Raw genomic sequence first — 144179 nt, forward strand, 5'->3', positions numbered from 1 at the left:
AACAAAACCTCACTGATGCAAGTCAGTTGTATTCAGAATGAATATGGAGGGGTTCACTTTACCTGGTTAATTGCTCAATGAATTTAGACTGGCTACACATGTAAATTAATTATGGTGCCTTACAAAGGTCCAACCAGCTATAAATGTACAGCTGAAAAATGTGTTAGAACTTTTTAGCTGGTTTCTATCCAGATTTAATTTGCACATGTAGCCTATGCCCCTGTGGCTGGGAGATTGCAGAGCTGTGCTCTCCCAGCCACAGAGATATGCAGAGCAACTTCTTGACTCGAAGCCCCATCAGCTGAGGGGGCTCCCAGCCGTGGGCACTTGCTTCTTGGTGGTGTAGGGGAAGACTGGAATTGGGCTGCCCTTGCATCAGCAATGTTATGATAGGATCTGATTTGTGATCCCACAAGTACACCTTCTACAATGCATGTGTAACATGGCAGGAGACACAATCGTGTGAATTGTGCATTAGACTACATTGCACCTTTATATGCATGTGTAAAGGGGCCCTCAGGAACATCCAAACCAGCTAGATACCAAGCAAGGGAGGCCTACAACAAACCAGTAGGGAATGCTAAGTTCAGATGTGTGTCTGCAGTACTGCTCCTCAGTGCTTAGGCTTCTATTATCTTGGGATCCTGTGTACCCAAGAAGGAAGCAAAGTTCCCATCTAAACTAGGGCACCTTAGTAGGCAATCGTTGATTTTTCTGGACCATGGTGTATGTATAAGAGGTTACCAGGACCTTTGACACAGATGCCTAGGCAGGAGTTTGAAGGAGTGGAGGCTACCAAAACCTTCCATCCCCGCCTTTAAAGATTTGCTGAACAGTAGCTCTGCATCAGCTACATACATTGCCAATTAAGGGTTTGATCTAAAGCCCATTAAAAGTGTTTCAGGGACATTAGTGGTCCTGGGATGATGCCCAAAATGAGGACACAAGAGGTTTAAAAAATGTATCTTTATTAGTTAATCTAACAACTGCAGATACAGAACAGGAGGATACAGCGGACTGAAATCTGCTGAATGCCTGCCTCTTGTAGACACAAAAGCTGCCTATAGATATACTGGCTCACTCTAATTATAACGCGTTGGAGAAGACTTGATTAAACCCAACTACACCCCCTCTCCCCTCATTTAAAAATGACTCATTGAAGGAGATTTAGTTAAAGTGCCTCCATGGCCATTTTAGAACATGGAGGAAAGAGGGGCTTAATATACGTGGTGAGCGACTGTAATTAGCATTGCTGTTAGGGAACCACTCTAATTAAAAGAGCCCCTCTCCACTTCCAAGCATGTGTATAGGCTCCCACAGTAAGCTGCAGTCAGTCAGCCCTTTCATATATGCCTCTTTCATAATACTACTTCTTTTTAAAGAAAAAAAGGGAAGGGGGAATGATATTAGAATAATAAATATTGCACATTTACCTTAAAGTCTGTTCTAAAAATATATCACTACTCATTAGATTAACTTCAGATGTTTTCATTACCTCTGTTTTTATTTTTGGAACACATTTAAACCATTCAAACCACTAAGATATTTTCACTGTAATCATTGAAGTAACAGTTTGCAGCAGTGCAATCATCCTGGGACATTTGATCCTCTTTCCATTCAATTCGCTTGGGAACTTAGTAAAAATTAATTGTTCTCAAGTTTAATGCATCTATAGACCCCATCTTATTATTCCTTAGTGAAATGACTTCAGAAAGAGATTTAAAAGCTATAAAGCACACTCCTTTCTCATGTAACTTCTCTGATTCAGGTTCAGACTGAGATTTAGCACTTTTAACAAGCTATTTCATAGATATGATGTAGACACCTCTGTGATTTATGGATTTCGACACAACTGAGTATATACTTATTCTTTACTGGGAGTATTCAACGTCAGTAGAAAATAGACCAGGTAACTACAAACCAAGATTTTATCCACTTCTTCACAGGTTCTCCTAACTGGGATCAAGTGATTTCAGGTCACCTACATTTGATAGGGCTCTTGGTGAACAAGACAGCAATTTGTAATCATGATGGAAAAGCCTGATGCTTTACACAATCTCTCATTAATGCCTTCATTCATGTTTACTATTATTTTTCACAGGACTGAGAACAATTTCTGCAAAGGGAGCAAAGGGATGAGTTCATTGTATTGAATGCCTTATTGGCATAAATCCTTATGGATTTATTGGTTTTCATTCAACCTGACCAGCAGCTAGCTATCACTTCAAAGTTACTGGTGAGCTGTTGATGCTACAATATTTTTTAATTTTCAGGTACAAAGATTCAGTTATTTCCATAAGATTAAGGGAAGGCCACTACTTCAACCAAGTAAAAAAAAATGACAACTGTTTCAATTAAAGCATTAGCTCTTCCATTATTTGTGGGGATAACCATCAGTTTGGGCATAAGCCTTTTGGCACTCCATTATTCATCTACCCGAAATTGACCTTGTTATAAGTATTTAAATAGTTTCAATTCATTCTTTAGATTTAGTAACATCTGGCAACTAAATTCTCCAAAGGGTCTCTCTGCACTGAACATGCTCCACCACTTCAATACCTCCTACACTCTAGACACCAATTTAAGGGGACCTGAACATACGATATGACAGCATAATTTACATCAATTTTGTATACCAATGTAAGTTACACTAGTGTCTGGAGTGAAAAATTGACCACTTCTTCCAAAATAGCTGCTGCAGTAGGTACTATTACAAAGCCTTACCACAGAATTTCTGTGGTATCCTGTTTGCATTGCATAAGTGTAACAAACAGTTTTTATGTCTTAAGCAACAATGGCAGCTGGGGCAGTGGCAGCAGTGGGCAGAAGCAGCAGTGGCTGGACTAGTGGTGGCTACCAATCTTGAATGCCTACTAAATTGACATCCGGGGTTGGTGTCCCACTCATTCATCCCTGGTTATGCTACTGTTGCATTGAACAAAACACTATTTCAACATAGAAGCAGACACATTACACGTAAATCAATGTAATAAACATCTGTGTAGTTTTGTATCTGGATTCTAATAAGTTATGTTGGCTGGCATAAGGTTTTACATCATCTGTCTGCTCCCATTTTACATCAGTATATGGATATTACACCAGTGCAAATGTATCATACATCCAGCCCTTTGGCCTAACTGAAACTTTCCCTGGGTGTCTCTTGGTTGCTGTGAATATCTTATGTACTGCAGGACTCTCTCAAATTACATCATCATCCTGGCAGTTTAAATCTTTTTTGTTCTGTCCTCAAACCAGAGGAATCTACTCTTAAGAGTTTATATATCTCCAGTAATTTTGTTTTCTACTTCCCTTAGTTACACCTGTCTTTAATTTCTTCATGAATTTAAAATAAGCTTTCCTTTTCAGTTAGAAAAGTCCTTTACATGTATCTACTTATTACAAAAAGATAGCATCTATGTTTTAAAAAACATATTGTGACTCAGAAGATTTTCTGTTCGCAGCATTTATCTTTGGTCACTGTGTATTTACAGTGTGTGGTTACAATGATATCCACCACTGTACCTGCAACTGCAGTACAATAAAGGGCCCAACCAAATGGCATTGCTTTTAAATCTCATGTTGCTAAGTCAAGCATAAGAGGTGGTTTCAAAAACAAATGGGATAAACAATTTAACAAGCCTGAACTAGCTATAGTTTATTTTTTTAAAGAAAAGCAAATGTAAAAGATTCTCATGTTTGCTGCGACTCTGTGGTTTACTTAATTTCCAGTGCAGGAAAACTGCTCTATTCTTCTTAATTGAATACTCAGAAAGTTTTAATAAGTAAAGTTTCAAAAACATGGCAATCATAGTGCTGAAAAATCAGCCACAGTTTTGATTTACAAGTCTGCAAAAGATTACTTGGTAGCAATCAGGATGAATTGCAATACTTAAAACCAGAGCTCTCTCCTGTGGAATAAACAGAAGTAAATGATGCAGTAATTGTTCTTGATTGCACTAGTTAGAGAAGTTTTAGAGAGGAAAGTCAAAAGGAGTTGATGGTACCTACCTGTTTGACTATATCATGCAGTTGACAATGTATATGTGATGTCCTTATGCATAATGTGTCTTCTTTACTAAAACTGGAGATTGCTTTCCTGTCTAGGATAGAGACGCATCTAGTTTGAAGAGTTTCAAATTTGTAATGATTTTAAGGAGTTTTGTAGGGATATATTATGTCTCTTATGACACAAAATATCTAATGTAACCCATAAGACTCTACTTTTTACTTTACTAAGTCAATATAATTTTTAGTACCTGGACATGTTGGAAAAATTGACACACAATAAAAGAAAATATCTTCTTAACTACCATATTTTTCACAATACTTCACTAATACAGTGAGCTTTTATTTGATTATATAAATAAACTGCACCATTAACTACCAAGGACAGCTTAAGCCCTGTGAGCATTTCTGGCAGCACAAGTGTTCTGCAAAAAATTACATGCTGTAAACCACCTGATTAGAAAAATCTAACAATGTCACTTACTCACAACACTGTATGGATGGTGGAGTCTAAATTTCATTGGTTAAATTACAATACCAGCAATAAAATAAACACCCATATTATACCCATGACATGGTAGAAATTAGACATACCAAAATTAGTCTCCTCTCTCAAGCAAACATCATGAGCATTGAGGTATTGATCATCCAACATCAACTGCACTGAGCCAGCCACATCATTTGGACGATTGACTCCAGACCAGCAATGCAAGTTTTAATCTCTCAGCTCAGTCAAGGCGTACAACTCAAGAAGAGGGCAGAGAAATTACTTCAAAGATGTCCTCAAGGCCAGCTTGAAAAAAAATATAACATCAACATCAACTCCTGGGAGACTATCTCAAATGGAGGAAGAGTCTGATATAAGGATCTCTGTACTTTAAAATATTACAATGAAAACAGGACATAGAAAAGTGGGAGCAGCAGAAACAGCATATTGTGGACTGAATCAAGAATCCAGAGCCACCCATCCCACATGGAAACACATGCCTGAGTTGATACTGTCAATCCCGGATGGGCCTTGTCAGACATCTTCAGACCTGCATAAAAAACAATCATAAAATTTTCCTGATAATAAATCAAGTTCTGTATTTCCAGCACATTTGTATTTTATAATAAATCAATCATCCTCTATTGAGAGAGATTGCCAATGGTGAGAAATTAGCCAAAAATACAAATGTGCTGGAAATACAGAACTTGATTTATTATCAGGAAAATTAACGAAAAGTGGAGATTTTGTTTGGGGGGGGTCTTATTTTATTGGAACCTGAAAAATCCAGGGAGATGATTTTCAGATAAATGATGATGTTTCTTCTTCACCTATTGGAAACAAAGATGTATTAAAAGAGGTAATCACATATATCAGCATACATTTGTATGTATAATATGTATAATCTTCAGAAAAGATTCAGAGAGCTTTGATGATTCAGACAGTCCCCACCTGCTGCAGCAGGAAGCTGCAGCCAGACTCAGAGCTGGTAAGTAGGGGGCGGGGGAGAGGGGGCTGGAGTGGAGGGACTATGGAAGGACTCCTTCCAGGTCTTATCCCCTGCCTGCTCCACCAGCCCTACCACTCCTGCCCACTTCCCCAGCTCCACAATGGATGCCCCGCCTGCCCCAGCTCCTAGTGCTTAAAAAAAAAGAAGCCCTGACTCGCTAGGTGCTGCAGAACAGAGGGCAATCCCTTCTTCCCCCCACTGCCTAATGCTGCATGGGGAACTGTGCCATGAGCACCTAACCTCCCCCCCCCGGGTGATTCATAGATTTGGCAGCAGCTGAATCTCTGAATCAGATTTACTCGAATTGATTTGGGACAGTGATTCAAATCATCAAATCAAATCCCTGTCCCCCAAATAGGCCAAATCCAGAGTGAATACTAGCCACTTCACACAGGCTTAATAAGTATGGGGTCCCTAGGTTCAGATGCAGCAAAATTGAACCAGTGCCTGTTTACAGGGAGAATTGCATGTTTAACCTGGAAAGAGAAGCTACATTATACTTTGTAGGATATAGAAGAATAGTAATATGAAAGTGTTTTATGACAGCAAGAGTATTCTTCTTACAGGAAGATTACAGTGGTGAACTGTCAGTCAGCAGGTTTTTTTGAATAGGATGATAGATGTGTGAGTCTTGGTAATGAGAGGATTTTCAAAAACTAGCTTGTCAGGGGTACATGGTTATGGTTGAAGAGCAGCTAAAAGCAACATTTTGTATATAATTAGAATATGAGATTTCATAGTACCAATTTCTCTTGCTGAACACTCCTATTAGAAGAACAGATTGTGAAAACGTTGTTATGCATTGTGTGGAAACACTTCCTTTCACTAAAGATCATTTAATAAACTATTAATAAACTATTTTTGGGACTTAGCAGACTTGAAACTTAGTCTCTACCCAAAACGATGGTGCCTGTAGATCAAGAGATTTTACTAGGTATTGTTTTGTGAAGTTGCTTGTAAATGAAAGAGAAAGATCAGAGGAGTTGAGAGCGAAAACAGGAAGAAAGCACCATAGGGGCCACATCACAGATTGCACTTAGAATGTGTTCAATGCATGTAAAAGTGAGGGTGACTACACATGTGCTCTGGAGTGGAGGGGGGGTGCTTTAATTAAAGCAATTCTAAAATCAAGTCTGCTCCAATGCATGCTAATTAGCACACATCAGAGCAGAGGTCCATCATGTGTATAGATGCCCTGAGTGACTATGCATTTAAGCAGTAAAACATGCACCAAGTGCTCTCATACTATAGCTAAGTTATGACTTTTCACATAAGGAGTATTTTCAGATCTTATTAAGTAACGTGTCCAGCCATTACTGGCTGCTCCATGAAGGTGATACAAGCAATTTACCATCTCACCCAACTGTGGCATCAGTCAAGGACCCTTCTACCAAGACTCCAGGTGGGATGAGGAAAGCCATACATCAGGAGGAAAAATCCTGGATCTTTCACTTGCCAGGCTTCTCCAGGATCAAGTTTAAATATGGCTGCCTGCAGCTCTAGAGGGTCCTCAGACCAAAACCAACAGCTGGTTGATTGTTGGTCCCAGCCCTAGCACTGCACCAGACTTAATCCAAGACTCCAATGTAGTGGCTGGGGTTAATACCAACAATCAGTGCATTGTGCATGTTAAAGATTATAGTAAATATCACCGTGAAATGGGTGAGAACATGTTCTTCATTCAGTACCACACAGATATAGCAAATATTAAGTGTTCCATGTGATAAGGCCCCTAAATACAGGCAAAGAAGTCCTGGTAGTAGGACTTCAAGAGCAGGAGCTTTTGAACCAAGTGCTGGCTAGAAAGAAGCTTGAAGATGTAAACAAGGGACTGTCTCAGACATCTCTTCTGTTCAAGAACACAAGACTTGGTATGCTTCCTTTACATAACCAGAATTCAATGAAAGAAATAACTGACTTTAATTCCTCCTAATAGAACTAATGCTCAGGGCCATGAATATTGGTTAACTGTTTGGGTCAAAAAAGGGTCATAAAATAAAAGCAGGCATTAGGCTCAAAATGATTTTCTTGCTGGTTTTCTATTATACCTCACTCTGTTCATTAGACATAAAAATAGTTTCAGTTTGTGTGTTGATGTGTACATACATCATGTACAGATGTATTTGTACATCCTAGTTATACAGTCCTGATGTATACATACATGTACACGGCTAGTTGGGAAGTGTATTGTCAGAATGCTGTAATACTCAGTGTCAAGACTCTGGGAAACATTTAACTAAGTCTCTCCTGCTGATATGTTATTTGCTCCCCTACCTTCACTAGATTCCAGCACAAACAATGAACAAGAAAGACAGTAGTTGGTGAATGGGGTCTGCTTCAAGAACTACAATAAAACTCTTATTTCTAATGCAAAATTCTTAATTCTAGTGCTAAATCAATAAAGTCAACGTGAGCACAACTCACATAGAATTATAGTCACAACCCAGGTCTCATGCTAGTTGCTGCCTCCTTGCAGCTAAATTGACTGGAAAAACAAAGATCTACATTCTCTTTCACCATAAAATGAATTTTAAGACTACAGGTCCCAAATGTGTTTTCCACAAACTTCACTAGAACTCATATTCACCAACATTAAATATTGGCACAATGAATCAAATTGTAGTTTTCAATTTACTTAAATATTTCTGATGATTTTTCCCTTATTTACCCTGTTGTAATCGTGCAATTTAACAGTGGTAAGCCCAGATCCCCAGCTGCAAAAAAGGAACTGACTTTAATAAAGCTTGATACTGCTCATGCATAACACAAAAATAGACAACGTTACAAATTCATAGATGACATATCCCATTTTGGAAGCTTTATAAGAAGCTATAACTCTTACAGAAATGAGATCCTTCTGCACATAAACACTTTTTAAGACAAGTTCTAAATTACATGAATAGTTATATGAAATTAAGTTTCAAAGAACATTTTATAAATAATGTTAGCTATTATTTTCATAATTAACTATATCTGTCACTGTTAATGCCAACTCCCATATCTATGAATCTGATTAAATTTTATAGTTTCAAAGGTTGGAAGAGACCTGAACAGATCATCAAGTCCGACTCCCTGCCCTGGGCAGGAACGAATGCTGGGATCAGAATACCCCAGTCAGATTATCTATCCAATCTCCTCTTGAAGACCCCCAAGGTAGGGGAGATCACCAACTCCCTTGGGAGCCAATTCCAGAGTCTGGCAGCCCTAACTGTAAAGTAATGCTTCCTGATATCAATCCTGAGCCTGCTCTCAATCAATTTGTAGTCATTATTCCTTGTTATCCCAAGTGATGCCTGGGGGAATAGAGCCTCACCTGTTTTCTGCTGGTGCCTCCTGGTGAGTTTATAGACAGCCACCAGATCCTCTCTCAGCCTTCTCTTGTGGAAGCTGAATAGATTCAGCCCCTTTAGTCTATCTTCATAGGGCCTGGCCTGCTGCCCCCTGACCATGCAAGTGGCCCTGCTCTGGACCCTCTGAAGGTTAACTACATCCCTCCTGAAGTGCAGCTCCCAGAACTGGACGCAGTACTCCAACAGCAGCCTGACCAGCGCCATGTAAAGGGGGAAGAATCACCTCCCTGGACCTGCTTGTGATGCCTCTGTAGATACATGACAAGGTGTGGTTAGCCTTACTGACCGCTTTGTCGCATTGGCAGCTCATGTCCATCCTGAAGTCAACAATGACTCCAAGATCCCTTTCTGCCACTGTGTTGTTGAGAAGGGTGTTGATCTCAGAAAATTCCTTATGCTTTGTGCTAAAGTTTCAGTTCTAACTCAAATAATTTTCAGTTTGATTCATTCAATAATTAGTCTTCAGGAAAGTAAATCCAGAGTAAATCCTTTTTTAAACAATAAGTTCCCTCACCCATTTTTATGGGACTAGGCAATGTCACGCTTAGAATCACACTTAGAATGATTCACACTTAGAATCTCAGAGTGTTACTTTTAAACTGGAATTTATATCTAGGAACCTCTCCACAAAGAATGGAGTTTGACTTTGCAGCCCCTGATAACTATGGTACTATATTGGGCAACTTGAATCTCACAGGAAAATACTTTCTGATCTACAGGGCGAGGGCACTTGGATTCTAGATTAAGGGAGATAAAACCTTGAAAATATAGATCTGGGGCATTTAGTCAAGTTTTTTGTCATGTACAGACTTTAAACGATAGATGAATAAATAGACAGACTGCTAGGTCTGTGCGCAGATCTGGGGGCACATGTCCCCCATGCCCTCATGAGGTGTGTGCAGCAGCAGGAGCCTCTCCTTCTCCCCGCAACTCCTCGAAAAGCTGCTCGTGCCTCCATCCTGCTCCACATCCAACCCCAGGCTGTGTAGTTCCTGTGCCAGCCCCACTCCCTTCTGCACCACAGGGGCCTCAATCTGCCCTCCCTTTCCCCTTAAAAACAAGAAAAAAATATAAGACAGTACAGGAGATGAAACTTTGAGCCAGGAGGGGTACACTTGTTAAAAACGGTTAAAAACCCCAGGCTAATGCATGTAAGAGTCATGAAAAAACTGTGTACCAGCACTCCTGTGCAGTAACTCTAGGTACTGTGCATTTAGTTAGTAATTTATTAAGTAAATACTAAACTAAATGTGCAGTATTTAAGGTGCATTAATGAATGTGTAGACATGCCCAGTATTTCAGAGAAGGATAGTGAAAAAATTACAAAGTCCAGTTCCTTTATCCAGTACTTACAGCATTATTGTTGCCTAATGCTGATCTATTAGTCCAAAAACAAGATCACAGAAATGTAGCTTCCATTAGATCCATTTTCCTTCTGGTACTATATCTAAGCTGGATAAATCAGACATTTGCTCACATTTTAGTTGCTTTTTGAGTTAATAACATTAAATATTCTGCTTCAAAGATCAAAGGCTGGGAAAATAATTAGAAAAAATAATTAGAAAATTTAAAATAAATCTTGTCTTTGAATTGAGGGAGAAATTATTTGTGTAGGGAATTATTGAGGGAATTATTGGCAGGGCAGTGTGCTGTGGAGGGACACAACAGCCCAGTGGCCGCCTCAGTCCCCTATAGAGTCAGGTCCAGTCAATCAAATACTTAACTGTATACAGATTTATTATTACAACAAAACCATTAAAAGGTAAAGACATAGATTATATATACATGTACAAATTTAAAAAATGCCCTATAATTTTATTTATACACACACACACACACACACACACATATGCACATATACACACACCCACTTATCATTTCAACTACAGATGAACAACAGAACAAACCAACCAAAGGATATTGATTGGGCAACCTTTTAACTCTATTCATATACAAACTATTACTTCAAATTATTCACATAGACTGTAATCCACAGTCCACAAATATAACCAGCAATCCTTAGACTACTTGGGTACCCTCCAGGGTGGGGGCCCCACTCCCAAGGTACCACTACAGGAAAGGAGGAGGGGGGAAGAAAAAGGAGAGGAAGACCCCAAAGACTCCTAAGCTCCCCTGCTATCACCCAGATGCAGCCCACATGATGCTCCTTTGCAACTCTCAGGGGGTCCGTCCCCTGTGGGGACCCTCTCTCCAGGGTAACTTACTACTCCTTCTTCCCAGAGGGTTGCCATTTGTTCTCCAGGTCAAGCTCTGTTCCCCGCCAGCTTTTCCTGCTGCCAGACTCTGTTGCCACTGTCCTGGCTTAGGGCCACAAGCACCGCTATGTGTAGTGGGCGCTTCACCTTGTGCTAGGGGTTGGAGGCCTGGACAGCCTTGTGCAGCACTGGGACTCAGTCTGTTCCTGGACCCTCTGGGCTGTATTGTCTGCACTGAGCTGCTGCCCTGTGTCAGCAGCTGTAGACCCAAGTCACCTCAAGCGGCTCCCAGGGTCTCACCCGCTGTGCAGCGCCTCCTGCACCAAGCTCCCAGCCTCGTTCTGGGGGTTGAGGACCTGAGCCACCCCAGAGGCTCCAAAGATCCTGCTCCATGCACTGGCCTGTGCACCGTGTCTCTGGCCGCATGCCAGAGGTTGCAGACCCAACCTGCCTCCTGCAGCTCCCATGGTCTGGACTCTGTGCTGCGCACCAAGAGCCTAACCACTGGAGCCATGCCACGCTCCCTGCTGATAGAAGTCTTCAGGGGCTCTTCCTGGGCTACTGCTTCACCCTGCTGAGCAGCTCTCCTCAGCTCTTCTAAGCCCCGCTCTTCTCTCTTCTCAGTCCCTGACACATCTGCCCCTTGTGCTGGGCATGCAACTCCTTTTATATGCTCCAGGGCTCCACCCCTCAAGTCTTCCAGACCTGACAGTCTGCTGTCTTCAATCAGGTCCAGGGGGGCTCTTCTCACCCACCCCTCAGGAAAGGGGCGTGATGTTATTTCTTTTGCTGCCTCCTGATTGGTGGATGGGTTCCACCAATCAAAACAGCAGGATCTCAAGCCTGGGACTCAACCCAAGCTCTGAAAGGTAAGTCTGCTACATTTGATTTGGATTAAAATTTTAAAAATCTATTTTTCTCTTATTACTTTGATGTCAAACAAAACTAGGATCTTCTCCCAGCATCAAGAAATTCAAAGCAAACATAAGTTACCTCAGCAAAAACAGATTAAAAATGTTCATTGGATTTTAAGGCTAGGAGAACCATTTTGATTATTTATTCAAATAATCAATAATGGAGATGCAAGATGACCATTACAAGTGATGTAAGTAAACAGGAAAACACTACGTATTTATTTTAGTAGTAGTAGCAGCAATAGAGGGGTTTTTTTATAGCTTTCCGCAAAACAGTACATTTATAACCTCCTTTTCTTCTTCTGCAATTACTTTTTATCACCATCGCCTGGCTGCTCAAGAGAGATGACTAGTAAGACCTGAAAAGAAGCATAACAACATAACTGGGCGTACAGAGTAGCTGCAACACATGGGGGTAGTAGCAACTTCCAGCTTCCACCATGTCACTGGCATGATCATTCAGCTGTGATGTCAGTGGTTTTTTTCCCTACTCTCCCCAACAATTTGACACCTAGGGCATCTGCCTCAGTTGCCTACTCTAGTTACACTGCTGGACCTGAGAGAAAGTTTCCTCTAGCTCAAATATTCACATCTTACATTTTTTCAGTTAAGGACCCACAAAGTGAGATCCAAAACAGCCAGCAGGCTTAACAGCAACCCACCTAAAAGCTTGAATGATTGATGGAGAGGCACCTAGAGCTACAAGAAAACAGAAAAATACATAGGAAACCTAGATTGCATAAAAATAAGAAATACATAGGAAACCTTGAAGATAGGGTGCTACCTTTCTTTGGAGCTTGGGGACAGCCATAAGGGCTGCAGAGAGCTTCTCCCCTCCATTTTAGTTCTCAGAAACCCTTCCTTGAAAGTTAGGTGACTGCAATCTTTTTTTTCAAAAACCTTAGTGGGAATCACTCTTTTCAGGAATGTGAAGTAGTATTTGGACCTTTAATCTTATACAGTAGTGGTTAGAATACTCACCCAGGAAGTGGGAAAGCTAAGTTTACTTTTTTCCTCAACCAGATCCTCAACCAAATCAACATCTTCTGTTGCAGTACCCTAACCATGAGGCTAAAATATTTTTGGGGGAGAATCTCTCACTTTTCCAGTAGAAGTTATTCCACTGTTCAGAAGGGAGCTTAATATTTGTTAGGCAATATAAAGAAGAGAGAGAACAGGAAATGACAGGAAAAAATATTGATACACAGTGATAACAGAAAAAAAGCAATACCACCAATCAAACAATTCTTTATATTTACCAAATCCTAGGGCTGTCATCAGAGTCAAAGTACATCTGGCCAAGACACAGGTTCTACTCTGAGGCTCTTTCTCTAGGTGTCAAAAGTTTGGCGGTAGGATGCCAAGACCCACATTCCCTCTCCAGTGGGGGTATATGAGACGAGCTGCTGGTATGCCCTCTGTCCATGGTGGTCTTGGAGACCCTTCGTGTGGGACAGGGATAGGGACCCCTCTCAAGGACAAGAAGGTGGAGGAATGGAGAGGGACAGAAAGGAAGAGAAGGAGGGACTCATTTTTACTCTCAAGTCTCTGCTTTTGTATTCTCCTTCCCTCTTGATGACTTCTGATGACTCTTCATCCATGGCTATCTCTGGTTAGTTGTCACTCTGTGGTCCACACAGCCTTCTGGGCCTTCTCTAATTAAAGTGCCACTCTCTTGCCCCTGGAGCATGTGTAAAAGTGCCCAAATAGTTAATGAGATCTAGCCATAATTGCCAGCACTGCAAGAAATTCAGTTGTTAATATATACTGTCCTTTCTAATCAATACTTGAGCTTTCAGGGTCACCATCCTTGGGTGTGTACACACTTATTAACTTTCTGACAGTTAAGCTGACTTTTTTAAGTCGGCTTAACTATCAAAGGATACACACTAGGGCTGTGCGAAGCTTTGGGTGCTGATTCCATTCAGAGGAGATTAAGCCCAATTTGGTGGCCAGATCTCAGAATCCAAATCAAATTGGAAGACCAATAAAAAGTTGCAAATCAATTCAAAACTCTCTGAATTGATTCAGAAAAGGTTCCAAGAGTTTTGGAGATTCAGACCGTCTCCACTCACCACTGCAGGGAGCTGGACCTAGACTCCATGCTGGTAAGTAGGGGGAAGGATAGGGGCTAGAGGAGGGGGGAGGGGACCATGGGAGTACCCCCACCAGGCCCCATACCCTGCCTGCTCCCCTAGATCCCTTGAGTGCCCCACAACTCCCATTCATTCTCCCAGCCATGTCAATGGCTGCCCTGCCTAGCCCCAGGACCCTGTCTCTTAAAAAACCCCCAAAAAACAAAACCCCGTGTTCACCAGCTCCTGCTCATGACCACTCTCCCAGCCCTGTAGATAGCTGTCCCATCCAGGCCCAGCTCCTGCTTCTTTAAAAAAAAAAAAAGCCCCACACTCAGTGCAGTGATTGTCAGGGCTTCTGAGGGCTCGTGGCAAACCCTCCCATGCAGTGTGAGACAGTGGGGGGCAGTGGGGATTGTCCCCCGCACCTGGCAGCAGCCAGTGAGGCTTTTTTTTTTCTTTTTAAAGAGCCAAGATACTCAGGCTGGGCAGGGCAGCCATTGATGGGGCTGGGAGAATGGGCAGGGGATGGGGCCTGTTTGATTTGGAGATTCGGCTGATTCAGTGGCAGCTCAATTTCCAAATCAGATTCAACCAAATCAATTCAGGACAATGATTCAAATCTTCGAATCGAATCATTGCCCCTCAAATCAGCCAAATCAGAAGCAAATACTAAAAATTTCATATAGCCACCATGTCAAAGGGTATACATTCTGACGGCTTAACTTAAGTCAACTTAGTTAAGTCACCTTGTTTTAAGTCAACTTAGTACATGTGTACACACCCCATCACCCCAGTAGAAGTGACAGAGAAGTACTTCTCCCTCTTGAGATTTTGGGTGCTTTTCGTCTTGGTTCATAAATCGCTTTTGAGGAACTTCTTCTCCATGAATATCTACCAACAATCCTTTCTGGATATTTCTTAAGACCAGTGGAAGTTCTTTTATTTTGTAAGTTTAGCTTCTTTCCCCCTTCATTTTCCTTTCCTTTTTCCCCCCCTCTATGGATTCCTCATTCTACCAGTCTTGCTTGAGTAGCTACTTTTTCTGGACCCAGAAACTGGCACTACCTTTGTTAATGTTTCAGTGTTTATGCATCCTCCACTCAGATGATCCTAACAGATATTGTATAAAACAACAAATTCCTAGCTCTCGTTCTCTCTCTCTAAATAAATCAGGGAAAAGTATTACAATAGCACAAAAAACTATATATATCAGTTACTTCACCAGGGAAGTGTTCTTGAAGCTGCTTGTTTCAATTCCAGTTGCTAATCAAATACACACACACATGCACAGTAAATCTATTGCTGAGTTTATTTTGATTAGCAACTAGAATTGAAATAAGCAGCTTCAAGAACACTATGGTGAAGTAACTGATATAGTATTTTGTGCTATTGTAATGCTCTTTCCTTATTCATTTAGTTACATTTTTGTAAGATTGCAACACAGATCAAATTAAGGTGTTGAATATCACTTCAAGCTGAAATGTGCACTTTTCTTATGACTTTGCATTTTTTAAGCTGTGATGTATTTATGGTTGGAAAAAATAAATGGTTATTTTAAAAAGTGATTAGTTCTGAAGTACAAAGAAACATAAGCAAAGACTTCACAGCACTGAGTATGTTCATTAGACATGAAGACAAACCCACGGCATATAAAATTATTGATTGAAGGAAAGGGAATATTACTTTTGCAACATGAAAAATGGTACATTTTGCAGGTTGGATTTCATAATGAAGATGAATAATTTTACTTCCAGCTAAAGGAAGACCACAACACATTTTATGTACTTGGGAGTAGTCACTTCCCCCGTTTGTATTTAATTTAAAGAAATTCAGAAACTTAAAGAAAGTAAATTAATATAACTCCTTTTAACTTGAACACATAGTGAATATCAATAAGTTGTTTCTATTAGGATATTTGATGACTGAAGCATTAATCCTGTTTATTTACAAAGGTATACATATAGTCACATGGCCAGATCTAAGATTTTTAAAAGGGGGGTGCATATTACATGGTGCCTCATACATAGCACAACACATTTTCTCCTGTTACTAGAAACTAGAAGCTTTACTAATAAGCTAGGGGATCAAGGCTATATTATTCAGTTTAAGATTGCAGCAAAAAGAAATATAACTTTTTGGAATGTGCATTAATTTGCTATATCATAGTATGCATAAAAACACAACAAACCAGGCAAAAATAACCAAAAGATGTTGTTTCATTAGTTCTGTTGCTATAAGAATTAAATGTACATCTTTTGTATTTGAGACTCATAAAACAAAATCTAGCCCTTGTAAGCATATGATATTGTATCCAGTGATTCACTGAAAGCTACCATATTTATTTGATTAGAAGATGAAGTCCCCCTCCCAAGGCTCCTCACCTTATATTTGAGCATGAGGCAGCAGGGGGGTGGCAGGCAGCTGCTATGGCTCAGGGTTGGAGATGGAGCAACAGCTGCAGCTTGGCCTCCCCTGCCGCACTCTTCCTTATCTTTGCTCCCTCCTGGCAGGCTCTGCCTCTGCTGCAGCCTGGGGCACAGAGCATGGTTCCTGGTCAGCCCCATAAAAGCAGTGGCACAGAGACAGTGTTGCTGCTACAGGGCTGGGCTGGAACAGAAATGCTGACTCTACACTGTTGCTACTGGGCTGGGTTAGAGCCATGCTAATTGTCCCAGGCTGCAGCAGGGATGGATCCTGCCAGCACATAACAAAGATAAGGGTGGGGGGGGGAGTGGAGAAGCAAGCAGGGGGGAAGTTGGGAGAAAAGGGAGAAAAGACCTGAAGCTGCAGGGGGCAGAAGCAGCATGGAAGGGGGAGGAAGAGGGAATAGGGAAAGGGGAATCAAGGTAGCCTGAAGCTTTGTGGGGGGAGGCACAATAGTGGGTAAATGAGGGCAGCTGGCAGCAGGGTGGCAAGTTGCCTGCTTCTCTCATTGCCTGCCCCACTGCCTTCAAACTGCCTGTTCCTACCACCTACCTCCCAATCCCCTTATTGCCTGCCCCATTACCATCCCTGTGCCTGCCCTAGCCTTTGCCCCAATACTGCCTCTCCCACTATGTGTTCCCCACCACTTGCTTTGTTACTGCCCCCTTCATCGCCTCTCCCACCTCCCACCTGCAGGGTGGTGGGTGGGATGAATTTAAGATGATCCCCCAGTAATTAGTTTCCATACTTGGAAATTTATAGTTTATAAATTTATAAATTTTCTGTGTGTCCAATCTAATTATTAGGGGGTCATCTCACATTCAGGGTCATCTTGTGTCCAGGTAAATATGGTACTTCCTCACCTGAGTTAATGTTCACCTGAATTAAAGCTTCTGCACCTGAGTTAATGTTTTTAGCTACAGTTAAAAACAGTCAACAGGGCAGTGAAACAGGAGATGTATTACCAGGAGTAGCTAACGGGCAGCAAAATTGCAAAAGAAAGGCTAGCTTGGTTAACAGAACATCACGACTATTAAAAAGGCCACCAACACCTATGGAATTAAGAGTTTAGAAGGAATCAGATAGATTATAATGAGCCATGAAGTCAACTATCTTCTTCGTTGTTGAATAGAAACGGTGCTGCCACTGTAAAGCAGTTGTTTTTAAACTTTAGGTGGACCAGGAATCCAATTTATGCCTCCCGCCCTGCCCAATCTGCCCCGTATAGTCCTGTTTCCCTGAACACAGTCATTTACAATAACAAACAGAACAACAGTTTCTTTTGTCACAGCTCCAACTCTCTTTCCCATCAGCACTCTACCTAAAAATCTCTGGCTCAGCTTTCTCTCTTGGTAATGCTACAAGTGCTTCTCTGGGTTTCTTTTAAGCTTCCTTATAACCCTCTCTGCATGTTTTAGATATGTCCACGCTGCTCTTTTCTCTCACACTTCCGCTTTCTTGTGCATGTGAGTTCATGCACGCGCGCACACACACACACACACACACACACACACATTCAGCTTCATCAAACAATACCCTGAGCATTTTTACTCACACCAAAAGAAAAATTCTTCACATGGATGAAACTCCTACTTCAGCCTTGCACATGAAGTTGCCATTTTGTTTCAGCTATCTATCTTATAAATAAGCTCAATTGGTTTTTCCTAGATGACAGGTAGGTGTTACCCTTCACAATTCAGTAACACCCAACCTCCAGCAAAAAAAATAAAATCAAATCTTCAATTTAAAAATTATACAGAAACACTTCAATCTTAATTTCCCACTTCAGATAATCGGTGCTCTCTCTCAGACTTCTACAAATAAAGCCCACATTTCCATAACTGTAAATGAGATGAATAAAACTAGCCTACTTTGCTTGTAAGGATGAGTTAATTAAGGTCTGTGACTGCTTGTCTACTACAGTGTTGCCCACTAAGCAAAGCCAATAGATGAATAAAGCAGGTATTCTATCAGAAGATAAGTAAATATATATATATTTTTTTTTACATGATATGTTGGTAAATACCTGAGCTTTTCTACAGATGGGAAACATATGAACCTCCTTGATGACTGCAGTGGGTTGCAAAAGGAAACAGAGTCTCTAGGATAGCATACTATCTTGAACTGCTGCTGGCTAGCAAAGCTGCTGTACTAAGCCAAACAGGAGATTCTCACTGACCTGACAAACAGGCCAAAATAGACAGTGTTTCTACATAAATCATGTTGGTCTGAATCCTTGGTATTAGCCAGCCTCTGTTTGGCACTGGACCAAACAGAAAGAAGATTTCTATATATTCACAGGTAAAGCAGGAGCTGGCATACGGTTCAGGGATTTTCTGTAGTATCTAACAGGGGATTGCCGCCGCCCCCTCCCTCCCCCCAACTGGTAATGGAAAAAATGCAGGCAAAAAAAAAAAGAAAGGAAAGTTATATCTACTGAACCATGACAGACAAATGAAAAAGTGGCCCCATTGTATTTACTCTCTATAGCATATAATTTTTTTTCAGTTTGTCTATCAAGGATTGTTGCTATTATGTACCATAATTATGTCTGGGAGCAGATTTTCTAAGAACAGGATAAGTAACATCCTTATTTCTGTGAAATTTTCACAAACTCTTTACTCTAGTAATGCCTTCAGTGTTCAAAAGCTATCACAGTACCTCCAGAGAGATTCAGAAATTCCAAAGTATGACTATTAAAGCTGCCTAAAGTCAAACAGACACCCACAGACTTTCTTTTCCCTATCATAATAATTTTAATTGTAACAATCTGATCTGTGGTGCACCTTCTTTTCCTCCAGAAGGCAGACTAATGTTCCTGCATTCTTTTCAGAATATTCTAGCAAATAAACCCTCAGCCCTACGCTCCTTTTTTCTCATTTGTATGCACCTTTACAGCAGATCATCTTATATACCCCTCCCCTCCAAAAAAATCTGCCTTCTCTGTGTTCATCTTCCTGCTTTTGCTATACCTGCTGCTATAGCAGGCCATTCTCCCACGTGGCCTGATTCTCATCATGTTAGTCAGTGGAAGTCCTTCATCTTATTTTAGTGGGTACTGTGCCAGGCCTTTCATCCGCTGCTGTATTAATTCAACTATTTTTTCACTAAATTTGAAAAGTATGCATCTGTCACTGTCTCCTTTACTGGAGAAATCAAAAAACAAAAAACCCCATCTCATTTCAATTAACACCTTAACCTAAGGTTTAACTTTGTGCCCCCACAGTTGCCCCTTTGCCAGTTTCTCATACATTCCCACTATAAAAAGCTCACATGGCAACCGGGAAAAAAATCACAGGAGAAATATTGTTGCACATGAAAGAGGTCAGTGGAAAAAGAGATAAGCAGAAAATCAAAGACACAAAAGACTACTAGAATTTGGTGGCATTCATCCTCAGGATTAAGATTAATGACTTACCATATTTTTTTTAAATGGTATTTTTCATTTTGCATACTTTTTCCTTGAGGATATTCATAGTTTCATAGTAGCTAGGGTCAAGAAGGACCTGAACAGATCATCTAGCCTGACCCCCTGCCACAGGTAGGAATGAATGCTGGGTTCACAAGACCCCAGACAGGTGATCATCCAACCTCCTCTTGAATTTGCCCAAGGTAGGAGTGAGAACCACCTCCCTGGGAAGTTCGTTCCAGATTTTGGCCACCCTAACCTTAAAAAATTCTCTTCTGATCTCTAGCCTAAACCTGTTCTCCATCAGCTTATTACCATTGATCCTCATCACCCAGGTGGTGCTGGGAAGAAAAGGGCTCTACCTATTTGCTGTTGATCTCCCCTGATGAGTTTGTAGGCAGCCACAAGTTCTCCCCTCAGCCTCCTCTTGCTGAGGCTGAACAGGTTCAGGTCCCTCAGTCTCTCCTCATAGGGCCTGTCCTGCTGCCCTCTCACTAACTGGGTGGCCCTCCTCTGAACCCTCTCCAAGCTGGCCACATCCTTTTTAAAAGTGTGTTGCACAGTACTGGATGAAGTACTCCAACTGCGGCCTGACCAAAGTCATATAGAGGGAGATTATCACCTCTCTGGACCGTCTTGAGATGCATCTTTGGATGCATAACAAGGTATGGTTGGTCTTGCTGGCTGCGGTCTGGCATTGGCAGCTCACATTCATCTTGGAGTCAATAATGGCTCCAAGATCCTGTTCCGCCTCTGTGCTTTCAAGAGGGGAACTCCCCAGCCTGTATGCTGTGGATTCCTTCTCCCAAGGTGCAGCACCCTGCATTTGTCTACACTGAACCCCATCCTATTCTCATCTGCCCTTTTTTGTAGTCTGTCTAAATCTATTTGCAGCCTCTCTCTCCCTTCAAGTGTGTCCACCTCACCCCACATCATAGTGTCATCAGCAAACTTGGACAGCGTGCTTTCCACCCCCTTATCCAAGTCGCTGATGAAGTTGTTAAACAGTGCAGGCCTGAGGACCGAGTCCTGGGGTACCCCACAGCTCACATCTCTCCAGGTTGAGTACAACCCATCCACCACCACTCTCTGCGTGCGCCCCATCAGCCAATTTTTTACCCATCCAACTGTGTAGGCATGAATGCCATAGTCGTTTAATTTACTGACGAGGCTGGGGTGAGAGAGTGTCAAAGGCCTTCTTAAAGTCTAGAAAGACTACGTCCATGGCAACACCATCATCCAGGGATTTAGTCACCTGGTCATAAAAGGCAACCAGGTTGCTCAGGCAGGACCTGCATCTGATGAACCCATGCTGATTGTCCCTGAGCATGATCTCCCCTGCTGGCCCCCCACAGATGTGCTCCTTGATGAGTCTCTCCAAGATCTTCCTGAGCACTGAAGAATATTAGAGCTTAAAGAAAAAAAATTATGGGAACAAGACTTTTATAGAAGCAGACCATTGGCTGCTATGGTTCCCCTGCTTTACCTGTGACAGGTTAGGATCTCAGGTCTATGTTCTGTCAGGGTTGAGGGTGGTCTTATGTGTTGTTCATTCTTCACAAGCAAAGATGACTACATCCAGCCAGGGTGGGGAGGGGAAGGGGAGGAGAGAGAGCGAGAAGAAGTGGAAAAGAAAAAGAAAGGGGAAAAGGGAGGAGAAAGGAGAAAGATGAAAAGGAATGAGAGAGGAGGGGTGGAAGCCAGGTCACGTGGGTATGCAGATGATTTATAAGCCCAGTCTTTTCCCTGAACAATCTGCTGCAGCAGGGGCAGGAGAGCAATGAGGACTGGACATGAGAGGTCCTCGTTTTCCTGGCCACACACTTTCTTACTACCCTGGCCATGTGCCTCTTCTCAAAGGCCAGCTCTCCACTCGGGACTGATGACTTCCAGGATGGACAGTCATGAGCGATTTGGTCCCATGGCTCTGGGTTGAAGCCAAAACTCTTTAGGGACATCTTTAGGGTGTTCTTCTTTGGTGCACCGCAAAAGCATACTCCATTTGACAGTTTTTTATAGAAGATTTTCTTTGGCATGTGAGTGTCAGGCATTCTTGAAAGGTGGCAGGCCCATCTTAGCTGCACCAGTTTCAGTAGAGCATGAATACTGGGGAGAGGTGATCTTCTGAAACCCTCAATGTCTGGAATCTTGTCCTACCACTTGATCTTTAGTATCTTTCGCAGGCAGCACAGATGGAAGTGGTTTAGTTTCTTGGTACAATGCTGTTAGATGGTCCAGGTTTTACAGGCATAAAGGAGGGTTGTCTGGGGTGTCTGGGAGAGGTAGCACCTCTCACTCATGCTTGCCTGAGTGACTCTTCCTCTGTTGATCCTCACCAGCGTCCAACTCTCTCTTGTAGCTCCAAGCAGCTGTCTGCATGCAACAGTGGCCACACCCCAGTAAACTGCCTCAATGGGTGGGCCAAACCAGGTGTGGGTACCCAGTCAGTCTCTAAACCTGTAGGGAGATAGGGACACAACTATTATTGCATGCAAAGTCTGACTCTGGCTGCCTGGGCAGACAAGACCCTTGTACAGTCCAGTGGCCGTGATGGTGGTACAGCAATGTGTCGTGGATCACACAGAGAAGGACAAGGCACAAAACATGTCCTCGTCATCCACTGCATTTGGGCCAATCTCCAGATGTCCTAACATTGTCCTGCCACAGGTTAGCAATTGGCTCAGATGAGAGAATGAGGCTGATGCTACACACCTCTTCCTCACTCCAATCCAAAACTCATGCAACTCACATCCACATCCAGTCTCATGTAGGGTTCAGATTATGGTTGTATGAGATAGTTTGGATATGGATGATCTTGCCTCAAGCAGGAGGTTGAACTACATGACTTCTGGAGGCCCCTTTCAGCCCTTTGTCTATGACTTCTGTAAAACAAAACTCCATGAAAAGATAAAAAGGGGTAAATATCACATAATGAACTAGACTTCAAAATCAGTTTAGAAAAGACAAAAGCAGTTAGCCATGTTAGTCTGAAGTCAGGCAGAAGGCAGGATAGAGTTATACTTTATGAATTTCTGAAATATTTAATCTTTAAAATGTAATTTTACACTGCCTTAGAAAAGATGTGACCTTATATACATGTTACTATTTTAAATCTTTCTGAACTCTATTACAGACTTTTTATTGATTATTTTTATATAAGCACTATATAATTAAAAATACTAACTGACTATCTCCCTAAACTTTCACTCCTGCTCTGACCAGTAGGGTAACCAGCATATTACATTTGGAACAAGAGGTAAATGTTTCTAATGGATAGGGTAGAATCAGAGAAGGACAGAAAGATGGCTTTCAAGGAACCTGCTCTCCATCATTTGTTCATGTTCGAAACACAACTGAGAAGATCCTGGAAACTGCTTTTCTTTACATCAGGTTCTCAAGAAATGAAACAAGACCAGGTCCCACCAGCCTTCCTTATCATAGATTCACCTACCCACTGTTTTGACAGCAATGGGAAAAGAATAGGAGACTGCTCTGCTTGCCCTAAGCCTGATGGTCATTCCCCTATTCTGATCTGAATTTGGCCCATTGGCCCATATTTAGTTAGTTTCCACACTAATCCAGTTAAATATTACACCCCATTGTTTCTGTCACTATTTCTATGAAAAATAACATAGGATTTGCAATTAAGATAATGTTCTGCTTAATTATTAATTGACTCAGCAACCATTTCCAAGGGAACTCTGATTAAAGAAGCATAAGAACCCTTAACCTTTAGGAAACTGGCAGCTTGGCCCTTCATGGAGCCAATCTGCCCTCCAAGGTCATGTCCAGATGAGCAGGAATATTTGCATCCCTGGAGATAAGTAGCAGCAGCACTCCTTATACCTCTGCTACTTGTCCCTGGAGAACACCTATACCATACACACTCTGGCATGTGGCAAGTTACCCCAAAAGCCTTACCTGGTATCCTGGGGGCCTCTGAGAGCTGTAACAATGGCAGGAAGCCTGGCCAGCAGCTGGGGTGTGGCTCCAGTCAGCCAGACTTCGGTTTTGGGTGGTGTACACTACTGCTACATGCGCTGCCCTGCTTTTTTTTGGCAATGGTCAAAAAAACTCAAAAAAAACCCTGTACTGCAAAGTAGCAGCATGAGGAGCGCCTGAACATGTGGTGTGTGGCACTGCAGACAAGTCTGTGCACCACACACCCATGCTCATCTGGATGCTCCCAGATCTCTACGCTGAGCTTCTTTTAAATTCAATGACAATTCCAAACTATACCATTATCTGAGAGCTGAAGTCATTATGGCATTAGGGTACAATTAAAGAGTCTTTTAACATTTGCTGAATTACCTACGTTCGCCCAGTAAGTGCTTTTCTGTACAGATAAATTTAAAACCAAATTTAGCTGTCAGCTAATTTGTGAAAATCCAGAACAAATCCCCTTCCTTCAACAGAGTAGCTCTGACAATGTTTCCAGTATACATGAGAACTGAATTTGACCCTTATAGTGTTTATGCACAGTTGCCCTTGTTATGATGAGAATAGCAGCAGTGTGATTGCCACTATTTTGAATTATTTTATTGGTGGTCTGGTTTGTTGACTATTAAGAAGGGGCTACATCTGGTCAAGTGTGCATTCAGTTAGTTAAAGGCTTCTATTCCCAAATGTGTATTCCAAAATTCAGACACTATACTGACCAGATTTAAAATAAAATAAAGAAACATCCTTTTCTTTCTTTTTTTTTCCTTATAGACACTGGATGTGCAGAATTAAACACCATATACCTCCCTGAAGCTGTTTCTTTCTCATACCATCTGGTAATGGGAGTATCATTTATACCACATAAAACTACGACATCTGGAAAGGAAAGGCCAGTCTGATAAGATCACACACAAAACCATGACAAACCATCTTTTAACCAACCTTTCTACTTTTTCGAATGTTGGAGACTAAATTAGTGAATACTTGTTGTTAACAAGAGCTTAAAGGTGGATGGGAGAAACGTGCAGAAAGTTTAGTTTTTTCCTTCAAGTGGAAAATGTTTAAGATAAAAACCAGGATGATGATGAACCCCATGAAAAAATAACTTTATAAATAACTGACACAAAAGTAAATTCAGTGAAGTAAAGAATGGAATTATATTGCACAGTAGGCAGATCTACATGTGCAGATGCTCTGGGTTGGGTTCATTATAGAGAAATTTACTGTAGAATAAAACCCCAGGTAGGTGTCTACACATGCAGAGAACCAGAATCAGACTTGTTGCTCATGGCAGCAATCTGCTCCTGCCCCCTCTAGCCCTGCAGCAGCCAGGGGGATCTCTAGGCTTCCTCCGAGTGCTAGCCCAAGGTCTAGCAGGGAGCATAGGGCCAGGATACAGCAGTCTTCTGGCAGGCGTTGGCAGATTGCTCCCTGCCCCTGGGAGCTGCCTGCTGCTGCTGTGGCCCCTGCCACTGGAGCCTGGTTGGGGACAATGTCCCCCTGCTGCAGAAGCAGGGGGCTCCCAGCCCCAGCTCCCCAACTGAGGGCAGGGGGCTTGGAAAGAGCTGGAGGGGAGAGGTAGCTCCCAGCCCCCTGTCCCAATCTGCTAGTGGGATAGCTAGCAGCAAGCCCCTTCCTGGACAGGGATTCCCCAAGACTGTGGAGTGGGGCGTGGGAGTGAGCTCCTTGCTACTGGGGCAGGGGACATTGTCCCCATCCAGGCTCTGGTGGCAGAGCCCACTCAGGCAGAAGGCAGCTCACTGGAGCAGCCTCCTGACCCCTGCTGCATCCAGGAGCAAATTTGCCTCTGGTTAGCTATCTACATATGACATACTGCGCAGTAAGTATTCATGAATAAATTTGCTACTTGTATTTAAAGGTAGCAAATTTACTCATGATTAGAGGAAATTACTGTGCAATAAGCATTTTGCAGTAAACTAGATGGTAGGTAGTAATTTCCTCTAATCTCAAAGTGTCTCATGTAGATGTGTCCAATGTTCAGGAAAAGAAAGAAAATAGTATGTCCCAATTTAAAGATTAATCAGAGGCTCTTTAGTGTGCTTTGATGTTAGAATTGAAATAACTGAGGCTCTTAACTTTAATGATATCTTTTAAGCGACTTTAAGAGGGCTAGCAGACTAGATCAGGAGGTGAGATGCGATTCTCTTTAGCTCTTGCTTGGAAGGAGCTTCCTTCTCCATCTGTGTCAGGTCTTCTGATCAGACAGAAAACAAAAGTAAACCAAAAATAAGGGCAGACAACTATAAGACAAAAATGCAACCAAAAAGCAGGATTATAATTCTTCAGACTGAAGGGATCTTACACATGGAAACAGGTGAGTATTGAAAAAAAAAACCTGTTTACTGGAAAAAGAAATTCTTACAACTAAACTAGAGGTAGGAACTACTATTTCTGTTTGCAGATTTTAGCCAGTCTTTTTACTGAGCTGTGGACCCTCTCATCTAAAACTAGACTCCCAAACCTCATCACTGCTGCTGCAGAGAGAATGAATATGTTCCCATTTGTACAGAAAATGTAAAATGACACCTTGTATTACCTTTCTTATACCTCGCTTTTGGTTCTTTTCCAGCAGAAGGACTACCCACAGAAGGATTTCTTCTTCTTTCTTCACTCCTGGAAATTTCAAATCATTTTACGTGGTTAATCAGGGTTATGTCTATACTGTTCACAGAGCATGTTCCAGCAAGCATATTCCCAACCATAACCCACCTGCCTACTTAACAGATGTTCCAGATTCAGAAACATGCTGGTTAGACAACTATACAGTCATCATCAGTGGCAACACTGGAGACTATGTTCTCAAGAAAGCTGTATATAGGGATATCCCAAGAAGAAGCATATTTCCATATTTTGGGCCTGCAAGTATGACTGGGTGGGCAAGTTGTGCTGAGACACAGCTTAACCAAGACTCATGGCTTCTGTGCTATAGACATACCCAAATGGTCCTTGCAGATACAAATCTCCTTCAGATATGTATCTCTGCTTTATTGTCTCAGTTTCTGGTATATCTTCTATACAATGAGGTACCATAAAATTGCACAGTTTTCCACACAATTGTCATAGAATTGCACAGTTGATAAGCCAAATATGGCTTCATCTTTCATCTGTAAGTCTTAGTATGATTTCCTTTGACACATTTGATATGTCTGTTTATACATTCAAGTTTAGTTTGCTTTTTTTTGCTTCTGAGCACTGTGCCAGAAATTTAGAGATAAAGGGCATTTATACATGTGCTCTGGGAGTGGGTGAGGAACTTTAATTAAAGTGTCTCTGACGGCCACTCTAAAACTCCTAGTGTGTCTTATGTATATGCATCCCCACACTTTAAAATGGTGGTGAGGGCGCTTCATCTAAAAGTCACTCGAGGTTTTAATGAAGTGCTTCCACTACCATTTAGAAGCACAGGGATGCGGATACATGAGACACTGGAGGCTGCTGGAGCACAGGAATTACCATGCTCCAGCAGAGTCAATTAATCAAGTCTGCTCCAAAGCGCTGTAATTACAGCATGTTGGACCAGCCTTGCTGCTTGTGTATAAACACCCCCACCATATCTTTCACTCAGTTTCTTATCTATTTAATAGAAAGTTCTGACAATCATTACCTTGCACGGAAATATTTAAGTCACCAATTGGTGCTTCAACTCCATTTCAGTCCTTTTGAATGTGGTTACTTGAGTCCCAATTCTGTAAAAATGCAGACACATGAGTGATTAACTCATTTATATTAATGAAATTACTTTAATGAATCAAGTTGCACATGGGCTAGATCCACAGAAGGACTTACATGCTTAAATGTATCATACAGGTAGAACACATATGCACAAATCCATGTCTAACTGTAGATATTTTCACATTTCTGATTATGAAATCCTAGTGCCAGAGAGTTCAGCACACCAGCTTATGCTCAAGTCCCAGAAGAATTCTTAAACAAGCTGTCATTCTGAATGTCTCACTTGTGGGGTCCAAGCTCTCCCCAAAGTATTTCCCTGCCCATCTGTTGTGTGAAGAGCTCAGTATTTAGGATTAATTGAATTTATTTAGGGTTAATTAACTTTTGGACTCAATATTCAGGATTAATTAACTTTTGGTCAATTATTTAGGGCTTAATTGTAACTTTACATTTTTTCTAACTTTTTTTTTTTCCCACAAAGCCAGAGCAGACGCCTGATTGTGATTTACAGATATTTCCTCTTGTGAAAGTCTAGTGCTTTCTGTAGGAATGTATATAATCCTGCCACTCAGATCCTGATCATCCTCTTTTGTTCTAGCCCACCGTGCCTTTGATGTTAAAAGAAAATCCAAAGGGAAAAGTGAATATTGGGAAGCAAATTGTTGTTTCTTAACACAATTCCTCCAGCTATCTAATCTCATCACAGAGCTCCTCCATCGCCAAACCCTGCCCTCACCACACCAGCTGTTTAAGGGCACAATTTCTGAATTATCATCCGTGGTTAGTGCATCAGCAGGGACCTGATCTATGATCATGCCACTTAAACTAAACCACATGGTCATAAATCAGGTCTTAGGAATGCCTGCATGTAGCCAAAGACACTTGAAGAAGAAGGGTTCTGCTCTCAAAAGTGCATGGAGAAGACGGTGTATTTTATTCAACAGGGGCTGATATTTTCAGTGTGTCCAGATTCACTGGTATGTTACTTGGACTGTGAATACAGACAGACAGATATGTCCTCAGTAACGAGCAGAAGGTGCACACTCCTGCATGAAATGGTTCTGTTTCTTTTGCTTACTTCCGTAGATAGCGCACCCTTTTCCTGCCTACATGGCATATTCTAGGATTTGGAGTGAACAGTGAGCAAAACTGATTCTAAATAACTAAAATCATTGATTTCTCAATAGTACAGCTGTAATGAGTAGGACTATATGTTACATATGCAACATTCATTTTTTCTTTATTTCACTGCATTATATATTTCACTTGATTTTATGAAATATGAAAGTTATTGATTCCTGCTTAGACATATTTTATTAGGGTTGCCTCACAACCATCTTCAAGGTACTCTCTAAGATTTCAAGTTTTATTAACAATGAAAACTAATTTCACTGAATAATCAAAGATGATTTAGTCACTGTGTGGCTTTCCATACATCTGTTAAAATTATTTAAAAGCAAAAATATTTTCCCTGCTTGGAAAAATATATTGCTGAGACCAGTTTGCATAAAGGTTTTCAAGTGAGTCCCTTAAATAAAGAGCTACAATTGGCTTTTTGCCAAAAACATTTTCCCTAGAGCTCCTAAAACTATCTATAAACTAAACTAATATATATAAATGTATATAAGCAGATGAATCATATAACCTTTCTGAAAAGGAACTAATTCATAACCATATTTAGTAAACCCTGCTTCCAAAAAACCCAGTGCTTTTCACTTGCTCTGTAGTGAACAAGGTTTGTTGTAAATTACTAAATTCAGCAAATACTTTCTCAAGTGTATTTGTTATTTGAGCATAGTGATAAATATTAAGAAGAATATATATTTCTTGGAGGTAATTTACTATAAGTCTCAGTAATTAAAATTTAGGATGAGTTGTTAGGAGCTATAGTAATATAACAGAAATCAATTTTTGGATCCTCCTGCCCCAGGAAATTAAATGGTACCATGTCCCACCTCATTCTCCTATAGTATATGTACAAAGAGTAGCTGCCAAAGAAAGTGGGAGAAAGTGCAGCCTCTGCAAAAATAGAGGTAAAATCCTGCAAATCAGCTCAGGTACCCTAGCACACCAGGAGGCAGAAATGACTCTTAGCATTCATGATATTATTTTCTGTAGAATTCTCAATGAAAACCGTGTTTTTCATCAAGACTGAAACTAGCAATGAGAAAATGCATCTATGATAGCGTTGCAATGTTTGATTACATTTGAATTTAGCATGGCTCAACAGTCACCTGGCTTTTAAGTAACTGGTAACAACTCTAGACCATGCTGCTGATGGTTAAATTCTCATTCAGGATTATCCGATCTCACTACAAAGCTAGGGCCCAAGGAAAAAACATGAATAATCTGAACATTCCAGGGTCACTATCTTTGCTCTGTTAAAAAAAGAGGGTAAGACTCAGGAGATACTAAGAGCTAGCCATGTACATGTGTACCCAGGGGCTGTTAGCTGATGGCCCAGGTATGGCGGGGCACAGACTGGGCCCTGGACCCAGGTGCAGAGTTGCATGGCAGGGTGGGGCGATTGGGTCAAAGCCCACCAGGGCCAGGCGGTGGTCAGTGCGGGTGTGGAATGCGACTAGCATGACAGCGAGCAGAAGGCCGTCACACTGGTCACTGCTGCTGCAGGGAGGGTGAGGAGCATCTATGGGGCAATGGGCACAGGCTCTTGGGACTGCATCCTGGAGGGCTATGCCAGCAGCCTACATAATGCTTGGGGCCAGAGAAGTATGTGGTCAGGTAACAAAGCATTGGGCAGCTTTTTAAAGAGTGGTGCTGGCACCAGGCCAGCTTTAACTGGAGCCTGGAGCTCCCCTTGGCTGCTTCAGACCTAAACAGCTCCACCTCGCCTCAGTTTGCTCCTGACCTGTGTGCATGTGTAGACTGTGCACCCTGGAGTAGTTTACTGTGAAGCAATTTGCTGCACAGTAAATTCATAACCATTAATTGCACATGTAGATGTATCAATTATTTAATATACTTTAAAAGTTCTATGATAACAAATAAGTAGCAATCCTAATTTTATTCACTAAGCACATGAGTAAGCCTTTTTAAGGTGAGAATGACAGTAGGAATTTAGCCTCCCTTGGTTCTCTCTGTCAGAGAAGCTGGTGCTGTGAAACAGGTCATCAGTTATATTCCCCTGACAAGACATCTGCAGTTAGCATACCTTACCATTCCCTAAATGTTTGCATATATGTAATTAGTTTAAAACATTTCTTAATGATGCCTTAGCAATCTTTCTTGTTGGGCTTATTCATTATCTAACTGCTGACATTATTTGGAATAATTTTCCTCACACCATTCTAAGTTAATTTTCCTTTAATTTAAAATCACCAGTGCTGATTCTCTAGCGTCGTGCTAGGAGCACAAATGTGAAGGTTAGGAAATATATGCAAAATATCTGTGACATCACCAACCAAATTCTGCAGGCCTCCTGGCTTCTCTCATCTATACAGGCTGTGTCTACACAAAATGCATACTAAGCAGTAGCTCTTTGCTACTATGCAATAGTGTCGCAGGGCACAAACTGTGACATGACACTGCTGCACAGTAGTAGCGAGCTACTGCCCAGTAATAATGAGCTACTGTGAAGTACACATCACCACAAAGCCATGCAGGAACACTACTGTGCAGTAATTCCAGTAACTGCACAGTCATTTAGTACTCAGGTATGCAAGTGCTAAATGACCGCACAGTTAACAACCGCATAGTCAGCATGTATGGCTGTACCAACAAGCTTTGGGGACCCTATGGCAGCTGTGGGCTTGAGAGAAGGACTTTTTCCCCCTGCCCCACTCTAAACCAGCACCTGTGTCTGGAAATGGGGAAATGGTTTGAGCTGCCATAGCACTCACTCAAGTTTCTGACATACTGAAGTAATGGAAACCAGCTTTAATTTCAAGAATTATTATAATTTAAAAACAGAACTTTCAAAAGAGCAAGAAATTTGATAAATATATACATTTGTACCATATGAGTGTGCTGCTTTAGATGCAATTATTTAACTTCAATCTGCTTCAGACTTTTTAGGTGTAATGTTTTACATTGCGCTGAACAATATCTTTGGCAATGCTCTCATTTGGAAACCAGAGAACACAATATCAGAAGAGTTTTTCAGTAGTAAGATAGCCTCAGTGTGGGAAAGAATGAATTCTCACATCTTGCCACAAGATTTCTATTGGTGCATTACATGCACATGGGTAAAATCTAGCATTTAATTCACTGTTACAAATTGCAATGCAATGAAAGTGGAAAGAAAGTCAAACTATCTACAGACAAGATACAGATAATGCTCTGCCCCCATTGGGTGTCAATAGAAAAATAATATTAATTTTGAAGAGGATGAAAATCTGAAGGAGTGAAAGAATAAGAATTTAGCAGATAACAAGATCAACATTTTTTAAAGGGATCACCATTTTGGATGCCCTAGTTTTTTATTCTAACTTGAAACACCTGGGCTTGGTTATCTGACGTGTTTGACAGTTCCTTTTGATTTCAGTATGATTTTCAGGAGTTCATTACCTGCAAAAATCATGCCTTTTGATGTCTCAAGATTGGTTCCCAAAATCAGTGGTCACTTTTGATAATATTAGCCAGAAGGTTTTTACTTCAGGGAAAAGTATGAAAAATGCTGAATGTACAGTTGATCAGGTTATGCTTAAAAAGAGAAGAGCTAAGAAATGGAAGCATTCATTCTACAAGAGTGAAATAGGTCTCTCTGCAGAAGATATTTTATTCATAGATTGTAAAGTTAGAAGAGACCGTTAAATCATCCATCCTGACCTCCTGCATCCCACAGACATAGACTTTCATCCCATTATTCCTGTATTGAGCCTAATAACTTGAATTTGACTGAAGTATATTTCCCATAATTATTCTAAGGGGAAATTGTCTGAAAATGAATGGGTACTAAATACAATATTTAGTGTCATCAATGTCTATCTAATGCTGTTAAGTCATTTTTTTCAAAATTTGTAAAATAAATCAAATAACTTCATAGAGCTTCCAAGTTGATCAGTACTAATGGGATGTCTGTGCAGCACAATGCAGTGCTGTGAAGGGAAACTCAAGTGAACGCTGAATGACTGAGTTTGCTACTGGAAGCAGAATAGCTGCGTTACCTCAGCGCTCTACCTGGGTATAATCCAGGAGGTGCTTGCTTGGGATGCTGCAGCCTTGTTTAGTCTCTTACAGTGTCCCTTGAAGCCAGCTCAGGTTTGGCTTCTTGAGCAAGGGGGGAGCCCAAGCTCCGTCCTACTCCTTCCCACTCTAAGACCTTAGACCAACACCAACAGTGCCATATCCTCAGACCAAAACCTTTAGACCAACACCCTTAGCACCTGATTGGAGGGATGCAGGGCCCTGGGCACATCTAAGCCCCAGGGCTGGGACTGGCAGAGAGAAGCTGCTGGAGAAGAAGCTCCTGCAGGAAAGGAAAGAAAAGCTCTGTGATAGTTTGGCTGCCTGAGATGCTGCTGGTGCTACTGTGCTGCTTACTAAGTTACTACCTGTTGTCATTTAAAGTGGTGGACTGGGATGAGCCTGTAGGGGAGAAGGAGACCTCACTGGGGCACACAACCATGTCATGTAGAGGCCCCAGCAACAGTGAGGGCATGCCTTACCACATACACAGTTACACATGTTACAAGTTTTGCTTGTCAGCAGCCTTAGGTGCAGTTTCCCAGAAACCCCTTCACCTATCTCCTTGAAAACTGGCAGGCTTTGTGTCCCCAGCAGAGGCTAGCATGCCTGCAGTTTTTACCCCACTGTGACTTAACACACACACACACACACACACACACACACACACACTGCCACCCATGTCACTAGTATTGCTTGTCAGCATCCTGAGGTGCAGTTTCCCAGAAACTCCTGCAACTATCTCCTTGCAATTTGGCAGGATTCAGGCCCTCAGAAGGGGCTACCATCCCTGCTGTTTCATCCAAAACTGGAAAAAATGACAAAGTTATAGGCAGTTTTGTTTCCCCATTATAACCTGTGGGCAAAACAGCTTAGACAAAATGAAATGGAACAGTGCTTTTGAAACAAACAAAACTCAAAATGAAACACTGTCCTGTCAAAATGGTGAAATGGAAATGGAGAAGCAGCTCCTGCAGGAGAGGAAAGAAAGGCTCTATCACAGTTTGGCTGCCTGAGATGCTGCTGGTGCTACTGTGCTAGTGTTCACTAAGTTATTTTATTACCTGTTGTCATTTAAAGTGGTGGACCAGGCTGTGGCTATAGGGAAGGACACAATACCATGTCATCTAGAGGCCCCAGCACCAGTGAGGGTGCACCTTAACACACACAGTGTCACACGTCATGAGTTTTGCTTGTCACAACTTGAGGTGCAGTTTCCCAGAAACCCCTGAACCTATCTCCTTGAAACTTGGCAGACATCATGCTCTCAGAAGGAGCTACCAGCCCTGCAAATTTATCTGAATCAGCCAGAAAATGACAAAGTTATAGGTATTTCAGTGATTCCCTATTATAGTCTATGGCCAAATCTCCAAATCTCTCCAAATTGGCATCAAATCTTCCGAAGCTGATTCAACTGAATCAATTTGGGACAGTGATCCAAATCGCTGAATCAAATCACTGTCCTCTGAATCGGTTGAATCTGAATCAAATACTTCCTTATTCATACAGGCCTAGTCTCACGCGTGGGAACTAGCCTGGAAGCATTCCCTTCCTCTTAAAGGCTGAGTGAGAGCACACAAAGGAGACCACCTTGAGGAGTTGGTCCCTCTTGAAGAGACTTATGTATGAAACTATGAAACTATATGCGAATTGAGTTGGGAGCAGCCCAAATGAGGTTGCCTTCCTTCTGAGGACTTTGTTTCAATCTCTGGGGCAGCATCCGAGAGGTGTTCACCTACCCTTGAGGGTCTGGGGATTGACTGTACATAGAACTGGCCCAAAGAGACCTTACTGGGGTGCAAGAGTGGGAGTTAAGCTCCAGAGAGGTAAGCTGGGCATTGTTCTTCTTTTTCTTTATTTGGGGTTTGGCTCTCTTTTTGGTAGTTTGGACTGCTTATTTATTTTGCCTTTGGTGGGCCTGAATTAGAGCACCCCTGAGTTGGAGGACCAAATTTAACCCAGCCTGCCTGAGTGGCTTTAGGGCTGTCAGTGGAGTACAGTGGAAATAATGAAAGCCATCACTGGTGTCAGCCCAAAACCATGGGAAAGAAAAGAAGCAAGAAAAAACCTTGCATCCTCCCTCCTACCAGGTCTAGAATACCAACCAATAACAAGGAAGTGGTTAGGGTGGGGTGTAGGGGAGGTAGAGCCCCATAAAGAGACATGGGTCTCAGACCTACAGTGTTACTCAGAGGGGAACTGGCTCTCAACCAAAGCAAAATCAAGTCATGGTAGGCAAAAGGGAAACCTACCAGAACACCTGAGTGACACTTTCTAGGTCCTCACCTTCTCATTGCTTTGTAGAAGGGTGCCTGTCTGGAAGGGACCTAGGCCATATAACATCTACCAGCCACACTGACTCACACGATAGTACACTAATGTGGATACAGTTAACCTAGAAAAATAACAGTAAAAACCATAGTTCATCACACTAGGCTAATGCAAATGCTTCTTGGCGGTGCTTTCAGCTTATGTTGAAGTCCTCTAAAGAACACAGGATCCTCCTTTCTCTCCTGCCCTCCTACACATTGGTTATCTTCTAGAACAGAGTATCCCTCTGTCCTCTATATCTAGCTGCCTTCTGCACGTGCACAAACATTCACTTGCCCGCTCTTGCTCTGTCTCTCTAAAATGGCTAACGAGCAGGAATCCTGGTTTTCTCTGATTAAAAAAATCCCCAATTTTTGGTTTAAAAAAACTAACCCAAATTCCACTTTGGGGGATTTTTTTTTAAGTCAGATAAAACCAGGATCCCTGCTAATAAGATGTACTTTGTTTTATAACCTCTATTCTCCTTTGCCAAGTGACATCTGACCAGTCTCATCAGGTGATCAAAGGGTCACTAAGTGACCCTTTGCTACATTATATTGTCAATAGATTTCAGACTTGAATAATTAATTTTCACTGGCTAAATTGGATATTTGTTTTGTCCATGGCGGATCCTATACAACTAGAAGATAATCCTGCTTTAATGACCCTCCTTTATTAGACCTATGTCATATCACTTGAAATTTCAATCCAATACACAAGTGAAAAGACAACAGACAAGGCAGATAAACCTGATATTCAAGATAAAGTTTGTAGTCTGAGACAGAAATGGAATATCCAATATCACAAAGAATTCAAAAGATGAACATAGACAGATTCCTTAAATCTTCACGTGCTTATTAAAGTTCAACAAATAACATTTTAAGACAGATTCTCAGATTCTCCTGAGAAACAATGGCATTACTATTTTTGTTGCCTCAGTCCTTTTCTATTAGCAGACTCTCTGCCTTTCCATTGACATGAAAACTAGCTAGGTCTTTGTATTCTTGTGGATGTTTGACAGTTCAAAGCATTCCCCTTGACCAGACAATTTTGTGGTTCTGAACAAGAATTTTATTAGACACTTGGACTATTTTACTTTTTAGGAGAATCAGCATAGTTTAAGAGCTCAGGTCTCTTCCCCCACTTCTGGTATTGGACAGTACAACATGTACATGATGAGTAAGGGTTCAGCATATTCTCTCATTATAATGCAGCAAGCAAATTGTTTTATCCAACATTAACCATATCATTTTCTTCCCCTCTAACTCTTGAACAGTGTTCCCGAAGTTGTGATAGCAGATTTGCCCAAGCTATTGATAATAGATTTGGGCTTTGTACATTAAATACTTTACAATATAGCATGTATGTATTAAGAATGTGTGTGGGTATGTCTTTATATACATAAAATCTTTTTTTAGTTTGCATTTTAATTTATTTTCATTATGAATTGAGGGCAGTTCAAATATCTCCAATAATCTAGATTCTAGTAGATCAAGGGGATCTTGGCACTTATAATACTGGCTACTGGTGGGCCAGGGAATTTGGGAGTGTGCTTAGAAGGGAGCCAGGCCTGCCATGGAATCAGGCCACTGCTGGACATAGCTCTTGGTGGTAGACAGGCAAGCAGGGGCTATGTTGCCACAAAGGCTCCATTTGCCCTGAAGCTGCTTAACAAACAGCTACTTGTCCCACCACTTCTGCTGCCACCACTGGTCTTACTACCTCTGCTAATGGTGCCACCACCACTGCCTCCTCTGCCAGTCCTGCCATTGCTGCTGCCATTGTCTCTGGCTCAGTGAATCCAGTATGGAAGAAACCTTGTGGTACAGATCCAGCATGGGGTGAGTCTGACCCTCCCCTGTCTGACTGATAAAATGATAGTACTAAAAATGATGAAAGAAAGATAAATAAAATTATTTTAACCAGATTGAGGCCCAACTGGGCAGCTGTGTGTACAGATGACAAAATTTGTCAGCATTATCAGTGGTATATAATAAGACTTGTCAGCATAATCTGTGGGAAATCCTTATAGGTTCATTGCTTAAACCTGATTTCCTCCTTTAGTTAAACCGCTGGAGAATGCAAACTAAGCCTATAAAGTGGCAGCCAGCATTTTGAAAAAAAATGTCCCCTAACATTTAGATGAAAGAACAGGAGAGTGGGTTGTTAATTTTCATGCCATTACTCTCTTTCATTCATGGACACTGCTAGTACAATAGCCACTGGTTTTCTAAGATTTAACAGTGAAATGTTTTGGTTACTGCAAAATTTGCCATAGCTGTCAAAGACCCAAAAGATAAGAAACAACTCAATTCTATGCCTATGGACTGGGTGATGCATACAGCTACCAGAAAATTTAAAACCAAAAGATTCTATGAAAGGTTCAAATTTCTTGAATATCATTGTATGTTTTTTTTCTCTTAGGTGACAAGTTTTCCCTGCATACGGAGATATTTATATAATAGCTTATATTTTACGAGTGATTAATTGTGAAGATGTGGTATGTGCTTTTATTCCTCCATGACTGAACATGCTTTACTATAAACCTACAACTAAATTATTTCTGTTTTGTTGTTAGTAATATTTGGTTAGCTAGCTTGGAGAGCTGCCAAATAATGTAGATGAATTGGTTAGACCTCTTGGCCTCTCCTTAATAAAGAATGTTACATGGAGAAGTGAAGACTTCTGAAATGTTGGTCAGCAGAGAGGAAAAGAGAAAAGAAGTTTGGGGAAAAGGTGTTACAATGCTTCTGAAAGATTTCTATGCTCAGGCTCCAGCTGAGGGAAGGAAGGAGGGACGGAATCCTAGAGCTAAGTAGTGACACTAAGAATGACTTTCTGTGCACCAATATCTGACAGTGCAACTAAACACAAGACCAGTTGGGTGGGCGTGAGGGTCAAATTATAGGTGAAATATTGTAAGTGATTTAGTACAATGGATATTTAGAGTTGCTATGTGCTGAGAACCTATTAGGAAAGTGTTTCGTGTCCCCCAATTTATATGTAATAGAGTTATATATAAGGAGAATTGCACAGTAATTGCAAAATAGAATCTACTCTTTTGCACAAAGATTTTTTTAATGTTTTCCTTCTACATAATTGTTTTGGTCTGAAGAGCAGGTGAATGAATGAATATGCATGTTGTTTGCAATCCAGAGATGAGAGTGTATGATAAGAAAGCTGAAATGTAGTTAGCTGTGCTGCAAAATGTCCTAAAGCAAATGTATTGTTGCCTTTTAGACAAATTATTATTGCCTCCCTGTCTCACCACTACCTTTATCTAGACGTACAGCTCTCCTTATGCCATTTCTATAGAAACAGATCAAGACAGATACGTACTTTTTATGTACAACAGCATTATCCACCAAGAGTGGTCACAATGGCATTAGAGGCTGGGTGTAGAGTAAAATTGTATTGGTATAAGATTTCTCCATTTAGCTGTTAGTAAAAATCTATTTTAAAAGATGTATTTGCTGTTTCTGTTCTAGCCTAGTCAGTCCACCTTAGATCAACACATATGCTCACTATATGTTGACTAAGGACTATAAGGAACTACCTCATAGATGAAAAATCCTCCTTCATAACAACATTATATACATTTTTCATACTCCCCCCATTATGTTTCAATATTTGGAAGAAAATTGCTAAAATATGTTATGCAAAAAAAAAAAATATATGAGCATACATTATATATATATTTATATACTAAAATACTTAGGATTTATATAGTGTTTTCTATGACCGTATTATATAGTGTAAAGCAAACATTAATCAATTAATCCTCCCAATACCTTAAAAGATGAGTATTTATTTTGTATTATATGAATTATACAGTCAGGGAATCTGAAGCCTGGTATCTGTTTCCAGTCACAGGAGCAGTCAGTAAGAGAACCAAGAGCAACACTCCAACTATACAAGATGCAGGATAATGGAGAATGGGACTCCAAACTCATATTCCCTCTAGGCAGTGTTTCTTTCCTATTGTATAAAAGCAAGCAGAGAAGATGAAATCCCAGATTACAAAAGTCAGTAAACTTTATTTTCTCTCTTTGCCACTGTGGGCCTAATTTATCTCTCACTGACCTTAATGGCTCAGGACAAATATTCAAAAAGCTGGAGCCTGATTTGATTCAACCTTTGCAAGTTAATCTAACCTGCCTAGGCTGAACCAGTTTGTAACAGGACAAACATTCTCTCTGGACACGCACAATGCAGGCACATGCCTGCAGTTGCTAAGGCCAGGCACTGTGGGGCACTAAAGCAGACCCTCAGCTGCAGAGAAGCTGTGTTTGGGGGGTGGGGTGGCCAGTCTGGGCTGAACTGGCCAGAAAGGAGTTGAATTCCTCCCTTTCTCCAACCAGCAGGGACCCAAGCCAAGTCTTCTGGGCACTCCCCACTTGCTGCTGCAGCAGCGGGGCACCATGACCCCTGAGACAGAGGGGGGCAGGGAGGAAAGTTAGTTTTCCCTCTACCCCCACTGGCAGCTGGGTCTGACCACCATTGCCACTGCAGTGCCTGCCCCAGAATAGGCCCCCTGCTATCCCCTCTGCCTGACAATGGAGGGAGGATGAATAACCCCTGTCCCTGCACCCACACCCCAAAGAACCCTGCCAGCCATTATCTGGCTGTGTCTCCATCACACCACTGCAGCAGCAGAGGGCAGGACCCTTGCTCGGCGCAGCAGCCCCTGTCATAATATGGAGGAACATGAGCCCCTTCCCAGTGGGGATACTGTGCTGTGGGGCCAGCAGACCTGCGGTGAGCTACACATGGCAGCACCAGGGCCTGGAGTGGGCCCGCCCAAACCCCCTGCAGCACTGCCATGCTCTGCAGCAGCTCTGCTGGCCACCCACTGGGAAGGGGTTCGCACTTCCAGGGCCGGCCCACAATTTTTTGTGACCCCCTGCAAGAAGTAGTTTTGGGGCCCCCTGCCATGAAGAAGCTGCTGCTGGTGGCATGGGGGGAAGGTGTGGTGTGCAGCTGAAGAAACCAGTGGCATCGGCAGCAGGGGGTGGGGGGTGGCGAATGGCTGAAGAAGCCAGCAGCAGTGGCCACAGTGGGGAAGGGCTAGTGACCAGACACAAGGGGCCCCTTAGCTGTGGGGCCCCCTGTGGCTGCAGGTTTCATAGGATAGGATGGGCTGGCCCTACAAACTCCAGGAAGCAGCCTGTCCTGGTCATTCACCATTCACCGTTCCAGCTTCTGGGTGAGGGCAGGGCTTGGCCCCCGCTGCTCCGTCTGTGCTGGGAGAAGCACCTCCTGACAAGAGGGGACTTATTCAGCTGCTGGTCCTCAGGCCAGGCTTAGTGGCAGCTGTGGCCAAGCCGGGCAGACCCCATTGTGGTACCAGCAGCCAGTGGCTGAATAAGGGTCTGCCCAGCCCAGCCGCCACCACCATTCTATGCTTGGGGCCAGCCTCCTCCTGGCAGGATGGGGCTTATTTACCCACTGACCCCTAGCACAGAGCAGCCAGGCCAGGCCAGGCAGACCCCGCTGTGGTGCCAGTGGCTGGATAAGCCCCCTCCTTTTGTGAAGGGGCTTGTTCTGAGTACAGAAAGGCCACTGGCACCTCAGCAGGGTCTGCCTGACCTGGCTGCAGTCACCACTTGGCCTGTGCTTGGGGCCAGTGGAAAAATAAACTCCCTCCTGGCCCCTCCTGCTGCAGCAACAGGAAGGGGGCATGGCCAGGCAGGGCCCCTCAGAGGGCAGTGTCACAGGGGCACTGATGTGCCCTGTTCCTAGGCAGAAATAAGGGCAGCTGCCAATCACAAGGGCAGCTCAGGTGATGGTTGCTGGGGCAACCGTGCTGGTCAGGTGACTAGAAGGGGGCAAGGCCAGGCCTTTATAAACAGCCCAGGCCGAAGCCTAGCTAGCAGTTCCCTGCTGACAACTGGAGATGCAAGAGCTCTACAGTAGAGCCAAACAGAGCAGAGGCGAGCGGTGCAGCCTAGTCACCCAAGCGGCTGCATCATGGTAAGGGGGAGAGAACCCTGATTGGGAAGCTTGAAGGTGGGACATAGTGGCCATAAGGGCACGGCACTTAAGTTCTAGCCAGGAGGCTTGTTTTCGGTTATAGCCAGTTGGCTCACAGCTTGACATTTCTTGTTTGTTATTGCTACAAACCAAAGGACTGGGTGAGGCTGTAGGGGTGAAAGAGCCTCACGGGAGCTCCCCAGTAATCTGGGGGTTCCTGGTGCCCTGTGGGGTACAGTGAGCGGTGCCAGGTAGGCATAGCTGTTTGCGCTGGTGTGGCGCGCTGTTGAGGCGTGTTGACCCCAGCCCTGTGGGGCGATAAGCAGAGAAGCCCAAGTAGGGCGATAGACCCTGATGGTGGTCTATGGGGCCAGGCATGGCTACGGCCACCTGAGCCCCAACCATGAGAAGGACTTGAGAAGCCCTGAAAGGCTAGGAGTGCTTAAGCACGAAGAGACTGGCCCGGTAGGACCCAGTCTGTATGAGGGAAGCCCCAGAAGTGGGCATGTGTACTGAGGGAAGCCCCAGGAGCGGGCACATATTATTGCTAGAAACCCCAGTAAGGGTGCGAACTGGAAAGGGTCCCAGAGGGGCTCCACAGTGGTGGGGACTCTGAAGGGTCAAAGGGGCCAGGTAAGGCTCAGGCTGCCTGAGCCCAACTGGGAAGAGTACTGTCAGTAAGCCCGAGAGGGCTAATGGATAGAGGGGCGCCGGTTGTGTGACAAGCCCAGGGGCGCCGGTTGCATGACAAGCCCAGGGGTGCCAGAGAAGGGGCACCAGTTGTGTGACAAGCCCAGGGGCGCTGGGCAGGGCGCAGAAAGGAAAAGGACCTGATAACGTCTGGAAGAGCTGTGAGGCTTGGGGCGTGCTAAAGGGGAGGTAGGAGGCACGCATAGCCCATAAGACTGGGGTGCACCGGGTCACTCCATACGGAACGGGGGACAGTATCAGCATAACTCCGTGTACAAGGGGATCAAAGGCAGCCTCCCATAGAAATTTATACATACCATCAAGACATGGCGGGCGAGAAAGAGGGTGCTGGATCGCCTAATTGGCACGGCAGGGGGCGCTAGTGGGATCACGGCTGCTCCTAGGCCCCACTCCGTGACAGGCAGGCAGGGAGGGCAGTGGTGAGGGTGGGCAGACCTGGCTGCCAGTGGGAGTAAAGGGGAAACTAAATCTCCTCCTTGCTCCCCTCTGCCTCAGGGGCCATGGTGCCCCACTGCTGCAACAGCAAGGGGGGAGCACCTGGCAGACCCAGATCAGGTCCCTGCCAATGGGATAGAGAGGGGGGAATTAAACTCCTCCCTGCCCAGACCCCTGCCCTGCCTGGGGAGTGGGGGGCAGCCTGGATGGACTGAAGCAAAGAGTCCAGCCCAGAGAGCATGTCGGGATGCTGGGGGTCTCTGGTTTAACTTAAACCAGGAAGGGGTCTGGGACAGACATTGCATAAACGGATTTGGCCCAAATCTGTTAAGTCTGATACCACATTCAACCAGGTTTATATCAAACTGGTTTCAGCCATTTTAAGACTGGTTTATCTGCACTGAATGTCTGTCCTGTTACAGGTTTAAATCAGTTTCTGATCACTTACACTGGTTTGTGTGTAATGTCTATCCCTAGCCAATGGGAGTTTTGCAAGTGATTTTAACTAGGGCTGGCTAGGACCGCAAGCACAATGAATTTTCCTGTTTCACTCTTTAAACACCACACATTGTCCTAAATCTACACATACAGCTTCTCCAAGGAAAAGTATTAACAGTATATGAACCTAGAGGTTTTGTGTGAATTTGATCAAAATGTCCTGAACCTGTGGAGAATTAAAATAAGGTTAAATACAATAAAGTTTTCTTACAAAAAACAGTCATAGATTGAAAGCTAGGCTGAGTTACTGTATTCAGTACAAACCACGTCAAAACCATCCATAGTCAGGGGAAGAAAATGAATCTGGTTTGTTAGTTTGACCCATGGTATAGATAGAAATCACTCATGAAATGTAAATGATTTCTCTCTAATTTCCACATGTGTGAAGGCACTCAAATGTGGTGTTTTAATTTAGGCCCATTATTCAATTCATTGTGCATCAATATACAACAGAAAACCTAAATTATACACAATAAACATTGGGACCAGGTGGAGGTCCCCCCACCCTTTATTGCCCTTTATTGGTTCAGCTGTACTTTTCATCTCTGCTTATAGTAAGTTTTTAGTATTCCTTTTGAAAGTGTTTTTGGGACCCTCATGATGTATGAATTGTCTTCATCATCCCAGGGAGTTGGAGTTTCAAGGTCATCCACACATTACAGTGCCATCTGGCTGCTACTCAAAACTTGACTGAATCCCACCCTGTATTTTACATCTACTCTCATTTATTTATCAAATTGCTACAGCAGCAAAATTGTACAAGATGCAAAAAAGTAGAAAAAGCAATATAGCCAAATGTTTTGGAAACGAGTTTGAAATATGACAAATGGTGGCGTTTTATAAATCAAAGCTAATTTAGAAATAAAAAAATGAGAGAAATCCATTTTCAGGAACATTACTCTATCTTGCTTTCACTAAGTGACTTTCAAACTTCAGTCCAAACAATGCAGACATTGTTTTATGTTCAGCTGACAGCAGAAAAATCTGGGATGTGCAATAACATATGGAGCTGTCTGACTATAGTTCACCTAGTCAGCTAAATACACAGGCAGACAAATCCCTCCAAAAAGCAACCTCTAAGGGCCTGATTCTGGGGGGTGCTGAGAGCCCTCATCTCCTCCTGAATACAGCAGGGATGAAAGCAGACAGCATGTTGCAAGAGATGATCAATGCCTTAGAGGATTCGGTCCTTAAGGTAGTGCCTACTCAGATTTCAAACTCCAGTGTATTTTTGCAGATGTGCAATCCAAATGAAAACTCCTATTGTACAGGAGAATTGTTATATTGGAACAGAACATTCCTGTAATGGCCAACACTTAATCCTTTAGAGGAAGGTGAAATCTTCCTCCAGAAATACGCCCAGCTATTTATATGGATGATCAAGTTTTAATACTGAAGTTGAAAGGAAATGTATAAAATGCTAGCCAAGAGTGATAGTATATTTGTGTTATTGTTTCCTTAACAAAATTACAAAATATTCTATTTATGTATTACAACCATATTCACAGTGAGCTAGTGATCAGAAAATGAGCATTTTAGTCAAACACAAGTCTAATTTGTTCCAAACAAATTATAGAAAAAGGAACAACCCTTTAAGATTTACATCTATTATGGTCTAATGAGACTAATGAGCTGAGGTTATAAAAAAGCCAGCATACAAGATGTTGTCCTTTGGCTGAGACCATTCTACCTCAGATCCACACGTGAAACATTAATGTTATGTCCTCTCTCTATAGAAAAGGATATACAAGTTTCAGACAGTCAGCTTTTTGTTTGTTAATCCACATAGTGTCTCAGCCCTTTGTTTGGGTTTGACCAAATAGTCAGGTTCTGGTCATAACAGTTATTTAGAAAAATTGTTAGGGGTGTTTGCTTCATTTGTTAGTTTAGAATTTGGGTGTCAAACATTTCTTAGATATCAAGAAAGACTTGCAGTTGAAAGGCTTCATAAATAGTCAATTGTTCAAGGAAATATTATTTGATAGCAGGCCAAGGATCCACTTTACAAATTCCCAAGTCAATATGTTTAAGTGAAAATAGGTAGCAAAGTAAGCTATATAAAGTAAGGAAAATGACATACGAGACCAAATCAGAATGATACTTTCAACAAAAAATCCAACATGCATACAACTATTCCAGATGTTCCCTCCTTCAAATGAAACAAAGCATACAGTGATTGTTACCAGATTTATGATGGAAGGTGAAAATGGCTGGAAAACATTCCAGAGGTACTGAATATATGTGATGCCCCAAATCTTCAAGGTTAGGCTGATTGCCCAAGAGAACAGAGACTCCAAAGCGCTCATCATCCACCAGATATTTGTAAAACAATAAAAGATACTCAAGAAAGGGTAAAACAATAAAGAACATTCATGAACAAAATGGAAATGGATGGCCAGTAATCAAGCATATGGAAGAATTACTGCACTTAGTTCATAGATTTACTTTTACCTCCAAGAACGTAAGAGCAATATGGCAAGGAACACTTAACTACACATTATCTTGGATAGCCAAGATTTTGTATTTGATTACAAGACTCAGTAAGATTACATTTTTCACCTCTGTAGTAATAAGTTAACAGTCTGGTGGTTAGGGTACTTTGCTGGGAAGTGAAAGATGTAGGGTCAAATACCATTCTGGGTTAGCGGGAGCCTGCCTGGCACATGGTATAAGTCTTATCTTTACCACATGACCTAAACCCTGGGCTTTTTCATTATGTTGCAAACTGCAAGGAGTTACATGCCTTCCCAAAGGAAAGTAGTTTCTAAAATCTGCTTTAATCGCTCAAAATACCACCTATGGTCACGTCCATATGAGCCATGGATGTCTGTTTCCCTGGGGACAAGCAGCAGCAATATATCTTGTGATGCTCTTACTTGTCCCTGGAGAATGCCTGTTCTACATGCCCTCTGGAGAGCAGCAGGTTACCCCACGTTGGGTAGGGGAAGCTGGGGCCAACACTGTACTGGCCCCACAGGCCTTACTGGGGTCCTGAGGGCCTCCTGGGGCTGCTTGGAGCCTGGCCAGCAGCCAGATGTGTGGCTCTGGCAGGCCAGACTCTAGTTTGGGTGGTATGCACTGCTACCATGTTTGCCACTCTGGGTATTTTTGTGCAGGTTTTTTTGACCCCAGGATCTCCCAGGATCCAAAAAAACTCAACGACCCATGCTGCTACCTTGCAGTGTGGAGAACAGCTGAATGTGCAGCATGTGGTGCCACAAACCTTGTCTTCAGTGCCACATACCGCACAGCCATGCTCATAGGAACGCAGCCTAGGTCAGCCATGTCTAAATGTAGAGTTGAGTTGGGGCCCCATTTTTATCTATGTTAACCATCACATATCTCTAAAGAGATTTCAGCATGAAGACCCACAGACCCAGAAAAACCCAAGTCACCAGCTCTGGGACAAAATGCCTGATTGATCCAACCCAGAGCTTTAGACCCTGAAGTCCCATGGTCCCTAGGCTGACCCACCAGGTAGTAAAGCAGAAATAATGAACACCTATATAGAACTTTACTGTTTCAAGATTTCTCTAATTATTTTATAGTGCCCTTGAAAATTATTTTTGTAGTGCCCTTGAAAAAGCCAAGTAGGCTGCTCCCCCCATTTATAGATGGGAAAAGACACAGACAAGTTAAATGACTCATGAAGCACCACAAACTAAGTCAGTAGCAGAGCCAAGATAACCATGTAATTCTGACTCCTAGTCATAAATACACTAACCTCTCATGATATCTGTTCTCTCATTGACTCAGAAATAGATAAAATAATTTCATTTCTATCTGCAAGGTTGTTTTATTAGACAGTAATAAAAAGGTGTAGAATTAAAAATATGTTATATGTTATGACTGTACTATGGAATTAAAATGTATATAATTCTGCTTCTAACTATAATGTAATAATAATGATCTGCTCCTTTATTTTATCTTGTACAAGGTACCTGTTTTCTTGGAGTGACAAGTGAGAAGAGAAGGAATTTTCCCTCTCTAGTCACCATGGAGACCTTTTCAGAGAGATTAGATTTTAAACCAGAACTGGGTAGCAGTCATTAGTTATATATTCCTTTTTTCTCACACAGCTAAGAGCCCAATCAAGTTCCAAAGGAAGTTAATGGAAAAATTTTGATTGACTTCAATAGGAGATGAAGTCTGCCTGCTGTCGTTTGCACTTTCTTCCAAATTTTTGAAAGAACGGTAAGAAGAAGCTCCTCACTTTTACTGTACATGATTTTCATAGTTAGAGTGAAACCTTGAATATAATTCATCCTCGTAGGTGACAATCCAATTTTTTATCCATTCTTCACTGTATTTGAGATTTCTGAGAAGTTACAAAATTGGACGCAATTTGATTTCACCTATACATACTAAGCAGCTCAAATCTTTGACCTTATAGAGTTATTCCTGATTTTCACCAGTGTAGACAGAATCACTCCCAGAATCTTGCTTACGTTTTCTATAAAAACTGTATACACAGATCATTATATATTCCATCTCTTATCAACATGGTATCTGAACATTTAAGTGAGGTGAGAATCAAAGTCTTCATTTTCTAATACTAAATTTTATGAGCTGTAGTCATTTACTGCTAAACATAAAATGCCACTAGTACCTCAAATATTCTTTAAATTAGTGCTACTGGAAAACTAATCTGTTACCAAGATATACTTTACTAGCTGGGCTTGCTTGAAAGTCCAGTAAATGGAAAATTATTCCCATGGCTGAGACAGAAGGAAAAGAGATACTCTGGAAAAATGAGAAAAATGTGGGTGGATATTTATCTAGTTAATTCTTACATAGTTTATTTCACTTTGTCAGTGAAATTATTAAGCTTTCTTTAAAATATTGGCATAGGTAATTTCACTAAACCGGGAATTTAATTGAAACCTACAAACTAAAGCATCAAACGCTGACATTGATTCATTGTGTAAAATGAATTAACAGTTGAGAGGGGGGTTCCAATAGCCACATTTCAAAACTTGCTACTGCATCGTTTCATGTTAAGGATACTTAATGCATGTAATTCTGCCCCTTTTTCTCTCTGCAGAAGTCATTCTTTCTTCCCATTTCTTGCAGGGTTTTTATGTCCCAAAGTAGATTTGTATTTACCTGCTGAAAAGTAATTCAGTAGTGCTCCACTGCTACAGAAGATAAAAAAGAAAACTGTAGCCCAATGTGAAGAGAAACCTAGTTGGTTTTTTTCCAAGAATGTCTGTTAGGTCATTTCCCTATTTAAGGTCTGAAGGGAACATTATGATAATTTAGCCTGATCTCCTGGATGATCCCACACAAGTTCAGTCTATAATTCCTGTATCTAGCTGATAAATGCGTGAACTACACTGAAGGCAAAATTTTCAGAGGGACCCAAGTGATTTAGGATCATGGGGCCAGATGGAGTCCCCACCACCAGGTGTCCAAAATTGCAATTCAAAAAGCCCCCACTCAGTAACTTCTTAGCACCAGAGGTTCCTTAAATTTATTCGGCAGCCTGGACTCAGGTGCTTCCCTTACAGGGAACGGTAGAAATTGGGATATATGCCTGGAAACTGGAAAATACCTATTGCCCAACTCTTTCTGATTCACTTCTTGGCAGGTTTTTATTATGCTTCTAAGGCCTACCACTTTCAGTGGACTAAATAGGAATGCTTACCTCAGAAGTTTGGTTTCTATGAACTGCTTTACAAAAAAAAATATTAGTATCCCCTCACTAAATAATACTGATTAGCCAATCAACACAGGGTTCAAAAAGATGTTTTTGTAAGTCAGCAGGCAACTTTTTTGTATAATAAGAATAAAACCTAACCTTATTCCATAGATTTACATTATAATCAGGTTGATAGACTTTTTAAAATTGGGGCTCTTAACCAAATAATACTATTTTTATCCACAGAATACTGACCTCTTAAATGCACATCTTCTCTGGACTTTCATAGATTTCATAGATCCTGAATAAGATTTGATAGACTTGTTTGAAAACATTCTTCCCTGTCTTGGTTTCCTATGTACCACATAACTTCATATCTTAACTTCCTTCATCTCCCTATCATCCTATTTTTTTTTACCCTTCTATAATTAAATCAAAGCTGAACCCCACCACCACTCTCTTGAGCATTATGTCATGCTCATCTCTACTCAAGCCCATCCTCCCCTCCTTTACATTGCTGTTTTATTTTGTTTAACTTCAGATGCATTTAGTATACTTATAAATGCACATACATAAATGCTATGAATTCTATTAATATTATTAATGGTTAATTGTTCTTGGTTATGCTAGAGTTCAACAGCACAAACAATCACTTATAACTAAGAACAACTTCTACTAATGCTGTTATAGCCATACAACATGTATATCTGTTAATGTTCTTATAGCACGCATTAAGGATTTATTCCCTCTTTTTAAAAGTTCCATTAAATGTAAAACAGTACCTGCATGCCAAACTTTAAAGTTTTGCAACTCATGCATATAACAAAGGGTTTATATGGCCCGATGCATGAGTGCACATTTAAGAGCCAGGGCACCTGGGTTTCCCTATCAACTTGTCCCTGCTCAACAGTAATGAGGGAGCCTGGACTCCAACTGTACTCAGCACAGGTGAGACCACAGTTGGAGTACTGCGTCCAGTTCTGGGCACCACATTGAATAAGGCCTTGGAAAAACTTGATAGCGTCCAGATAAAAGCCACCTGTATAATCAGGGACTTGCAGGGAAAGCCGTATGAGGAAAGGCTGAGTGACCTGGGCCTCTTTAACTTAAAGAAGAGAAGGTTGAGAGGGGACCTGATAGCAGTTTCCTGCTATATTAGAATAGTGCATCAGGAGCTTGGTGAACAATTGTTCACTAGGGCACCACCAGGGAAGACCAGGACCAATGGATACAAACTCGTGGAAGGCCACTTTAGGCTTAGTGCCAGGAAAAACTCCTTCACAGTCAGGGTGTCCAGACTGTGGAATAAACTCCCTCCAGAGTTACCTACCCTGCAGTTACCTACCCTGGAGGTTTTCAAGAGGAGACTGAACTGTCACCTCGCTGGGGTTACCTAACCTCAGTTATCTTCCTGCCTAGAGCTGGGGGGCTGGACCTGATGATCTGCAAGGTCCCTTCCAGCCCCAACAATCTATGAAAGGTACATCTGCCTGAGTAGAACAATGAAAATATATTTTTTTTAATTATATTTTAATGTTCACAGAAGTTCTTAAAAACCATTATCTGTGTAATGTTTATTAGTTTTCCTGTACTATGAAGTAGTTTTCACTACTAAAACTAGAGCTCTGGAATGTAATGATATCATCAGTCAAAGACTCTGGAGGGATCAGTGGTCTGTCAATCTCAGCCTGGTTGTCTGGCTGAGAGAATTTCTCCTCACTGCAGCTTTTTGTTGTGGCAGTATCATTTTCCCCTCATGAAGGGAATACCATTTCCCGTTGGTTCAGTCAGCTGTCAATAAAATACCAGATTAAAAAATTCTAATAACTGTTTTACCAGCAAATAGCCAGGTTTCCAAAAAGCAGTGATAGTGTATAAGCAGAAGAAACAAATGGTCTTTCTACTCCTAGGTTGTGATAGTTAAATGCTATTGATGATAGAAGTGATGTTTGTTTAAGCTTAAAGTAATAATTGTTGTGTCCTAACTCATAGCCTAATTAAACAATGTAACCTAAAACAATGCCTCCTCATTTGTCTATAGTTAAATCTCTTATTTATATGGAGCTATGTATTTCTCCTCCCACTACTCACTGGCTGCATCTACATGAGACGCTGATTGTGCAGTAATATAAACCAGTACTAAATGACTTCACAGTAACCTGAATTGCTGCACATTTGTGACATCGACTGTGTAGTAGCCCAAAACTGATGTGCAGTAGCATTGTGTCATGGTTGCTGCCACGCAACGCTACTGTGCAGTACTCTTGGGCTACTGCACAGTCAGTGTCTCATGTAGACACGGCCACTGCATAGAGAGTTGACCTGGGCTTCACTCCATGCTCCAGTGATTGTTTTTTTAATTTATATGAAGAATTTGCTGAATAAAATGCAACATGGAAGCAGAAACCAAAGCCCAAGTCTTTTGCCCTCTGACATGAGTGCTATACCCACTAAGCTAGCTTCATGCATACAGATTTTCCATCTACAAATAATTTTTGCATAGCGGCACAGATTCAACTGGAAGACTGGAGAGTGTCCTTCCTTGTCCACCCAGATGGAGGTTAGGGCAGTCTCCTGAGAAGTAGGATATGTAGACTTGTCCCTGTAGGTTAAAGAGGATGGGAGATCTGTTTTCTCTGTCTGGGTAGGTGCTAGGGCAGAGGCATAGCAGAGGAGCGCTATATGTGGGGCTGACTACTCCCAAGAAAGCACCAACTCCTGCCACACAGATTACAGCTGTGCATCCAGCTGTTGTGCCAGCAGCTGCTTTTACAACCCGCCCCCCGCAAAGAAGGCATTTTATAGCTGCTGCCTCAATTACACCCTCCGTCTCAGTTATGCTGCTGCTCTAGGGTACTGTATGAGGAGGGGTTGCTACCATAGCCCTAGCTGTGTTTTGGGGTTTTTTTTAAGAAAGTTGCATCTATGGAAATATCCATCCTATACTTATGTGTTAAGCATGTTCTGAGACCCAAATAATTAAACACAAGAACACCAGTTTGTAGATCATGCTTGGGGTTGGGGGTGAGATGTATGTATAAATGATAAACTGCTCAGCGTCACAAAGAAAGTAAGTTTTGTGGATGCACAGACACAGAACTTTGGACACAGAGGGACCATTAACAGACTGGCATGCATACAAGGGTTTGATGATGGCAGTATTGGACTGCAGCACCTAAATACTTGTCACGTCCCACTTCAGGCACTTATGCCCCCTTTTGGAGGATCTGGGTCAAAGTAGTCTTCTCAAGTTGAAGTGCAAAGTAGCAGGCAATTCACGCTTGGGGTGCTGCTACAGGTTATCTTTAAAACATTTAAAATCTGTGGGATGTTATGCTATCATGAAGTCAAAACAGTTTCCAAGCAGTCACAGATTAAGATTGAATGCAGTCTCAGACTTGCACAACTGCAACTTGCCACTAGAGGTCTTGTTGAGCAGGGGTATGGACAGGAGCCAGGATTGTATCACTCCTCTGCCCTGGTAGAGGAGGGGAGAATGTGGCTGTCATATTCAGAGAAACCATGATGTGCGTCCTAGCTTCCTTCACTCTGCAGGCAGCAGGAGCCAGACAGAGCTGTGGGAGGGGGGAAACCTTGAAAAGAAAATTGTTTGAAGTAAAAGAGAAAAGTGAAAAAAAAAAAGAACCAAAATCTTGCATATGTTTCATTGAACTGAAAGTAGGACAGGGGAGTTAGGTTCATACTCACACCAGGACAGACCTGAGAGCCAGGGAGCTCACTGCATGTATGCAACATTGGGACAGAGCTAACATCCAGCTGAGAATAGTTTACATTCTCTGACTCATTCGCTTCATGGAGCAAGCATGAAACCCTGGAGGTTGAGGTGGTATTGGTTTGGGCATTAAAGATCAGTAGGCTTAAGTTTGCCTATGGAGCAAAGGAGTGGGAAGGGCTGAGACAGGTGCATCATGGGATGCTGGAGGAATTAAAATAGTGTATTTTATCTTCTTAGAACAAGATAACAATGCCCTGGAATGACCTGGGTAAAAGAGATAAAAAATAACTTACTTGAAGTGGCATAACTTTAAAACACTGCGGGCACTGACAGATGTGGAAAAATCACAAAAAAATAAAACAAAAAACCAAGGTCTTTACCAAAAGAGGAAGCACAGTAACATGACCTTGCTCCACAGCATCTATGTAGATTAGACACTTCAGCTGGGCCTTTTGGCACTTTTAGCTATACCTGATTCAATCTGCTGTTAGATAAAAGTGGCAAAAAGCCCTGCTTAACTGCCTGTTTTATACAGATGTTGGGCAAGCTTGGTCAAACTAATAAAATGCCTCTTCTAGGCATGTGCTGCACTTGGTGTGGGGGGGCTTACTGAGCTGAAAGAAAGGTGCTGGAATTTGTTTGCTTGGCTTTTTTTTTTTACCTCTTTAAGCAATCTGAGAGGGTATTTATCACCAGTTAGCACCCTTTAATGGTTGATTGCTCCTGTTTTAAGTGCCTTTATGATGATATAAAGGTAACTTATAACACCATCTTTGGAGGTCAAACTTCTTCACAAAGCCACTTAGCATACTTCATGCTCCCTTGGCATACCTCATAACCCTTAAATCCATTTCTGTGATTGGGGAGGCAGAGAAAGGAGTGCCTTCTTGTGGGTACATCACACATAGCCCTAATCTAAAAATCTACATTCTGCTTTCACATACTGTAATAATACTTTCAGCAGCCTTACAGTAAATTCAAAATAGCTCCTCTGGTTTCATGCACATGTGCTTAAGATCAAAATCTGGACCCCTGTTTCACCTTAATTTACACCACATTTCCTAACCATCTTTCATATACTATGCTTGTTAAATAAGTGTAATGACTTAGACTTCTGAAGTCAATACAGTTTATTCTACTCAAAGTCAGGCTGAATACTGACCTTTAACCTAAACGCTTCTCTGTACTCTTGTAAAAGTAAGAGGTCATTCAAAACTTTAATTTTCTAGTCTGCTCATTGAAGTCCAATTGGTTAAAGATATGCTAAACCAATGCCCAAGCCAGTATTTGACAAGCTCCAGGTTTAACTTAAAGGTAGCAGATGGTACAAGATTCTTATCCCAAGTATAACACTTACAACTAAATGATAATCTCACTTACCTTCTGCTTCTACTGTCCAAGTAAAAGGTCAGACCTTGTGGTATGCCTGAGATACTTCTATATTTGTTCCTATCCATACATCACATAGGTGTTTAAACCTTCTGGTATCCACAGTGGTAACTACCTGTAATAGCTTCAAATATAGTGATGGAAGCACAGTGGTGGTAGCAATTTTGTCCTCCCCAAAAAAAGCACTGTTAACAGTGACCACTTGAAATATCCAGCCTTCCCCATCACCATAGTCTGGGGCAACTGCCTCCTCCATAAGTGCTTAGTCTGGAGATACTCTGCAAGAACAGTAATTTCTGTCCTCCTGCATCACAAAATACATTATCAGATAGGCCTGTGTGAAGAACCAAGTATTTGATTAGGCTTCAGATTTGGCCGATTCCGTGATTCAAATCACTGTCCCGATTCAATTCAGCCAATTTACATTTGGAAATTCAGCTGCTGAATTGGCCAAATCTGCTCCAAATCGAACAAGCAGCAGTGACAGTGTCAGGGCATGGTAGGGGCATGGAGGCTCCACCCCCACCCACTCCCCCAGCCTCCCCATGGCTGCCCCACCCAGCCCCAGCATCCCAGCAGCTGTCACAACACATGGGTGTAGTGGGGCTCAGCAGGGCTCTGCATGCTTTCTGGGAGTTGGGGCCACTCTGGGTGACTGCTGGAGCCACCCCAGCTCTGGGATAGTGTGTATCACCGTGCCAAGCTGCTGTGCACCCGCACGATGCAACAGCTGCCACATGGATGCCAGGTGTGTGTGTGTGTGTGTGTGGGGGGGGTGATCCCCGCTGCCCTAAGCAGCTTTGCCACGAGCCCTCAGAGGCCCCAATCGCCACTGCTGCAGCTGCTGTGTGCAGGGCTTTTTGGTTTTTTGTTGTTGTTTTTTTTTTAGTGCCCGGATACTGGGGCACTAAAAGTAGGGGTCTCCCTGTAATCCCTTCCCCCCTCCTCCAGCCCTCCCCCCCACCCCCTACTTACCAGCACAGAGCCTGGGTCCAGCTCCCTGCAGCGGCGAGCAGGGACTGCCCAAATCTCCAAAACAATTTGGAGGTTTCCGATTCGATTCAGATCTTTTAATGAGTCTTCTGATTCAATTTGGACTCAAAGATTTGACCCTTGAATCGGGCTGAATCTCCACCAAATCGAGTCGGCTACCAAAGCTTCACACAGCGCTGTTATCAGAGCAGTGGGAATGCCAGTCTTCTGCCTGGATCATCATCCCGATCTGTAGCCAGCTTTAGGGCATTATTTCTGCTATGGAATCAATGGACTCCTGGAGCTATACCAAAATCTCCCTTCTCTTTGACCATTTTACAACCCTGAAACTTTGGGCATAGTACCACTTGTAGCTGAAACATTGGATATAGGACCACTTCAGTGAAATAAAGTATTTGGTATAGGAGGGTTTTTCATATTTCTTCATGGGTTTGAGATTTGATATATTGAATATGATAAGATTTTTGCAGATTACCTAATAAGGCATGGTGATTTCCCAAAACAATTTGTACCCTGTCAAATCCTATTCGTGCTTACTATTTATTATTTCTTTGGATTTTATAGAAAAATAATGATGTATTGATTGGGATCTTCCCTTACCCTTCCAGATTCCCTTTTCTTTTTTTCTAAAATCTTAGAAAATTTGCTACTTTGATTTAAATGAAATAAGATGAGCAAATACACAGGGAATGTTTGAGCTAGCGTACTGGACAGCTATGCTAAAATAACTGTTTTTTTCCAGAGTACGATGATCCTGACAAAGGTTAGGCATGGATGACACCTTTCTCACTGTAAGCATCTTTGAAGTCAATAGGACTAATCACAGTACTTAAGTAAAATCATTTACATAATCTTTGTATTACAGCTTTTTAATAAATGCTCATCAACCGTTAGAATACCTAAACTTTGGCAGTAAGCCCGTGTAATAACTCTAGTAAAGCCAGAGGAAGCCTCTGGCCCAGAGAACTTCAGGCCAGTGTCACTCCTGCACCATCTTTATAAACTTTATGAACTCCTTATTCTCCATTGCCTTTCACCTTTTTTAGAACAACACCTAATGCCATAAGAAGCTGGATTCAGACCAGACAAGTCTGGGAGTGTAGGGAGGCAGCAGCAAGGCACCAGACTTCCATGCGTGGACCCTGAGGTGGTGCAGGGTCACTTGGAAGAACTGGATGCCTTTAAGTCGGCAGGCCCGGATGAGCTCCATCCGAGGGTACTGAAGGCACTGGCCGACATCATTGCAGAGCCACTGGCGGGAATATTTGAACGCTCGTGGCGCACAGGTCAAGTCCCGGAGGACTGGAAAAGGGCCAATGTGGTTCCCATTTTCAAGAAGGGGTGGAAGGAGGACCCGGGTAACTATAGGCCAGTCAGTCTCACCTCCATCCTTGGCAAAATCTTTGAAAAAATCATCAAGGCTCACATTTGTGAGAGCCCGGCAGGACAAATTATGCTGAGGGGAAACCAGCATGGGTTCGTGGCAGGCAGATCGTGCCTGACCAATCTAGTCTTTTTTTATGACCAGGTCACAAAACGCCTCGACGCAGGAGGAGGGGTGGATGTCGTATACTTGGTCTTCAGGAAGGCCTTTGATACGGTATCCCACCCCATACTGGTGAACAAGTTAAGGGGCTGTGACTTGGATGACTGCACAGTCCAGTGGGTGGAGAATTGGCTGGAGGGTCGCACCCAGAGAGTCATGGTGGATGGGTCGGTTTCGACCTGGAAGAGTGTGGGCAGTGGGGTCCTGCAGGGCTCGGTGCTTGGACCGATACTCTTTAATGTCTTCATCAGCGACTTGGACGAGGGGGTGAAATGTACTCTGTCCAAGTTTGCAGATGACACTAAGCTATGGGGCGAAGTGGACACGCCGGAGGGCAGAGAGCAGCTGCAAGCAGACCTGGACAGGTTAGACAAGTGGGCAGAAAACAACAGAATGCAGTTCAACAAGGAGAAATGCAAAGTGCTGCATCTAGGGAGGAAAAATGTCCAGCACATCTACAGCCTAGGAAATGACCTGCTGGGTGGCACAGAAGTGGAAAGGGATCTTGGAGTCCTAGTGGACTCCAAGATGAACATGAGTCGGCAGTGTGATGAAACCATCAGAAAAGCCAATGGCACTTTATCGTGCATCAGCAGATGCATGACAAATAGGTCCAAGGAGGTGATACTTCCCCTCTATCGGGCACTGGTCAGACCGCAGCTGGAGTACTGCGTGCAATTCTGGGTGCCGCACTTCAGGAAGGATGCGGATAATCTGGAGAGGGTCCAGAGAAGGGCCACTCGTATGGTTAAGGGCCTGCAGGCCAAGCCCTACGAGGAGAGATTAGAGAAACTGGACCTTTTCAGCCTCCACAAGAGAAGGTTGAGAGGCGACCTGGTGGCTGCCTATAAGTTTGTCAGTGGGGCACAGAAGGGAATTGGTGAGTATTTATTCACCAAGGCGCCCCCGGGGGTTACAAGAAATAATGGCCACAAGCTAGAAGAGAGCAGATTTAGATTGGATATTAGGAGGAACTTCTTCACAGTTCGAGTGGCCAAGGTCTGGAACGGGCTTCCAAGGGAGGTGGTGCTCTCCCCTACCCTGGGGGTATTCAAGAGAAGGTTGGATGTGTATCTAGCTGGGGTAATGTAGGCCCAGCACTCTTTCCTGCTTATGCAGGGGGTCGGACTCAATGATCTATTGAGGTCCCTTCCGACCCTAGCATCTATGAATCTATGAATCTATAAGTCCTGCACAAGTCAAATACTAAACACCACCCAGCATATAGAAGACAGAATCAAGAAAGGAATGATAGCAAGTGCTGTGCTTGTAGATCTGTCAGCAACATTTGACAGTCAGCCCATGAAATTTGCTTGCTAAAGTCTTCTATGATATGACACACAACTACTACCTCATACAACTCATCTGATCTCTTTTGGAGAATAGATATTTTTACGTAGAATTATGTAAGAAACAGCTGCTGAAGATGACAGTGAAATAGCCTCCCATAATGCAGCATACTAACACCAATCTCCTTTAACATATATACAAAGCCCAACCCTTACAGAGCAACATGAGCAGCTTCATATATGCTGATGATCTATGTATTACGATGCAAGAGAAGGATGTCACCTGTCGAGAACAGACTGACTTGTGCAGTAACTGGCCTCTCAGATTATTACAATAAGAACCAGGTTCACTCCAACTCAACCAAGACATGTTTCACATATGCCATAGAAAAGCCAAGTGGAAATTAAACAGCACTTGGATACAACCTAATAACTAATCACCTGAATCCTGTGCACTTGGAGGTTACATTGGGCTGAACACTTACTTTCAAAGCACATGCTTTTTACTATGCAGCTTGTAATATGCTTCTCTAACTAACATGTAAAGTCAGCACACCTCTTCCTCCTCATCCAACTTGTTCCTCAAGACACACTGCAACTGTGACACTTACACAAAATTAGCCAGCTAAGGATGGCCTTTATAGGTTTATACATGGGAACAAATACAAGAAACTTTTAAATGAACAGGAACCATGAAGCTATGCCATCCTTTTCCCTGCAAATGAATCAGAGATCACTCTGAACTAGTCTCAGAAATAATGGGCATTTTTACACCTGCCCCTTGGGGTCACTTTAGTTAGCAAGCCACACTAACTAAATGAGCCTGAGAGTCACATGCATCAGCATCCCCTGCACTGAAAAATGGCGGGGGGGGGGAGGTGCTTTGAACTAAAGCTCATTGAATGAGCTTTAGTTCAAAGCACTTCACCACCATTGCTTGGCATTGGGACACTGACACACAGGATGTCAGAGTCTGCTGGAGCATGTTTATTTCTGTGCTCCAGCAGACTTGATTAATCGAGTCTGCTCCAATGCACTAAGTTTCCACCATGTCAGAGCTGGCTCCTGCATGTCTATAGGACCCCAATAGCACTATCTCCTTAGAGATCGGCTGAACTACTTTCATGGTCGCAACGCACAATATAAATGGTGTTGTGACACGAGCAACTTCTAGGCCTGGTGCTAATATGGCCCTGCCCCTGTCTCTGGGCAAAACGCCCACCTCTTTCTCCTGCCGTGCCTTGATGTAATATTATTTTGATGTTATTAAGCAGGAGGCTACCCTTTGATCCGCCATGGTGTCAGGGGCCTGATGTACATGCTCCAACCACCCCTACACGTGCCTCATGCCTTGCAGATGTCATACTATAAACATGACATCTGGGCTGTAGTTGGGTCAAATATAGCCCTTTGTAAGGCTGCTTACATACACCCCAGTTGGGCCTCTCTCTTACTCTCCCCCCTCTCACAAGGGCCTCTCACACTACACCCCTCTCTCACAAGGGATCCTCAGGCTTGTCCACTCATACCTGAGACAGCCCTGGCCCAGCCTGTTGGGTCTTCTTTGACCCTTATCTGGGCAGTGACTGCTGATTCACCCCACTCCGGGCTCTCTTGGCCCTAGCCCCTCACTGGGCCATTCCTTACTCCTACACCCTTGGGCAAACACACCACCCCTTCTACCGGGGCTTGGGGTCAAACACCTCCTTGTGACTCAGCTGCTCCACCCTGAGCTTAACTGGCCCCACTACTCCACCCTGCCATTCTCAGGGCCTGGGGTCTTGCACTCCTATAGGCTCAGGTACTTCACAAAGTGTGCCTGGCCCCCCTTTTACTCCTAGCTAACTGATCTCAAAATGCTTTGCTCTTATAATAGAACTCTCCCAAAATGGCTGCTCTCATTACTCACCTGGCAGCTCCTTGCTCCAGCCCTTAAAGTGACAGACACCCTAAAGGGTGTTCTGTCACAGCTTGATACAGACAATTTATTCGTACTTCATCCCCCATCACTGTGTATTGCTTTAAGTTCTCATAATGCAACACCAGACAGCTATTAAATAAACTATAATACTTTTTATATCACTTGTGTGCAGGGTAACTGGCAGATGGAGTACTGTTTCAACTTCAAGTGGTCTTCTGTCTATTAAATCTGCGTTGCATAAGTATTTATCTTTCAAGTATTTAATGAACACAAAAGCACTTACACATTTCTATTTTAAATGTTTTATAATCGGTTATTTTTTATCAAATACATATAATTTTATGGGATTTCAGTCAACTAACCAAGTAAAATTTATCCATTTTTATTAAGTTGCCACCACCTTTTAGATGCTAGTTTTTGTCATTTCCTTGAATGACAAAATTGTATGACAAGCATTTTACTATGTTTCAAACTCAGCATGAAACAGGGTAGCCAATATCCAGGGAGAATTCTCATTTGATCTCAAGTGCAACTCCAAGAAAATCTATAACATAGCAATACCATACTAACAATAACAGTCATATTTTTCTACTTTTCATCTGACTAAATAGATGCTTCAGAAAACTCAAACAAAAGGACTACATAGAATAGCATCTTTTATTTAAAGCTATGAACACATTTCTGTACCTTTTTTCTTTTTGTTTCATTAGTAAAATACACTAAGTACATTTGCATTAGAGAGAAGTCTAAAAAATTACTGAAGCAGTATCAGGTAGAAATCAGCCCATCCCCCATTTTTCCCCACTTTTCACATAAGCACTTTCAACTTCAGTTAATTTCCCCATAAATATGAACCTAGCATAGTTTTCCACTAAAAGCTTTACTATTTCTTCATTTCTAATGCCAAGGATATTTTAGATAATAAAACAGATTTGGGTTTTTTCAAGGGATTATGGACTCTTTTAAGCTGTCTCTCTCATTCTAGATCAGCTGTGGCAAAAAAAAAGGAAAAATGACATCAGCTACTAATCAAAGAAGGGTATGAAAAAAATGAAATCATCATCAGGAACAGTCATGTTGGAGCAGCTGGCATTCAGCTCTCTAATAAATAGTTATTCTAAAGTTACATCATGTTACCTACAGGGATTGCTAATTATCTACTTTTAAAATAATTACCTTGTGCAGAACATCTGGCGATCACTACATTTTTCTTCCCTTCATCCTTATAAAATATAACACTCGACTGTGAGTCCTACCACACATGCAACCTAAATATCCCTTGAGTCAGCATTAATGACAGCAAGGAAATGGATTCAGCAGCAGCTCTGTTACAAAATGTTCAGAGGACCTAAAAGGATCCTTCAGACCCAAGGGTGTTACAGAAATCTTTGAAAGGAGGCAAGATTTCAGCTGGTTATTTTAAATAAACAAGAAAGGGGCCACATAACAGGGGAGGGATATTATTGTCATGCATCTGACAAGTCAGGAATCCTTATTCAAAATGAGGCAGACATCCTAGCCTACTTTTCTTGGCTGCATATTATTCTGCTGGAGTACATCAGCTAGGACAACATCAGAGGACTTTCTCTGCCAGAAGTAGGAAGGAAACAAGGACAAATAAGCAGATCCATCCTGCCCAGCTTTTTTTTATGATGGGATTCAGTCGGAATGAGAGGCATGTTTCAGTATGGGTCTTTTAAAAAAAGACAGGAGGGTAAGACATTCAGTAATGAAATCAAAAGCCATCCAAAGATAAAGAAATTCACCATTCAGAGAACATATTGAGACCTTTCAACACAGTCCAAAATATTTCCAGCTAATCTACTTGCCTGCCTAGACATTTGTATGCTACTCATCAATACTGTAGGAACTCTGGAACTTCCTGAAATAGGGCCAGATCCTATACTACATATTCAGCCAGTAAAGGACTTAGGCATCTGAGTGTAATCATTACATTGCATTTATACTATCATTACATTTATACCATGCCATCATCTTTCGCTTTAAGACCTTCCCAGAAAGCAGAAAGACCCATTCACTTCTTGCATTCATTGCTGATCAGGACTCATGCAGGGTAGAATAAAATCAAGCTGAGGCACCTAATAGATAGAGTAGAATTTGGCTCTATACATCTTGCAAATTCTAAAGGTAAGCACAAGAAAGGATCACTACATCTCATCCCTTCCTCACCACTCCCTCCAGCCCTTAACATTTTTAATGTAATGGTTTTGTGCAAATGCCAATCCAAAAACACAAGTTGGTTAGGTATACACACAACTTTTACAAAGGTGGTTAGCTGTCTGAAGTCAGGCAGAAGGCAAGGAGGCACCTTAAGGCATATATACACATACATTTGTCTGTTCCAATGTGCCGGAAATCCTGGCACACTTGACATATTTGGTGCTTCATTGCATGCATTCGTATAAATGGTGAAATGCATTTGTATAAATGGCAAAATGCACATCAGCACTGAGAAAATGGCTGCAGTGTTCTCTGGAATTAAAATGTCTTTGAAGTGTTTTAGTTCAAAAGCGTGCCGCCACCATTTTCTCAGTGCTGACATGCATTTCACCATTTATATAAGTGCAATGCTTTTAAAAGCACTCAGTGCTGCAGTGCAGACATGTGTACAAATGCCTTTAGAGACCAACTGATCAAGAGAGGATGAGCTTTTTTAGGCAACAACTTAATTTGTCAGATGCTGTGAATCATCCATCCTACCCTAGTACTTTCTGCCTAACATTTACAAATTCAATCATGCAAGACATTAGAGATGCATATAAAAACTGTTTTTCAAATTTAGCTTTAGATTTTTCTCCACATACAATTAAATATAAATATGAGCAAGGGATAGCCTCTCATCCTCCATTACCAAAATGAAATAAACATGTGGAGGCTAGGCCCAAACAGTCTTAGCTAGGTGGACATTTCCAGCAGGCAGTTAAAGCAGCTGTGAGTTAACATCACGTCCCTAAGGCTAGGTGCAGATGTAACACGCATCATGCAGGCAGAAAGCACTCTAAAGCCATATCTGAACAGATGTTCATGGCTCTTACAGCACTTTAAAAATGGCAGATCACATTCTATGTTAACCCTTGATGGATGTATGCTAATCTAAAGCGCTTTCTGTTAAAGTGCTTTATCAAATATCTGTGCCAGGTATCATCAAGGGATAACTTTCAGCATTATAGCCACCATCCCAGGTGAAATTGTGCAGGATTGTGCTCCAGCCTTGGGCACAGCTCCTTTGCTTTGCCTGAGCCTGGCCCAGCCTGCCCCCTTGGCTGTCAAAAACCCTAGTCAATGACAGCCTCTGATTCCAGCCCAACACACAGCCTTGCTGGGGAACTGGGAGGTGGGGAAGGGGGTTTCTGTTCCCTCAGTCACCCTGGCCCCATGGTGCACCAAAGCCCATCTGAAGCAGGGGAGCTGTGAGGGAAGGGCTCTGAGGTCTCTGGGCCACGCAGCAGTGTGCCAGTGCTTGCCAGGGGTGGGGGTGTAGTGAGAGGGCCCAGGGTCTCTCTAGTACAGCAGCCCAGGCTAGGCAGTGGTGTGCTGCTGCTTGGTGTGGGGGTGGCACTGTAGGGGAAGGGCACTGGAGGAGAAGGGCTATGAAGTCTCTCCCGGGGTGGGGCGGGGGGTGCTGTGGGAGAAGGGCTCCAGGGTCTCTCTCCCCACAGCTGCCCCTGCTGTGGTGTGCCACAGTGGAGCCCAGGCAGGGAGGCTGCGGGGAAAGGGACGGCCTGCTCACTGTTGCTAGTTGCCAGATCAGTTGGGGGTGGTGGGTGCGGCTGGGAAGAGGGCCACTTGGGCAACCTCCTGGGAGGTGTGTAGGAGCTCCCCCAGTGCCAGTGCAGGCAGGGCCTGAGCCCCACATGCCCCCTCCCCCCGCACTGAACACCAGCTACTGTTCATAGATTCATAGATTCATAGATGCTAGGGTCGGAAGGGACCTCAATAGATCATCGAGTCCGACCCCCTGCACAAGCAGGAAAGAGTGCTGGGCCTACATTACCCCAGCTAGATACACATCTAGCCTTCACTTGAAGACCCCCAGGGTAGGGGAGAGCACCACCTCCCTTGGGAGCCCGTTCCAGACCTTGGCCACTCGAACTGTGAAGAAGTTCCTCCTAATATCCAATCTAAATCTGCTCTCTTCTAGCTTGTGGCCATTATTTCTTGTAACCCCTGGGGGCGCCCTGGTGAATAAATACTCACCAATTCCCTTCTGTGCCCCCCGATGAACTTATAGGCAGCCACCAGGTCGCCTCTCAACCTTCTCTTGTGGAGGCTGAAAAGGTCCAGTTTCTCTAATCTCTCCTCGTAGGGCTTGGCCTGCAGGCCCTTAACCATACGAGTGGCCCTTCTCTGGACCCTCTCCAGATTATCCGCATCCTTCCTGAAGTGCGGCACCCAGAATTGCACGCAGTACTCCAGCTGCGGTCTGACCAGTGCCCGATAGAGGGGAAGTATCACCTCCTTGGACCTATTTGTCATGCATCTGCTGATGCACGATAAAGTGCCATTGGCTTTTCTGATGGTTTCGTCACACTGCCGACTCATGTTCATCTTGGAGTCCACTAGGACTCCAAGATCCCTTTCCACTTCCGTGCCACCCAGCAGGTCATTTCCTAGGCTGTAGATGTGCTGGACATTTTTCCTCCCTAGATGCAGCACTTTGCATTTCTCCTTGTTGAACTGCATTCTGTTGTTTTCTGCCCACTTGTCTAACCTGTCCAGGTCTGCTTGCAGCTGCTCTCTGCCCTCCGGCATGTCCACTTCGCCCCATAGCTTAGTGTCATCTGCAAACTTGGACAGAGTACGTTTCACTCCCTCATCCAAGTCGCTGATGAAGACATTAAAGAGTATCGGTCCAAGCACCGAGCCCTGCGGGACCCCACTGCCCACACCCTTCCAGGTCGAAACCGACCCATCCACCACGACTCTCTGGGTGCGACCCTCCAGCCAATTCTCCACCCACTGGACTGTGCAGTCATCCAAGTCACAGCCCCTTAACTTGTTCACCAGTATGGGGTGGGATACCGTATCAAAGGCCTTCCTGAAGTCCAAGTATACGACATCCACCCCTCCTCCTGCGTCAAGGCGTTTTGTAACCTGGTCATAAAAAGAGACTAGACTGGTCAGGCACGATCTGCCTGCCACGAACCCATGCTGGTTTCCCCTCAGCATAACTTGCCCTGCCGGGCTCGCACAAATGTGAGCCTTGATAATTTTTTCAAAGACTTTGCCAAGGATGGAGGTGAGACTAACTGGCCTATAGTTGCCCGGGTCCTCCTTCCTCCCCTTCTTGAAAATGGGAACCACATTGGCCCTTTTCCAGTCCTCCGGGACTTGACCTGTGCGCCACGAGCGTTCAAATATTCCCGCCAGTGGCTCTGCAATGATGTCGGCCAGTGCCTTCAGTACCCTCGGATGGAGCTCATCCGGGCCTGCCGACTTAAAGGCATCCAGTTCTTCCAAGTGACCCTGCACCACCTCAGGGTCCACGCATGGAAGTCTGGTGCCTTGCTGCTGCCTCCCTACACTCCCAGTGAGAGACTTGTCATGCCTCTTGCTTAGGAACACTGAGGCGAAGAACTTGTTGAGGAGTTCAGCCTTGTCCCCTCTGTCCGTCACCAATTGTTTCTGCCCATTTAGCAGAGGTCCTATTCCTCCCTGGGCCTTCCTTTTACTCCCTATGTATCTAAAAAACAATTTCTTATTGTCTTTTACTTGGGTTGCCATCCTCAGCTCCATGGTAGCTTTGGCCTGTCTAACTGCCTCCCTACAAGCACGAGCAGAAGAGGTATATTCCTCTTTGGTGATCTCTGCCTGTTTCCACTTTTTATGTGCTCCCCTTTTGGCCCTTAGTCTGCGCTGGATTTCTCTGGTCAGCCAGGGAAGCCTCCTGGCCCCTTTCCCTCTTTTACCTCTCACGGGGATCGTCTCGCTTTGTGCTCGAAGGATAGTTTCCTTAAGGCACCACCACCCTTCTTGGGCTCCCATCATTTCAAAACTACTACTCTGTAGTGCGTCCTTCACTAATCGCCTGAGTTCACTGAAATCAGCTTTCCTAAAGTCCAGCACGTTCACCCTACTAGTTACCTTACCCACTCGACGCCTTATGTTGAATTGTATTTTTAGGTGATCACTGTCCCCCAGATGGCTACCGATCTGTAGGTCCCCTACTATGTCATCCCCCGTTGCCAATACCAGATCCAGTAAGGCATTCCCCCTAGTGGGACCATGTACCTCCTGCGTCAGGTGGAGGTCCTGTACACAGGTTAGAAACCTGCGTGAGCGGTGGGACTTTGCTGTCTGTGTCTCCCAACAGATGTCCAGGTAGTTTAGGTCCCCCATGACAACCGCCTCTTTAGCTTTTATGGTCTCCGAGAGTTGCCTCAGGAGCCCCAAATCTATTTCTTCCCCTTGATGTGGGGGTCTGTAGCAGACCCCTACCACCAAATCCTTTTCTCCTTGCCCCCCATTTAGCCTAACCCACAGTCCTTCTACTTCCTCATCCTTTGATTCTGTCTTGATGAGGGTTGATGTATATTGCTCCTTAACATAGAGCGCAACCCCTCCCCTCTTTTTCCCCACCCTGTCCTTTCTGTACAATCTATAGCCCTCGATATGTACCGCCCAGTCATGGGATGAATCCCACCAGGTTTCCGTCAGCCCCACTAAGTCATAGGCGTTTAGTGCAACCAGGAGCACTAGTTCATCCTGCTTGTTCCCCATGCTCCTAGCATTAGTATATAGGCACTTGAGCCCTGCGACTGGTGCCTTTGCTGCCCCCCCGCTCCAAGTCCCAAAGGGCTCTTTGTCTCTTACCTTCTCGTTCCTTACCTGTGCCGTATTGCTGTCCACCCCCTGTTCACAGCAAGTTAATCTTAGCTGAAGCTTTCCAGCGGCCCGGGATGCAATGACCCCTCCTAAGTGAGGGCAGGAATGCAGGGGCACAGCAGGACCAGGCACAGCCCTTCTGCCTCATTCTTCCCACTGGGCAAAGCCAGCGCTACAGCCCTGGCATGGCCATGGTGTCTTCTGGACCAGCTCACTGCTCTGAATGCCCAGGCTGGACTCAAGCTATGGTGCCTGCAGGGGATGGAAGGTTGGTCCTCACTCCTCTCGCTCAGCCACATTTGAACCTGTACCCAGCCCTGCGCTGCAATGCAACATACCCCCCACCCAGTGCCCACACCCCCAGGACTCAGATATACAACTTGGTGAGGTCAGTTGGCTGGAGCATCATGGAACATGGAGGCTGCAGCAGCCCAAGGCTAATTCCCATTGACCCTACTCTCGTCTGAGCTGTGCAGGGTTTGGCTGCTGGCTCACGCCGCTGCAGCCATCCAAAGTTGGCAGGTACCTAAGTCCCTGAACCCCAACGTTGAAGCTGGGTGGCTCTGGGCCTGGATTTCATAGATGTCATAGATTTCATAGACATTAGGGCTGAAAGGGACCTCAAAAGATCATCGAGTCCAGCCCCCCACCCAAAGGGAGTGTGGGGCTTGGGACTGCCTGTCCAGGCTGGGATGCACACAGCAGGTGGCAAGGCTGCAGCACTCCCAGCCACCTCCCAAGTCTGGCAGGGGCAGGAAGTCCCAAGGCCCATCCCTGTACCCTGCCCCCCCACTCCCAGCATGTTCCTGGACCACAGGGCCTGAACAATGAGCAAGCTCCAGGGCTGCTGCACTGGCTCTGCCTGGTGGCAGCAGCAAGCCATTCCTGCCTCTAGCTCTTAGTCGTGCCAATACTCACCAAGCCTCTAGTGGCAAATCACAGTGGTGCAGTTAAAGGGCAGTCAGAGATTTTTTTTTCCTCTTAAGGTGTGACTGCTCCACTAAGCCAAACACCACTACGACAATTAACATTTGTTCAGCTTATAGCATCAGGTTTAACTAAGTCCTAAATATTGAATCTCTCCTTGTTTGAGGGATGTGTTGTGGGTATGGGATAGAAGCAAGACTGACCAAAACCTAAAATACCCTACTGGGTACCTAAAGGGATAAAAGTTATATAGTTTAGAAAATCCCAAAAAGGTATGGAGAGATAGTGTCCCACAACTGAGTGGTGATGAGCAGGCAGGGAAAATTTTCAAGTGACTGGAGAATCCACTAATGTACAGGTCACAGAAACCACCCCAGCAGTGGAGTTCTTGTGCAATCCTGTAGAAGTTAAAGTTAACCTCCCATGGAAAAAATCAGGGTAATGGTGGAAACACTGACTTCTCTCTTCTAGAAGGCATCTCCCCTAAAGTGCAAAGAGTTGTGTTGGCACAATGATGCATAATTTACAAGCCACTTCACACTTAGTTATCTAAATGGCAGCTGAAGTCTTTTGAAAATCTGGTCTGGCAAGTATCAGAACTACATTAGCAGTATACTGCTAATAGTGCCTCATAAGGTTGTTATCAACCTACCCATCTGTCTTTCATAGAAATTAGGGATGGAAAAGCCCCATTAGGTCATCTAGTCCATATCTTTGCCAACATAAAATTGTTCTACATTGTGTTTCTAGAGCCTTGTCCAGTTTTTAATGACTCAAGAAATGGTACTCTTACCACTTTCCTCAGGAGAGCATTCTATATTTTAAAAGACTACATTGTTAAGAAATAATTCCTGAGATTCAGCCTTAAATTTCCCTTTGTTCATATTTCCTATAATACCTAATATATTCATATATTGCTGAATATTGCATGGGCCAAACTCTTCCTCGGTTGCATCATACAGCACTTTAAAAACTGGAATAGCCCTGGTGTAACTTGGAGAAGAATTTGACCTGTAAAAAAACCCTGCATTTCTTGATGAAGGAAGCAGCTTTGTTTTCATGACGGTCAATAAAAGTATAAAGGGTATAAGCTGGCAAGACTGTTTTTGTCATAGAAAAACTGCAACTGTACATTAGCCAGAAATGTCACTACAGAAGATCATGAAAAAAATAAATGACCATAGGCCACTGGGATTTTAAAAAGAAAAAGAAAAGGTGATGGGGAGTATATAGATAACTGACCATGTCACATGCCAGTAAACAATTTACAGACCTAATGCAGCAACTTTTTTTCCTGTTGCAACAACCCTGTTTGCTGCTATATGGCTGCTGTGCTTTGGCTCTTTGATGCTATTAAATCCCATCATAAACAATAACAGTAACAATACCTCATTGTTAACCCCAAGATTTTTTGGCTTCCAACAACAGCCTTTATGCATGGAGTGTTCTGTATTTATACATTCTTAAGTTATGAATAGCCCTCTCAGAGGATAAGAAAGGGGTTGCTGCTTCAGTTCCATGCAACAGGCTACTTGGAGATTTATAAATACACATTCCCCCAGTTGCAAAACTGCGTTTGCAATGGGTTTTTTTTTTCCTAGATCATTGTACAAATCTTTTCGTGAACAGGCCTAAGCATTCCAAACAGGAACTGCAAATGCAATTCCCCTTTAAATTTTAATCTCCCTGGGTTTCATTATTGATCAAAATGCGTAAGACAGCCCCACAAGAGTAATACCATATGTAACACTAGAAAGAGGTGTGTGTGTTTCAGCATCTATATCTTTATATGTGAAATGTAATCTGAATTGGAGAATATACAGCATATTAGAAACAGATGAAGTTTTTATGACTTCCACTGATTGGCCCTTCAATTAGTTTTCTCTTTAGTTCTTCCAGAATTACTTGTGACATTTTATTCACTGGCACAACAATAACAGGTCATTTCCAGTAACCCATAGCTAACCCCTTCTAAAGAGGTTTAGGAAATTCTATTATTTCCTTTGGGAGAGTCTGATGTCAGTACAAAGACTGCCCAGAAGTGGAAGAGTTAAAATTCCACACGGTAAATCTCTTGAGCAATTACATAACCCAAAACATTGGGAAATAAAAATGTTGGTTATACAGGTCTCATAAAATTGCAGCAGAGATACAAAAGCAATAAAGCCCATTTTCTATGTTAATTTTTTGAACCCATCAATCAAATGTTTTATCACCATGTTTCATTCACCAGCTTCATCTGGGAGGAGCACTTCAAATCTGGACCTCACAAATGTAACTTTAAATCCAGTTAAGTCTACAAGTAGAAGGCTGAATCTTAGTTTTGCCAAGTTGTTCTCTGACCTCCTGCCAAGTCATGGACTTGCAAGTGGACCTGAGAGAATAATGCCTCTTAGGCAAAACTTTTCTCAGCTCAGATCTCAAAAACATTTCTTGCCCCAGCAGTCGGTTTGAATTTGCCTTATTCACAATTAACATTCTTCTCCTGAGTAAACCTGACAAACACTGAAGCCTGCATCCCTCCTTCCCTAAGATTCACTCTCTCTATTTTTATATACGCCCCACTTGTGGATATTTTGATTTTGACATTTTTCTATTCCAAGAATCCAGAAAGAAGCCCCATGGTTGTCCTTGCAGTTAAGAGCCAAACCCAGTGAGAGCTAGTGGCATGCTCTCTCTCTCTTTCTGGCATCACTACCTTTGATGATTCTGAATGTAAAGCTAAGAGCCAGATTTTTTTCTTAATCCAAAGCAAGAACCAAACTCACTTAAACTCATTTATGCATTTGGTACAGATATTAGTGCAGGTTACAAAGGAGTCAGAAGTAAGTAAGGTAAAGTTCTTGTGAAATTAACTTTATTCTTTTGACAACTTAGCATATAACTTTAATTTAGATTCAATAAAGCAAGCATATCTATGTTACTGAATGTGAGAGAGCATAAGGAATCTGATTGAACCTGCATCAAGAATCACTTATAAATTAGGGCTTTGGTACATGAGTAAAGATTCATATCACAGCAAGGGAGAGTAGGCTGGCCTAAAGTCTTAATTATACTTGAACCAACTACATGTAACCTCAGTGATGTAAATGGCTGAGGTCTGAAAGTCCACAACAAAGCCAACCAAAAAAACCTGCCTGAAGTAAATTCCTAAGCAGCACTACTGTGTTTAAATGATAGTTCTTACTTCTAAAAAGCGACACTTAAGTTTCAGGGGTGTATTTAGTAGCCATGTTGGTCTGAGACCTTTCTGGGGTTTCATAATTGTTTTGCTTCAATTATTCAATAGCAGATTTATTTGGTTTATTTTCTGTGTTTTTTTATTAGTATTATTTAATTCCAGTATGGTCTCTAGAACCTATTGTTCCTATCTAGCATTTGTTCACCAGTAAAAAAAAAAAGGTACAAATGAAAATATTCCCACAGTAATTGCAGTGTAATGTGCAGTTAATGGACAGATGGCATTAAAGCAAGGTACTTACTTATATATGGCTTTCTCTGGGATGGAGTTTCAGCAGCAGCAAAATGCAGAAACTCAATTCTTGGAAAAATTCTTTATCTATACAAAGATGAACTGCTTTACTCATAGATAAAAAAGGTAAGTAAATAAATTTCATCTGAAAAAAGAAACAGTGTGTGGACTAGGATAAAAGATGCTGTAAAGGAAATCTCAGCTGAAACCTTTAAGATATTAGCTATCCAATTTCAGGCTTTTCCTGACTCCTTTTTTTTTTCCTTTTTCTTTTGGAAGATGAAAACCTGAGTTCTTGTAGAGACACAGGGGAATTCACCTTGGGAAATACCCAGAACTTCCTACTCTGACAAAGATAGAGAATCAAAAACAATTGTGGTGGTATATTTCACACTGAAAATGACCCAGTAAAAATAGTATTATAGACTTCTGTCTCTTGCTGTTTGTAGAGAAAGGGCTATTCATTATTAAAATGAGTGTACTGAGTCATTAGGAAAAACATATTTACCTTAGTACTCTATACTGTAGATAGTAATACTTCTCTGTTTACCTGTAACATTCTGAGGATCAGTCTATAAACCCCTGTGAGGTCAATTATTCAGCTTGTAAGGAACATGCACATAACTGGGATGTGGTCTTCATACACTCAGACCATTTCTACATATTAATTTAGTTATTAGAAGATGAATCTATTCATACTGTAGGAAGAAAACATTTTGTAGGCTTGTACTCAAGTCACTTTTTTCCCCTTCTAATTAATAAGTAAATATTTAGACCAGATTTTGCAAAAGTTAGAATACTTTTGTAACTTTTGGATACAATATTTTATCTAAAAATGGTAGATGCACTATTAATATCACTCATACCTCTAAGTACCTGAAAGACAAGTGGCCATACATAAGAGATCAAATTAAATACGAGTGTAAGTCGGTATCCACTGTTCTTTGAGCCCACAATTTGTGGGTGCAAAGAGAAACGATGGATTTAATTTTGGTTCTTTTGACTTGATTCTGGCATCAGGTATCATCCTCTCAGTAGTCAAAATCAAAATGATTCATTTCTAGACAAGCAGCCAACATGTCAGTTGGTAGATGGCATAGAGACCAGCATCTGAAATATCCAGTTTATGGATCCAATTGAAACACCATTATTTTGCACTACCACCCAGCAGAGTAAAGCTCTGATAAGAGGCTTGTGTCATATTGTATTTACAAATTCTCCATTTTCAAAGATAAAGTGGAAGTATATGATTTTTCAGGAATATCTGGATTCTATCAGTATGTGATAAACTAAGAGGTAACTTCGAAGCTGTCAACACAGCTACCTGGAAGTCTTCCAAAAAACTAGATGGGGAAAAAATGCCTATACTCCTTAGTATCTGAACTCTTGGATTACTGTCAAAACAAAATGAGTAGAGGGAGTGCCTCAGGTTTTTCTCGGGCTTTTTTTTTTTCTTTATTATTGTAAATCATACTGTAGATTTAGAACAGATCTCAAGAGTCTCTAGTCCAACCCTCTGCACTATTGCAGGATTTGGTATTCCTAAAAAAACCCAGACAGGGATTGTCCCAGCCATCCCCAAACATCCATTTATAGCAACAGAGCTGACTTTAGAGAAAATGATGCCCTGAGAGATTTTGTATTTTGGTACCTCCCCACCCCTCTGTCACCATTCCCCATGTCAGCAGCACTGCTATAGGCAGAGGCAGTGGGCTGGTCTGAGCACCACTCCTGCTTGGGGTGGGGGAAAAGCACTGCTGTGAATGTGGGCTCTGTGTGGCGCATGTATGTGCATGGCAACCCCCTGACCACGGTGTTCTGAGCAGTCACTCACATTGCCCACCCCTAAGGCTGGCTCTGCGTAGTGACTTCAAAGGGGTGCAGAGAAAGCTGTTCCCCAGGATCAGACAGCAGCTGTTACATCTTCATAAACCTGTAGCAATACAAGTGATCTAAATGACCTTAACTCTGATCTGGAAGAAGCAGAGTTACATGTAAAGCAGTTTCAAAACACAGTGTTATGCAAAGGAAGCAATTCCCATGTAACAACAACGGCACAGTCCTGAACTGCAGCTCCCCTCTCTTTTTTGAAGCTACTGGGTGCATCTACATAAGACATGATGACAGAGTGTAGTAGTAATGCTCTGAGCAATAGTAGTACTCTGAGCAGTCATTTAATATTTGCTTTAGCATTACCATTACTGTGCAGTCCTGGCGGTGCACAGTTTTTTTTCAATGCTATGTTGCTATGGCGATGGACCAATGAGCTGATACTACATAGCCATAGCAATGAGTGATGAGCTATATCACCATAGCGCATTGCTACAGTAATGTAGTGTCTAAAAATAAGCATGCATAGTAAATACTAAATGACTGTGCAGTACCAAATGTGCAGTCAGGGGAACCTGTAGACATGCTCACTGTGTATGTACATTTGTCTGTACACCTGGATGCCCATCCACCCTTTCTTGAAAACTTCCAATGAAGGCACTTTTACAACTTCTCAAGGCAAATGACAAACCAGAGACTTTTGATTTGTTTGTTTTTAAATAATAGTTGATCTATATAAATGCATCCATCTCACCCTTCTCAATTGGCCGTGCCACAGACCGGAGTGAGAGCAAGGGAAACAAACTTAAACAATACCAGATGAGGTGAACTACTCTGAAATGGTTGCTCAACAGAATCTTACAAGAGATGGGGGCTGCAATATTTCATTTTTCACATCTCATAGGGAATTTTTTAACCTTCTTTGAGTTTGCCAGATATGAAAACAATGTGTTTCTTATAGTTAAACATGCAAGCCTAAATTTATCAGCTGTATTTATGGTGGCATAAACTAGTGTATTGGAAGTAAATTATTTGGAAAACAGGAGTGATGCCAGAGTAATCTAATTTTCGCTCATTTGGAATTCTGTATGTATGAGTGGACATTACTTCTTTGCTCTACATTGGGTGAAACTGTATCGAAGGTCAACTTATTCAGTCAGAGTGCCACAAAAAAGATCTTAAAGGTGTCTTAAAGGCTGAGGACTCTCTTACCCTCATGACAGCACAACTGACTGTCAAAGAACCCTCCCAGGAGTAGAAAAAGCCTGGGGTTATGACCTCTATCAGAGATAATCTCTTAATTAAATCAACAACCACAAACATTTTGCAAAATCTTAGCAGTACAAGACAGTACAGGATTGACTTTTGGCCACCTGTAACAAACATTACATTGCAAATAGTTGCTTATTCTTTTTTGGCAAGAAGAGCGTGTAATTTTTTCCAGGGTTTAGTTGCCCATTTTCACAGATGACAGGAAACTAGATCTGCTTAACATTTTCCTGAAAGACTATTAATTGAAATAATAATAATTAAAAGAAGTTTTGGAGTACACATTGATTCTGATAAAATTTCATCTTTTAAAATGCTTTGTATACCTATATCGTAATATTGTGAAAGCAATATGTATTCATTCATTTAAAAAGAAGGCAAAAAGAAAGTGCAAACTTGAACCCAAATGTTTCTACTTTAAACACAATTTTTGAGTCATTTTATCCTTGAAAAATTCATTTTGTGGGGAATTTAAAATATTCACTTTTAGCTCAGATTCAGAGTGGAAATGGCTTTCAGAATAGCAGTATTTCTTGTAGAATTCCTTTCTATATACTGGCCAAGGACTGGCCAGAGAAAAGGAAGTTCTAGCCAAAGTTTACACCTTATGAGCCAAATCAAAAAATGGGGGAAGGGGTGGATAAGAACTTAAAGTAGGAGTTAGATGGAATTTAAATGCCTAAATCAACAATTGCAATCCAAAATAATCCCTCTGTTGCAGCTCAACACTTGAATAGCAACATAGTTACATAGATGTCTATCCTATACCAGCATTCATACAAGACTATCTCTGGGTTCAGTCCAATAGTAAGACTACATTTTTACTCTGAGGCAATCATGGTGGCATAACAGTATTAGGATGCTCTTCTGTGGATCTGTGTATCATATGCAGATCAGACCAAATCCCATCCCTGCCTTTTGACTGCTGTTACGGGTGGATTTCCCACTCTAGCAAATGTTCTATCACCAGGAGCATGTGATAAATAGTCAAGCTGATTTTTTTTCCCAAACAGATGAAGAAGCAGCATTACTGGCTTCTCTCAGGCCCATACATGGGAATGTTTGTCAAAGGCTGGCATATAGCTAGCACCAAATGCAAGGATTGGAAGACTTCATCCCTCTGCCAGCCTGGAGGAAAAATAGAGTCACTACTCCTCTGGATCTGGCTATCCAAGTTTCTCAGGAGGAAGCACCAGATAAAGAACCTTTCATTTCTCAGTCATGGATTACAATCCAATCCAAATTCATTATCGTTTCGCTTTGCTTTGTTTTCTAACCAAATGTCACTTCACAGCCCATGTTGCTGGAAGCTCAAATCAACTCCTACTGGGACAGCTGTTTTCATTAGTTAAACTACAACCACAACTGGTTTTAAGAAAATTTTTCCTATTTAAGGCCATTTCCAAAACCTAATTTCAAACCTAAGGAAAAAATATTTTTGAAAAACACTATTTGGTTGCTCTTGTTATTCCATCTAAGATTTCTCTTTGCTTTTTTATTATTAGTTTATTTTAAGGTTGTAAATAACTGATTTGCTGGCACTTGTCTTTCACAGTTCAAACACCTCTAGAAAATGTGGCCAAAGATATCATTTTTTCAGGTAGGGATTCTCAAGTCTGTTCCAGATTTAGATTTATGTGCTGGCAAACCACCCCATAACTTCTGATGAGATACCCAGAGTAAGTGATTTCTCAGATGATTTCCTTCCCTTCTTGCATCATTTAATTATGTCATATTTCTTTAGTTTGAATTCTGAATTTGAATACAGTTTCATGCTCCAAATCCTTAGAATAATGAATTGCATGAATCACTCACTGTACCTGTATTTTTCTTCTAAACTGCTCCAGGCTGCTGTTCAGATCAGTGTTTATAATCTCATTTTTTATGATCCCAGCAGTGCCTTACAGAAACTACAGTAGCTCTCTGAAGGGGCCAAAGACTATTGTACATACGTCCTCTCTCACATATCCCCCTCTAACACATCTTTACTGGAGAAATGATCAAAACATTCAGTAAAGCACTTCTGGGTGGTAATTCAATTGCATATCCTGCAAAAAAACACACTTGCTGCACTCAGTGTAATGGCAGTTCCCTTAGTGTCCCTACAGATCTATACTGTCAGGAGGGGAATGGAAATTCATGGACTCCAAAAAACAATCAAAGGTAGTAGGTCTCTTGAACAGTACAGTTAAGTATCCCACCCTTATTACAACTTTTTCACCCACGAGATAATAATGTAGTATAACATTTGCCAAGTACAAGTAGACTGATAGCATAACTGAAGGACAGTAAATTTCCAGGATAAAAAAAGAATTTTACAAAATAAAACCCTATCAGTCATTTACATTAAGCCATAGTCTCTTCCAGGTTTCTATACATTTGAATGTTGAAACCATATTTGTCTCTGGCATCTGGCAATGTCATTTAATATGTTCCTATGGCCTTGCATGCAGTTAAGCATGCACTGTATATTATTTTATGATGTTTGAATTGGAATCGCACATTCTGGGTACAAGCATTCATGTTTTTGCAGATTCTTGTGTAAAGCTGGGAGAACCTGTTTCCAATTTCACGACCGTTTATCGCTAATCCAAAATGACTGCAGCATTACCTACAGACAGGAAGCTGGATGGGGACTTGTGTGTTTTGGATACTTCATGCTCTTCCCAGGAAGCTCTGTTAAACTAGTTTTATGCTTACATGAGGGGAAGACAGAAGTTACTAATGGACATGACTGTGCTTAATCTATATTTAGTTATGGAAAATAAAAGGTAAATTTGGGATGTGTCTTATAACAGTTTCTTGTCCATATGAGGTCTAATCATAATTCCTCTTCAACATGCCATTCAAGTTCCTTCTTGTCTTTCTTCAAACTCAAATTACATAGAAGTAAAACTGTTTCCTGTTCAGCCACTTGAAGTGAATTTGACAACTTCTGGTCTCCAAGATGACTGTTATTTTTTCTTGGAATAACCAAAGTGTGATTTCATAATATTTCATCTGTTTTTGCTTATTCACCTACAAGAGATTACAATATATTTTAATTATATAATGGGTAATGAAAACATTGTAGCATACTCCTCTGGACAGCCACAAACAATGACTACAAGAGGATAAATGAACTGTCATCCAAGACAAGTCTAAGCAGCTTGACCAACTGGTACTTAGGTTTTTATCAACTTCTAAAACTTTGGAGGTTCATTTCTGGCCTGCAGCTGATCCTGAAACTCTTTCATTTAATATTCTTATAAGAAAAAATTCTTTCCTGATATTTCTAATATTCCTATTACATTGGATAAAAAGGGCTAAAAAGAATTTGCTCTCTTTCTCCCTGTTTCTGGATCGTCAAGCCTGTTCTTTACCAAAAATCAAGGAACAAATATGAGTGCACATTTTTTTTCCTTTAAAGTTAACTGCTGTCATGGGATGGAAACAGATGTCACCTAATGTCACATTTGTACTGCTATATATTTTTTTTATGACAGCACAAATGGCAAGTGGATAGCTGTCCCTATCCTTTGTCTGGCCACCGAAGTTTTGTTTTATTCTCACGGATGTCATTTGCTCTGTGGTAGAAGAATGTGAGCAGCCCAGAGTTGGCCATGCTCTTCACACGCCCTAGTCAAGTGCTCGGGGCGGTTGAGGGTCCTAATCCTGCCCACTGTGGGAATTCATATGCTGGACTGTGTCCCTCAAGCCCCCAGAGGGCCTACCTGGCTTTCCCTGCTTGGAGAGAAGCACCCTGGGGAATCTTGGGGCACCTCCCTATAAGCAGGGAAATTTAGGATGGGTTCCCTGCTTATGGAGAACTGCCCCAGGATCTCTAGGGGCAGGTCTCCATAAGCAGTGAAAGCTCATCACTGCACCATCCCACACCAGGACCTGTACCTTCTTATGAGACATAAGTTGATGAGGACCTGGGTCCCAATAAAGACTCATGGAGCAGTGAAGGACATAGGCAATCCCTGACAAGAAGCAATGGGTGACATACATTTCACCCAATAAAGTGAATCAGATGCGGCAGGGTGTGTCCCACCACAGTTTGATCCATTTTGTTTGGCAGCATCTATTTTTACACATGGAACTTGGTTTAGCATTTACAGATTGGTTTATACTTTAGACTGGTTAATAGCCTATCCAAATCAGTTTGGTTTTTCACATTTGGGGGCTAGCTTTTCAAAGAATGTATTGTGGTGGTCACATGTCTAAAGATGGTCTCTGGTTTTGCAGCCCAAATATCTATATTAGCACTTGGTTACAGACATAATTTAGTCCCTTTATTACAGCTTTTGATAAAACCATCTGGTGGGTTAGTTTTCCATTTAATTGTTAAAATGTACATCTACAATTAATTAACACTCATCAATTAGCACAGGTAGGAAATTGCAGGTGCAAAATAAAAGGCCAGGCTGTAGCCTCTTGTAAAGTTGAGCAAAATGAATAATACCCTGAACTACACATGGAAGTAAATGGAATTTTCCAAAACATTATTTGTTGTAGGCATGGTGCATTTGTTATTTCACCTGGTAGTTTCACCTAAATTAACATATGAACTTATCTTTTTTTTTTCTCCAAACACTATAGTCCTACATAAATATTCTTATTGTGTAGACACTAAACTTAGACTTTTTTTTTCTTCTTGAAAAACATTACAAATACTAATTGTTCAAGTAAGAATTTTTTTCCCCACCAAGAAGTTGTGCCAGAAGATTTTGTTTGTGTCTGCAAAGTCCCTGACCAATGCCCCTTTGTTTAAGAACACGTGGCACCATGGGCATTCTACATTGCCTCCAGCTGTGGTAGGGAACATCACAGTAAACCAAAACCCACTGTATTTATGTAATAGCCTGAAAAATCAAGGTAGCTGCCATTTACTGTATACCTAAGTGCTGCTACTCTATGGATGTGTATACACATGATACTGCATTGGTGCATCAACGCACTACAGTGATGTAGCTTCCGTAAGTATCTACACGTGGCCAGCAGCTACTTTACCATAGTGGTGCACTTTCCTGTTACAGCACACCACTATGGCAAAATAGCTGCTAAAAATAACCATACACTGTGTACAGCACAGCAGGGCAATTACTGCATCATGCACGAGGCAGTAACAACATCACCATAGACCAACATGTTGCTGCCCACTAATGAGCACAATCTCAGGTATGCTAATTGATAGGGATTCAGCAACACTGTAACAATGGCTGCATTACATTTCTTTCTTTATTTGGCACTCATTTGGAAGTTGGCAGTGAGTGCTTCACAGCAGCACTCCTCAACACAGCATACAGTCAGTGTAGGGACACCCCATTACTAATTATTTCATTTCCCCCCAAAGACAAAGGGCTATGTAACTTACAACATAAATGCATCATTCTTTAGCCAATGTATAGTATGAACACATGACACTGATGATGATTTATATAAGATTAACAGCTTTTAATTATTTACTTATTTATTTAAATATAATTGGGATTCATTCTATGAAGAATTAGTCAATTGTTAACTAACACAAATGTGGATCTCACAGTATTATGGTGTTTCTTTAGCATGGTTTACCTATCTCAATATAGTTTTAGAAACTCCTTCAATTTCTTGCCATAATTTTATTATTGGTAGCTGTTGTTTTATTACTGTAGGTAGTGTCTACTCTTGTAATGAAAAGTAAAATTAAAAATCAACAAAGAAAACATTTTAATATATGTTCACAATCAAGTTTAGCTATAGATAATATAGTAGATATATATTGTCCAGTAGATATACTCAGTAATTAGGTTTGTAGGAAATGAAGGACAAAGCCACCTTGTCCCTGGCCACAGAAGTTCTTTTGGTGTGGAGCCCATAAAAGCATCTCAGTGATCAGGACACAAAGGCTGTTTCAGGTCCTGATGAAGAAGTCACTTTGAGGTAGCTGCAAGCAGCTTTTTAATATAGAGTCATTCAGTCTTTCCCCTTTCCCAAATCTAAGGTCTGTTAGTTATTCCAGCTATTAAGAGCCTTAGGCTGCATCCACATGAGTGGGAACATGCAGTTTGCGGTGCCTTAAAGCATTTTGAGGCACCATGAAAAGAATACAGTACAAGTGGACCTATTTGCTGCACTGCATATTTGCAGCACAGCAGCAAAATTAGATACTGGGAAATCCTAGCATCTAAAAAAAAACTGCAAAAAAAAGTGGGGTGGTGCATGTAGCTATAGAGTGCACTACCCAAGACTGAAGCCTCATCAGCCAAAGTCATGCTCCGGCTCCAGCCAGGGTCCATGCACCCAGATTGCTGCCACTGCCGCTGCAGCCCCAGGAGGCCCCCAGGACCCCAGGTAAGTCTGCTGGGGCCAACTCAGGTGCTGGTCCCAGCCTTCCCTACCCCACCCAAGGCATTTGCCATGTGCAAGAGCACACATGCAGGAGCATTCTTGGGGACAACTAGCAGTGGCACAACGATGTGCAGCTGTTATGTGTCTCTGGAGAAATGCATGTTCCCACTCATGGTGATGTGCCCGTAGTGGACTAGAGTTGCCATCCTTTTCTGACACAAATCTCTGAAAAACTAATTAATACAAATCCTCCCCCCTCATTGTAGGGTCGTTGTATTTGGGATATGGTGGAATCTTATAGCTAAGATGACAGCCTGTTACCACAGACACTAAAACTTGGTATAGGATCACACTTAGGTGTCTAAATCCACTGATATAGAAAATAGAACTGGATCTGACCCATATTCTATGTCTTTTCCTCATTTTACTGCAGTGAGGCTTTGGGTAACAGTGTCATGGAAAGCAGTTAAGAACAACAGCTACCCCAGCAGGAGGTCCTTATAGGGTTTAACTGGCTCAGAATGAATAACTTCTGGCTGACCTGTTCCTTAAGCAATGAAATACATCAGGAGAGAGAGAACTGGAAGAGTGAACAACATTAACCTGAATTAGGAAGATGTAGACGTGAGAAACCAGTGCCTGTATCAGTGGCATGAACCGTAATTCAAAACGGTTGAGAAGCATGCAACCTACCTTAAATGTTATTATCCTACTTTAAACAACAACTACTATGCCACTTACAGCCTCATGTGAGGATATTACCTCAGAAGAAAAATCAAGAGGAAGAAGCATGTAACCCTTAAGAAAAAAGTCACAATAGCAAAAACCACAACTATCCACCATTTTCACTTATTAAGCCTGAAAGAGTCTCATGGGCAAAACAGGTGCCAGAACACCTGGGTTTTATTCCCAGCTTTGTCAGAAACTTCCTTCATGACCTCATAAAAATCACTTCACCTTCCTATTCCTGAATATTTGCTATATTGGGATAGCAGTGCTTCCATACATAGCAGAAGTGTTATGGGACCTACTTAATTAATGTATAAAATGCTTTGAGATTCTCATAGTATGGTTGTTATAAAAGGGGAAATTATCATTCACTATATGACCATGAGGAGCAGAATGGAGCTTCTTTCAAGTTGAACAACACACATACACGCACATGCACACGCACATGCATATGCACACACACCTCCAAATGTTTCAATTCTAACATCTTTTGTCTGGTGTCCAGGGGTGGATCTGGGAGGTGGGGGTGCACTGGTATACTTGGACCTTCCCCTGTAGCATATAAGCAATGGAAGAATGATTTGGCAACCAGAGGGGAATACACCTGTATCACCAGGGCCTGCAGATATGAGACACGGAAAGCTAAGGCAGGCATGGAGATCAGGCTGGCAACCGGAATAAAAGTCAACAAAAAGTCCTTCTAAAGATACATAGGGAGCACTGGGCTCCACTGTGGGAACCCTGCTGAATTCTCAGGGGCAACCCACAGTCGATGCCCACAGAAAGGCAGAACTCCTACATGCATAGTTCACATCAGTATTCCTGAAATCAAACATGGGCTGTTCACCTGACCAAGGCCCAGGGAACATGGGGAAGACAACAGACTGCATGAAATCAGTCCTGAACAGGTGTGGGATCTCAGACAACACTTGGACTTTTTCAAGTGTGGTGGGCCTGACAACCTGCACCCAAGAGTCCTGAAAAAACTAGCTGAGCTTATAGCAGCACCTCTGGCCAAGCTGTTTGAAGAGTCTTGGGACTCTGGAGTGGTCCCGGACAACTGGAAGAGGGCCAATGTGGTGCCCATCTTTAAGAAAGGGAAGAGAGATGACCCTGCAAACTACAGACCATCAGTCTGACCCTGGCTAAAATATGTTAAGGAGGCAATCAATTACAAGCTGGTAACTCATGGTGTGTTAAAAAGCAACCAGCATCGTTTTGTAGAAAGTAGATCATGTCTGACAAGTCTTGTGTTCTTCTAGGACCAGGTAACTAGCCATCTGGATGAGGGACAAAAGGTTGACGTAATTTACTTAGACTTCAGTAAAGCTTTTGATTCTGTTTCCCATGGGCATCTCAAACAAACTGGAGGGGACAGGACCAGTCTACAGTGAGGTGGGTGGATAGTTGGCTTAGAAGCCACTTCCAGAGGGTGGTAATCAATGGCATAGCCTCATCCTGGAGGACCGTCTCCAGTGGTGTTCCCCAAAGATTGGTGCTTGGACCCATGCTCTTTAATATATTAATTAATAACTTGGATAAGGGGGTGGAAAGCTTAATGATTAAGTTCACAGATGACACCAAGCTGTGGGGAAACACAGGCACATTAGAGGATAGTGTCAAGATCCAGGACGACCTTGACAGACTGAATTCATGGGCGGAATGGAATCAGATGAGGTTTAACAGGGATAAGTGCAAAGCATCTGAGTAGGAAAAACCCTCACCACAACTATACAAAAGGAAGTACTAAGTGACAGGACAGTAACAAAGGCACTGTAGGGACATGTGTAGATGTACCCACTGCCTGGAAATAGCAGCATAATTTCTAGTCAGGCAATGCTGAGGGAGTCAATTGACTAAATGTCTCACTCTAATCTACCCAGTCTCTTCTAAACGCTTCATTTCACAGGTGTTATCAATCCTCTCTTCTTTTTAATGGTCTTGATGTTCCACCAATCAAACCATCTTTTGTTCTGCTATTCTGCTGCTTGCTAGCTTTTCTTGGTAACGAGGCTGCTATTTTACAGTTCAGCAGATTGTTTTTAACATGTTTCAATGAATGTTAAACTTAATAATACAGCTCCATAGGCTCCCAGACTATTATCAAAGCTTCTAGGTTATTTTTAACTGGATAAAAATATGTGTTTATATATGATGATGTACTTCAGCACCTGTACTCTTTTTTTGCAAATTTCTAGATCCACCCATGCTCATATCTATACCTTTTACTTATACGATTAATTAATTTTTGCAATATTCTTTTGAGGTTACATACAAACACATTTAGAGGTAGGAAAATATAAAGGGACTTAAATTTTTGATCGCCAAAGAGTGATTTATTGCCCTGAACTAGTCATTTAGGCTCTCTAAGAAGCTCCATATACTGCTCAGGTTTTATTTAAGGTAAATGTACAAGGATAAATATCCCTCCATCATGAGGTAAGGCTTGAGTGCACACCTCTAAAGGCAGAGTTATCAGATCTTAACACATTGTTAAGAACCAATATTATATTTATATTTCAGGACACAAAACAGTTTTCCTCCAGAATGTCATTTGAGCATTACACAGAAGAGGCTGCTACATGTGAAACAACAACAATTAAAAGCAGTTTTTAAGTGCTCTAATAAAGAAATGAGACCAATTCATTAATAGCTCCAGCTTCTCTGTTCTGACCATGTAACACAAGCTGCAAATTTGGTTTGTCTAGGTTAAGCAGAGTCTATAATTACTTTTCATCATCAGAAGAGTACAGAAACAAACATAAAATTGCAGTGAATTTGATCCAAAGAAAATACAACACTGCTGATGTATAGAAGTGTTACCATACAGGTCAAGTCGTTCTCAAACTATGACTGACATGGGGCCAGTTTTCAGGCCAGATCCTGCACAGGAGGTTGGTTCATAGTCCTGATTCAGCATAGGGTCAGTGCATGAGATCAATCTACAGGTGTAATTTGGTGTACCAGCCCAGCTCCACATGTACGAACCTGAACCAAAGTGACCCTGTGCATCCAACACAATCCAGTGCACAAGGCCATCTGGCATATGGAGCCAGAGCATTAATTGCCATGGCTCTGGACTCTGCCACAAGAATTACCACTGTCACTGCTCCCCTGCTGCCAAATTTCCAAACTTGTGGGGAGCTTTGCATACTCAAAAACCCTTCTCTATAGGCTGGATTTGGCTCATGGACCATACGCTAAGCACCATATGACCTGGCTTCTATTCTATTACACATTGTCATCATGATCTAGACCTAGTCATAGCTTCTACTAGTAGCCAGGGAAATGTTTTTCCTCTGTTCTGTGTATTAGTTTTCTCTCTCAAAACCATTTTGTGCATGTCTCTTTAAAAATACTTAAAACAATACATAAAATGTCTTTAAAATGGTCCAAAACAAGTCAGTTTTAATGATACTTAGAATGGCTCTTTTATACGATATATTTGAATTATTATGAAAATTGGCAAATGTTGTACCATTTTAAAACCCATTACCTTATACAAGGAGATATATTTTTTAAATATAAGTGCAATAAATTTTAAGCAAACATATAACAAATATACAGAAAGTCTGTTTTTTTTTTCCCACATGGAAAGAAATTATCCCCATTACAGCCATTTTATTATTCACTGCAGACAGCTACGTGAAGCAGATTGCATTCATTTTATTTTTCTACTACAAATCTAGGGATATTTTTGCAGATCCCTAGTATACAGTTAGCATGATAACTGAACCCTGTAACAGACATAATGTAACCACAGCATAAAACCTTTCTCTAGAGCTCAATTGACTGGACTTTATGTTTTAACTTCAGCTTTAAGGAACCTACAGAGCAAATCATCCCTAGTTTGTCTCTGCCCTTGATCTTCAGAGATCCATGTCTTTATATCCTTGACTTAATCATGCTGTGTCTTAAGATTTGTACTTATAATTTGATTTCACCTAAATCAGTAGCAGAAAACTCCCATTTAGTCACTAACCTATTTTATATTTGAAAAGTCCTTTCTACTGTTCCTAAGTAGTCTCATAGCTCATTTTAAGTTTTCAAAGTAATTTCTTATTCTTTTTTAAACATTTAAATCATAGAAAGAACTGTCTCTCATTGAGCAAGTTTGAAATTATGTAATCTTTTGACAGACGCACAGGAAAAGAGGTATCTCAGTTGTATATCTGTACATTTTAAAAGATGCTTACAGCCTTGTACAAAATTTACTCACATGGCAAAACAAATATTCAGTGCTGTTTGCAAAGTCCTTAGTCCTATAATATACCTCAAGGAAATCACAGAGAAAATGGTGGCAGTGAAAAAGGGACCTGTTCTCAAATCTCAAAATCTTTTGATCCCACTCATAAAACAGAAAAGTACATAAAGGCCCATTGGGAAAATTTACCTTCAAAAATAGGAGCTCTTTCTTTTAAAAACTTTGCTGCTCAAGTTTTTGTCACCAGACTGTTATGACTCTCTGGTATCCGTCAACAACTTTTAACACCTCTACTCCCCTGCTACTTCTAATGTAGACCTTTTCTCCTTTGACAGTCCATTAAATACTGGGAAGTCCAGGCACTGGCCTCACCTTACCACTTTTCAGATTATAAATCTCATTCTCCATGAAACAAATTTCTTGAGAACCAATCAACATATTCACTTTTAGCTCACTGAAAATTAACTGCTCCCAGGGTTGCATAATGTCTCTCTCACCATTGTGGAACAGTGTTGTGCTCACCATGCCAAAATCCATTGCTAGGACGGTCACAAAAATGCATTTCAAACTGCCTGGAAACCTGTCTAGTTTGTGCATTCACAGCCATCCATCTGTTCTACTCAGGAATACAAAGACAGTGAAAATCACGTCCTGAAACTTCCAAGCTGACATAAAAGTTTGTGATGCTATACACACAGAAAGTAAGGAACCAGCGCACCTTATGAAATCATAACATGGAGCGTTGATGGGACTTACCAAATGCCTAGTTTTCAAAAGATAATGCTGTAATGATATTTCAGTTACCATGTAAATAACAATTCCTATAGTTCCCACATAACACATTTTTCAGCATCTCTCAATACACATTATGTAATGAAGCTCACCACTACTTTAACAGTTGTTGCCTTTCAACCAAGAGGCAATAGATATTTGAGTGACAGTTTCATAGAAACAGAAAAATTTTCAAAAACACTAAGTGACTTAGGATCACAAGTCCCACTAGCCAGAGCTGTAAAGGCCTCAGTCCCTAATGGCTTTTAAAAAAATCCCTCCCATAATATATTATCATACTGGAATGCAAATATTTGTTAGTCCTTATATGACTGTTAGTCACTGTATGCAGTTGGGATTGATATTCATTAGTATATTGGCAACGTTGTGATAATTTGTGGCTAACCCGCATCACCGCTATTTACAATGTTGTGAAGAGCAAAGTCAAATATTATCTCATCAAATTTTACTCTCAGAGAAACATATGATAACAACAGACATTATCTTCCTTGTCTGTTTTTGTTAAAATACATTTCTCTCACACACAGTTCCAGCTTAATTACTCATAAAACTTTAGAAAAACTGCTTTGGGATGAATTATCTCTTTTACTAGAAATGTACTCTCTCTAAAACTGAGCAAATATTAACTTCACTCTGTTTTTAACTTCCTGTTTCTGTTCAAGCACATGCTTTTTCTGCCCGTACTCATGAAGCATTTTGGTTATGTGATTCACTCCTCTGTTAATGTTTACTTTCCTGTAGAAATTTGAGCTATTTGTTTTTGTGCACATAACTACTGCCTGCAGCAAGCCTCCTGGCCTACCTGGCACATCTTGCTGGCTGCCACTGGTGCTGAGCTCTGGCAAGATGCACTGGGAAGCTTGGGAGACTTGCAGGAAGGCTCCATAGAAGGATCGGGCCCTTCAGCAGCCGCTTGTGCCAAGCTCTGAGGGTCCCAATCCTTCCTTCTATGGAGTGCTTCTGTTTCTGCTGCCTACTGAAAGCCTTCCTTCCCCCTTAGACCTTTCCCCACCCACTTGCCTGCATCTGTGCTGGCTCAGGGCTTTGACAGCCCAGAGCAGCCAACTACTCAGTGAGTGCTAGGACATCCCCCTGAAAGTGGGGGTGGAAGGGAATAGGGGCACTGCAAAGGCCCCTGAGATACTGGAGGACACCAACCTAACATGAACCAATAGGGGATATGGCACAGAATTAACTTGGCCAGATACAGATGTTATACATAAACTGATACAAACGCTGTTCAAAACTAGAAATTTGATTTGATTTTGTCAGACTTCTGGCCCAGGAAATCTGATTTTCGGGGTCTATCACTGCAAAGATTTCCAGTCAAATGATTGTCCAAATGATTTTTCTGGCATAATTTATTTCAGACTAGCAAAACAACTCACAGTACAATTTACATCTCTTTGTAAAATTTTTCAGAAAAAAACCCCAAATTTTTGAACATTTATCTCAGTTAAAAAGTCAATTTAAACCCTTTTCAGTGCTCCTTCTATTGGATTAGTCATATGTGTGTGTCCAGATCTGACCATTTTTATGACTGTAACAGATGTCTCATGTTCCTTCATCAAACTAATAGTGAGTAACTGAAGTGATATCATTGGAAACAGTTGAAGGAGATTAGAAACAAAATGCATCATTTAAGACATGTGTAAGAAATTGCTTTGTGAACCTATGTACTCTAATAAACTTTGCTCATAATAAAAATGTAACAAAAGGACTTAATTCAATAAATCCATTGTTTAATGCAATGTATAAATATTAAATAATGATAGAAGAAATTATTCTCTCTGTTTCTTCTGAGTGGGTATTTCCAAAAACTGACTGAAGCAGCTTTGTTATATACTCTCATGTAAAGAAATGGAAATGTCTAGACTAAAATATTTTCAAATGTGGTACAATGAGCAGACTTCATAAAAGCTACCCAGGGAAACACACATGGAAAAAGAATGAACTATGCTGGCAGACTACTGTGGGAAAATGTATTGCAGTGTTCCTATCACAGCTTCACCTGGCCCACAGATTAGCAAAGATATCTTCAACCACACTGCTATGAATCCTTCACTTTTCTCTGGCATTGAATGCATTACCTCAATCATTTTTCATGGTAAAGAGAGGATGAGGATGAAAATGAAGAAGTGGGAGAAGCTAGCAGTGGAATGGTATTTGGATTTTTTCCCCCAGAAAGCTGTACTTTCACATACATTGTACAAATGTTGCAGCAATAAAATTCTGTGAAACCATCTAAATATTAATGCCAAATTCTGTACTAACAGTTGCATAAAATCATAGAAATCACAGAAAATTAGGGTTTGAAGGGACATCAAAATCTCATTTAGTCCAACCCCCTGCTCAAAGCAGGATATGGACAACTGTGCCCACATAGGTTCTGTCACTGGGACCAGGTGCTCCCGTCAGTTGAGTGCCAGTTCTTAGGGCCAGACAGCTTGGCTTCTAGTCCCTCTTACTTCTACAGCACCCCCTCCAACTCACCTGCCATGTCTTGATTTTTCTAATACAAAGGAAGGATCCTTGGATGTTTACGTATGCTCTCATGAGTATCTTGGGTAGCTCATCCTTGGGGCTTTTCCTTCCCTTATCCCCCATCCATGTGCCAACCAGGTCTTATATTATAGCCAGGCTGTGAGTTGTCTGGTGAAAGGATGATGCAGACAGCAGTCCACTCAATCAGCCATGTTGATTTTCAGCTAGTGGTCTCAATTAGTTAAAGAGTCCCTGGCAGCACTATCTTGGGTCACTACCCTAGAATCATCCTGGTTTGTATCAACCTTGGGTGACTGACCCCTTTATCAATTGTCTCCCAGTTGCTGCCTCTGGCCTGGGGAAGTTATGAGGTCTGCTAGTTAAGCCATCCCTGTCTGAGCTCTGCACAGGGGGCTTGGGAACTTTCTCTACTTTGCCCAGCCTGGCAAGGTCTTATGCTGGCCCCTAGGCCCACTTGTAAATCATGTCCCTTTTGTCCAGCTCTGATAAATTATTAGCCTGGGTTTAGTGTTTCAGCTTCTTAACACAGTTGACTGAACTGCAGTTCCCTCAACAGGTGGGGCCAGGCTAGCGTGTCTTTAATTTAAATACTAAAGGTAGTCAGAACTTAAAGCAATAACATGACCCCAGGTCCCCTCCTGGAACAGACTCACAGTTGCTGCTTTGACTGTCCCTTTGAGTAAGGTGATGTCTCTTTGGGGCTTCTCCTGTGGAGTCGCTCCCTCTTCTCCATGAGGATTTGGATCCTTAGAGCTAAAGGCTCCTCTGAGCCTCTAGTTTGGCAAGCAGCCTCCAACTCTGCTCACTCCGCCCTGCCAGGGCACGCTACAGCCCGGTTCCATGCTCCTTTAGCCATGGTCCCAGGTCTCTCTCCCCTCTCTGCTGGCATGGGGCGTGCTTTTGTGATGTCTGTCCCAGGGCACTAGACAATCCGCATCTAGCATGAACTAGGAAATCGGTGTGGATGCTGTGCCTATTCTCCACTCCACACCACCACCAACCCTGCAGGTAAGTCCCGGGCCCCAGGAAGTTTAATAGCATCCACACCCCACCCAGGGAATCTGAGGGTGGTACTAGTTAGGGTCTCACCACTCTAGGACCACTCATCAGGGGACTCCCCACTACCACACAGAACCATCCCACCTAGATCATCCCAGGTAAGGCTTTGTCTAGCTGGGTCTAAAAACCAGCAAGGATGGAAATTCCACAACCTCTCTGGGTAACCTGGTCCAGTGATTTATTACCTTCCTAGTGAGACAGTTTTTCCTAATATCTAACCTTGAGGGGTGGCTATAGATGTGCAGTGAGGCTGCTCTGATGCATTGTAAATTAAGTCTGCTGGAGCGTGGTAATTACTATGCTCCAGCAGACTCTAGATTTAGATGTGTCAATGTCCCTGCACTGAAAAATGGTAATAGGGTTGCTTTAACTAAAGCTTGTTCAATAAGCTTTAATAGCACCCCCACCAGCATTTTTCAGTGTGGGGACACTGACATGTGAGATTCTTCAGCTGCTTGAATTAGAGCAGCTTTCAGAGCCACTCAAATTAAAGTGCTCCTTCCCTCCCCCCACTCCTGGAGCACATGTATAAATGTCCAAATTCCATTGCTGCAACCTGAGACCACTGCTTCTTGCTTTGTCATCTGCCACCACTGAGAACAGTTTAGTTTCATTTCCTCTGAAACCACCCTTCATGTAGGGTGACTACTATTAAGTCCCCCCCTCAGTTTTCTCTTCTCTGGGCTAAACAAGCCCAATTACCTCAGCATCTCCTCAGAAGTCATGTGTCCCAGCCCCCTAACCATTTTTGTTGCCCTTTGCTGGACTCTACATCCTTTCTGGAGTGCGCGGCCCAAAACCGGACACAGTACTCCAGACATGGCCTCACCAATGTAGAATAGAGGGGAATGATCTGTTCCATTGATCTACTGGCACTCTTACTAATGCAGCCCAGTATGCCAGTAGTTTTCTTCACAACAAGGGCCCACTGTTGGTTCATATCCAGTTTATTGTCCACTGAAAACTTCAAGTCCTTTTCTGCAGAGCAGCTGCCTAGCCAATTAATCCCAAGCCTGTACCGGTGCATGGAATTGCTCTGTCCTAAGTGCAGGACTTTGCATTTATCTTTATTAAACCTCATGAGATTTCTCTTGGTTCAATCCTCCAATTTATCTAGGTCTCTCTGAATCCTAGTCCTACCCTCAAGGGTATCTGCTACTCCCCCCAGCTTGGTGTCATCTGGAAACTTGCTAAGGGTTTACTTCATCCCACCTTCCAGATCATTGATGTGCAACCCTATTTGGCTAGGCTGTGCATGGCTTTAGAAGCCAGAATGAAAACTGAACAAGAAAGAACACCTTTTCCATTAATAAAAATGCTATGTGAAACAGCAAGACATACAAAAAACTAGAACTCTTGGTTCCAGAATACCTTGGAACCAAGAGTTCTAGTTTTTTGTCTGACTTTTTGTCTCAGAGCAACACGGCTACCAAGTACACCCATTTGAAACAGCAAGCGTTTGGCTCACTAGGAGTGCATACAAACATTACATTACAATTCCACCAATAGAAACCTTAAGGCCAGGTACAAAAATTCTACTTTTTGTGCAGTAGGCATGCAGAAAGTGCTCTATAGTCATAACCGAACAGACGGTCAGGGCAGCTAGAATGCTGTAAAAATGTCAGATCCAGCTCTCAGATAACCCTGGATGGAAGTGGTATCAGATTTTAGCACCGTAGATTAGACCACCATAATGGACATCTGTACTACATCCCATTGTGACTCACAGTGGGTCACATTCCACTAACATCCCATAGAGCACTGCAGCATTCTTCCCAACCCCACCCCTTAGCAGGATAGTGCTCTAGTCTCAGCCAGAGCTCAACTCCTCTGCCCAAGCACCAAACCAGCCCTACCGCCATGCTCTCAGTAACCTGATGCAGTGACCCCCACACCCCTCTTCCAACTCCCGGCCCAGCCCCACCCCTTGTTCCTTCTGGCCAGCTATGAACCACTGTGGTTTTATGATCCAGTGTGCAGATTCCATCTATCCCATCTGGGCATTTATAAAGATATCAGGTTTTTATTAAGTGCTATACTGTTTGCTGGACACCTTGTTCACACAGGGGGCTACCCAAGATGTTCATCTTGTACAGTGTTGTTTTGAAGCATCTGTATCCAGATCTCAGTCCATTAAGCTTGACCCATGCTTCTGTGTCAAGGTTGTGCCCAATGGAGGACTCATTTAGTGTTGGTATAAAACACTGTAGAAATAGACTTCAGTCCGGATTACTCCAAATGTTCATTTAATTTCTATTCACCCCATCCTTTATCTAAATTTAATGCAACACACAAGGCCACAAAACTCAGCCTGCCAGGCTCTCCACAGGCCCAGAAACCTGGCAGCAGGGGAGTGGTTAGGGTCTGACTTCTTATGTCACTTGTCTAATGCCCTAGAGTGCAGGGAATACATCAGTGTGCATGCAAGTTGTGAAGCCTGTTATGAGTCTCTGCACATTGTTAAGTGTAGTGTTGAGCCTTTTAGTGCAATAATTTCTAAACCATACAGGAGCACAGTAATCTGCTGGGGTGTGTACCAAGTGCAGTGGTTCTGAGCACTTTGAAGTTGGCACCCCATGTTGTGCTGGCTAAAAGTCTTAAGGAAGATACCGAAGGAGAGATTTTACTGCTGACCTTTTGAATGTGATGTTTATAGGTGAAGGAATAGTCTAATGTGACTGCTTGGTAAATTGTAGTATGCTCATAGGGATGGATATGGTTGCCTAGTATATGTCTAGTCAGATATTCAGCATGCTCTTGGCTCAATGATTGTCCATGTGGAAAACTGATTATATGTACTGAAATTATGTAGACACACAGAAAACTGGAATTTCCTAAATATTTGTTTTCTTATTGTGGCAAAAGTCATACATGAATTGCTGAAAATATGCAAAATTAGACATTATACTATGCATGTCCTATAAAATGTTGCGAGCAAGAAAATACTTAAAGTGCTGTTCAGTCACTTAAAGGGTAAAATTCATAATAATGTACCCCTTAGTACATTATTATATAGTATTTCCTGTATTTTATGAACATAGGCCAGGGGATTAGAAGTAAAGTGCTCTTATAACATAGTACAGTATAGGAAGATTTTTCATAGTATTTTAATAATACTTAAGATTATTGATACTTGCTGTAGCTTCTTTGTTATTGTTCAAATCTTATTATGAATTTACCTAAAGTAAAAGATATCATTCCTCAAACAGATTCATGAGCAGAAGTTGGGGATATTTTTCTTCTTTTCATTCTGATAAAACAATCAAAAAGAACAAAGGTCTGTCCTGAGGGTGAAGTTACACTTACATCATACTAACTAGAAAATTATGCAGTGCTAAAGATAGAACATCCTGTGAGCAGTCACATGCTAAGGGTCAATACCATTTCTTGACTGCATAGCTCTGACTTGCCATTAGGGGTCTGGTGAGTAGGGGATGGCTAGAAGCCAGATATGTTTATAGATGTGCTCTGGGAGGCCAGTGATGGGAGGGAGCTTTAATTAGCACAGCGCCGAGAACCCCACTAATTAAAGCACCTGGTCCCCATGCTGAAAAATGGTGCTGAGGCACTTTGAACTAAAGTTCATCAAATGAAGCCATCATTTTTTAGCCCAGGGACATGTAACGCTGGGATCAGTAATTACCACACTCCCGCAGACTCATTTGATTGACTCTGCTCCAACACACTCTAATAGCACATCAGAACAGCCATTGTGCATATGTATAGGAGCCCCAGGACACTTGGGGCTGTATCCCTTGTTTGGGGGGCAGAGAAGGGTGGGAGCAGTGTATCCTGAGATGCTGGACTGTGAATGCTTATTTTATCTCTTTGGAACAGACTGAAGTTACCCTAACATGACCTAAGTAGCACAACCCAGAGTTAACCTTCACCTGAAATGATATAACTTTGAGATGCTCAGAGGGCACTTAGCACAAATTAACAAGCTTTAACATGCTCATATTTTAAGTGTTCTTAGTATGGTCTAAGTGTAACATGTATGTAACTTCATGTGAGCCTGTGGCCCTTTGAACAAAACAGGCCAAGTTCTTCCATGCATCTGGGGGCGCACAAAGGACCAATGTAGCTAACATGTCCAGCCACATAAACAAGGACCCAACTGCACATGGACTTATTGGGGATGACCTTTGGTATAACTCTAGGGTAACACCTGAATTGTAAAACTAAGATGCCTGAACCACTCTAGCACCATCTCTGCAAACCCAGAGTATTACAATATGACCTACCTTAAGTACAGGTTTCTCTAAATACCTGAAGGAGATCTGAGTTCTATTTGCTTTTAGGCACCAAAATAAATTACATTCCAGAGTGAGATATCCTTACTCATGATGATCTGTACCTTACTTCACAGCACCGCTGTTGCTTTCAGCACAACTACAACAGGTACATCCTAGAGACCAGACTTGTTTGGAAATATTTTCCTTTATCAGGTAACAGCAAGTTTCTAGAAAACAAAGAAAATTGTGGAAAAGAATTGAAAAGTTTCTCGGGTTCAGGATGGAATTTCTGGCAATAGGAAGGTATTGGAGGAGATACCCATTTCAGAATAATGAATAGCCTTTGGTGTCTGTGCTTGTGTATCTTACCCGAATATAGAAACCCTAAGTTCAAATATATGCTCTGAATCCTAGGCCCCCTAAATCTCACAAGTTATTTAGTTATCAGGCTATTGGCTATGTTGGGGTGCTTTCCTTTTTTTTCTTTTCCTTTTTAAGTATTTAAAATGTCTGGGGACTTTTTTTCCCCCTCTTGTGCAGAATCAACAAGTGCTGCAATCTTAAATTTTCCATGATGGAGTATTCTTTTTGTCTAGTCAACCCTTATTCAGAATGCATATGAATATTACAGTCCATCATTTACTTCTCTCCTGGTTTTTTCTCTGGTAAAGATTCATGTTCAGATCACCACATAAAATTTTGTATTGTGGTTTCTGTAATACTTGTGTGGCCCTTTAAGGCCACTACAATGTTGTAGCCTAAGAAATTCAGCACAAACTGGTGGTTTACAGAAGCTTCATACGAGACTTGCGAGGCTGTCCAAGCTGTTATCTCTGACAATGCTGCTAATAAAACAATATTAAATCTGTAGCTCTGTGTGTCCATGGATTTACCTTCTGTAAGACAGTGCAGCTGCTACTCTAACCCTTTTATTAACTTTCAAAGTCAGGCAGGGCAAAATTCCAGACATACAGACATCAGAGCACTTCCAGAGAAGTAGAGTTTTTCTAGGAGTTTTATTCTTTATTCATCAAGGGAAGAACAGTGATGAACACAACACCCATGGGTATCTTTAACAAACTGAGTTACTATCACCGGTGCTTGTAGACGTTCCCTGAACAGCTAGAGAACTCTGTAATTACAGTCAGGTCACTACAATACATTTGAATTTGTAAACTGTGGGCGAGTCTACATATGCTCCTATGGCGCCTTTTGGAAGTACTAAATGGTGGTGCAGTAATAGCCTGTACTGCAATATGCTAGCAGCACATTGTTATTTTTAGCCACTATGATGCTGTAGCAATGAGCTATACCGAGGGAGTGCACTGCTACAGCAATATAGCGACAGTGTCACCGTTTTTGCCTACGGATGCTGTATGTCACTGTAGCACATTGCTATAGAGACATAGCTTCATATGTAGACATACCCTGTGCCAGTGAGGCACCACCTTGAGAAAGGGCTCTGCAGAACATACCCACTACCTCAGAGTGTTCATACTGTCCTTCCCTATAGGAACTCTAGCTATTAATGTAGCTAGGATCCTTGCCTTTCACAGATGTAATAACCCTCATAGAGATGTAGGTTACATGCACATGATGTCTTTCTTCCCCCATTCCATATTACTCTCAGTGCATACCATGCTCTAGGTTCTCACCAGATTAAAGTGGCAGGGCTTTCAGGGAAAGCAGAAAATATTTGGCAAAACTACTCCGTCAAAAGCGATTACAATGTGTGTCAAAGAAGCCAGTACATAAACATATAACAGAAGTTGTGCAAAGATGTCACAGACATGGAAAGATATAAGAAATGATTAGCTACTTAAAACCCAAGTAGGACAAGTCAAGTTGTTTATTCCTATACCATTAGCACCCTCTGGGTTTCACTGATTTGTTGTCCTATTCCCTTTCGAACATTCCTCCCTTATATCACTCCAGGACATTCAATCTTTTTCTCTTTATTCTACCAATTATTGCTGATTTCTGCTGATCCCATATCTCTTTCTAGTGACTATTTGCTAACTAAATAACATCTCTTGGATGCAAGGCATACTAGCTACTGGAAATTCCTACAGCCATATCAACATAGTGCTATGCCCAAGCTAATTTACACTATGTCACAACTATACTGCTTCCAGTAACTCAGCTAATATTGTTTAGAGAATTGCGCCATGTAGACTTACCCTCAGTCCAGCACAGGTGCACTCATTAGCTCATAGAGTTTTCTCTTATTATATTTTCATTTCTTCAGTGTTTGGATCCAACTGACTAGGAGTTGTCTTTTTTTATTTGCATTTATTTAAACTAAAGTAACACCTGCAAATTCCTACAAATTCTCATTCCAAACCATATGGGTCAGATCCCCAGTTGGTGTAAACTATTATGGCTCAATTGGTTTCCTGGAGCTGCACCCATTAACACCTACATGAAAATGTGTCTAAGTGTCTCCCTTAGCTTCTAACCTGCAATCAGACTTAGAGCACAAAGTGTGGCTGAAATTTTCAATGCTTTCCACAAGGAAAATAAAAATGTCTTAGGTAGTTCTTTATGAAGCCCTAAGCTAATATTGACCTGATTACCAAAAAGTCTCTCTCTCTCCAACTCTTTTTTTTTAGAGATACCAGGATGAAGTAATTCTCATACAAGCTGTAGTCTTTGTATTCCTTTGATTTCTTTTTTTGGCTTCCATATGGCACAAACATTTTTCAAAGATAGATGGCGTAAAGTCTAAACCTTACATTATCACAGGTTGGAAAAATCATTTGGAACTAAAGGGCTATAAAAGAACTATGGCAAACAAATATACAGAAATTATTAGTTAGTTTCAGAACATAATGAGGCCTGAATTATCCTTCACATAAGACAGGCATTTGTATGAGTTAGCCCCATCTCTAGTTTCTGTAGGGGTCTTTTTCAGGTGGTCTTTGAAACTGTCATTACAGGTTTTCACATGGTCTTTTCTGTGCTGATTTCTGTGCCATCTTTTCTCACAAAATCATGATCTCAGAGGCGGTATCAAAAATACAGCCCTATTCCATCAGCAAGCTTAATTTGATCCATCTCACTGAACAAAGGATATAACAGACCAAAAGCACTGTTATAACCCTCCTTTGAAATGAGAGAAGAAATTGCCCCATGTCATTTAGAATCTGAGACTGAATTCATGAGAATTTTTACTGTGCTTCCAGTACTTTTTTTTGTTTGTTTGACTAAGGTATTTCTACAGTACTTCTATACATCTATAGGATTCCTAGCTAGAATGTCATTGTTGCCTTAATGACCTGTTACTAAAACTTTCTTTTCAAAGAAGCTTAGTAGGTATAATTAATTTCTGTTGTTTCATTCTTTAAAAAATTATTAAAGTACACCCTGAGGCTCTGTATACCCTTTCAGCCACTGATTTGCATGATGTACTGTTGGTGGAATGTTGTGGTCATCTCATTTTTTGATTAAATGGCTTCTCCTTGATGTGTAATTAATGAGTCATTTGCCTGTTGTTTCAGTGTTTTGGATTATTCATTTTCCTCGTTTTTTTTCATACACATTTCTGTTTTTTATGAACACAAGAGGAAAACCAGTATTAAATGCCAAGTCAAATCAAACCAATAGATGTGTTTATTTGGCCTGATCCCCCCCTGCTTCCCCTCCCCACTATGACCCACACAGCTGTTAAATAAGCTCCTATTGGGACAATACGGGAGTATGTCTCTGAGATCCAGGTCTTTTATTTCAAATTGGGTTTTGTTTATAACTTTTTCTCCAGATATTTACTCGTATAAATCTATAAATCTGAGCTGGGAGAAACAGTGAACTTGTTATAAAGAAGCTATGCTGATTTATACCAGCTGAAACTCTGGTCGTGTGTGTGTGTGTGTGTGTGTGTGTGTGTGTGTGTGTGTGTGTGTGTGTGTGTGTGTGTGTGTGTGTGTGTGTTCAGTCTCCTCTTACAGTTACCTATTTCCAAATTCTTATGTATCCATTTCATTGCCCCCCTCACAGCCTGGTTTACTATTTAACCACACTGTATTCAGAAGAGACTATAGGTTATGTGGGCCAAGAACCTTCCTTCATAAAGTTACATTTCTACTAGTCTCTACAAGCTACACATTCACTGCCATGTTTGCTGAAAAAGTTGCTTTTGGGAATATTTTTGCAGTTTTTTCCTACTTTTCAAGTGTTTCAAGTCTGCAAATGCTTATAACTTTTCTTTCAAATTCCTCCTAACTTTGACTGCACTGAATTCTGGCACATTCAGGATAAAAGGAGGCATCCGGAAAAAAATTCCTTCTGAGTCTGTTCATTTCTGTTCTGCAGAGTTTATTTTATCCCAGATCTTTATTATTTTCCCTGAACATGTGGGAAGGACAGCTAGTAGTTAAATCACAGACGTGGGAACCAGAGAATTCATAAATTCATAAACCTAAAAGGGTCCATTATAGCCATCTAGTATGACCTCCTCATAGCAGCAAGCATAACTCCTCACCCTATATTTCCTTTATCAAGCTTATTACTTCTGTTTGAATTACAGCATATATCATAGGAACATAAACAACTAGGGCTGGAAGAGACTGCACAAAGTCATCTAGTCCAGCTCCCTAATCAAGGCAAGATCATCCCCAACTAAAACATCCCAGCCAAGTTTCTGTCTAATCTGCTCTTGAACATTTCCAAGAATGGAGACTCCACAACTTCTCTAGGTAGCCCACTCCAATACTTGACCACCCTCATAGTCAGAAAGTTCCTTCCAAATCTCAAACCTAAATTTCCCCTGCTGCAACTTGAGTCCATTGTTCTAAGTACTGCCTCCTACAGCCACAGAGAAAAGCCCATCTTCCTCCTCTCTATAATCACCCTTCAGCATTTAAAGACTGTTATCAAATGGCCCCCTCAGCCTTCTCTTCTTCAGGCTAAAAAACCCTAGTTCTTTCAGCCTTTCCGTGCCCCAGATACCTACTCTTACGATATCCACTCTTGATTTCAAGATTCCAAGCATGAAAAAATCCACCACAGACCTAGGTAAGACAGTCTTTTAATATCATCCAAAAAGGGGCCTATTTCCAACTGTGTGAGATTTTTGGTAAATCCCTTTAACCATTCTCCTGAAGGTTCCCTACGCATCAAATGGGGGTAAATACAATTTACATTCTCTCCCTTGAACCCAAAATATATTAAAATCCATTTTGATGATCAGAAACAAAATATTGCAGCAAATAATGAATTGTTTCTAAAGGTGACATGGAAACTCTACAATAGGAAGATGCTGAAATGGTTGACAAATTAACGCAGGTATTTCCTATCTGCTGCAAGAAGTAATCACGCCCAAATTTCTTGTGGGGCGAATACTCTCTTGAGCCTAAATATCTCTTTGTTTATTTAATCATGAAATCTCATAAATTCATAGATGTTTGGGTCCGTGAATGCTGTGTGCCCCCAGAGGGTGGGGGGCACGGTGAGCTCCCACAGACAGCGGCAACGCTGTCAGCAGTGGGAGCGTGGTGCCAGCAAGTGGTGAGCTCCTGCAGGCAGCTGCAGCACTGTCAGTGGGGGCGGGGGGTGGCAAGCACTGACCAGCAGTCAGCGACCACCCACAGACATCCCCGGCAGTGGTGGCCAGCGGTGATTGGAGACCACCCGCAGATGCCGCTGGTGGTCACAGGCCCCGTCAGTGTGGCCTTTTTGCAGGGGGTGCACCTCCAAGCTCAGGGGGTACACATGTACCCATGTGCACTCCCTACACATCACCCATGTTTGGGTTAGAAGGGACTTCAGTAGCATATCGAGTCCGACCTCCTGCCCTGGGGAGGAAAGTGCTGGGCATAGATCACCCCAGCCAGGTGGGATCTCAGGCTTTCTATTTTCTTTATCATCATATCTGCTGAGGTCCTTCTTTTCTTATTTTCCTTTTTTAAATTCGGAGTTTAAAAAAATCAGAGTTAACAGAGGTTAATAAAAACATGCTGTTTAGGAGACCAAAGCTGCACAAGCGTCTTACCAAACTCATTTAATAAAAACTGACATTTCATTTTCCCATCAGCTAGCTGCTGACTTTGTTCTCTGTAGGCAAGAATGGTTTGGAGGGGATTTCTGCAACTGGAGTGCAATAATACAAACTTCATCTTTTTGCTGCACTTTTCAGTCTTCTCCATTATAAAGAACTACAAATGACAGTAGCCAAAATGTATAGCTAGGAACCACTGGGGTTCTCTTCTGCAGACTAACTATGATGACTTGAGACATCCACCTAAAGTCTGCTTTCAAATAGATCAAATAGCTTATTAATACTCAACAAACTCCTAAGCGACTGCTATAATTAATTACCGCTTATGAAACATTTTGAGATGAAGTTTTGCCTTATGGAACCAGGCTAAGGTTCTGAAGATGTTTCAGTTTCTGGATCTGTCCCAGACTTCCTGTGACAATTTTGGTAAGTCAGTAACCATTCTGTGCCTCAAACCTCTACCTTTAAAAGGAAAATAAAACCATTTATGCACATTTTACAAATGGGAAAACAGAGACACAGAAGGGTTTCCTACCACAGAGAGCTTTCTCTACAACCTGAATGGAAGTAGAGTTTTTTATTCCTAGCATCATACTCAGTTCACTTGTATGTCATAGATCTCTTAAAAACAGGCTTGAAAAACCATAGTCCCAGTATTACTGGCTGAATAAATAGTAATCAAGAATAAAGGCTACCTTCAGCTTAGAAGGAAAAGTGAAGCCAAGCTGCCATTGGAGGAGTTATTGAAGACACTGCCTTCTCAACACCAATCAAGGCTCTCCTGTGCAGGAAAAGGGTACAAATTGCACCACCTCAGGTGTGTCTACATGAGACATTTACTATGCAGTTAACTAATTAGCTGTACAATAAGTGTCTCAGCATCTATACATGCTCGCCTACTAGGCTGGAATAAGCTAATTTACTGCAGAGTAAAAAACTCCACAGCAGTGCACGTGTAGATGCTGGAGGGTCCAGTAGGGGCATGAGGATGCCTCAATGTGGGGGCTGCCTAATTCCTATCCCATTGCTGAAGCGCCCTCACACCCCAGCCAGCCCCTCCACAGCATGTTGAGCCAGGGGGAGCATCCCCAGGCTGACCTGCCAGCATGCTGTGATCCCAGGCACACATGTCGATGCATGCCTGGCATCAATAAGTTCTGGAGCTTATTGCTGCACATTAATAGGCACGTGTAGACACACCTCTCATGGATTAACCAGGCAGTTCAAACATATCCGCACACTTTCAGTCTGCACTTCGCCTCCCTACATCTGTTTCTGGTCAGTGCACAGAAATCACAGAGGGCATAAGAAGATTCCTTGGGTATCCAGACACATTCTGACCCTGCCTGGGAATGCTTTTTTATAAATATTTTGTATAAACAGAATGATGGCATTTAGTTGTGCAGCTTGGGGCACTTAACACATGTCATTTTAAGACAGGAGCTTCCTTCTGTGTGAATGGGAGTACTCTGAGTGAGAGGTTTCAAGGCTGTAGTCAAATTTATTTAAACTGTAGCTATTAAAAAATCTGGTTCTCTATTGACTACTCCCTTTAAGTTTCTATTAGAAGTAGTTCTGGAGCTTAACAAATCTGTCTGGCTGTGTTGGTGTGGCTGCTATAGTAACTCACTGGTATTTATCTATGGTTTTGACATATTTGTAGTTTCCCCAGTTAGAGGATCATTTGTTGCAGCTGCATTCTGTGAAGAGTCTGTGCAGAGGTAAATTCTCAGTTACTAATATGTCAGGTTAGAAGGAAACAAACCCACTTGTCATAATTTTCTAGACTTTCCCACAGCTGCTGATGGTCAAAATCGAATGTGAGAATCTTGAAAGTCAGTTTTAAATCTTTGTGTGCTGAAGTTTGACCAGTGCATAAAGACTTCTGTGCTTAAGTGCTAACGTCCTGGAGCACAGCTGCTGCCATCTCCTGCTGACCCAGTTGTCCTTGGGGATCCCAGCTGACTGACAGTAATCCAGGGAGTCAGCTAGTAGTCTTTGAAGTCTGGGCTCAAGATCCTTAGTCTCCAAGCCCAGACTTCAAAGACTGTTGGCTAGCTTCCCTGATGATACAAACTGCTGATTATCCTGGGGTTTCTGTTGTTCCTCATGATCTTCATGCAATTTGGGGTTCTACTGCATTTGTTTCCTTTATTTTGAACCACATTTGGTTGAATGTGCAAAGTTAAATCGTGCTCTCTTCTACCCACCCCTGGCATTAGTAGCATTACTAGGGATTCATTGTGTAGCTGAGAACAGATTTTCACAGTCAATCACTTTGATTTTAAATGAAACAAGAATGGAGGAAGGAGGGAATGACTTGAAATGCCTACGTTAGGGCCTTGTTGCACTTTACACTGAGCTGCAGAAATGTTGATCGGTGTTAGCTCTAGCTTGAGTTTGGAACAGTCACACTTCAGACTAGCAGGGACCTGGAGGACTAAAAGGTAACAAAAATCCTCCCCTACCCCCCATTCTTGGATTTCTGCCCCCACTCTCTCCCATCTTACCACCAGGGCTCCCCTCTTATCCTTCAGGGTTCCCAACTGCCCCCTCCGCCTCCAGGCATTATTTACTTCTGGCTACCTGCACTGTCTGTCGCAGGGGAACAGGCAAGGAAAGGTTAACCTGCCTGCCCTGCAGTCACTTCTGCTGTGCTGCTGTTCTTCTAACCCTTCCCTGCCTGTTCCCCTGGGACAGGCAGTGCAGGAAACCACAAGTAAGTGGACGAGAAGGGCAGGGGGGCAGTGAGTGGGAATCTGGGGTGCTGAGGAGGGTGGAGGGAGGGCAGTGGGCCCAATTTGGACCACTGGGGGAGGAAGGGTAGGGAAGGTGTATACACTAAGGTATATAGATGTCAAGCCTGTATGGTGTACAGATGCTGTGCTATAGAGCTGAATCACATTCACATGGGCTGTCTGAGGAAACTGATGAGGATAAGATGGCAAGACAAGGTCCCAGACACTGAGGTTCTCTCACAGGCAGGCATTCCAGGCATTCACACCCACGTCACCAGGATGTCAGATGAGCGACTGCCAACAAAGATCTTCTGTGGTGAACTAAAGGAGGGGAAGTACTCTCACAGAGTCCAGAAGAAATGTTTCAAGGACTCCTTCTAGCCGTCCTTGAAATGTTTCAACATTGACCTGAAGTCTTGGGTAAATCTCGCTCATGATCGTTCCACCTGGTGAAGCCTCATCCAAGCTGGAGCTACAGTCTATGTGCAGAGGAGAACTGCTGAAGCAGAAGCAGAGGTGCAAATAGCATACATCTTGCAACAGCACCTCGTCTGCTGTTGATCAAGCAACCCAAAGAGGCATTTTTTGCTCAGCATGTGACAGACAGTTCAAAGCACAAACTGGCCTGGTAAGCCACTCAGGTGCTCACAGAAACCAAACCAACCAATCTGCTCTGCCTCCCCCACAGTGATGTCATGGCCATCTTTGAATTCAAAGGATGGACAACAACAAATGCTAAGGTCAAGCTTAGAGTGCCTGCACCTTCGTGTAACACAAGCTGGGTAGCACAGATCAGAAAAAAAATCCTGCCCTAGGGTGCATCCAGACAAGCGCGTGTGTGCCTCTTGCGGCATCTCAAACCGGTTTGAGATGCTGCAACAGGCATGCTAACAATGAAAAAATGTTTCCCACACTGCATATTTGCAGCCAAGTATATATCTGGGGTTTGAGTTAATAAAGGTACTGAATAGAATAACACTGCTGTTTCTATATTATCAAAAAATAACAAAATACAGTTGTGTGGTGAGTTTGTGAAATACAAAGGTTTTGTGCCAATAGCAGTTGATGTTTAACAACATTCCCTCTTCAACTGTTTCAATACCCTCAACTTTCTGTCTCATCCCATCGAACATAATGGAGATCCAATTGTTTCCATCATTATACACCTTAATTAAGAAAAGCCTAAGTTGTGCATTCATGAGAATAAAAACAATCATGATGGAATCCATGGGAATGAGATGTTATGTGATTGCCAACATTTGAAGCAAATGTATCATTTCAGTCACAGCCTAAAAACAGTACAGTAGCTGCTTACTGTTCAAAGTCATACCCCAAGAGAATGCAAATTAAGAATAGTTGAAGGATACAATGGTTTCCCTATAGTTTACAGGAGCGGGAGAAAATATCCGCAACTATAAACAGGCTCCTTTTTAAGAACACTGACAATACACCTAATCCTATTTCATTTATCAAGTGCCTAATTCAGTGGTTCTCAACTGGTATTATCCAGCACACTGGGATGCCATGCCCCCGGCTCTTATGTAAGGAGATAAATGCTCTCTCCCCTCACACCCTGCACTTGCCCCAGCTACTCCAACAGTGCCTATGTGGCTGAGTGTCTAGTGGGGCTTCCCCTGCCTGCTACTGCCTTTCCCTACCATTTCTCTCCCCCATGCTAGCTGCCCCACCTTCTCAGCAATACACTCACTGCAGATTGCATCAGTGCGAATGCATGGACAGAGCCACATTTTGCAGCCTGGCTTGTCCCATCTGCTCCTTCCACTCTTATTGTACTTTTGGGAGGGGCCATAGGGGCAGTCACTTATGTGTATGACACCACAAGAGCAGCCTCAGTGTGGGGGGCTGCTTTTGCCCTCTGAGGTATACACCAGGAGTAGTGAGAAGGCAGAGAGTGGAAAGAGCAGAGCACAGCAGGCTGAGGTCCTTCTCCACTCCGTCCAAATGTGGTACCAGCTAGATCAGTGATACTCAGCTAAGTTGAGGCATTATGAGACATTGCTGCAAGGCTCCCTCCATATCTTTTCTGAATTTAGATTCTCTAGATTTTACTCTAGCTGAGAGTCACTGAGCTAAGTTCGGAAAAGTTATGGAGAGGATACTTGATGCTGAAAAGGTCTAAATGGACATAGGTCCATCCTGCTCAAGTCCCTGAAAAGTGTTAACATGACAAAAATCAGAATATTCCAGCAACTTAGCCTTAACACTAACTCACAATAAGCAGCAAGGAGGAGAAGGACTACTACTACTTACTGCATTACCTGTTTATTGGGAACTCAGGCAGGATGCAATAGAATCACACTTAAGCACCTAACTAATGGATCAGACCCTGTCCCAATGTCTTTAGGTTAATTTGTCCAGTGCTACTATAAATTAATATTAAAGGAGAAAAAGAAAGCACTAGTTGTTGCTTTCAAACACAGTTAATTCCCACTTTAAGTAGAGAGGGAGCAACTGAAACTTTACTAGAAGCAGCTGTCTCCCTACTAAGAGCAAGAGACTTTGGAATCCCCAATCTCCTAAAAATCTGTGGTTAGCCCTACTATTTTTCTTACTTTTTATGAGCATAACAATGAGGGAGGGTGATGTGGCTGGCAAGACAGAAGGAATTCCTTTTTCATTAAGTCCTGCTTAACTGAGTCATGGAATGCCGTTTCAGGGTAAACCAACAAGTGTGTTATTTAGACACAGCTCTTTCTCAATGGAGTAGAAGCACCTCAATCATCCTGTCACTTGAGTCAAAACAACAGTATTGTTTCTCTTCAGTCTCCTTTGTTGGGAAATGCCATCTGTGGCAGAAAGCCACCTTGGTTTCTCCCCAAAATCTCTGCCCTGTGACTATGTGATTAGATGGGCCAGCACAGAGGATTCACACCTCAGCCTGTCTCTTCAGGTAACCTGAGCTGGCTGCATTCCTGAGGGAGGGGGGAAACCTGCTCCCTCTGCCTACATGACTGGTATCAGCTACCTGGGTGAGTGGCATCTACCTGGGGAGCTGGAATCTGCCTGGTAACAGGTGACGCATTTCAAATTTGTTGGCTCACAGCCAACCGGGGCGCGCCTCCACTGGACCAGGTGAATGAGGTCACAGGGGCTATATAGGTTGGGAGGCTCTCTGTCTTCAGGCATGAGGTGAAGCAGCAGCAAAGCAGGGGAGACAGAGAAGCCTTACCATCGGGACCTAGCTCTCTCTCACCCCAAGACTCCAGAAGGGAAACTGGAGAACTCTGGAAGATGCTGGTGAGTAAGCTGGTCAATCGGATTAGATATTCAGCTGGCAGTAACACAGATGCGTAATCAAAAGGCTACCTCAGCCACACTGTTTGCTCTTTAGGATTTCTAAGAAATTGCTCAACCCTGTACCCTAGTTTCCCCTACCCCCTGTAATCAATAAAGTTCTCCTTTTTGACTGGTGTGAGAGACTTATTGAGGGGTGGGTCTAAATTATGCCTAAGAGACCCCTTAGGTCTGCGGACTAGGGGAGACTTTACTTTTTGCCCCCTTGACTTGAGGAAGTGCCCCAAGTGCCTGTACCGAGTCCAGTACCCGTCAGACTATTAGGCCTGTGTTTCCCCGAGGACACAGGGCTGAGGCAATCCCTTCTCGGGGTGGTGGCGGCAACGTTACCCCCAGACTAGTGAGTGTGCTCTGGGAGAGGGATCGGCCAAGCATAAGGTGCCCCTAGGGAGGCATTCGGAGCCTGGAAGGTGGTGGGGCGCAGGGAGGTGGGCGGCTCAACGCAGGAGCGCCCCCTACTGGACTGCCACACCATCTCTGAAAATAATAGTTATGAACACATGTAAGGCAAAGAGAACAGGATGGGTTTCAATACAGATAACTGCAGGGTGCTGCACCTGGGTAGGAGGAACCAGCAGCATACCTACAGGCTGGGGAACTCCTTTCTCATCAGTGCAGAAGCAGAAAAGGAACTTGGAGTCATCATTGATGCCAAAATGAACATGGGCCGCCAATATGGGGATGCGGTCAGGAAGGCCAACCACACCTTGTCATGCATCCACAGATGCATCATAAGCATGAGGGAGGTGATCCTCCCCCTCTATGCGAGACTGGTCAGGCCTCAGTTGGAGTATTGCATCCAGTTCTGGGCACCGCACTTCAAGAGGGATCTGGACAACATGGAGAGGGTCCAGAGGAGGGCCACTCGCATGATCGGGGGCAGCAGGGCAGGCCTTATGAGTGGAGGCTAAGGGACCTGAACCTGTTCAGCCTCCACAAGAGAAGGCTGAGGGGGATCTGGTGCCCATCTACAAACTGGCCAAGGGGGACCAGCAGGCTATGGAAAAGTCCCTGTTCCCCCGAGCCGTACTGGGAGTAACAAGGAATAACAGCCATAAGTTGACTGAGCGTAGATTCAGGCTAGATATCAGGAGGCGCTACTTCACGGTCAGGGCAGCTAGGATCTGGAACCAACTTCCAAGGGAAGTGGTGCTCGCTCCTACCCTGGGGGTATTCAAAAGGAGGCTAGATAATCACCTAGCCAGGTTGTTTGACCCCAGCACCCTTTCCTGCCCATGGCAGGAGGTTGGACTTGATGACCTACTTAGGTCCCTTCCAAACCTACCAACTATGAAACTATGAAAGTCTGAGAAATTGGGCTTTGATGCAGAAGGGCTTCTGCAGTGATAGAATGAAGAAACCCCGGTGCCCTCTGCAGCAGTCTCAGGATTGCATTTGGCTTCTCAGGTTTTCTCTTCACTTTACACTCCTGTGTGACAACAGGCTGGTGAATCCACATCCGCATAGTCATCAGATACAACATTCTCTTCTCCCCTGTCCTTTCTTGTCCCCACCCTTTCATTGAAAGCATAGCTATAGAATTGCTACAAAGTATAATTCCCATTTCTCCTTGTTCTGTCATCTGTTATCACTGAGAACAGTCTAGCTCTGTCCTCACTGTAACCTCCCTTCAGGTAGCGGAAGGCTGCTATTAAATCCCTCCTCAGTTTTCTCATCTTTAAACTAAGTCAGTCCAGTTCCCTCAGCCTCCCCTTAGAAGTCATATGTGCCAGCCCCCTAACCATTTTCATTGCCCTCCACTGGGCTCTCTCCAACTTGTCCACATCCTTTCTGTAGTGGGAGCAGAGAGGGAGGGAGGGAGGGGGAAAACTGGATACAGTACTCTAGATGGTAGCCTTACCAGTGTAGAATTGAGGAAAATAATTATTCTCCTCTATCTGCTGGCAATACTCCTACTAATGCAGCCAAGTCTCTTTGGCAACAAAGGCACAACCTTGATTCATTTCCATTTTATTGTCCACTGTAACCCCCAGGTCCTTCTCTGCAGAGCTGCTGCTTAGCCAGTTGGTCCCCAGCCTGTATCAGTGCATGGGATGCTTCCCTCCTAAGTGCAGGATTTTATACTTTTCCTTGTTGAACCTCATGAGATTTCTTTTGACCTAGTCCCCCAATTTGTCTAGGTCATGCTGAATCCTAGCTCTATTCTTCAGCATCTCTGCTACTCCCCCCAGCTTGATGTCATCAATGAACTTGCTGTAGGTGCACTCCATCCCATCTTCCAGATTGTTAATGAAGATCATGAACAAAACTGGTCCCAGGACTCACCCCTGGGGCCCTCCACTTGATACTGGCTACCAACTAAACATCAAGCCATTGATCACTACCCATTGAGCTTGACAAGCCAGCTGCAGCCTCCATAGCACTAAACCAGGATCTGAGTGGAAGCTTTGAAGGCCCTGCCTGGACAGGCACCTCACAGGTACAAGCAGAGGAAGGGTAGGAAGTGGCAGTAGCTCTGGGATTACAATGTCTTCCAGCCATATCTCTGGGTCTTCTAATCTGCATCTACCCTACTTACTCCCTTTCCTTCCCTAACAAACTCCTTTGTAGCTGGCTTTTTTGTAGTTCCTTGATCCTGAAGGGTTCCCTGTTTTCCTGCGAACCTCCTTCTTCTCAGCCAGCTTACAGTGAAGGTATGAGAGACAGAGCTTCCAAGCAAACTCCCCTTTACTCTAGTTAAACAAGGGGCTTAAGTGTTGGTCTAGCTGCTGAGTTTTAGCTGCTTAAAATAAAACTATGTACGTTAGCAACTCGCCAAACAACCCTCAGCAAGCCAAACACACAAGCAACCCTGGTTCACTTGCCTACCCAGAGCAGAATCTGGTGCCTGGTTCCTCTTCCCTTTCCTCCTCTTGCTTCCAATGAACTGCTTGCAAACTGCCCTGTTTGCTCTCCTTGGTCACTGCTCCTCTGGTCACTTGGGGTGTGTCCTTACATACCTCTCCTGGATATGGATAATAACACACAATAAAATGAATGGGACTACTATAATACTGATAACTACTTTTCAGTCAGACTAGACCAGGAAAAATCATGTCCAGATTGCAATTAAAACTTTTTAGGACCAAGACCTGAACCATGTTCACTAATTTGGTTCTCTTCTATAAGAAAGATTGATTATGGTACAGAAAAGGATAATCCCCAAAATAAAAACTGCAGAGAAAGGACTAACCAGTTACTGATCCTCCAGAAATGGGAAGAAAAATGCAAGCTTCTTAAATGGACCCTCATAAGATTAGCCAGAGATTGTTACACCATTTGGCTTTGATCAGAAAAAAAACAAACTGCCCATGGATTAAGAATATTTGGAGGATAGGAAAGGTGAGGTCTTGATACTTCACAGTCTCTCACATATATTTCATAAAACATCAGGGTTTTTTTAAGTTTTGATTTTTATACAAGCTTCATGGAAGACATTTTCCCCAATGAATTCATTTCTCTTTTCAGTGTTCAGGTATTCTAGTTGTATACAATTTTCTACAAATTGTATAGTAAGGTTTCAATTACAGATATTTTAACAAAGAGTTGATGAATAATAGATGTTTTAAGTATGTTGTGGATATTGTCAGGTATTGCTGTCCCTTGTGGACCTGAAGGACCCCGCCTGCCACTTGACTAGGGTGTTATCAGCTCTAATTGAGGATCTTACACGAGTATGTTTCTTCTGCCACGACTTGATGTTAACGGAGTTGGTTCATAAACCTTCACGTGTAGTCTGATTATAACTCTCACCGGCGTCCTGCGAGGTCCCGAGTTTCTGAGGGCTCCGCCACTCCTCCACCCTTGCCCTTACCACCGGGTGGTGGCCAGCCAGTTGGTCTAGCCATGTGTCCTCAGTTCCTCTAGAACAATCAACAAAAGAAAGGTCAACAAGAAAACAGAAAAACAGAGAAGGCTCTCCTGGCCTGTATCGCTGCTCCAACTGTCTGCAGCCACACTCTAAACCAAACCTGACCTTCGTGGGGTCAGTCTTGCTTTGTTGGCTCTCTCTCTCTTTCTCTGAGAGCCCCTTGTAGAGCTTGCCAAAATTTCTCTTAACAGCTTAAGTCCATACTATTGGCTTGTGCCACTATTACATGTACCATGGTACCCCAAAGTCAATAGTGCCCCTCTATTAGGGTTATTATGGTACCTTTCCCAGGGGCTCAGCCAGCTCCCTGTCGATAAACAAGCAGTTCTACGCCCCGCAGGGGCCAGCAAACTGGGTTGCAACACCCCGCCGGGGCTTTGCTCTCTGCCAGAGGCTCCTACCAGCCTTCAACATCGCTTTCAGCGTTCCCTGCAGCTTGTGCCAGCGTGCTCCACCTCCTCTTTCCGGCTCTGCGTTGTTGCCCCTTTCCCGTCCCTTTAAACCGCCAGGGGAAATATCAGCCCCCTCCCTTCCCAACACACCTGCGTAAAGGGAATTTCTGCCGGGCTCCTTGGGGCTGCGGGCCTGGGGCCCGGGAGCCTTGGAGCCTGGTGGCTCCTCTGTCTCACAGATATGAACAGGATACATTATAAATGGCTATAAGTCTACAAATAAGTGCCATAGTCATAAACAACATATTCATTAACAATACATTCACCATTTGCATTGATACATGATTGAACATGTATTAAGCCTTTATAAATTGTATACTAATATGTCGTCAATGTAAATTTTGAATACTACTACTTTAGTAACTGTGGCTATAAGAAACTAGATCATGGGTCTTTAAAACATCTTTTGCTGCCATGGGCTGCTGCTTGCAATCTGGAACATTGCTTCATGCTGCAGATCTCCATCCCCTAGCATGCCCAAACTGCCTGTGCTTACCCTTGCTGGCAATTCAAGTGGCCAAGGGTAGTGAAAAGGGCTGCAGGTCAAAGGTTGCCAAACAATGAATTAAATAATTACTTATAAGACTGTCAGAAGAAGACCCGTTATGCAAACTACCTACAGGAGATAATAGCAAGAACCAGCCTTTTAAGATCCTTAGATGGAAGGTACCATGACAACATGAACCATTTATTTTGTTCTCATTTTCAGTAAATGTGGAAGGGATGATCCAAAACAGAAGAAAAAAAAAACAACAAAAACTAATCCAGAGGAAAATGTCTGAAGTCCATTAGACCTGCATGCCGGTGGATTGCTCAGGGTAGAGACAGGGAGAGCAACATTCCTGAGCTGGGAATCTTTCATATGTGAAAACCCTGTAATCTACCCTGCAGGGTTTTAATGCAGAAGCCAATTTAAAGTACCATGACTGAATATGGGGTAAGAGTTTTACCTCAGATAACAACCCAGACATACAAGGATTTAAAGATAATCATCAACAGCTTGAATTGCACCTGGATGAGAACAGGAAACCAATGTAAAAACTAGAAGACAGGCATGATATGCTCATATAGAAGCTTGTCTCATACAAAAGATTGGAGTTCTCTGAAATAGCTGGAAATTCTCTTAAATTAGGGCCTGGTCTGGACATGATAGGCATGGATAATCATATTACTCTGTATTATAAGTGACGTAGGCAATGGAAGGTACTACTGCTCATTTGCTGCTATTTGAGATTTCAAGGGCAGCAATACTTTTAAAAACTACCCAAGGCTAAAAAACATTGCATCTTAAGTGAGCTTACAGCACAAGAAGGATAAAAACCTCTGACATGAGCACACCATGGCCTATTCCAATGCTTTTTGATCATGTGAATATAACACTTAAAGTGACTTCTTGTCCATGACTACAGGTATCTTTGTATGCACCATAACATATTTAAATTGTAGATATCTTGGCCAAAAAACCACGAATGATCTCTACTTGTGTTGTTACTGCTTTTTGGTTTTTGTTTCTGCAAGATGTGTTATACACAGTTCTTAAAACATAATCCACGCACACATGGAATGAAATAAAACATAATGCAATAATTAAAAATTAATTAAAGAAAAAATTTCTCTCTCTGAAACTATGCTTAAATGAAAAGCAAGTGAAAGAACACAATATCTAATCTACTCAAAATAGCTAATTAGCTACAATCTGTAACATTATAGAAACAAAATCAGCCATATGCTAAGACAGGTCTCCAGACCAACAGGGATAAACCAAATTCTGTGTATGCTGAGTCACATAGAGCTCTTTCTCTTCTATACCCTTTTCGTGGTTATACACTAAAAGCTAAATTCAAGTCTGGGATAAGTAGGCACATTTCCACTGAATTCAATAGAAGTGTCAGACCAGGAATTAACCCCAAGAGAATAACAAGAGTATAGAATCTGCTTTCAATGAAAAGAACATATGGAGTTGAAAGTTATCATCAAATTAATGTCACTACTTCCCAAAGTGATATCACATATACATTAAACAGAAAGAGTAATAGCATGGAAGTCTGTGTGATAGAGGTTCTATAAAAGTTGCCTAATTGTAATGTACAAACAAAATTCTCTTCCTACTTGTCACTTACATTGGTTATGTTCTGAAGCAGTCCATTCAGTCACATCTTTACCATAACAGTGCATCCCAGCCTTGACAAAATGGATCACATCCCGCCTACACATTCCCATACACACTCTCCAAACCTAGCAATGGCCAATAAAGATTTTCTGTGGCATCCCTTTCCAACCACGCACAAGAACCCTATCCATGGCATGCTTGAGGGTGGCCAGAAAGAGGCACCCTTGGGGATCTTCACAAGCAAATAACCAGGTTTGGACAATGCGTGCAGGAGCTGTTAGATGACCCATGCTGTGCACCCTCCCAGGGCACATTGGTATCACAGTGTAGACAAGCCCTTAGTTAACGTAGGCAGGTATCTGGGAGGGGTGCAATGGTACAGTCGCAGACCCCCTTTGATTCCTGCTCCACCAAAAGTTTAAAACCAACTGCGTACAGTGGCAGCAGCATTTCTATTCTATTCTATTCAGCAGTCGAGGAGTCATTTAACTTTAGGACTCATTAAAATCTACCTGATTCCTTCTAAACTCTTCATTCCACAGGTGTTAATGACCCTTTCTTCTTTTTTTTTTTAAATGGTCTTAATGTTGCATGAATTATTTCTGAGTGGAATTTCTTTTCTTAGAAATTATTTCTAGAAATTATTTCTTCTGCAATTCTGCTGTCTTCTAGCTTCTCCTAGTAATGTAGCAGCTCCTATTACCCAAACCTGTAGGCTGTTTTGGGGCATTTTTCCATGTGCTCTGGAGGTGAAGGCCTGGTTCTTTATTTAGAGTGGCTCTAACAGCTGCTCTAACTAAAGCACATGCAGCATCTCATGCATCAGGACCCCCACACTTCAAAACGGTGACAGGGGTACTTTTAACTAAAACTCATGGAACAAGTTTTAGTTAAAGCACCCCTGCCACCATCTTGAAGCTCAGGGACACTGATACATGAGACACAGAAGCTGGCTGGAGCATGTTAATTAGCATGTTCCAGCAGACTCGATTAATCAAATCTGCTGTGATGCGCTATAATTACAACACATGAAAGCAGCCTCCCTGCACATGTACAGGCACACCTTAGATAAAATGATTAACCCATGTGTGGAAACATTAACTCAGATGTGGAAAAAATTCAGTGAAGCACTGGATACACTGTCAAGATGATCAAGAAGGCTTGATTTTGTTGTACGAACCTGAAAGAGATATACATTTAACTCTACAGAACTAAATCTTTTGAGTATTTTTTGGCTAGTTTGTTGTGGGTTTTAGTACATAATGCATAATAAAGCAAATGAATGCACATTCAAACAAAGTTATATTTTGTATTCAATCTCAAAGAATTTAGCCCTAGGCTCCTAGCATATTGGTAAAGCTTTTAATTTTGTTTTTTTTACCTGGAGAAAAATATGTGTTGCATTATATATGATGATGCACCATACCATCTGTACCCCCTTTTCAAAATCCTAGACCTGCCCATGAATGCAGGTATCTGATTACTAGCATGACCCATAGATTCAGTTCCCCGCAAGATCAGCATACCCCTTCATTCTATATAATCAGATACATCAGGTATTTTTCTGTTCATAACATGTCTTGTGGCTTAAACCTGAAACATTGCCTTATCTACACCATGTGGACAGCAGATGTCTGCAGAAGCAGAAGAGTAGGTGTCTGATGTAGCAACCACGTGTCCTTCACTAAAATTTCACGTCCCTATGCTTTCTTGCAGGAAGGCAAGCATCAGCTGTCAGTAGGATGACTGGCATCACATAAATATAATCAAGCTGACTGTTTACACCAGCAGCTGAGGTGTATTAGCTATGAACTTGCTATGCAATGTACCTTTAAATCTTAAAGAACTCTGCAGTAATCTCTAAAGGATCCTGCTGTCTGCAATCAAGCAACTCCTTTTGAGGGACTGAGCTGCTACAGCTTAGAGAGAAAAAAAAAACATGCATTGTGGTCTCTCATATAAACTTGACTTTTGTTCTTTCTTCTTGCCATGTTCCACTCCAAGTGACTTTTATTGGTGAATTAAAGAAGCAGAATTTTTGTCTTTATATAGAAAACACAGCATTGCAAGCAAATCATTGTAAAGGAATGCACAGGGAAGAAAAGCTGTGCCTTGCCAACTTCAATAAATCCAAACTGAAGTAAATATATACAGAAAAAAATAAAAATCAATTGAAGGTACAGTACATGCATTCCTCATAGAAAATGGAGACACAAACAAAATCACCATGACTATTCTACCTGCAGTGTTCATGGTTGGTTGCTTAGAGCTTCACTACCACATTTGTCATAGAGTTATGATGCAGATCAAAATCCATCCAAAGTCCATGGTTCCTTTCTATGCCCTGTAATTGCAGCCTCAGGATCACAAGACCCATGGCGGCAGCAGCAGACATTTGAGTTAATGAAGGAACAGTCAGGCAACAGTGCAGTTTTATTTATTCTATGTAAACATTTTCAAATAAAATCACTTTAAACTGGTAAGTAGTCACTGCTACATGGTGCATTTTCCCGTAAGGAGGTATCTTCAACTCTAGTTTAAGCTATTCAGCTAAAAAAAAGCAAAAATCAAAAAGCCTACAATGGTTTTAATTTAAAATCTATTATTTTAAATGCACAGCCAGATCCATATATATATATAATTTAGAACTGTTGAGAGTTTTGCAAAACACACCAAACAACTAAGTGGTAAAGGGAGCTTCCCTGACTGTTATTGCCATCTAGTGGTCCTATTCTTTAGTTCTTGGCTATACTATCTACTTAATCAGAATGATCAAGTTTGGGTACATTTGTTTCATCTTGGAGATATATTTAAGCTCCCCTTAGCCTTGTAATTTTTTAGAATAATGAATAAACCTGGGTTTATAAGATGTTATTAATCATACCACAGTAATGGCCTACTTCCTGACTTTAGTATCTAATTCTGAAGTCTCTCAGAAGAGAAAGAAAAAACATTTTTGTGAGCTATTTTTCTGGAAACCATTCAAAGCTACGTCTGTTTTAAAAACCAAGCTAATAATATTTATCATAAGCAACAGCCACACACTCAATTGCCATCACAGTTGCATCAAATGAGTTTGAGTGGTTTGTCCAAACCTGAGTAGTTTTATCTGTCTCGCAGGGAATCTTCCTGCTGCATTGATAATGGTGAAGTAAACACTAGAAAACGTTAAAGCCAGACTACTGATTTTGGAAATGAGAAAGATAAGTGGTACCAGCAAAACAATGGAAGCCTGTGTCTACACTGCAAAATGCAGCTATGCTAGCCCACATGGAGTTTCATGTTGGCAGTAATTATTCCAATACCTGAAATAGCTCATTTAAAGCTAGTTCCCATATCTCTGTACTACCCAGGAATCTGCAGTGTAGACATATCCTGAACAAGCCAAAATTTGAGACAAAGCAGTTCTTTGGCTGCAAGAATGAGAATATAAATAGAGTTTGAGAAAAGGAGTTGAGTATGGGAAGAAGGCTGACAACATATATGAACAGTGAAAGTAATAACCATAGCATAATACCAAAGCAACAGGCTGTATCTTCATTTCTTTCATGCTTTGGACTTCTGGGAGGTATTACATGGCCCAGTTTCTAGCTGAAGGTAATTTACAAGCCTGTAGTGAGGGCCAAAAATCAAGTAAACCTATATCAGACAGAGTGTTCATAACAGAGAACCTCGTAAAGGAATATTGAAAAAAGTCACTCAGTGGATTACAAAGCCCATTCTCTGAGGAAGTCATTGAAGTCAAATAAATTCCATAGGTCTTTCCTAAGCAATAATTTAGGTGCAGTTAATATGCCCCCAAATAGCAATAAGAGCTACATGCAGAGGTCATTTATTAACATTCTATCAATGGGACCTTTATTAGCTTGCAAGTCCCTGCTTCAAGAACCATCCCAGTGCCAAAGATTCAGAACATCAATATTGGGGAGTAACCAACCTCACTAGAGTCATCTATGTCAAACAGCCAGCAAGGCAATACTGAGTAAGCAAATGTCTTTGAAAGACACTTAACCTAGTGCCTCTACTTCAAGCCAAAACCAACATTAAGGCTTGCTTGGAAGAGGGAAATGCCTGCTTTCTCCTAACAGAGCTTTTCATATGAACTATGATAGCCTCATTTCTTCTGGATATTAACTCAATGAAGTTTAGTACACAGTTCTTTTTCTGTGGTTCATCTCTTCAGTTCAACTTTGGGTGTGCAGATATATCAACTGCCCCACATGATGCTACTTAGAGGCAACTTGCTAAGTGTCTGGAGGTTGGGGGCAGAGGGGAGCAGAGGGGAGTTGAGGGTATGTCAACCACTTTAGACCTGGGTGGGAAGGGTGTGGTGAGGTGAAGCAAAGTCTTACCTTCCTGGACTACTACTGCATCCTACCAACATCAGCAGCCAAAGTGCCCTGTTTGCTCCCCCCACCAGCCCAGGTACATGCATATTGGGTGCAGGGCCGTGCCTGCTCTCACAAAGGCTCCTGGGGGGAGGGTAGGAATTGGGGTAGGGAATGGGAAAGCACCATTCCCTCCTTCCCCACTTGATTCAAGATGCACTGCTGCACTACCCAGATCCTACAGCTGGGAGCAGGGACAGCACTGACTGGCCACAGCCATTGCAAAGACTCCTGGCAATGGGGATTCTAGCACTCCTGGTGCTGGTGCCCAACTCACCTCATACTAGTTACCCTACTGGTGTTGCTCATCAATAGCAAAAAGCAAGGCTAAAGTAGACAAAATGTAAAACACACACTAGAGGGGAAAGACATGTTGCTTTGCAAACTTTTACTGCTAACAGCTTTCTCATCATTCATGGAGCAGAACACAAGCAGACTTTAAATGAAATATTTCCATATTGAACACTCTACAGAAATAATATTTCTTAAAATTAATAGATGCCCTTAACCCTGATGCAAAAAACTGACTTGTTAAGCCAGCAGACTGCCAATTAGAATGGTCTTGGTTATTATACAATGACTGTTTGCTTTAATCCACCCAGCCCATACCAATAGTATTTGAGTTCACATTAAGCAAACAGAAGGTTCCACGTACAGGCATATCGAAAAGTTTAGTTCTTGCTTCTTTCACTTGTATACATTGAAGGACTGTTTCATATCACATTGCTCAGCAGAAATTTCTGTTATGTATTCTAATATAATCTTTATTCATCTGCACACACCTTCTTCAAGTTTTATCTCTGCGGTAAGGATTCAAAGCATCAGTATTAGGGGGTAATCCATCCCCCCAGAGTTATCTATTCCATACAGCTGAATGAGTAATATTGAATAGTAAAATGTATCTACATCCGTAACTACTAAGGAGGATTTCTGTTTAAAAACTGTTTAGGCCTATGACCTGCAGTTTTCCCTGTTTCACTTTAATCATTTCACTACTTCTTTATTTTTGTTCTTAGATGTTACTTAAAGAGTTTTCTTATGTTATTCTAAAATTCATATTCCAATGTATCTGGTTTAATATGTAAATGCCTCACAGAAGAGTTTCAAAATGCATTCAGCATCCTTCTCTATTTTTTGTTGAACTGTCACATTTTGTTTTTTCCTCCAAACTGCAGTCACCCCTTCCACTCTTCACACATTAGGAGCTAGATAAAGTTTTCAAATATGGGGCTGAGGAATTTAAATGAAGACCTCCCAGCTGTCCCCTGACAGTCTGATTACATTATGATGACCCTTGCCTGACTTGTTCCCAACATAAAGATTCAAAGCACTACAGAATTTCTATCTGTACATGCAAGATTTAAAGAAAAGTTCCAAGATGTAGTTGGGATAGAGAAAGGGGCATATATTTGCATATATGACTTTATTAAGGTTCCTTTGATGTTTCCTGAAGGTGTAATATTCTCCCTCTTTAATAGTGAGTCTTGCCTTTCTTCCCTCGAAAAGTGATAGTTCACTTTGAAAGCAGAGATTTATACTGCAGTCTTCATTTAAACCTTATGTAAGGAAATAAAATCTTTATGTCCACACATATCTGAGCTCCTACCTTCATACATTTATAGTGTGTTACATTTCCCAGCTTTCCCATATTTAATGTTTTATAGCCTGTTCTCCAGATTCAGGTAGTAAAAGGTTGGAAGGCAGGACTAAACAGAAAGCAGGCTGCAGCTCTCTATTTTAATTAGAAATGGACCAGGGCACGAACCTCCAACCTGTATAGCTCCACAAGGGTACCACCAAAATCTATACTGAGAAATGAGTAATCTGATCTATCACTTCTGCCTAAATGTATAGTTTACGAGAATTAAACCTGAAGAATTTAACCTAAAAATGAATTGCTGTGGATGGGCCAAGTATTGTCTCATCAGTATTCAGCAATACTGCAATGGAAAGAAAAAATGAAAAGATGGAACCATAAGCAAAGCAGATAAAAGGAAAGCAAAGTGTATATGGGGTGGGAACATCCTGCATTTTAAGTAAACTGAATTCTTACCTGGCTGGCCATGCCAAAGTCAAGAGCTGTATGGCATGTCCTGCAGGTGGTGGCAGAAATCTATACAGCTGTACTCATCTGGCACGCTGGTGTATGAGCTCCCTTCTGACAAGCAGACAACAGAGGAGGGCAACTAGCTGTACTGAGGAAAAGAAGGAAGGATTTGCTTACTGAGAGAGTTGTCAAAAACTTATTAGCAACATTCATGTCTCTTGTGAAATGTGATTGCTGTTTCAGGACCTCTAAGCTATAACCTAGCTGTCTTCACCTTTGTCTGCCCAATTTTTCAAAAGCATGAATCACCTACACAGTCTTTTGCCTGCTTGGGAAGCATTAAAGACTTACTGCAAATATAGAGACCATGTGGGGGAAAAAACCCAAACACCGAGCAATGACCTAGTAATGACAAAGTTGCTTTTTTTTTGATAGTTTGAGGAAAAATTCAAATAAAATCCTTATACAAAGGGCTTGTGTGAATATAAGGGCCAGACATTTAAAAGTATTTATATGCCTAACATCCATCTGGACCTAAATGGCTAAACAGATAAATAAAATGCCTAATATTTATATAGAGCATTTTGTAAACATTTCAAAGATCATTGCAAGCATCATCTAAACCCAAAGAATTTGGTACATGGGTTATGAGTATGGAGATACCCTACAAATCCTCGAAAATCCTTCAACTTTTCCTCATGGACCAGAATTCCAAATCTCTTATTTTTATTGCTCCAAATTGTTTACATCTCTAAACTGTTTCCCATTTGTCTACATCTCGCTTAAACTATGGTAGCCAAAACTGAACAGAGTATTCCTGTTGGGGGCCTGCCTATCCTGAATAGAGTGAGCTGATTATCTCCTGAGGCATATTCCGGCAGACAACATTCCTAATAATACATCCCAGAAAAAGATTTGCAGTTTTTGCAACAGCATCAGATTGCTAACTCTTATTTAGTTTGTGATTGGCTATAATCCCTGGTTCCTTTTCCTCATTCTTGGCAGCTGATTTATTATTCCCCATTTGATATTTGTGCATTTGATTAAGTTTGGTAAGCAACTTCCCCACAGTTATACAATATGCCACTTGAAGAGTCTACAATATGATTATAGGACTGGAATGGGCTGCTGGGTCATCAAGGAGAGTCCCCATCTAGGAATAAAGCCTAAATAACTCTCTTGTCTCCTGGTCTTGTTGTAGTAACTCAATCATCTACTGATGCTGTCTGGAGAAACAGGCTTCCATACAAAAACAGATTTCTTTTTCTCAATGCCTACTTTCATAAACAAAAAGAGCAAACAAAACAGTTATTTTAAATGATTATATAGTCAGGGAAATACCTCTTTGCCCAGTGTGCAGGGAACGCTATTTGTTGACTGCCGCCTTGTACTTTGTGGTGTAGTATATACAGACACAATATTCAGTTCATGGAGATGCAGCCAAAAACAACATCACCACCACAATAATAATACAGAAGCCTCTGAAAGTTATTTTAGAAAACTTTAGAAAACCAGTTTTATATTTCAATTCAATTTTCTCTCTTTCCTATCTGGCACGTATCTTTTGCCCATCAAAAGATGAGAGACATTTTAGGACGTTGGTGTAAATTCAGTGCTTCCCATGTATCTCACAAAGGCAACATAAAAAGCTACTGGAATGATACATAGAAAAAGGGTAATATTTTGTATCACTAGAATGATACATTTCCTTAACCTGAAAGGGGAAATAGAGGACCACGGTCTTGCAAGTTACTATATACTACATACAGGCTAGATACTTGCATCCCCATTTATTTTCGTGTGGTTTCCCTATGGCCAGGTACAGATATTACACATAAACCAGGATAAGTGATGGAAAAGTAGTCTATAACCATAACTGAATAGAAATTCAGTGCACATAAAAATGGCAGAACTTGGTTTAAAATAGACCAGGATGGATGTAGTATCAGACTGAATTGATTTAGGTTAGACCAATCTAATAAACTTCTGTACCAGACCCCGTAGTGACGTAAGTTAGGTTGCAGCCCACCAGAATCTTAGGTGCCTTTGTGGTTCCCCCCACTCCCCCAGTTTCACATGGAGGCATGCTGGCACTTGGTTGGCACTTGGCTACTCTGAGCTGTCAGCTGCAGGTGCGGGAGGAGCATCTGAAGGGGCCTCTGCAGAAAGAAGGTGGGGCCATGGTGAAGAAGGGTTGGGAGGGGAGCTGCAGTCACTGCCTCCACCTGCTGCTGCAGCTGCTCTTGGCCCTGGCACTTGGTCAGGCATGGACCTTCAGCAACAAGAAGGAGGGGCACTGCATCACTATCCTCTATGTGCATGTGTGGTTTTGTGTCCCCATGCTGTTGGTGCTTGGTGGGATGCAGGGCTTCCGAGATGAGGAGGAGGGGTGCTGCAACACAATCTGGATGGGTGTGTGTCCAACCTGACCACAGGCTATCCTGCCCTGCACTCCTCCCCTCTCCACCCCCAACCCACATCAGGTCCAGGTGGGACAGGTGCCTCCAGCCCCCATTGCAGCTCCTGGGAGACATTTGTGCCCTGCCAGACTCCACTAGCACTCAGCAGATGGGATCATCCACCAGGATCCCAGCCCCAGGTGTCACCTGTCTGGCCCAGGTCCCTTGCTTGTCCTGGGAACTCCACCTTGGACTCTTGGCTGCTTACTCCTTCCCTCTATCCCTCACTCGGCTTTGGGCTGCCCCCTATTGATTTCCCAGAGCCTGAAAGCATTGGTGGCTCCTGAACAACACAGCCCCAGTGAGGCAGAGATTCCCTGTGCTGCTCAGCAGCCCCATTTGCTGCTGCCTTTGGCTGTGAAGCTGTAGATACGAAATGTGGTTACCAGGGCATTTGATCCTGGCAGAAAGCAGGTCCTGCCAGACCCAATGCCCACACAGAGGGAGCCCCTTCCTTTCTTTTTCCCCTTTCCCTTCCCCTTCCCCAAAGTCAGAACATGAAGCCAGAGCTTTCTGCTGCTTGCCTGGCTAGCCTGCTCCAAGATGCTTTCTCTTTGGGAGCCTCAGGGATTTGAGCCAGGGCTAAGGGCAGTCTTATGTAGAGTTTAGAATATGGATGAACACAAAATGGTTTTTATAGAGCTGAACCTGCCTTGAGGACCTCTGGAGGTCCCTTCCTGTCCTGTTTCTCTGTGATTCTCTATGATTCCTTTGGGTGACAGAGCTGTGGGATGGGGGGAGGGTGGTGTGGGGGGGCTGCTCCCCCAACCCAGCAGCCAATCAGGAGTGGCCTGCCCATTCAGCTGTACTCGGGAGTCTCCAGCAGCCCAGGGACCCAGTGGGCATATCGGGTGCCATGCAAGAGTGCCCCAATCTACTGGCTTCAGCAAGTGCAGGCAGCCTGTGTACTCCTGTCCTTACACCAAAGGGAAACAACTGTTCTGTGCACTCTTGAACTAACCTAGGGTACTGAGATATTTATACACTTACTTTTTGTCCCACAACATGCCAGAGATTCACTGCTTTGGAGTAGACTCAATCAAGTCTGCTCCACACAAGAGCTGGGGCGGACTGCGCTGTGCTGCTTGCAGTTGTGTAAACAGCAAAATGCATGTCAGTGCACAGAAAATGTTGGCAGTGCACTTTTGAACTAAAGCACCTCCAATGTGTTTTAATTTAAAAGTTTGCCACCACCATTTCCTCAGCACTGATGCACATATTGTTGCTTATACAACTGCAAGCATTGCGGTGAGAGGTGCTTTTCAAAGAGCTCAGCACTGTGGTATTTACATGTGTAAAAAAGTCCTTAGAGGAAAGCGCAAAATTTAGATCAGTTCCACCTTTGGTTTTTTGAACCTCTGTACCTGGCCCAAGTGGAGTAATGTGGTAGGCTAGGATACAAGTTGGAGGCAGCTTGTATAAAATTTATATCCAAGTGCAAAAAATCTGAGTAGTAAGTTGAGTTACATTTTTATTTCTGCATTAGCTGTATCCTCTGCAAGTGTTCTATGCTCTCCAGCTGATGCTAGATCAAGATAAGCGAACTCAGTTTTAGTTTAAAACTTTCTTTTTTTTTTTTTAACAGCCCTGTAAAACACAGAGATAAAGAAAAGGGAATGACCATATACCAGATGGTGCAATACATTGTGCATGACTACCCAATTAGATCATTTAATGGTGATCTAAAAATCAGTCCATAGCGCTACCCCTGAAGCAGTCGAATGGTTATTAAATTTAGATATTATGCTATGAATGATGTAATCCTGAAATTACATATGAAGGAGAGAGGTTAAAAAGTAAACAATTATTTAATAAAAACATATTTAAAAAGGCCCAAAGCTGAACAAGGACACTTTGTGCCCAGAAGCTTGATTAACATCACTGAACTACGCAGTTGATCCAATAAAAAATACAAAAAGAACCCAAGAAACCAAACAGCCTTACTTCTCCCAAAGAAATGAAACACAAAATGAGGAGGCCATAGGCCAGGGAAAAAAAATTCTGAAGTGACACTATGCATCTTCTCATAGCGTAAAATGACAGTAAAACACAATGTAAAGAAAGGGGGGCATACAACTTATCTGGAACCCATAACCTAATGCCTCCTAACCCAGTTTTCTCTCTATGGCAGTTGTCTTCTAGTCATATCTCCTACCAGCCCATGCTCTGAGCCAAGCTTTTTGTACAAAGAATAGAATCCCATTTCCAAGCAGTAGTTTGAAGGTAATCTCAGGACAGCTTTTGCCCTCAGTTACATAAGCATTAAAGCCAGGGTAACTGTGCTTTTCTATCTCCATAGCTTGTACTAAAGCTTTTCTTAAAGGAATAACTCATCAAGTTAGCTACTGAAAAAAAAATTCTTTAAGACCCACTAATTTCACCTCTCATGCTTCAAAAATACTTAAAAAATAGGAAGTAAGGGAGTAAAGAACCAGGCTTGACATTGTATTTTTCACATGGTTTCTTCTTGAACTCCTTTGCAACTCAAGGATAAGGTACATTTTCAAGTACATACTTACAGGCTCGGAATAGCTGACTTATCAGTGCAGTCTCTCTCTAGAACAGCTTCAGGCAGCCCAAATGCGGCCAACAGACTGACAGAATGAGTAGTAATGGCCATAACTGAATGATTTCCTGCTCATGCAGCGAAGCTCCAAATTGATGCCTGCATGGTGGAGTATTATGAAGATGCAGGAAGCCATCCTTTCCTATGGTGATACTGCCTGTGCAGTTTAGGAAAGAAATGAGTTTTGGCATCATGCGATGCAAACGTTCTGATGAATGAACTGTGCCTTAACTCCTCGCTTCTGAGCAGGGCTGCCCAGAATGCTTTGCCAAAATAGTTTGCCACTTGTCAAAGGTTAGAACATGAAAATATTCTTTTTGACAGCTTTGTTGCTCTGCAGAGGCTGGTTGAAAAAAAAAATCTTCAATAAATCCTTACTGTCCAAGGATACCAGGAGCTCAGTGGCCTCTCAGAAATGATGCCTAACTATTGCTGAGCTCATCTAGGGATATGCAGGGAGCCAGCTGTTTGTCTTTGGCAGCAACCTGGAAACCACAATGAGTCTGATATTTTTATAGAGAATTTTTATTATTGTTGTTGCTATTGTTCTTTTCCAAAAGTTCAGTTTTCAATGTCTCAGATCTCAGCTAAAACAATGCAACAGAATGCAAATTCCTATCATGTGATCTACCAAGTCATCAAATGAAACTTCTTTCTACATGGTAGCCTACTTGAACTATATTGCCAGGCTTTTACTATTATAATAACAGTAAAGCTAGAAACCATTGAAATGTTAATTTCATTTACAAACTTGGAAATTTTACCCTTATTTAATTGAAATTAAACTCTTGGTAAAGGCGGCCTCAACACCACCCAAAATATAGACATCTAAATTAAACATGATAGTCTGCTCAGCTATAATTCTAATATAATAAAGGGCTTAGTTTGTCTGTCTGTAATGGTTTTGGGCAACTGTGCATGCACCACTGAGAGGGCCAGCAGTGATTGGCTGTATGGGCTCTGCCTCCTCAGGCAGGGGGGAAGCCCCACTGCTCTGAGAGAAGAGGCAAAGGTGGAGGCAGGCTGCGGGGACGGAGCCTCCACTGCCACCACCAATCAGGCAGGGAGGTGGGAGAAGCCCCGCTGCTCCAGGGGAGGAGGCAGAGGTGGCAGGGGAAGAAGGAGCCACTGCTACCACCGCTGCCTCAGGCAGGGAGAAATGCAAGGCCCCAGTGCTCTGGGAGAGGGGGAAGAGGCAGACGGGGCAGGGAGGGAGCCACCGTATCACACCACCCCGACAACAGGTGGCAGGGAGGGGGAGGCGGCAGGTAAGGAAGGAGGGGAGCAGGGAGGTGAGGAGAGGGTGCAGCCACATCAGAGGCTGCAGGAGGAATGCCTGTCAATAATGATGGGTGGGCCATAGCTCCAGTGGAGTGGGCCAGGCGGATGTGGAGTGGCGGGAAGTGGGGTGGGTGGTATAGAGCCAGATGCGAAGCGGCGTGGGGGTGGGGCTGGATGCAGAGTGGCGGGGGTGGGGGAGAAGGGCACACAGGGCCAGATGTGGAGTGGCAGCGGGGGGAGGTTGCACAGCTGTACACGGAGCGGCAGCAGCATAGGGCAGTGGGTAGCAGCACTCTGTCCCCACTCGATCCTCCATCATTCTTGATGGCCAATTGGCTAGTTATTATATGTAGACTGGTCTACATATGCACATAACAGATTAACTAAAACAATTTTTTTGTGGGATAGCACTGCTGTGTACAAAAGTGAAACACCTATAGCAAAGAAGCACTAAACTTTCAAAGAAGCCATTAAAAGTATGCTTGCAAGCTGTAGGCATGCAAATAGCTGTGTGCATAATCAAGAAAAATACAAAATGACCTTTGTGCATGCAAATAGTAATGTGTTTGCACATCTCTGAGTCCACAAGAATGTGTCTCCAGTGACCCTTCTTGGATCACTGTGTATATGTAGACACACACACACACACACACACACACACACACACACACACACTTAGCTATAAATGCCAGAACACAATCCAGTTTACTTTACAACACTACAAACCACTTGTATGTGTCGTGAAACAGCTGTATAGTATTATACCTTTACACCAATAATAGATCACATTTATTGTCAATTTTTTTCATTCACGTGAATGTTTTGCAACATATGTTCTTTCCATTTGCCACTACCTCTAATCATTAAGGGTGACATTCTATTCATTCTATTCTCCTGGAGGCCTAAGTGGGCATATTTTGGTCATCTACAGGGCATTTCTGGCACTTAGAAATATTACACTTAATGTACATTAAGCATTCAGAAAGTGCTTTAAAGCTCTAACAGAACATACATTCATGACACTTAAAGTGCTTTAAAAATGGCAGAGCCCACACTAAGATTACATGCAGACATTTGGGGCAGTTGTATCAGAGGTTCCCAACCACTGGGCCATGGCCCAGTACTAGGCCATGAAGGGTTAGCTACCGGGTCACAGCATGAGCCCCCTACTTGGACTCTGTCCATCCACCCTAGTGAGCAGCTTCCACTGCCAACAGTGATATGTGGGGTTAAAGCCGGAGGGCAGAGCAGCCCCAGGACAGAGACAGCCGGCTCCATGCACCCCGCCCCGCTCCTGTGCCAGTCTGCAGGTTGGGAACCACTGGGTTAAACCACATTAAAAATGGCTACCCAACCCATTCTAACTTAGTTCACCCAGGTGCAGACCTTACACTTAAATCCCTAGTTGGATCAATCTAAGTGTGAACTGTTCAGAAGTTCAGAACAGTCAGATCAGCCTAAAAATGGTTAACCCAATATAAGTTAACTCTACCTCCATGGTAGCTTAACTTAGATCGGATCCAGCAAGACCAATTTAAGGGCACCTATACACATGCCAGATGTCTGTTCCAACACATGCTAAGTAGCATGCATTGCAGCATACTCAATTAATCAAATCTGCTGAAGCACGCTAATTAGCTCACTGCAGCAGCCTCTGTGTCATATCTACTAATGTGCTCCCAGCACCATTTTGAAGTACTGAATACACATGACAATGTGGGTGTTTTAATTAGAGCAGCTCTTGGAGCTGATCTAATTAAAGCATGCCCCTCCCCCCTGAGGCATGTGTATAGATGCCCTAACTGAACTTCTATAGAGTTCCTAAGTTTAATATGAAGTTCATCAAAAGTTGACTAAAGCATTTTAGGTTAGAGCACTTTTTTGAATGTACCATATCCCTAATGCAATGTAGGTCACATTCTACCACCATCCCAGAAGCCCCTCACTGGGCAGTTTGCTAGCCTCAGCCAGTGGTCATCTGCTCTTAGTCAGAAGTCCCCCAGCTCTTCCCCCAGGCTGTCACAAACAAAAAAGGCTGTCTCCTCTTTGCACAGCAGGTGGCAGGTTGGGGAAATGAAGCCTTTCTGCCATATGGATCCCCCTTCCAAGCTTGCAGGGTTAGGTCTTGGTGGAGGATAAGCCTGGACTGTGCAGCAGAGAGTCTCTGTTTCCCCGCTCCCAGCCCCAGTTCTCTGTTCAGTGAAAAGCCAGCCTGGGCAGCCACAGACTGCAGCTTCTGGCTGCTCTTGTCAGGACACTCAGGTGGGGGTTGAGGAAGGGCTCCCCAAAGCTTGCTGGCTTGGATCTCCAGGGGGGTCAGGTCCACATGACAGAGGGGTTACCTTCACCCCCTACCCCACTCCAGCCTCTGGACAGCTGCAACCAGGAGCTGCAGCACAGGGCTGCCTAGCCCAGCTTTTTGCTGCATTAGGAAGTAGGGCCAGGGCAGGGAAAAAAGAGTTCCCTGCCACACAGACCTGGCCCAGCCCTTCCCCCTGAAGTCAGAAAGCTGTGAAGGGGAGCTCTTGTGGTAAAGATGGCCCCTTCCCATCCCAGCCCCAGTTCCTGGTACAGCAGAGTTGAGTCAAGCAATCCTGTGCTGCAGCTCCTGGCTGCAGCTGTCAAGAAGCTGGGGCGATGGGGGCAAGGGAATCCTCCTTCCATGTGGACCTGGCCCAGTCCCACACTGAGACCCCAGACAGCATGTGCGTACCCTTCCCCCACACCTCCTCCTGAGCCTCCTGACAACATCAGCCAGGAGCTGCATCACCCAGCCTGGCTTTTTGCCACACCAGGAAATGTGGCTAGGGACAAAGGGAGCCCTTGTGCCATGAAGGTCCCCTCAAGGCACAGCTTGCTGGGTGGGGCCTTGAGGGGGGGCTGACCCAGGCACAGTCTGTGTGGCAGGCAGACTCCTTCCTCCCATGCAGCCCCAGTTCCTGGATGCAGCTGTCAAGTCTGGGGCACAGGGAGAAGGGCACCCCTCTGCTGTGCAGACCTGGCCCAGCCCCCACCTGAGACCCCAGCCAGCAAGCCTTCCATGGTCCTACACAACTTTTCCAAACAGATTTAAGAATTTAATAGAAAAGAGGAGAAACCTATTAGCATTTAATATGGATCAATTCAATAGCACTGGGATAATGCATTAGGATAATAAGATAATAACTGTACAAATCTCTGGAATTTAAAACATGTATTTTTCTATAGATTTTTAACTTGTATGAATTCTAGAACAAGTATGCTATTCTTTAGGTTTTTTAATGCAATTTTTCACAAATCATGTGGAAAGGTTATCATTTTCTATTAAATATTATAGCACTTTTTGTAAGGTAATGCATAAGAGTCAAATGCCTTCATTTCAAATAAAGTCTTCCTTGAGGAGGTAGAACACAGTATGCAGCCAATTCTCCATTATTTGCTTTGGACAGTCAGTTTTGCAGCTGAGTCCATAAGGTTTCTCCATATAATTATAAGGCATGTCTGCACTTTTCAATGGTGGGTGGACAATTTCATATGTCAAAACTTTCCTTCCAGATAGTAACAAAACTGCATGGATGGCAAACTTCTTATATGAACCTTCAAATTAAATAGCCCTACATCATATCAATCCTTCAGCTGAAATAGCCTGCTGGGCAGCACACATGGAAAGTACCTTAGGAGAGAAAAAAAAATTTAGCAAGACAAGTATCAAAGCCTGATTTGGCATAGGCTGTGCAGAAAGTAACACAATGGCACCACACACATCTGAATATCTTAATGGTACTGAAAGAAAGCAAAAAAAGAAAATTTCCCCCAGCATTTTCTTCTCCAACTAGCCTTAGGATGACTTTTTTGAACTCTTTAAAACATAGTAATAAAAATATCAAAAACAAAAGCAGAGAAGCAAAGATTTTTGTGGGCAGTATCTTTTATTGGACTAACTATATTGTTGGGTAGGATATAGACAAGCTTTCAGTACCACAGTACTCTTTTCCAAGCCTCAGGAGAACTGAGAAAAGGTACTGGGGTACCTATGTCCCTCCCAACTATACAGTTGGTGCAATAAAAGATAGCATCCACAAAAATCCTTGTCTCTTTTATTTTTCCTGGACTGTCAGGGTTACAGCATCACCCCAACTTTACCAAAAACAAAAGCTGAAAATGCAAACGCAAAGGGGCCCTACCAAGGACCAAGCATGACATATTCATTAGCAGGGATCCTGGTTTTCTCTGATAAAAAAACACAAATTCTCTGACAACCCCCCCCAAAAATCTGTTATTAAAATTAAAAGCCCTCTGCACCATCCTCCAACCTTGCTGCTGCCTCTCACTGTCCCCATACCCCTCTCCCCCAGCCCTACTGATGCCTCTCACTGACCCCAAAGCCCCCCCAATACTGCTGCTGCCCCTCACTGCCTCCACAACAGCCCCCTCCACCCTATTCATGCCTCTTGCACCCCATCCACAGCTCTTGCCCCCTAGCCCTGCCAGAGGGGCCTCCAGCTTCCAGGGCTATGGGACCAGGGCCCCAGATCTGCAGCTCCCTGCCTCCAACAGCAGGCAGCTGCACCAGAAGAAGCATGGAACTGGCTCCCCCACTGATAGGCCTGCTTGGATGAGGCCGGGGCTAGCTCCACCCCCAGCCCTGTGGTGCCCCCAGCTGCCATGAACTGCAACCCCCCAGTCCTGTCAGAGGGGCCCCCACTTACCTCAGGCTCCAGGAGAAGAGTGAGGCTGAGCTGAGCCCAGTGCAGCCATGGCTCACTGAGTCTCAGACCCTGCCCCCCGCCCCCACACAGGCAAGGCTGGGGTTTCCTGCCCTGTTTGCAAACAGCTTTTCCAGGCTGGAGCTCAGCCAGCCTGCAGAGCTGTTTGCAAAAAGCAGGGACTCCCCGGGTGTCTCTGATAAAAGGAGAAATCTGCAGTTTCTCTGATAAAAAGGGGAAATCTGTGGTTTTCTCTGTTTTTTCATAGGAAATGGAAAACCCAGATCCCTGTTCATTAGTAACAAATGACTAGTGTCACCAGACACTGAAACTGCCCAGCCCTCAACATCCTTCATGAGGTAACACATTTAGAACTAGCCATCCAGCCAGCATAATAAACTTACATACAAATCCTGTTGTAAGGTGAAGCGTCTGAATTCTGAGGAGGCATGTGCCTAGGTCAGAAACTGGAAGAGATGGAGAGCATCATCAGAGCCAGCTCCTGAGAGTCAGTTTCTGATGCTCTTCAGGGTCACTATCTTGGCCTGGCCTTGCAAGAAATTGGTCAAGCAGATCACACTCTCTTCAGCTGCTCAGTATGGGATAGAGAAATAAACACAGTTTTGTAGAAGTCTAAGTCCAGCACAGAGGGTGACAAAGAAGGGCCACACATGGGGGCATTTCAAGAAGGTGTGGAAGAGCATCTCCTCCACTTCCTTCTTGCAGAAGGGCCAAGCTGTTGCTAGTCTTCAGTCACCTAGAGGTCGCTGGTCTTCTTGGCAATGGTAGCTTATACAGTCCCAGCAGGTTTATTCTGATGTTTCTGTTACTAGGCACCACCTTCAAAATCTAATTGTCCTGACTCAACATGAAACTACATGCAGTTTCCCACAATCAACACAGCAACATGAAGGAACTTTTTATGCATTGTCAAGAAACACCATGTTTTAGCTCAGATACCATCATTCTCACTTTTAATGCATATTACTCCTTTATTAACTTTTAACCCTGTTTCTTACTCTTGGTATTTTTTGTTTCAATATTATATACATCAACTTTTCATTCCTTCTGAATATCAGTGGTTTCCGCTTTTGCCTACAGTGAAATATAAAGGTCATAATAGAAAAAATATACATCAAACAAAATAGAGCGTAATGGTAGACACACAAAGTTGAACAATATGGCAATGTTTAAAAATCTTAACTGACTGATGAGCCTTAACCAAACAAAATATGTCTCCAGGGTGGCTACTTTTCTTGCTTAAGTCAAACCTGCTCCTGCCTACAACTTGTAATAATAAACAACAGTAACAGACCTCTGAAACAAAGTAGGATAGTTGATTTCATTTGAACATAAATTCACAGAGTTGTGTGCCAAAACACAACTCCTCTATTAAAGTTTTCATGGCTCTTGGAACAAAGGATATTCTAGGTCAATTTGTGTATGTCCATCAAGATCTTTTCCATTATATATTTGATAAGAAAGAATTTTCAGACAGCTTCCTCCAACTTAGAGCTTCCTATATTTTCCAAGTTCATGCTCCTATCCAAATATGAGTGATCACTTCTGTTCATACTAATGAAAAGTATTTTAAGTATATTTCGCTAAAGAGAGCCTTCCTGAAATGATAGAAGATATTGTTAAATGAAGATCAGGAATTTGGTGTTACTTCTGGAAGAGGATACAAGACATGTCTATGGGCATGTCTACATGTGCCAATTTAAGTCACTTTAGCCTAGTTTAAGGCACATTAAGGGTGCCTAGCTATATGTGTGTGCCCTTAATGGACCTTAAAAATGGTGATTTTAGGCAAAAGCAGGTATTAAATTTAGGCATGGATAGCTACAGTGCATTAATGCACATGTAAATGCATTAAGGAGCATTAACACTGTGTATGGACTAACTTGGGACTAACTTTAGTCCTGTGACAGTCTGCACACATGACACTGATGCATTTTAATGCATGGATGTGTAGATACAAACCTAAATCACCTTAATGTGCATAAGCTATTGTACATTAAATTTAGGCACACCTAAATGCATGCATAGACATGCCTTACATGACCATGATTAGTTTGAGGCTTCTCACATGCAGAAAGTTATTCTTGTGCTAGGGTTAAAGAACTTGGGCCTGTGTCATTTTTTCCTCATCAACTGTTAGACTCAATTTGCCTTTCCTCTGGAGGTTTGCAGAAATCCAAACATTATTTTAGTTACAAAACACAGAATCTTGCAGAAAAATTAGTTTAGCTTATATTCCCATTTTTGAAATATCAAAAAAGAGATTTGCATTTTTCATTTGCCTCTGGAAATAACATTAATTGAATTTTCTTTCTATATTGTTAAAATAATATAGGTTTACAGTTAAAATATGCTAAGTGAATGAATCCTATTTTTTTTAAAGTAGGAGGTTCCAGAGTCACAGGAATAGTAACTGATATTGGGTCATCCCCTGACCTAATAAGGCACTATGTGTTTCATTGTTATTTTCCATATGCTACTCCCCCAGTGTACTTCAACTTTGACTTGGAGGAACTATTCATAGGAATATAGAGGAAAATTGGTTCTCCATGCCCCTTTATTTCCTGGTCTCTGATTGAGATTGTTAGTATCTGTAATGTAGTAGCCTGAAACCAGTAATTTATACTAGAATAAATTAGACCAGGTTTATAAGTAGGCTTACAGTAGCAGGTCAGTGAATAACTGTCAGATGATAAAGTATTTTTATTATTACTTATCTGAGGTAGAATTAAACCACTTTCACATAGCAGAAACAAACATTTCTTTCATATCTGATCCCTGAGTGAAGGTATTCGGAAAAGTGCTGTATTTTTTAAACTAAAACAATAACATACATATTTCACTATGAATAAAGAAGTAGGCAAAAAGAATCAATATTTTGCTGGTTCGAGAGTGTATAGCTTTGCACGCTTGTGAAAAATTACACCAACATTTGCATAATGATGGAACATGTGATTTCCCATTTACATTTTGAAGAACATAAGCAGCGCAGCCACAAAGGAACTCCTGGAAGCAGCCACTGAGTCATATACTAGATGGAAACATTTTCCTGTATATGAGTAGATTTCTTGGGCAATATTTCATAAATTTTATCATAAGGTCCAAGGTTTATTGAAGAAGATAAATCATGTCTGTACTTGGAACTGATTTATTTTACTGAATAGGTATTTATATATAAAAGATGTCTAGTCCCGTGGGAACTGTGATAGAAACAACATCCTCTGAACCATATGGGATTTCTCATCCATTTAAAGCAATAGGCACTATATACATATAATTTTTTTTGATAGAATACAGACTTTCTGTTGAGCTTGTTCCTGAACTTGATCTTATAAAGCAATGAGTAGTGAGAAAAGGTTTTGAACAGCTGAGCACCATTGTTCAGCAGCAATTAGCAAAGCCTCAGCAGCTGTGCAGAGTTTGGTGGGTATACAACCTCTTCTCACACATATCAGACCAGACTTGCTGTCTCTTGTGTATTTGGGCAGATTTGGAAAGACATAGCAGCCCACTTATAAGCATGATTCTATCCATTTAAATTAGGTATATGGTAGCCATGATGCTGCATAAGATATAGGCCTTTAAGGCCCATGTACACATTACAGATATTGCACAATTAAGTAATTGCGCAATGATTTTAAGACCAGCTACAAGTGCAAATGACTTGGCACATGATAAAAAGCTCCTACAAACTATAAAGTTAGACTGTGACAATACGTATTAATTTTATAGACGGTTGGTATCCAGCTTATTTTGCACATGTAGCAGGGTCTTCCCTGAGGCTGGGAGCCCTATCAGCTGACAGGGCTCCCAGCTGCATGGGTGTACCCCCAGGCCCTGGGGATCAAAGCAGCTGTGATTCCCAGAATTCAGGAGTTTCACACACCCCTGAGCCCTGGGAATTATGGCTACCTCAATCTCCACCACCCAAGGGATTTCACTCAGGTGGCTTCCAGATCCAGAAACCTACTTCTTGCTGGTGCAGGGAAAGCCCACAATCAAGCTCCCCCTGCAACAGCAATAAGGCATGATGGGATCAAATGTGCAATCCCACAATTCCATCTCCTGCCATACACATGTGGCATGGCAGGAGACATGATTCTGTGAATCGTGCATTAGATCTCATCACACCTTTATCTGCATGTGCAGAGGAAGCCTAAGTATAATAGATGTATTATCCTTAAGTCTTTGAAGGTGGGATGCACCGACAAGTAGATATTTGGGTGAGAGTTCAATTCTGAAGCAGAGTTCAAAACTGAGATGGAAGCATTTATAGCCAGAGCCTGGTAATGGTAGAACAACCCAATTTAATCACTATGGAAACCCATCCTTTTGTCAGCCAGATTGTACATGTGGATTTTCAGGTGCAATTTTTTTTTTTTTTTTGCTTTACAAATACTTTATATTATAATAAAAGTTCCCAAACCCTTGGGATGTGCCACATTTGACTATCAGAAGTAGAGTCATGACAGTCAGTATTTCTGACTGAGCAACCCCTGTACTCATGTGCCTAAGGTGCAAAATATGTGAAAACTAACGGAGTGTATGACAGAAGGCTTCTTCTTTTTAATCCATGCCATAAATTGCATTACTATCTTATACAAGCTACATTACTGTTATTCCACTGGGGGGTGGGGAGAGAAAGGGAGGGAGGGAGGGACTGGGAACAAAAATATGCAATATCCAGTATACATGCTAGGTATGATTTTCTATACTATAGCTTTCAAGTTCCAGATTCAGAATTCCTTGTTTCTTCTACAGTTGTAAATGGCTTGATGAAGATATATGTGTACACACACACGCGCATATGTATATTAAGGCGTGTGTGTGTGTGTATACATATATTTACACATAAACATACACGTGTGTGTGTGTGTGTATATACACACATATTACATGCATATATATGTGGCTTCATTAATATATATAAAAGAATATATATTTCCTAGGCACATGCACACTTATCTGTAAGTAGTCATTAGTGAGGGTATTTACCTAGCTATATTTGCAAATGAATTGACAAAAAGGCACACACATGGGATACACTTTTGTGCAGGTTCCTTTCATATGAACCTGTCTTCTAATTTCACAAACAAAATGGCCTTAAGTATGTATTACAACAGGAGGTGGCATAAATTGTGGAAAAATAAGAAAAAGGGCAAAATACATTTATAGACCAAGTATTTGGATATATTTCAGAGCTTTGATTAAGGATTTAAAATAGTTTTAATATTTTTTTCCATTTAAGTCACCTTTTATGGGTTCAGCTCAAATACTAGTGAGGATACCTATATGCAGCTGACAGGAAATGTGACTTTGTGGTTAAGGCACTGACTTAAACTCCAAAGATCTTAGTTCAGTTAGCATCTCTTCTTACACTTTGTGTGGTCCTGGGTAAATCACATAATCTTTCTGTTCCTTATAAGCTAATAATTCACTTTTGAGTCTTGAGATTGCAAGCTGGCTGAGACAATGGGTAATAGTGTCAGAAGTGAAGCTGAAATTAATTGGTTTGTAAAAGGCTTTGCTAAAGTCACATCCAAAATAGGACTTAAGCCTCTGAAGTGGGATGTAAGCAAATATAGGCACCTAAATCTGAAACTGCAATCCTAAAAAATCCCTGTTCAGTTGTCACTTAACCCTGGAAGAGCCTGCATTACAAAAACACCTTAACTTTTTACTTTAATTTCTGCAGACATGTACATTTGCACTTATGCACATATCCAGAATGATCTCAAGTCATGACAGCATTACAATGCAACACCTAGTGTAGCCTGAGATCAATCAGGATCCAGAAGTAGATGTCAGCGTGCACTCACCATATACAGATGGGGCTTCTCAAAAAATCTAGTTGTAGATGCCACTTTATTTCACAAGGTGGTTCTTGAGGTGGCGGCAGTGGTGGTGGTGGTGGCAGCAGAGGCAACGGCAGTAGCAGCAGGAGCAGCAGCAGCGCCCACTCCTAAGTAATAGCCTAGCGGTCAAAAACCTGAATCAGGAAGTGGTAAACACACATTTAATTCCTTCTTCAGTCCAGGGAGACTCAAACTCACCTCTCCAACATCCCATAAGTAGGAAACTACCTAAATTGTGGTTTTGTGGATTTCTGGGAAACTGCAAAAAACAGAATTGCCCGTGGTCACTGCAATCCCAGGAAATTCAGCACTGGCTGTCATTTCCCAAGAAATGAACCTCCCCCCAAAAGAAGTAGTAACGTAGACTGAGTGAAAACACCCTTCTCAATCAGCAGTGAGTAGCAGGGTCACCGGGGCTTCTCTGCCAATCAGCAGCAAGGGGTGGGGCCACTGCAAAATGCCCACACAATCAGCCCAGCATGCCACGAACAGCCTGCTTTGTCTCACCATGACTTAGGTAGGTCCCTACCCACAAGACTGCTAGAAGCATAGTTATCCTGGGTGGAACTACACTCTCCACTCTTCCTGTGGAAGCTGTGCCAGTGTCTACCAAACTCAGTGGCCAAAGAGAAAGAATGAACAGGAAATGATTATGTAGTCCAGTGGTTAGGGCATCTATGAGAAAGAGACATGAGCCCTTGGTTTGGGTACCTGCTCCCAAAACTGTTACTGTGTTTTAACATCAAAGAGTAAAAGTAAGAAATACATATTTGCGTGCACTTACGTGTATTACATTACACATACACACACAAAATATTATATTACACAGTAAATTCACTATTTTTTCTTTTCTTAACACAACCTAAAATACTTTGGGCAAAGCAAATGTACAGAAACTCCTTGAAGATATATATTTAAAGAGAAAAAATAGGGAAAAAATATATAAGAACAACACCTTTATGCCTTGAACTTAAGTTCCTTTTCCCCTCCCTTCCTCACAGTCCAAAGTCTCACAGATTCCAGCAACTGTTTTGGATAAACAAGGAACGAAGAAGCATCCCTATATTAGCATTAAAGTTAAATTAAATCTTTTCAGTCATTTACATCATGCTGTTTTCCCTTTATGCATCATTATGTCAGCAGTGGCTTCCTAAAATGCTTTCCCTTAGGAAATAGACAGACTGAGATAGCTAGAATGATTAAATCAATTCTAACTGCTCCCAGGTTGTTGTTTTTTTAAATAGAAAACTTCTTTTAAGTGACAAAATAAACATAAAATGAGGTTTTTACCTTTCTCAATTTTATATTGTGTGCTCAAATATGGCAACTGTACATAATACTCAAGGCCAATTTTCAATATTGTTGTCTTTAATAGGTGTTCAGTAGCCACTGCCTTTTTAAAATCAAGGACTTATATTTCTTCATGTTCAAAGCCCATCTTAAACATTTCAAAAAGTCTACATATATGATAGCATCAAGCTGACTAGCAGATGACTTCCATGAGAGCATAAGAATATAACAATTGCTATTTACTGGGTCAGACCATAGGTCCATCTTGCCTGGTGTCCTGTGCCAAACAGTGGGAGAGACTGGATAATGAAAGGGAGAGTGAACTGAGTATGATCAAGGTTGTTTCCACTGTTCCTTTCTCACTTGCAACCTCCAGCACTTAAAGTCTATGAAGTTCTGATTCAGAAGCTGTATCTCTAACTCCTAATTTCCATTTTATTTGGCACACATTCTCTCTCATTCTGTAGAATGCAGACAATGAAATAAATCTTCTCCCTTCAACATACAGCAATTTAAAAGTCAGTTCTTCTCCTCTATTATCCCTTTGAGACCTACTCTACACCTGAAACTAAAATAACGTGTGCTTACAAGTACAGAACACACACCATGTAGCCTATATTTCCACTGCAAATCCATTTTGTATAGAACTGAAGGGTGGTTCTCACAGGAAAAAGTATGCCTTCGCAATGTATTCAAAGTTCCACTTAATCAGGTATCTCAGACTTCTCACTTATCTTGAACTTCTCACTTGTCTCCCAGATGATGACCAGACTCACTCTTCCCCTTGTACAGTGCTCACTTTTTAGGAAAAAGTAGTAGATCTTTATAATAATACATAGCGCGTGACAGACTGGAAGGGAAGTAGAAAGCATTCAAAAAGATTAGCTAAGCCTCCACCTCCCACAAAAGCATTTTGGGATGATTGAAGATTTGCTTTTCATAGCTGAGAAATCTGTGATTTTAGAAGAATGAAGATCTAGGTTTCTTTTGCCAAATGAAAGCTGCTTAACTGAAAAGTTGGGTGGGGAAGGTGTATCCCTTTCAGTTCATTCCTGACTGTTATTTATTATTGAAAATGATAGTTATACCATTTTTAATAACAAATAACAGTCAGAAACCAACTGCTTTGTGTGTGCTGGAATATCACTCTATTTAAAAATATCAGGTAACTGTTGGCTTGGCAAACTGTGCTTCATATAACTTCAAGTTACAATAACACCTGCAATTTTGTTAGCGCTATCTTGAACCCAGAGTTATTAATTTCATGCCCAGATAACAGCGGGGACAGGATTACTCAGTGATTTCAAAATGGACATGGGTATCTTTAATTAAATGGGGCATTTATTTGGGCTATAACCATTTATTTAGTTTCAGGCGAATGTAACACAGTATGTTATTATTTTCTTACAGACACCTTCATATCCCCTACATTACTCTCAATGCACATGCAGGACAGGGAAAGTGAGAAAGTATATTCCCTTGTGCAAATAAATGAATCATATTTATTAACATAATGATTCTGTAATGATGCATAAGCAACTGTTTCTTTTTACATACAGTACCCCACACGGGTATTTTCAGGGTTTTAGAAAACAACTATTTGCCCTGGAACTGATTGTAGACTAAAGATCTGCAGTATTTCATCATACAGTTTGACTTTAGGTTTGAGACCTTACACAGTCCTCCTAGTTTTAACATAGTATTACATTTTAAGGCCAAATAACCTGAACACTGTAAGCTATGGGGCGAGGGACAAGACATGTTGGAACAATCTTAACTATAGTATCATGAACAGTGCTGCTATAATATTATTGCTGTAGGTTAATGTGATCCTCTACACAATCTTTTTTTTTTGTTCCACAGTAGCCTATTTTCAAGAAGTAAAATGGTTTCATTTAAATTGCTAATCCTATCACATATATAGTTTTATTCTTTTAGATCAGGATGACTGACAGTGGTATATTAGAGTTAACAAACCTTACTCGGTTTTAAATACATTTCTGGTATTGAAAGCTAACAGAGCTGAAAGCTGAATGGGTAAAGGCTTTGCTCTGGTATTCATTCCTTTATTGGAGGCCTGAAAGGACCATACGGAGGGAACCTGATAGAAATTTCGTGTCGTTGCTAAATAGAACTCAGTCCAAGGTAGAAAAATAAAAGGTTAGTTCTGCTGTCCTTTATATCATTTCATTAGCAGTGGCCAATGCTTTTAAAACTCAGGCCAGGGGCTGTTCAAACTGTGATTCAATTGGACCCTGAGTTTAATGGAGTATGGTCCTCAAAGAATCACTGAAGCAAACCTTTTGAAAGATTCTGTGTTTTCTGAGCACAGCCCCTTTACCGTAGGGTGCTGGCAAAATCTGAAGTAAAAGTTGAAGGGAAATGTGCAGCAAGCCTTAGGCCACGCTTCCTCTTTTCTACCCAGTCACCTACGAAACCATGTTGAAGGCTGATATGGAAGATAACCCTCACACATTTCTATATGTACTGATTTTCTTTGGGTCTTTGCCCATCCTGTTCACCCTAGCTATATTTTTCATACGCAATTCTACTGACAGATGAAATCTGATAACTGACTTTTGCAGGGAATGGGGTTGGCGTGTGCCAGGTGGTACATGGTTGTGTCCCGCTATGAAATGTTAAAACAGGGTATGCAGCCGAAACACTGGATTAGTCACTCAATTAACTATTATATTTAAGAAAGATGCTAAGGTAGCCCGAGGCAGAGATAGTGAAGTTCTGGCCGAGTGAGTTGGCAGCATTGCTTTTGTCTTAATTTTCTTTAGAGAAAACAAAAAGCCTTAAGGGAAAATTTGAACTTATTTTTTTTTTTTGTGGTAAGGGAATATAAAAATGAACTTTGCATATACATGTTCCATAAGCAAATTATTACACAGCTCAAAGGTATATTGAGGGGCACTGTAAGAACTGATGGAGGGAAATTTGTGCAGTGCCTGCCTGAAGCTATGTTTGGAAGAAAGCCAGTATTATTCAACCTCACATTCAATGCAGACTCAAAGCTTTGAAAAAAATATTAACTAGAAAAAATCATAAACAAACTCTATGTTCTATGAGATTGAAAGCTTGAAATTCCTCTGTTTTTATTCCACTTCTGGTATTGGCTTCCTATGTAGCTCTAACAAGTCACACCACTGCTGACTGCCCCAGCATTTAAAATATGGGGATAATATTTCCCCACATCCACCAGGTTTGAGCATTGTGATTATTATTATATTTTTTAATTGCAGTAACCTGAGAGCCAAACCCTAGTCTCTTGCAAAGGATTAAAGAGGAAAAAAATGGATAGGCAAAATCCTCCTTTACTACCAACCTAGGGCAGCCATTACCTCTTAAATTTAATTCATCTTCCCTCCACTCACTGGGAGGTTTTATCCAGAGGGCTTAGATGTAGCTATTAGATGTTTAATAGGCTCATGCTTATTCAGCTATTCACAAATCCACCCTTAAGCTTCCTTCATATCCTATACCATCTAATACTCTGTACCATGCCATGGTTGAAAAATCCTCCTGAATCGGTTTTCTATTACTTGTCCTCCTTGGTACAATGAAACTGTGTTGATTACATTGCCCTTGCATTTATGGAAGAGAGGTAAGTTTTACTGTCAAAATATTTTAGTGAAGCAGCACTTCTGATATAGGATTTTCTGAATCTGTCTAAAACATATTGACATTTTCAGAAGGCTTCATTCTTTTACAAACAATTCACCTGAAGAAATTCATGATAAAATAAATCATGGGGCATCCCAGGTCATCAACACAGATAGGATTCAACGTTTTTCTTCTGTAAAGATGGTTAATGTGCCTTTACAGTTACCCTTTTACTCCATAATTGTGTTTGACTTAAAGTGCTCTAAAATTAATGTCATCCATGCATTCTTGAGGTTGGAGCAGTTGTAACATTGAAGAATGAGACAAATAGATCACTTCATAGCCATCAGATGCCTGAATTTATTTGAACTTTATAATTCATTCAATTTTTTTTTAGGTTCAATGTTTAATGAATGATAGGCTCTCAAACACAGAAGTCCCATAACTGAATCTAACAAGAGAGCTCATGCTGAGAAAGACCCTAATTTCATTAATGGCATTGACTTCTACATTGATTTAACTAATGGAAGGATTGCTCCTTGCAATAGTCTAGCTTCCAATTTATTATGGGGATTCTACCCCTTCAATTTTTTCAGCCTATTTGGTTCCATTTATAGAAGTCTTTATTTAACACCCCCCCATACACACAATCATATTCTACTTACTTTTTCCCATTCATCAACTCACATTATTTATATTCCTTTTTTATACTTTAAATAATTTCCTTGTTTTGTTTCATGGTTAGAGTCTTCAGATAGATGTAGACTGGAGTGCCTTACCTATTGATCAATATATGTTCTTTTTAATCAATTTGTTCATTAGAGGTCTATGATATTAGGCAAGCCCTGGGAGAGAGACCAGGCAGACCAGAAACTAGACTGCTATTCTGTAAATCACAACTTTACCAATGGTGTACAAGCAGAAATAAAGAGTGGATGCCTAATGAATCAACATCTGGTCCAGAGTTCTTCCTTGCTTTGATGGAGAAAGGAATCTGTCTGACCTATTCAAGGTGTGGTTGTATCAGAGCTATAGATGTAATCTTCCTTGCATTAAGCTGGCAATTATGTCATCATTCTACATGTTGCAAAACAAAAAGATAAATGCATTAACTTAGTGCTAGAGTTGGGCTTATAATACTTCTTTTGTGTTCAACAGCAGAATCTCATCCCCTGCCACAAAAAAAGAAAAAAAAGAAGAATGATTTGGCTGAAATTTTAAGACTGAAATTTCAAAGCTGTAATTTCAAAGCTACCCAAACACATTCTACATGTAATAGAAACTATCTTCTTTCTTCCTGAAAAATAAGTAAAATTTCTTTGCCATGAAACTATGAAAATGGAATACTTTTCAGCGACAGTCAGATGTTTCACACAACTCCAGATGCCATAAATATAATTATTCAGGTAGTTCCATAAAACATGATGAATTGAAGTAATGTCATAATAGGAACAGAAGAACTGCTATAATGAGGTTGTCAATAATAGACAATGCACCCAAATCTGTTTCTGCATTTGTCCTCAACTCACAAAAGCAGATTTCTTTTAGAGTACAAACTGAAGAGCTCATTTTGAAGAAACCATGTTCAATTTTTTTGACACCATCAAAAATTGAAATGTTATTTTCTGCCAATATTCCATAGCTATAAATATTTAGAGAAACACATATACATCAACAAGTCTATTCAAGTACCAAACAAAAGGTACTGCATTTTGAGCCAACTATCAGCCATCCTTTTGGGGACTAGCTATACATCCTGCGCCCATCACCTGTCAAACAACCTGGACTAGGCCACCAACTTCTACATGGCTGATGAAGATGAGGCCACCCAGGATGCAATGGACACAGGCACCACCACTGGCACCAACTCCAGACCAAGGAGCACTGGTTTTGAACCTATGTCACCAGCAGCAGCTGGTGAGAGCAGGTTGTACTAGACACATAGGATGACAAACAGTGGGTCCAGACCTTCCACATGCAACAGACCACCTTCATGGACACTGTCACACAGCTCCCCCCACATCACACACCACATTGTATACCAGTACATCAGCATGTGGCTACCCTTCACTCTGAAGAACTGAGTAGCCACTGCCATCTTGAAGCTGGCCAACCTCAGCAGTCTCCATTACATCACCAACCAGTTCAGTGTGGGCAAGTCCACAGCCAGAGAGACTATTCAGGAGGTATGTTTGGGCATCCAGAATGTCCTGGCCAACTGCTTCATCTGCCTTATCAATCCACAGAAAATCATTGCCACCATATACCACATAGGTTTCCCCAGGTGCATGGGGCCATGAAGACCACTGACTTCCCCAGCCTCTGCCTTGTCCCAAGGCACCTTGGCATTCATTAACCACATGGATCTGGTGACCACCTTGGTGAAAAGCTAATAAAGACCTTCAGGCTGTTGGAGAATCATTGCATAACTACCTCCCTCCTTGCCCTCCCCTGTCCCTCTTTCTTCCCAGGGGCTTTGCATTTCCCTAGTGCCTGGGTCCCCATCATGGCTCTGTGGAGTATGGTAGAGCCACACCATCCTCAGAAGCAAGGCATCTTCACTCAGTGCCTTCATCTTCAATCAGAATACAGGAGGAAGGCTAGGCATGAGTGCTGTGGTAGCATCTGCTGCACTGGAAGTCAGGGGGACTAGAGTACACTTTATATATTTGGAAGGGAACAACAAAGAGGTGTTGTAAGAGTGGGAGTAGAATATCCGTGGCAGCTGCATTGGAAATAGCATCCTGGGGTTGTGTATTTGGCTGTAGTCCACAGGGTTGAAGACTGAGGAGGGCAAGGAGGACTCCCACGAGGTGGAGGTCGTGGTCCTATGTTGCAATGGCATCAGAGCTTTTCCCCTGGTCCTAGGCACCATGATCTGTGCATTTGACCTTGCCCAAAGAAGCTCAACTCCACCTGCAGGTACACCTCTCCTCCTAGATCCTGTTATGTTCCAGGGACTGGCACCAATGGGCCAGAGTTCTCAGGAACTACCACCACCAGCAGACCTTGTACCCTGTGGTCCCCAAGGACCTTCTTCTGGGCAACTGGTTATCTTGTCATCCCAGGGCCTTCCTGTACCTCCACCTGCAGTGGGGTCTTCTGGCAAGTCCTTCCTCCTTCTATTCTCTGGTAGTACCATACATGTGTTGGATGGCCTCTCCATGATGAGGAAACAAGACAGCTCCCTGTAAAATAGAATGTTCTATTTCCTGCTCCCAGACTTTTTATTGGCATCATGCACTTGCTTGTACTGGAATTGCCCTCATTCCATCTTGGCCCACCACTACACCTAGGCCTTGTTGTAGCCCTGTACTTGTACCTGTTGGGTAATGTGCTTGAATACATACCTGGTGTAGTGCTCTTTGTGGAGCTGGTCCTGGGTCTCCTGTTCATCCCAGATGATCATGAGATTCCACATATCATCATGGCTCCAGTTGTGTGAACTGGAGTTGGTTACTGGAGGAGGATGGGATGGGGTCTTCCATGATCTATAGTGGTGCCCATGGGGCCCTGGAATGCACATGTAGGTGAGGGTCCAGCTGCAAGATGGATGGATGGAATGGTGTGTAGTATATGGCTCTTCCTCAATCCAGCTATGTGTGGCTCCAGATTGACTGGGAGGTGGCCTAGCCAGTGGAGACCTACAACCTTGAACTTTCCAGGGGTGTCCAGCAGACACCCATGATGCTGGCAACACTACACTCCCCAGCCCATAAATTTCCAGTGTCCTCTACCTGCAACACTGGGACAGTTGGCCACATCCAAGCTGCTCCTGACATTTCCAGGGGCATCAACCTTCTTGCCCTGGCTTGGGTGCTTTCCCAACCCTGTATCTGCAGACCAAGAAAGCCTTACTGCACTCTAAGTCCAGGTACCTTCACACAGTATCTGAGCCACAGACATCACAAGGTTGCCTCTGTGCAGGCCCAGTCCTGATGTTCTTCTACCTACCACCCCAATCCACAAAAACTGAGCTGCCCAAAATGGCTCCTTCTTGAGGAGGGAAGGACTGATGACTATGCTGCTGTCCATGTTGTAGGATGCCTTCTCTGGCCTCTGAGATGTGGTGTTTGTGTGCCAGGACTGGAGTCCATGAGGCTGTGCCCAAGCACTTGGGTCAATGTTGAGTTCTGCATGCTTATCATGGGATACTTCATGATAGAATGTTGGGGGTGCAGAGATATGGCTTAGGGACTC

General features: G+C 42.2%; 1 long non-coding RNA gene across 1 annotated transcript; it reads right to left on the minus strand.

Moving 5' to 3' along the window:
- Positions 1 to 21653: 21653 nt before the first annotated feature.
- Positions 21654 to 60403, minus strand: LOC149870637 (uncharacterized). The gene is made up of 4 exons (XR_016440480.1): positions 60291 to 60403; positions 27460 to 27541; positions 26392 to 26468; positions 21654 to 22349 (listed from the first exon to the last, which is right to left on the minus strand). It is a non-coding gene; the product is annotated as an uncharacterized LOC149870637 (long non-coding RNA).
- Between the last annotated feature and the right edge of the window lie 83776 nt (positions 60404 to 144179).

The sequence above is a fragment of the Crocodylus siamensis genome, chromosome 2, assembly GCF_052110815.1.
Source record: "Crocodylus siamensis isolate JL-2025a chromosome 2, ASM5211081v1, whole genome shotgun sequence".
NCBI lineage: Eukaryota > Metazoa > Chordata > Crocodylia > Crocodylidae > Crocodylus > Crocodylus siamensis.